The sequence below is a fragment of the Mus caroli genome, unplaced genomic scaffold, assembly GCF_978045245.1.
Source record: "Mus caroli unplaced genomic scaffold, Mus_caroli_1 scaffold_7, whole genome shotgun sequence".
NCBI lineage: Eukaryota > Metazoa > Chordata > Mammalia > Rodentia > Muridae > Mus > Mus caroli.
Window position 1 is genome coordinate 66,089,570 of NW_028227262.1, and position 121,896 is coordinate 66,211,465.

The 121,896-nt window shown below is 50.1% G+C and overlaps 5 protein-coding genes and 1 long non-coding RNA gene across 26 annotated transcripts in view; 2 read left to right on the plus strand and 4 right to left on the minus strand.

Annotated features, from left to right (window-relative positions):
- Positions 1 to 31,236, minus strand: part of Slc4a5 (solute carrier family 4 member 5) — a 78,008-nt gene extending 46,772 nt beyond the window's left edge. The window contains 3 exon segments of the mRNA XM_085840509.1: positions 15,140 to 15,269; positions 29,497 to 29,688; positions 31,159 to 31,236. Coding sequence (XP_085696635.1) covers positions 15,140 to 15,269; positions 29,497 to 29,688; positions 31,159 to 31,234 — 398 coding nt within the window. The 5' untranslated portion in view covers positions 31,235 to 31,236.
- Positions 31,237 to 52,561: 21,325 nt separating this feature from the next.
- Dctn1 (dynactin subunit 1) lies at positions 52,562 to 86,693 on the minus strand. 10 transcript variants are annotated; one of them, XM_029478533.2, is made up of 32 exons: positions 86,627 to 86,693; positions 69,873 to 70,118; positions 69,522 to 69,600; positions 69,324 to 69,358; positions 68,710 to 68,730; positions 66,212 to 66,229; positions 64,877 to 64,897; positions 63,417 to 63,608; positions 62,959 to 63,156; positions 62,589 to 62,793; positions 62,412 to 62,490; positions 62,109 to 62,268; positions 61,898 to 62,002; positions 61,534 to 61,725; positions 61,333 to 61,449; positions 60,974 to 61,126; positions 60,053 to 60,213; positions 59,770 to 59,938; positions 58,899 to 58,967; positions 58,653 to 58,715; positions 58,405 to 58,554; positions 58,080 to 58,241; positions 57,866 to 57,997; positions 57,557 to 57,682; positions 56,990 to 57,132; positions 56,643 to 56,809; positions 55,412 to 55,426; positions 55,121 to 55,254; positions 54,808 to 55,000; positions 54,043 to 54,122; positions 53,425 to 53,514; positions 52,562 to 53,018 (listed from the first exon to the last, which is right to left on the minus strand). In XM_029478533.2, exons 2-32 carry the CDS (start codon positions 70,098 to 70,100, stop codon positions 52,881 to 52,883), a joined length of 3,795 nt encoding a protein of 1,264 aa, XP_029334393.1. In that variant the 5' UTR covers positions 70,101 to 70,118; positions 86,627 to 86,693; the 3' UTR covers positions 52,562 to 52,880. The 10 variants fall into 10 exon arrangements, with proteins under 10 accessions (XP_029334393.1, XP_029334389.1, XP_029334391.1 ...); XM_029478529.2 differs by lacking the exon at positions 86,627 to 86,693 and adding an exon at positions 72,542 to 72,617; XM_029478531.2 differs by lacking the exons at positions 68,710 to 68,730; positions 86,627 to 86,693 and adding an exon at positions 72,542 to 72,617.
- Positions 86,694 to 90,063: 3,370 nt separating this feature from the next.
- CUNH2orf81 (chromosome unknown C2orf81 homolog) lies at positions 90,064 to 97,105 on the minus strand. The gene is made up of 4 exons (XM_021165288.2): positions 96,908 to 97,105; positions 91,907 to 92,128; positions 91,603 to 91,824; positions 90,064 to 91,483 (listed from the first exon to the last, which is right to left on the minus strand). The coding sequence occupies exons 1-4, from the start codon at positions 96,923 to 96,925 to the stop codon at positions 90,149 to 90,151; spliced, it is 1,797 nt and encodes a 598-aa protein (XP_021020947.1). The 5' UTR covers positions 96,926 to 97,105; the 3' UTR covers positions 90,064 to 90,148.
- Positions 97,106 to 97,110: 5 nt separating this feature from the next.
- Positions 97,111 to 102,172, plus strand: Wdr54 (WD repeat domain 54). 4 transcript variants are annotated; one of them, XM_085840519.1, is made up of 13 exons: positions 97,111 to 97,324; positions 97,566 to 97,788; positions 97,897 to 97,959; positions 98,300 to 98,366; positions 98,461 to 98,514; positions 98,809 to 98,936; positions 99,828 to 99,928; positions 100,029 to 100,191; positions 100,355 to 100,429; positions 100,508 to 100,667; positions 101,170 to 101,330; positions 101,616 to 101,697; positions 102,005 to 102,172. In XM_085840519.1, the coding sequence occupies exons 1-10, from the start codon at positions 97,308 to 97,310 to the stop codon at positions 100,637 to 100,639; spliced, it is 1,023 nt and encodes a 340-aa protein (XP_085696645.1). In that variant the 5' UTR covers positions 97,111 to 97,307; the 3' UTR covers positions 100,640 to 100,667; positions 101,170 to 101,330; positions 101,616 to 101,697; positions 102,005 to 102,172. The 4 variants fall into 4 exon arrangements, with proteins under 4 accessions (XP_085696645.1, XP_021020949.1, XP_085696644.1 ...); XM_021165290.3 differs by having other exon boundaries at positions 97,111 to 97,183; XM_085840518.1 differs by lacking the exons at positions 97,111 to 97,324; positions 101,170 to 101,330 and having other exon boundaries at positions 102,005 to 102,142.
- On the minus strand, positions 100,825 to 121,304 carry Rtkn (rhotekin). Of its 9 annotated transcripts, XM_021165396.3 has the most exons (13): positions 116,123 to 116,567; positions 115,333 to 115,618; positions 107,314 to 107,513; positions 105,853 to 105,914; positions 105,699 to 105,752; positions 105,462 to 105,579; positions 105,062 to 105,271; positions 103,800 to 103,894; positions 103,558 to 103,664; positions 103,237 to 103,365; positions 102,331 to 102,499; positions 102,067 to 102,171; positions 100,825 to 101,523 (listed from the first exon to the last, which is right to left on the minus strand). In XM_021165396.3, the coding sequence occupies exons 2-13, from the start codon at positions 115,402 to 115,404 to the stop codon at positions 101,189 to 101,191; spliced, it is 1,656 nt and encodes a 551-aa protein (XP_021021055.1). In that variant the 5' UTR covers positions 115,405 to 115,618; positions 116,123 to 116,567; the 3' UTR covers positions 100,825 to 101,188. The 9 variants fall into 9 exon arrangements, with proteins under 9 accessions (XP_021021055.1, XP_021021056.1, XP_021021054.1 ...); XM_021165397.3 differs by lacking the exons at positions 115,333 to 115,618; positions 116,123 to 116,567 and adding an exon at positions 121,225 to 121,304; XM_021165395.3 differs by lacking the exons at positions 115,333 to 115,618; positions 116,123 to 116,567 and adding an exon at positions 117,568 to 117,802.
- Positions 102,414 to 104,105, plus strand: LOC147003943 (uncharacterized). The gene is made up of 3 exons (XR_015047613.1): positions 102,414 to 102,615; positions 103,177 to 103,308; positions 103,855 to 104,105. It is a non-coding gene; the product is annotated as an uncharacterized LOC147003943 (long non-coding RNA).
- Positions 121,305 to 121,896: the final 592 nt, after the last annotated feature.

Sequence of the window (121,896 nt, forward strand, 5' to 3'; positions counted from 1 at the left end):
ACCAAGCCCCTGAGATCTTGTGATCCTGTGATCCTCTGATCTTGGGTGCATTAGAGCTCCTGGAAGTGAAGCTTCCTCTGGGTTCTGTGAGACAGGCTGCAGAGTTTGGGTCCAAGGTCTGCTCAGGGCACCTGCTCAGACCGGAAGGAACCAGTGCCACTGGTTGGGTGGGGTTCCTGTGTTCCTGGATCCCACTAGTCTCAGTTACTCCCGGTGGTGTTGGAAAGATGTTGTGTCCTCCTCACCTCTGATCCTATGATCCTGGTGTGCTAGAGCACCTGGGAGTGGAGCTTCCTCTGGATGTTGTGGGACTCACAATAATTTTTTTTTAGTCTCAACTGAATCCTGGTTACTACTGGTTACTTTTAAGTGCCCCATGTGGTTTGCTAGGAACAGGGGAAATGTCGCCAGACAAAAAGTATCTCCCTCAGGGTGGGGAGATGCTTGTGCCAAGGAAATGTTTGCTGCATAAACATAAGGACCTGATTCAACCCCCAGTATCCCAGATAAATATCCAGGTGGGGAGTGTGTGCTTATAATCCCAACACTGGGAGAATTACAGGGGATCTCTAGGCTTGCTGGTCAGCCAGACTAGCTAAATTGTTGATCCCCCTGGTCAGTGAGATGTAGAGCTCTTGAAAAGCAACACTTGAGGCTGACTTCTGGCCTCCAGATGCCTCTTCACACATCTCACAACTGCCCCAAGATGTGTCCCTCAGGTCCTACTACACAGGGGCTGGGGGTCCCATGCCTTCCACTGTAGAGTTCAACTGTGAATTCACATTCAGGTTAAAGTCCAGATGTCACCTGGAGAAGGAAGGCGCTAAATCCAGCTATGTGGAGGAGTTTGTCCTCTCAGGAAATCTAGAATCACAGACAGGATGGACATGATGGAGTAGGGAGGCCTTGGACAGCGAGCAGAGGCATCACCCAACCAGGCCTCCCATTCAGAGGCAGCTCCAGACAGCTGGCAGAGTCCCCAGGGAAGCTAAGCGTCCCAGCTGCAGACTCCAGTCCACCATAGTGACAGATCTTCCCCAAAACACTGGGCAGCTTCTACCTGCACCAACTGGAACCTGAAGGGAAGTGTTCTGGGCCACCTGCTTTTAAAGTCCCCCTGAAAAGCAAGTTTATGGGGTCAGTGGGGAATGGTCTAAAAATGAAGAGGACTGGGGGTGGACATCCCTTAGCGGATATTAAACCGCAGCCTGGGGCCGGGCGTTGGTGGTGCACGCCTTTAATCCCAGCACTTGGGAGGCAGAGGCAGGCGGATTTCTGAGTTCGAGGCCAGCCTGGTCTACAAAGTGAGTTAGGTCAGCCAGGGCTATACAGAGAAACCCTGTCTCACAAAAAAAATCAAAAAACAAAAAACAAAAAACCGCAGCCTGGAAAAGCTTCAGCTGGGCCAGTGAGATTGTTCACAGGTGGGAGTGTAGCTACCAACCATGAGCTGCAGGGTTGTTTTCTTTCCTTCCACCATGTGGGTTCCAGGAATCAAACGTAGTCACTAGGCCTGGCAGCAAGCACCTTTACCTGCTGAGCCATCTCTGAAGCCCAGGCTAGTGTCAAACTCACAACCCTTTCCTTCACCTCCCAGGTACTGGGATCATAGGGACACATCACCACATCCAGCTGAACTCAGACTGCATGCACACATGTGTGTATGCTTATGCACATGTATGTGCACTGGTGCACATGAAAGCCAAAGGTTGTTGATATATATGCATGTGTGTGTGTGTGTGTGTGTGTGTGTGTGTGTGTGTGTGTATGTGCTTGCCTGTATGTCAGTGCACTATGTGTATGAAGTGTCCATGAAGATCAGTGGAGGGCATCAGATTCCCCGGAACTAGGATTGCAGATGATTGTGAGCCACCATGTAGGTTCTGGGAACCAAGCTATAAAGCAGCCCCTGCTTTTAACCCTTTCTCTGGCCCCCTCATCTTATTGTTTTGAGACAGGCATTAGCCAAGTTCAAAGAAAAATAATGTAAAAAAAAAAAAACTGGCTGAAAGGGGTTGGGGATTTAGCTCAGTGGGAGAGCGCCCTGGGTTTAGTCCTCAGATCTGAAAAAAAAAAAAAAAAAAAAAAGAAAAAGAAAAAGAAAGAAAAAGGAAAAAAGAAAAGTAGTGTGTACCCGGAGATTTGCTCGCTAGCACCCACGTGGCCGCTCACAACCACCCAGGGGCTCTGATGCCCTCCTCTGAACTCAATGGTGTCAAACATACATGTGGTATAAAATACATATAAAATAACAACAAATAAATCTAAAAAAAATTTTAAGGTGTTCTTATTTTTTTTGGAGGCATATATTCAAGCATTTACATGTGTAATGATAAGGTAGTTGTAACTTGTGCTAACATGACCTAGCACGTCAAGGCAGGGTGTGTGGGACCTTGATATTGGCCGTGAGTTAACTGGTAAGGGTTGACAGCCAGGCGGTGTATACATGGAGCTGCATTCTGATGCACACTGCTCTCATGAACTTCCCACTTTCTATAACCCAAATGCTTAAATATTTTCTAAACTGAATAAAGGCACGGGCCCTTTCTAAGGAGTCTGGTCAAAGCCAGCTTACCAGCTTGTGGATGCCTGACAGAACCGTTCGTGTAATCCCCAACAACTCACTGTAAAGCAAGCTTTATACCACAGTTGGCCTTAAAAAGCACAAATTAGAGTCAGAGAAGCAGGTCAAACAGAAAGAAAATCTCTGAGTTGGAAAAAGACTTTTCGGTATTTCACCCAGTCCTCAGCAGTGCCGAGGCTTCCACTTCCGTGCGTGCCAGAGGCAGGAGCCAGGTGCCCCTTTCCCTGAACAGAACCTTAAAGAGTCACATGTCCCAGAAAACAGCTCTCTGTCACAAACAGGGGAGGTCCAGGCCTGAGGCTTTTCTTCAGCTGGTAACTCAGACGGATCGGTTGCCGCTGATCCAGATATAATAACAAGTGTCCTGGAGCTAGCCACCAGGTACAGTCCAGGCTTCCAACACAAACCTCTAGGCACGGGAAGAAGCTGTCCTTCAGGGAAGGTCTAGAATTGGACTATATAGTTCAGACAGTAGAGTGCTTTCCTTCCCAGCCTGTGGTTGCTCCCTGAGCATCACATGAAAACAACCCAGCCCAGCCAGGTACAGTGGTGCACACCTTTAATCTCAGCATGTAGAGGCAGGGGCAGGGGCAGGGGCAGGGGCAGGGGCAGGGGCAGGGGCAGGGGCAGGGGCAGGGGCAGGGGCAGGTAGATCTCTGTGAGTTGGAGGCCAGTCTGGTCTACATAGTGACTTCCACACTAGCCAGGGCTACATAGTGAGACCCTGTATCAAACAAAAACAAAACACCAACAAGCATGATGGTACAGGCACTTGGGAAGTTGAAAGTAAAGGCAGGAAAATCAGAAATTCAGGGTTGGCTGGCCAGATGGCTCAGTGGGTAAGGGTGTCTGCCAAGAGTCTAGTGATCTCTGTTTGATCCCTGGAACCCACATACAGGTGGGAGGAGAAAACCAACTCCAGAGTCAGCCTCTGCCTCGCATCATGTGAGCATACAGGCACACATACACATTTTGAAATAATTTAAGCCAAGAAGTTCACAATCATTCCCAGCTACATAGCTGAGTGTGAGGCCTGCCTGAGCCACACTGCCCAGGCTGAACCTCACCCAGACTGAGCACATCTGACTCAGAGCACCAGGAATCACAAATCATTGTTATTTAAAGGGAAGACACAGGACGGCTGCTGAAACAGCTGGGCTGTGAAGAGCACTGGCTGCTCTTGCAGAGAACTAGGTTCGAATCCCAGAATCTACATGGTGGCTCCCGACCATCCAGACTCCAGCTCCATGGGATCTGCTATGTGGGCTTCCTGCACACTCAACGATCACTCTACCAACTGAGCTGTAGCCTCTGTGGAATCTGTTGTTTGTTTTGTTTCTAATATAAGGACCCTGTACTGGCTGGTTTTATGTTAGCTTGACACAGTTTCCCTCATCAGAGAGGAGGGAATCTTGGCTGAGAAAATGCCTCCGTAAGAGCTGGCTATAGGTAAGTCTCTAGGGCATTTTCTTAATTGGGGGAAGGTTAGCACAATGTGGGTAGTGCCATCTCGGGCTGGTGGTCTTGAGTTCTATTTAAAAAAAAAAAAGGCTGAGCAAACCAGTAAGCAGTACCACTCCATGGCCATCAGTTTCTGCCTCCCATTTTCCTGCCCTGCTTGAGTTCCTGTCCTGACTTCCTTCGATGATAAAGAGTGGTGTGGAGGTGTAAGCCAAAAAATCCCTTTCCTCCCAAGTTGCTTTTTTGTTTGTTTTTGTTTGTTTGTTGAGACAGGGTTTCTCTGTGTAGCCCTGGCTGCCCTGGAACTCACTTTGTAGACCAGGCTAGTCTCGAACTCAGAAATCCGCCTGCCTCTGCCTCTGCCTCCCAAGTGCGGGGACTAAAGGTGTGCGCCACCACGCCTGGCTCCCAAGTTGCTTTTAGTCATGGTGTTTTATCACAGCAAAAGTAACCCTCAGATAGTTCCCCCATGTAGTCCAAGCTTGTCTTAAGCTTGAACTGTTGCCCAGGTGGCCTTGAACTTGTGACTCTCCTACTTCAGCTTTCTAAGGGCTGGGATTTCAGCTATGTCCTGCCACATGTGACAATTTTAAAGCATTTTTAAAATGCGATTCGATCTTCTGAGCAATGCAACATCTGAAGCTCAGGCTATGTTGATTCTAAGCATTTATTTATTTATTTTAAGAAACACATATTGGTGGGGCTGGAGCCACAGCTCAGCAGTTAAGAGCACCCACTGCTTTTTGCAAAGGACCCAGGTTCTGGACCCAGTACCCAAGTGACAGTCCATCATTTTCTGTAACAGCAGTTCCAGAGGATTCAATGCCCCCTCTGGCCTCTGTGGATGCTGCATGCACACGCATGGTGCCCATGCTTACATGCAGACAAAACACTTCTATACATAAAATAAAGTCAATCTTAAAAAATAAAGAACGGGGCTGGAGAGATGGCTTAGCAGTTAAGAGCACTTGACTGCTCTTCCTGAGTTCAAAGCCCAGCAATCACATGGTGGCTCACAACCATCTGTAATGGGATCTGATGCCCTCTTCTGCTGTGTCTGAAGACAGCTACAGTGTACTTACATACAATAAATAAATAAATCCTTAAAAACATAATAATAAAGAATTATTAGATGGCTTGGCGGTTAAGGGCATGTGCTGTTCTCACAGAGTATTTGACCTCATTTCCCAACACCTGTGTCAGGAGGCTCACAATCCGCCTATAATTCAAACTCTGAAGGAGTCCATGCCCTCTCCTGGTCTCCTTGTGCACCTTCACACATGTGCACAAATCCACTCTCCCCAGACTCATAAGAAAAAGATAATAATAGTTTTAAAAGGAAAATCCGTACTTGTGTGAATTTTTTCCTTTGTTTCTTTTTTTGTTTGATTTTCATTTTGTAGCCGAGGCTGGCCTTGAACTTACTATGTAACTGAGGGCGTTCCTGGACTCTCAAGTGCTGCTCTGTCTGCTTTAGTACAGAACTTAAGTTTACTCACCTAGGATGCATGAGGTCCATGCCCCTGCCGTGGTCACTCTGTGCCACCCATGACTTTATAATCTTCTCAGCCCCACACTCACCCCAAAGTCTAACTTCTATAGGTAGCTTTAACAGCATCTGTCTAAGGCCCATTTCTAATCCACTAAAATGCTTTTATTACATTCTTTAAATTTGGAATATTTATATGTGTGCAATTTTGTGGTCATGAGAATGCCACAGTGTCCTCATGGGATTCAGAGGGCAAATCTCAGGAGTTGGCTCTCCCCTGCTGCCATGTAGGACCTGGGGAATGAACTCAGGTTGTCAGATTTGGCACCAGGCTCCTTATCCATTGGGCCACCTCAACAGCTCTGTACCTCATTCTTATATACGTAACGGGAACATTTTTTTTAAAAATGTATTTATTTTCTTTTATGTGTTTGAGTGTTTTGCCTGCATGTACAAAGTAAGAACAGCACACGTGTAAAGTGCTTGCAGAGGCCAGAAGAGATGTCAGATGTCCTGGAACTAGAGTTAGAGACAGTTGTCTGCCTTTGTTTGGGTAATGAGAATTTAGACTGGGTTTTCTGGAAGAGCAGTGAATACTTTTAACTGCTGAGCCATCTCCCCAGCCCCTAGATTCATTTCTTAAAAGTAATATGAATGTGAGCTGACTCTCATCATCCAGCAAATTATTCAATCTTCCAGAGGAGTGATATCAGGACTGCATGTCCCAGCAGGAACTGAAAGTGAGTGTTGATCAGTTTATAAGCAGCTTTCCTCGAGGTCGCTAAGGACTCAACAAGAGCTGTCTGGATTCTGTCCTTTCCTAGAAATTCCTTCTCTGGAAACGGGGTGAATGTTTTATCAAGGGTGGAACACCTGGAGCTAGAGAGATGGCTCCGCAGGTAAGAGCACTGATGCTTTTGATTGGGATCCAGTTTGGTTCCCAGCACCCACAAGGTGGCTCACAACCATCTGTAACTCCAACTCCAGGGAATCCAATGCCCTCTTCTGACCTCTGGAGGCACCAACCATACATGTGGCACAAATATGAACATATAGACAAAACACTCACACATAACATGAATAAATCCAATTTTTTAAAAAATTTAAAGAATGGAACAGGTATGCCAATTCTGTTTTACTGTCACAGTTTACATGACAAACACACTATGTAAAATCACACAGGGTTGATTAAGGTTCAGTAGGTTAAGGTACTTGCTTTTGAATTCAGTCCTCAGAACCCACATGATGGAAGAAGAGAGAAGAAAGAGAACAGACTCCCACAAGTGTGCTTTGTCCTCTACATGCAGTGTACAACACATGCGTGCACACACACACACACACATACAGAGATATAAAAATAAATAAAATGTAATTTAAAAAAAACATATGCATTAAGGTTGATGTGTGAAATAAAGCACACCGTTCCTACAACGGATCTAAACACACACCCATGGTTTGTCAACCAAACCTAGCAGTGAGTTTAAAATACTCCATATGTAAGCCATGGCTGAAGTGTTGACATACACTCAGAGAGTTCAGACAGCATCAGCGGGGCTGATGACACCAGAAGGCTTCACTGGCTTATTGGGATAACCATTTTCATCTAGGCTCAGAACTTCATCTTTTTAGGTTCCCAGGGATGATCAGATACAAAGCTGATGACCAGCAATGAGCAGCTTCCCAAGAGCTGATGTATAACCTAACCGCCAGCCTACTTATCTTACAGTAAGCTTTGTAAAAGCCTCTCAGCCTCCAGCCCTTTCTTTCTCTCCTTGGTAGACATACTGGAAAGGTCACGTTATCAGCAGAATGCTGCTCAGTATAGCATCAACATGAGACAACTTGGCTAAGTGGTCACAACGTTTAATAGACTCGGGATAAGGAGCTGAAGCCCCTGTCTCTGAAGATGAGATGTGTCTGAGACCAGGACCAGACTGTTGGGGCCCTTTTACTTAGACTGTTCTAGAATGAACCCACTTTCTTCCTAGCATGATTACCCGAGTCTCTGTGATTCAGTCTTCCTTTATACTTGCCTAAGAACCTGGGCAAGGCTTTGGTGATGTCTGCCATTTGGGAATTCTTGGTGAGCCATCCTGTCCCAGGAAGTAACTGTAGCTGTGGGGAGTGGATGTCCTGCTCCTGTAGACATGTACATATACAAACAGATGAAGGGAAAGGGGAAAAAAAAACCCATAGACATGTACATATACAAACAGATGAAGGGAAAAGGGAAAAAAAACCCATAGACATGTACATATACAAACAGATGAAGGGAAAAGGGAAAAAAAACACAAACATACAAAGTGGATAGCAACTGGAAAACACCACCAGAAGTTGACCTCTGGTCTACACACACACACACACACACACACACACAGGCATGCTCATGCATGCACACAGGCACACATGCATGCATACATATGGTTGAACACACTTACTCCTATTTTCCTGCTTGTTCACTATAAACTTCAGATGTGTGTGTGTGTTTGGTAGTGAAGGAAGAAGAGAGAAGGAAGGTCCAACACCAGGTGGAAACCAGCAACCTTCAGCACTCAGACCAGTGGGTCAGCAGAAGGTGAAGCAAATAACTGCAGAAACCTTCACCTGACCTCAAATTTCCATACATGGCTCTACTGTTAAGAAACACAATAGCCGCAGGGCAGTGGTGGCGCATGCCTTTAATCTCAGCACTCGGGAGGCAGAGGCAGGCAGATTTCTGAGTTTGAGACCAGCCTGGTCTACAGAGTGATTTCCAGGACAGCCAGGGCTATACAGAGAAACCCTGTCTCAAAACAAAAAACAAAAAAACAAAAAAACAAAACAAAACAAAAAAAACCAAAAAAAAACAAAAAACAACCCTCCCTCCCAAAACAAACAAAAACAAAAAAGAAAAGAGAAAAAAAAAAAAAAGAAACACAATAGCCACAGGCCTGGACCCACTGCCCTGGGTACCAGCAGCCTGAAACTCTACCATGTCACTCTTCCACTCCCTCCCTCCTCAAACCTTCTGGGAGCCCCACATGCACCTAGGGCCAGGCTCCACTCAACAAGCCTGTCTCGGCCTTCTGCCCCGTTACACCCTTCTCTTTCTTCTCTCTCATTTCTATTAGCATCCAAAACAGGTTCACATGTCTCATCCTCAAAGACAAAAGCCAAGCTGAGGCCACAGGTCAGAGATGCCATAGCATACACGAGGCCCTGGGCTTCCTTCTTGAACAGTGCATGAACAGTAGCATTGAGGTTGGAGATCGGGCTTAGTTGACAGTGTGCTTGCTCAGCATGTAAGGGAGAGCTTTGGTCCTTGGTACTGTATAAAAATCTGAATATGATGGGCTAAGGAGATGCTGCATAAGTTGGGATCCATTGGAAAAAGTCTAGCGGTGGTGTGCACCCGTAACCTCAGGGCTGGGGAAAAGGTAGCAGGGCAGAGATAGGCAGATCTCTAGAGCTGCCCCTAGCCAGCCTGGTCAACTGGTGAACCCCAGGTTCAGTGAGAGAGCCCTCAAAGGTAACATGGAGAGCGATTGAGGAAGACACCTAATGTTGACCTCCGACCTCCACACACATGCTTACACACATGTACCTGTGCATGTACACACACAGAAACTTGTATAATCACACAACACACTGTCTGCAAGTGTTATGGTGACCCACACCTTAATCTCCGCTCTCAGGTGGAGGGACGTAGGAGAGTTAGAAGTTCAAGGTCATCCTCCACTACGTAGTAAACTCAAGGTCAGCCTGGACTTTGTCTCAAAAATTAAATAGATAAATAAATTTTTAAAAAGCTGAATGAAGACTTCCCTCCATCCTGTGCTCTGCTCCAGAGACTTCCGCTCTTGGACAAGGCCCTCAGCACAAATGCTCATCCGACTTCCAAACACAGAGCTCACCTGGTGCCGCCTGTGCTTCACCACTGAGCCAGCTCCCCAGTCCAAGCCTTTTCCTTTGATCTCTTCTCAGCACTAAAACCAAATAGTCTGTCTAACATAAAGAACTATTCTGTCTTTTCCCATAAACCCTTTCAGGTCCCCAAATTCTCAGCACCCAGCTTGGCCTCTCCTTTCTGGCTTGATTTTTAGGCCTGAAAATACCCCATTTCATCTATTAGGTACCTGCTAAGTAATACCAGGCCACTCTCCAGCCCTTGCTCCTGGGGCCTCTCCCTCGTTGCCTATCTTTGCTGTGCTAACTCTGATCCACCCTCCTGTCTTGGTGTAAACACCCTTCCTCCTGGAAGGCTTCCTTGACCCTCTCATGCCTCTATGCATCCACACTGCCCTCATTTCCAAGTATGCCCTGATGTGACTTTGTGCCTCACTACACAGAAGCCAATTAAACAACGACAGCATCTGCCATGTTCCATTTTTAAATGGCTCAAGGCTTATAGTCAGGAAGACCTTAGTAACTATTACTTGAGTGAGTGAAGGAAGTTTGTTGACTTCCACACTGAGTGGCCTTAGCTTCCTCCTCTGATTTATAAAGGGGGGTAGTTCTGTCCCTAGAAGGCCGACCCAGAGGGCTGGAGAAGCTTTCAGTCCCATGCAGAGAAGGGACATATTCTAAAAGAGCTTTATGCAGGATCGTAAATGAGAGCGGGTTCAAGGCTGATGTGGGAGCCCAGGTTCCCTCCATCCTGCTGACGTGTGGAGAACAATTCAGAACTTTCGAGAAAGTGTCCTAATGAGGAACGAGGGATGTAGCTCAGTTGATGGAGAGCTGGCCTAGAGTGCATGAAGTCCTGGGCTCAACCCCTAGCACCATGTGCACCAGACAGCAGGAGGAGCAAGGCTCCAAAACCATCCTCCATAGCCACACAACAAGTCTGAGGCCAGCCTGGGCTGTATGAGACACTGTCAAAAAGGAGAGCAAGCACTCCAATTCAGCTAAGCTGGCCCACTTCACATGCACCTTTCAACTCTTTTCTTGTCGTGACAAGAATGTTCTCAGAGCATATGCATCTCCTAAGAACTTTCTGGCAAGTTCTTGCTCTCAGGCTGCTGAGCGGAGGCCAGAGCAGCCTGGATTTGGAGCGTGTTCTCAAGGCTCTTGAGTGTTAAGCTCTAGTTATTTCTGAATCACCCTGAAGAGTCCTCCACTCTTGGGTGCGTTCCAACCTGGGCTGTTCTCCTTCCAGCCTCTTCTCCTTCAGTCAGGCAGGCATCGGTTTGAAAAAGGTTGGGGTTTGGGGTGATTTATTTGCTCATAAAACGAGGGGATCACCCCTACCTCACCTGATTCAGCAACTCCCTCAGTCAAGGTCATTATTAGTGAGCAGACAGACAGACCACCCCCCCGACCCCATGTCGGAATGCCAAAGAGACAGAATTAATAACAGTCTATCTTATTAACAGCCTGGCCTTCCACCATCGATCACATCAGACGCGCCACTGCACATACAGTCCCGATTATGTGCACGGGGGCAAGGCTCAGCAGATCTCCAAAAGCCACTTAAATCTACACAGCAGTGACTCCTTCAAGAGCCTGAAATGTCCCCTAAACTAATAAACCCCCGACAAAGCACCGCCAGGGAAAATTCCTTGCGGATTTGAGATTTTCACTCTCTTAAGCTCCTAACTCAATAAAGCAAGCAGTCCCTGCAGCAAATTAAGTACTTTTATGAAGGCGACCCCTCCGCCACTCTCTTTGATGTGTGATTAGTCCCCTAATGCCAGGGCATGGGGTCTGTAAGAGACACCTTCAGTTGTCTTCTGTTACTCCAGAGGCCCAGAATCCACTGGGATTTGCTGATTCTTTGAGTCTGGAAACTTCTGAGACTTCTGGCTTCCCAGACATGGGTCCTACAGTCTGTTAGCTGGGAGGAATGTTAGCCATGACAAATCCCAAGCAGGCCTGACTAAGCATGTCGACTTTTGTCTTTGTGGTTGTTCGGTTTTGGTTGATTGGTGGTGGGTTGTTTTGGGTTGTGCTTGCTTGCTTGCTTGCTTTAAATTGTTGTTATTGGTCTTTTTTGTTTTTGTTTCTTTTTGGGGTGTTGTTTTGCTTTTATTTTTGTTTTTATTTTTTTACAACAAGGTACCACTGTGTAGTCCTACCTAGCCTGGAGCTTGCTAAGGTATGGCCTTGAACTCACAGAGATTGATCTGGTCTGCTTTGGGAGTGTCAGAATTGAAGGCACAAACTGTCAGTGAAGGGGGGGGGGGGTTGGGGTAAGTACTCTCTCTGCCCAGGGAGGTGGAGAAGGCAGTCCCTCTCCATCTCCGAGGAGCCCTGGCAATCCGAACTGCCCTTTCCCATCTTGTGAACCCTGGTTAGAGGTCCCAGGCTCTGTAGCTGTGGGTATTTAGCTCCAACTCCAAAAGAATTGCCTTCAGCCCTAGGTCTTCCCCTAAAAGCCAAACGGTGTCCCAGGAACGGGCTAGGGGGTGGAGGGAAATGGTTAATAAGCTTGGGAGAGCATAGCAAAGGCCAAGAGACCTCAAGCTGGAGGGTCAGACAGGTTGGGGGTGGGGGGACCATCCGGGCTTGACCTCTTGATTCTCTGGCCCTTGGCAAACTACTAGTCCTTCTGCACCTCAACCCATCTACAAAGTCAGGTTTCAGCTCTGCCCTCCTCAGGGTCACTGTGGGGCTTGAATGGGGTGAGCCTGCAGTCTCAGCACATTGGGGTTCAGTGAACCATGGATGAGAATAGGCTCTTGGGCCTGCATGGGGGGACTGGGCACAACTGTGGGCTGTGGAGCTGATTGGTTGGTTCCTTCAGGAGGACCACAGGACGTTATTCCTCTTAGTGGCCCTTCTTCCAGATGCCTTTGCAGCAGAGAAGGGGCAGAGAGGTCTGAGATGTGGAACTATGTTCTTCCCTTTGCCCAGCAACTATCCAGGCCATGGAGGGAGCTGTCAGACTCCCGGTGTCAGAGTGGTCCCATGCAGACCCTGCCCTGGGCACCACTGGGAGTTGTTAGTTTATGCATTTTTACAAGGGTCAAATATTAGATAGCCTGCATAGCAGATATTTATATTATAATTCGTAACAGCAGGAAAATTACAGTTATGAAGTAGCAATGAAAATAATTAGGGGTCACCACAACATGAGGAACTGTATTGAGGGGTCTCAGCATTAGGAATGTTAAGAACCACTACTTTATAGTATCTAATTTCTCTCTGTGGAAATTAGTTGATTGAATCCTAATTTAATCACGTTTTGTTTTGTTTTTCGAGACAGAGTCTCAGTTATTCCATGCTGGCCTTAAACAGACTACGTAGCTGAGAAGGACCTTGAACTTCTGGTCTTCCCATCGCCACCTCCTCCGTGCTGGGGTTTCAGCGGTGTGCTTCCATGGTTAGATTATGTGGTGCTGGGAATCAAACCGAGGACTTGTGTGCTAGGTACATCCTTTACCAATGGAGACACAGCCATAGCCTGGGTTTTAATTTGATAAAATCAAAATGGTTTTCCCTGAATGAAGAGATGGCTCAGCAGATGAAGTGATTGCTATTCAGGTGTGAGGACTAGAGCTCCAGCACCATGTAAAAGCCAGGTGAGTGTGACATCTCGTTTGTCTCAGTGCAGGGGAAGTAGAGCAAGCTGGAGAGCTACCGTGGCCAGACTAGCTGAGCAGGTAAACTCTGGATACAGTTGGTAAGCTCTGGCTCCAAGAGAAAAACCCTGTCTCAGAATACAAAGTGGAGGGCAACTGAGAAAAGATTCCTGGTATTAACCTTGGTACTACACACATGCACACGCACACGCACACGCACGCGCACACACTGGTGTATGTGTGCCTCAAGACAGGAAAACACACTCACCTACACACATCCCACCTGGATAGAGGCTAAAAAAAATTATTATTGTCAGGCAGTGATGGCGCATGCCTTTAATCCCAGCACCCAGGAGGCAGAGGCAGGTAGATCTCTTGAGTTCAAGGCCAACCTAGTCTACAAAGTGAGTTCCAAGTCAGCCAAGGTTACACAGAGAAACTCTGTCTCAGAAAACAAAATGAAACCAAACACAGGCAACGTTGTTCGTTTTCCGGGAAGGAGGGGGGTAATTGAAACCAGGCAAAAGCTCTTCCAACACTCAGCAGCCCTGGGGTCTCCCCTGCTGTCCTGTCTTTCCCTCCCTGCTTCTTGGGTTTTGGGTAGCACGTGGGACTACTAACCTGCTCTGTTTGGTTCAGAGGTCCGTCCCTCTGTCCCAGTCACAGCACAAATGTTACTCAGACCCAACTTCCACTCCTGTCTTCACCATGCATCTCCACTACCCTTCTAGACGGGGTCCTCCTCCTTCCCTTCCACACTCGTGGGACTCTCTCTCCATGCCCTCTTTTTGGCATCTACATGCTTGTGTGGAGTGTGTACAAGTGTGTGTGTATGTGTATGCATGCATATGCATGTTAGTGTGTGTGAGTATGTATTGTGTGCATGTGTGTGCATTCATGTGTGTGCATTCACGTGTGCATGTGTGATATGTGTGTGTATGTACATGTGTGTATGAGTGTGTATATGAGTGTATATGGGTACAAGTAACTGTGTGTGTGTGTACACATGTGTGTACGAGTGTGTATGTGTTTATATGAGTGTATGGGGGTAAGAGTGTTTGTGTGTGTGTGTGTGTGTGTGTAGGCCTGTAGTTGACATCTGAAGCCTTCCTCAATTGCTCTCCATTCTGTTTATTGAGGTAAACCTTAACCAGAGCTCAGTGCACAGCTTCTGGCTAGTCTAGGTAGTCACTTGTCCTGGGGAGCTTCTGTCTCTGCTCCTTGGCTGAGATTACGGATGACCACTGCTCCTGTCTGGCTTTTACATGGATCCCAGGGGTCTAAGCTCCAGTTCTCACAGTCGCCCGGCTAGCACTTTATCCACCAAGCCAGCTCCTTACACCCTCTTGCTTTCTTCCACGGCTCCACCTCTGTAGGCCCACTCTGCTTGTCCAAACTCTGCTGAGAATGATGAGTCATCCAGTCCTACGTCTCTTCCTCCTCCAGGAAGTCCTCCCTGTGTACTCCAGCCGGACTGGAACATTCCTTTCCATAGCATTTAGTTTGAACCACTTGACATTGAAGAATATATGGTTTTATAGTTTTGCAGGGTTGTTGCATAGGTCACTATTCCATCATGCATTTTCTCTCTCTCTCTCTCTCTCTCTCCCTATTCATGTATGTGAGAGTGCACATGTGTGTGCAGGTATGTATTTCAAGATGCAAGAACAAGCCTGTTTCTTGGTTCTGCCCACCATTTTTAGACCCTCTCATTGGTCTGGAACTTCCTTAGGCTAGGCTGGCTGGCCTCAGCTCCTGGAATGGGCATATCTTCATCCCCTGGCTGTCACTGAAGTTACAAGCACACAGCACCACTGTTAGATTATTTTACATGGATTCTGGAGACAGAATTCAGGTCCCGGTTTCTCCAAACAAGCACTTTGCCGACTGAGCTAGCCCCTCGGCTTTTGAAGTGTCGTTTCTTTGACAACAACAACCATCATTTATGTTTGCTCCCTATGGTTTAGAGTTCTAGACACAGAAACTGGCAGCTGGGAAGGTGCTCACCACAGGACTCAGGCTTTGACACCACTTTCCCAGCAGGAGATTCGGCCCAGCCTGGGCCCTGGCCACGCCCCTTCCTCTGTCCAGACTCCCTCTCACCTGGCTGACTCTTTCCACTCCATCTGGTCCCCATCATGCTGTAGAGTGTCCATCTCTGTGAAGAGGGTGGGGTTGGGAGCCTCATCTTCCTCCCCCAGGATGTCCTGCAGCTGCTCAGCAGCTGGAGACCCTGAAAAACATGAAGAAGTTGGGTCTACCAAGTGCCCAAAGGCCAGGAGGGCCCCAAGGCCCACAGGAACGGAGCAGGCACCCGGGCAAGGGAGGGGTATTTCTCCATTCTGTGAGGCTCAGTCCATTTTCTGGGTCAGCTGAACTCTTGTCTCTTTGGACTGGATTGCAGGTGTTAATCTTTGAGATAAGAAGGAATTTGGGCTGTGTTTAGATTCCAGGGTCTTATAAGTGACAGTGAAGGCTGGGGAATGGCCAAAAGCACAGCAGCGGCAGGATCCAGGACTGGGAAAGTGAAATGCAGAACACAACACTATGCACAAAAGCCTAGAACTCTCTTTTGCTCTGCTGGGTCCCGAGCCAGTCAGCGGTCACGAGGATGCAGAGGGTACACGGAAAGGCGGGGCTAGAGCACCCTGTGGGCTTTCACACTGGTGAGGGGGGGCCTGATTCCTGGGTGTCCTGCCTCCTCACAGTGACCTACTGGAAGCCACCTCCTGAACATTTCTCAGGAGCCTCCTTTCCACTCCCTCCCTCTTCCCGTTGTCTAGTAGCTCAGCGCCAGGCATTGTCCTTGGGACTGGGAAATAAAGCTGTGGAAATGATCCACGTGCTTGCTATGGCAGGACTGGAAACAACAGGTAAACAAATCCATAAACAACCGTTTGGGAGAGTGGTGAGGGAAAAGAAAAGAAAAGAAAAGAAAAGAAAAGAAAAGAAAAGAAAAGAAAAGAAAAGAAAAGGGAGGGGAGGGGAGGGGAGGGGAGGGGAGGGGAGGGGAGGGGAGGGGAGGGGAGGGGAGGGGAGGGAAGGGGAGGGGAGGGAAGGGGAGAGAAAAGACAAAACAACCAAGGAAAACAGGAAGCTATAGAGTAGGCTGGCCACAAAGCCCCTCTGAAAATTGCATTTGAAATGTGACTTGGACACAGAGGGAGGGAAGTGTGTTGTAGATGCCCTGTGGTGAGCATGCCCATGAGCATTCGAAGGGCAGTGCGGCTGCAGCTCAGTGAGCTGCCCAGGGGGATGACAAGATGTCAAAAGATGGCCTGAAGGCATCCCTGGCTCCCCTGGCTCCTCCCATCTCCTCCATGTTTTCCAGACTACTCCCTGCTCATCAGCCCCTCACTCAACCTCCCACCAACTGTCCGCAGACCTCATGAAGCTTTCCCACCTCTTCTGAGTCTCTTATCTCTTCGGTTTCTCCGACTTCTGCCTTCAATTATTGATCACTTGGTCCTTCCCTGTCAGTATTTTGAAGAACTCTTTTCAAACCTTCTAACCTCTCTCACCCCTGAAACTTCCCGGTAGAGCCAGGCATTCAGCAGCACCCAGACAAGGACCCACGGACCACGATCATCTTCATGTTGAATGTGTCCTGGAGTCCCAGAGGTAGGGGACACAGTCCACCTGGACATGAGTCACACAGTTGGCGCTTACGTGTGAGCATGATACACCTGTCACAAGGCTTAGACCACAGATTGCCCTATTGCCTCTTACCGCCACCAACCCCAGGATGCAGGCTCAGCACTCATGGAAGAAAGCCTCTGGCCATGGAACCTTCCGCTTGGCCTTGTCTGCACCCTTCCTGTGCCCCTCAGAGCCAGCCCCAACCATTAGTCCCTCTCAGTAAGCCTTTTCGGCTTCTAGCCCACTTCCGAGAGGAAATAAAGGCATGCGGATGTGAAGTCCACTAGATTCCTCTCTGCTAGCCTGTACCCTGCCGCCAACCACCCTTGGGGCCAATCCTTCCTCCACAAACCGTCCTCAGCACCTCGTCCAACAGCCCCTGATGCCTCCCTAGCCTCATCATCTCTAGGTACCCCATCCATGGCCCGGCAGCAGCCGAGTTCACTCTTTAAATATTCCTAGCAAGCTTGTGCAGCGGACTTCCAGAATCACAGTGTTCTCTGAGGGGGACCTGGTCCACACAGGGTAGAAACAATTTTCCTAGCAGAAAAAAGTGCTAGTAGCTTCTGTGGCTATAGACCCACAATGGACGTCATTGATCTAGATGTATCTGAGTTTGAAATGTTTCTATTGTTTTAAACTTATTCCACTGGCTTATTGAGTTTAAGGAAATTTCATTTAAAAAAAAAAAAGGTAATTTGTGTAGGCATAGTGCCTTTATGGCAATGCACCTTTAATCCTAGCTCCTGGGAGGCAGATGCAAAAGGATCTCTTTGAGGTTGAAGCCAGCTTGGTCTACATTGTGAGTTTCCAGAAAGCCAGGGCTACAAAGAGAGATCCTATCTCCTAAATAAATAAATATACAAATATATAACCAACCATCCTAAAACAGAACAGACAAACAAAAACCTCATTGTTTTCTCTTTTCTCCCTTCAAATTGGGAGATGACTATGGCTGTTTGCTTCTGAAGACACAAGCCAATTCCCTATGGGATCAGTCTATTAGCTACTGCTCAGTTTTGGATTTGCCTTGCTAGGAACGGGACCCAGGACCTGTATGCACTTAGCACGCACTCCACCACTGGGCTACATCCCTAGCCCGACAGCAACTCAAATGTAGATTTGCTCTCGTGGATTTTCAGTTGAAAAGCCTTGGGTGGCTCTTCATTACCTAAAGCTTGAGTTTGGTGATATGGTTCAAACCATCACCAGCAATCTGGACCTAGCCTAGTGCATCCTTGGCTCTGCTGTGCCCAAGCCCAGTCACATCAGATCACACACACAGTTCTCTGAAAACAAGGACCGTACCATCCTTTAGACCTCTGTCCCCTATTTTGTATATCTGCAATCTTCCACATCCTTCAAGGCCAGGAGAAGGCAAATCAATGGACAGATCCTTAAGAGATAGCAGATTAGAAAGCACAGGCAGGGCAGGGGTCTATACGAGCACCAGCCTGTCTGGGCAGTACCTGCTCCCTGGAACAGCTGAGCGCTGGAGTCTCCGGAGGTTGGTGCTGCCTCTGGCCCCAGCCTGCTTCTGTGGCTGCTACCCTGGCTGCGGATCTCCTCCAGTATCCTCTTCCCCACAAAACAAACTCACTTTTGTTTCTAGTTAAGCAGCAAGGGAGGCATGGAGGAGGAGGGCAGGAGAAGGACGAAAGGGAAGGTAGGGGATTGAGGCTCGAGAGAAATAGCGATGGGTGTGAGTGATTTCGTGGAAATCCTGGGAGAAACCAGCAAATGAGAAAGAAAGGGGGCGGGGGGAATCTGAGGTATGATGGAGAGAGGAGGCTTGGCGATGAAGCTCAAACAGGGACCTGTGTGCTTCACAGCAGCAGGGTGGTGGCAGCTAAGGACTGTGTGAGAACACCTAGAGCTGCCCCTCCCCTGCCCGCTCCCCGAGGGCCCCCCTCCCAACCCCCATCCCCGCCTCCCCACGAGCCCTTCCGGACAGACCTTGAGGCTCCAGTAGAGCAGGGCACCTCTCAGGCTCCTTTATAAAGGCTGGGGCAGGGAGGTAGCATTTGTACACAACCCCCTAGGGCCTCATTAAGATCTTGAGATTTTGGTGGCAGGTGAGCAGACTGTAATAGCCTGGCAGGCCCGGTGCCCTGGCCAGGACAGCCTCACCAACCGCTGGGAGCTGGGCATGGAGGTTGGGTTGTTGTTGTTGGGGGCGGGGGGGAGGGGTGCTTGCTGTGGGCTTTAGAGTGTTACATGGGGCTGGATTAGCTCTCTTCACAATTCACCAATTCCTGGACTTGCTGTCTGTACCCACTTCTACGACAAAATGACAAACATTGTCACTGAGTGGATGTTTTCTGGGAGCCCATGGACAGCAGGAACTGGTCACTTCGGGGGCATGTATGAACCCCATGGGGGAATTACTTTGCTCTCTGAGAAATGTCTAATCTGGGGTTTGGCTCAACAAGTGCTTACCATGCGCAAGGTTGAACGGAGGTCACAGAGGCTCTGAGGCAGCACTACAAACTATTCCAAAAGTCTTAGAATTGGGAGGGGGCTTGATGGTGATGAAGTGCAAACCTACAGTTCACAGATAAAAATGGGGAGTTGGTGGACACCTCAGAAAGCCCTGGTGCAGGTGAGTTGTCTGGGGAGAGCTGGCTACATACTGTCCCATGCCCAGGTCCCTGACCACATTGTCATACTTGAGGTTAGAAGATCAAGCAGGGTCTGTTGGAGATGGGGGTGAAGTGCAGCCCAGATGGGCCTCCAGGGTCTGAGACACAAGATGAGGATGAAGTCTGGTGTGTCTGAGATTACAGGCCAGGGTGCTGCTGCTGTCGCAACATCATCGGAGAGGACTGGGGCTTGAATGGGGCCTCTGTTATGCTGGGCCAGCCCTCTACTCACTGAGCTAAATCTAGCTACAAAACTAGCTCCAATCTGAGACATCCTCCTGCATCACACTCCTAGCTCAGAGATTACAGGTGTGCACCACCGTGCCTGGCTCCCACTCTGCCCATGTAAAGAAACAGAAATATGATCAGGTTCATGGGGAGCTCCAAGCAAAGTCACCATCACAGAGACCCCAGCAGTGGACATCCCAGGAGTGTCCCCACTGAGGGTCCTGGCCTCACAGATTACACTCCACTGTGAGTGTGGTCCTACTGAGTCCTACTAAGTCCTACTGAAGCACCCTCTACAGGACACACTAAGTCAGAGGCAGGGTCTACCTCCACACCCAAAGAAAGATTTCAAAAGAAACTGGAGAGACCGTTAACATTGTAGAGAGGCCAGAGCTGGGTTCATCTCTTGATGCTGCAAATTATTAGCAGTAATTGTATTGGCAATGCAGTAACCTCTGTGAGACTCAGTTTTCCTACTAATTAAGTAGAAATGATGGCATCCACTTCTCTGAATTCTGGTGGAGAATAACTGGAATAATCCTAGCAATGTGACCAGCACTCACCGGCCCCTCAAGTGATATTCCTGCCATTGTGCTTGTGGCTATGACCAGCTTCCTATCACCAGCCTGCTCCCACCCTGAGCATCCCAGGGACCTTGTCCTTTTCACTGTCTGACCCTGCCCCGGCCACTTCTGCTGGGCCCTTCCCTATCACAGCCCCTCCCTCCTGCCCACTCATGGTTTATCTTACCACATGTTGGACCACTGCATCAGAGACTTCCCTAAGGTGCTGTGGCCCCATGTACACTTAGTATGTCACAAGCTAGCCCTCCTCATGAGAAATGCCACAAATAATGGCCCCTTTGGTCTGTAGTGGAAGAGGTGCATACTGTGGGCCCAACTGTTGAAACAGACTCAGACAAGCTAGGGGCAGTGGCACACATCTGCAGTTCCAGCACTTGGGAGATAGAAGCAGGAGGCTCAGAAACTCAAGGTTAACCTCAACTGTAAAGTGAGTTCTGGGCTAGCCTGGGCTACAGAAGACCCTGTTTTACAAAAAAAGGAAAGAAAGAGAGAAAGAGACAGAGAGAAAGAGAGGGGGGGAAGGGAAGAGAAGAAAAGAAAAGAAAAGAAAAGAAACAGAAGGAAAGGAAAAGGAGGGAAGGAATAATGTGAGGAGGAAAAAAGAAAGAGGAGAGGAAAGAGAGAACACAAGAGGAGGGGAAGGGAGGAAGAAGAGGAAAGGAGGAAGAGTGGGAAGGAGAGGAGGAGGGAGAGAAGGAGGAAAAGGAGGAGGAACAAACTGGGCCTGGCCTTGGAGGGGAAATTTGGAAGCACACAGAGTGGCTTTGGGTTTTTTTTGATGTTGGTTGTTTGTTTAATGGAAGTGCACAGGTGAAGACTGCTTGCCCCACCCCCCAGCGAGGAGCAAGGGCTTCAGAACCCTAGGAAAGTTTTGGGGAGCAATTAGCGCCACCAGAAAGTCAGTGACTTCGGCCTCTGAGGGAGCCTTTCTTGTTTCTCCTCCCCCTCGGCTCTGCATGGTCAGGGTCTGACCCACTTCCGTGACATTGCTGTCTGCTGACCCGGGGCTTACACAGCAGGGGTACTCACTAAATAGTTTCTGGGTGAGTGACTTTGACTAAAATCATGAGCACATCAGCGAGGGATTAGCTGCCACAAGAAAGGAGCTAAGTGCCTGAGACCCGGAGGACTGGAGCTAGGGGTGGGGCTGTAGGAGGTGCGAGCCCCGCGAGTGGCACTGGGCCCCAGAATACAGGGAAGAGGGAGACAAAGCCTGAGGGTGCCAGGGTCGTTCTTGCCAAGGGTGTGAAGCCAGTGTTTGGGAGAGGCCTTGAGAACTCCATGCCCTGGTGTCCTGACTGAGAAATTCCTTTTCTTAAAGTTGTACATAAACTCCAGATGTGTTTTTCTCTAAGGCAGGAGAGGGAACCTGCCTGTTTGCGCTCACAGGAGTCCCTCTTGTGGAAGATGGCTTTGGGGACATGGGCCCAGCCCATTTCCCACCCCTGAAAGGGGTCTTTCAGTGATACAGGACGCCATAACCCATGAGATCAGGAGTTGTTAAACATCTGATCTGCGTCTGGAAAGTCTGAACTGCGTCTCTCAGTTAAGTGATGATTCCTGGGAAGCTGAGGGTGCAGGCAGAAAGAGGAAGGAATAGATCTGCCACACCCTGCTGGAGAGACCATGCAGCCCAGGAGGGGACTCAAGGTCGCTGTGTCCTTCAAGCCTGCCTGTGCCTGTGCCTTGTGTAGAGGCTTTTCTGCTCTCAGATGGATGGCCTATATACACTTCCCTGGCCAAGACCAATTCTTTGAAGTCTCTGCTCTCTCTCTCTCTCTCTCTCTCTCTCTCTCTCTCTCTCTCTCTCTCTCTCTCTCTCTCTCTCTCTCTCCCCTCAGCTGCCCCACTGAAGCTGATCTCTTGTAGATGAACTGTACTTTAAAGTAAGCAAGGTATGGTCCCAGGGTAAGTCACTCAAGACGGGTACGGTGCTTGTCAGAAATGTTGACCACAGCAAAAACCTACCATAGGCCATCTTAACTGACCTAGAAGTTATGTCATCTCTGTCCTCGTTGGATCTGCTGGCCTGCATGAGTGTAAGAAGCACAAAGCTGAGCCGGGTGTGGTGGCACATGCCTTTAGTCCCAGCACTTGGGAGGCAGAGGCAGGCGGATTTCTGAGTTCGAGGCCAGTCTGGTCTACAAAGTGAGTTCCAGGACAGCCAGGGATACACAGAGAAACCTTGTCTTGAAAAACAAAAACAAAACAAAAAGAAGGAGAAGGAGAAGGAGAAGGAGGAGGAGGAGGAGGAGGAGGAGGAGGAGGAGGAGGAGGAGGAGGAGGAGGAGGAGGAGGAGGAGGAGGAGAAGGAGAAGGAGAAGGAGAAGGAGAAGGAGAAGGAGAAGGAGAAGGAGAAGGAGAAGGAGAAGAAGCAGCAGCACAAAGCCCTGGTCCCTAAGAGTTATTTCTTGAACTGCCTGAGGCATTCTCCCATCTGGTCACAGACAGCTCAGTAGTTTAGAATACTTGTTTCTTTTGCAGAAGGCCCAGGCTCAGTTCTCAGCTAATTCTAAGTAGCTCACAATTGCCTGTCACTCCAGTTCTGGGAGGTTGGACACCCTCTTCTGGCTTGAGTGGACACCTTCATGTACACGGCACACATACATACCATCAGGCACACATGCATATACATAAAGTAAAAGTAAATGAGTCTTTTTTTAAAAGGAAAGAAAAGTCACATTGACATGGTATATATGACCTGTCTATAATCTCATCACTTGGCTGAGGCAGGAGGATTGCTATGAGTCGAGGCCAGCTTGGACCATAGTGATTCTCTGTTGGCTCAAGGTGTAGGAGGGTCATTTCAGGTGAGGGCTATGCCAATGGGGCTGCCATTGCTCCTCTCTTCATTGGTGACTCTGTGGAGTGGCAGTGAACTGACTTGTAACAAACATAGTTACAATAGAAACAGTATCTCTCTGTGTCTCTCTCTGTGTCCAATCCCACCCAAGTAGGTTTCTTTACTATCAATATAACTCTATATATGAAAGTCTAAGGTGTGGAGAGCCTTCTTAAAAACCCTAAGATTGTGCTGGAGCGATGGCGCAGCACTTAAGAGTGTGCACTGTTCTTGCAGAGGATGCAAGCTCATTCCCAGCCCCCACTTCAGGTGGCTCAACCACCTTTAACTCCAGGAAATTGGACACCTCTTCTGGACTCCACAAGCTCCTGAACTCATATGCACATGCCCTGGTGTATACACACACGGAAACACAAAATTCAAAATAAACCTTTAAAATCTTTTAAAACTGCAAACCTAGGAATTACAAATAATGGGAATAGTTAGAACAGGAAGTCCTGGGAATCAGTAAAAGATGGAAGGGAGGCAATGGGTTGTGAGGAAGCTCTATGGGTGTGTGTGTGTGTATGTGTGAGGGTGCTAGAGCTCAGTCCCCAGGACACACATGGTGGAAAAAGCTCCTCCCCCGCCCCATGTGTGTGTGTGTGTGTGTCTGTCTGTGTGTCTGTGTCTGTGTGCTAAGACAAACAAATGCCACAAAGATGGAGGCAAACAGGTGGAACAATCTGAAGAAAGAAAATCAGGTCAAGGAGAGCCTCTCTGGCTGTGTTCTGAAGCAAGCAGCGCCAGACGGGCATGTGGCTGTCTTCCCAGCAGTGCTTTTGGATGCATCAGGCAAATCTTGGTGTGTTTGGGGGTAGGACAATGACAGCCCAGGCTTATTTTAAAAGTCCCTTAGTCTTTTCCTTCTGAGTTCCCTAAGTCACTCTGCTCCTCAGGACAGGGGAAGGGCATCAGTTTCAATGTAAGATCAAAGAGCAAGCCCATGTAAACCCCTGAGGGAAGGGTAACCCAGGAGCGAGTCTTCATCAATGTCACCCGTTCTGGAGACCCAACATGATAAAAAGGCAATTTACTATGTCACAGCTGCCAATCCTAATCCTAGATGTGCAAATGCCACACTGGATGTCCTCAATGTTTGGTTTAGTGAATTTCGTGAATTCATTGTCATTCAAGAGTGGATGGTTGCAGCTAAGTTAAGAGGGAGAAAGAAGCAAAAAAAATTAAGGTCACATGAGGAGACTCAGAGGGAAGTGAGGTAGGTTAGAAGTACTGAACCTGCAGGTCGGTGGCCTTGGAGAAACTTCCAGAAACCATGAGGCAAGAGGCTGGGGTCTGAAGAGCATCACCCTGAGGCTGGGAGATTGCCATATGCATAGGCCAGCTAGCAGACAGGAAGGCTGGAAACCTCTCAGATCCACCTCTAACATGGAAAGCATGCATGGGAGAAGACTGAGTATGCAGGTGAGATAGATAGGTGAATACTATGAAATGACCCATAAAGGGTCACAACCCTCCAGGCAGTATCCTTGAACTTATAAGCTCCTCCCTCCCCTGCCCACTTCCTGTCTTGGAAGTGTTTGCCCTCCTTCTGCCTCTGCTACTGTTACTTTCCACTTGTCCCCGCCCAGGTTTCTCATTCAGGGCACAAGAACCTGAATCTCTCATCGGGTGCCCACTGGACTCACACCCACCAATAACAGCTACAGAATCGTTTAAAGTATTTTGTTTTGTATGTATACGGGTATTTTGCCTTCATGTATGTCAGGGCATGATGTTCATGCAGTGCCCACAGAGGCCATCGGGGCGTGTTGAATCACCTGGGCCTAGAGGTACAGATGGTTTCGAGCCACCATGTGGATGCTGGGAATCCAACTCCAGTCCTCTGGAAGAATCGCCACTGAGCCACCTTTCCAGCCTTCACTAGAGGATTTTTAAGAATGGGGGTTCTAGTATCTCATTTTTAAAGCTGAGTATCTTAGGGGCTGGAGAAACATCTACCTTCCCCCTTCTCTCTACTTCCATCATTCCCTCCTATCCCGAAGGTGAGAAAGCTATCCCATTTTAAAGATTCAGGCTCTAAAGGAAACCCATTTTTCAGGGTCTGGAGACATGACTCAGTGCTTAAGAGAACTTGTTGCTCTTCCAGAGAATCTGAGTTTGGAACCTAAGATCAGTTGCCAACACCAGAACATGCCAGGCAGCTCACAACTGTATATAAATCCAGCCCCGGGGAATCTGAATGATCTCATGCAGATCCACACAATTAAAAACAATAAAGTAAATCTTTAAAAAGAGAAACTTGTGCCGGGTAGTTTTATGTCACCTTGACACAAGCTAAGGTCATTTGAGAGGAGGAAACCTCAATTAAGAAAAGGCTTCCATGGGCCTAGAGAGATGGCTCAGCAGTTGGAAGCATTTACTTATTTTTCCAGAGGACCCAGGTTCCCTGTACCCACATGACAGCTCACCACAGCCTGAAGTTCCAGTCCCAGAGGATCTGGAACCCTCGCACAGACGTCACGCAAACAAAATATCAATGCACATAAAAATAAATACATCTTTAAAAAGAAAGAAAGGAAATGCCTCCATAGTCTGAGTTGTAGGAAGGCCTGTATGGCACTTTCTTAATTCGTGATTGATGGGGCAGGGGAGGGCCCAGCCCATTGTGGATGGTGCCATCCTGGGGGGGGGGGGGTGGTCCCTGGGTTCTATAAGAAAGCAGGCTGAGCTAGACATGAGGAGCAAGCCAGTAAGCAGCATCCCTCCATGGCCTCTGCCTCAGCTCCTGTGGTCAGATTCCTGCTCTCGGTGCTTTCAATGATGAACTGTTATATGGAATTGTGAATGAAACAAACCCTTTCCTTTCCAACCTGCCTTTTGGTCGTGGTGTTTCATCACAGCAATAGTGACCCCGACAAAGACCAACCCGACTATCTTTGTGCATATATTTGAAGCAGCTTGCTTCAGAGACTCCTGGGTAGAGGAGATGTTGTAGAGAGAAATTAGTCCTCTGCCTCTGCTCTTCCTCATCAAAAATGGGGACCAAGGGCTGGGGGTGTAGCTTAGTTGGTTGAGCGCTTGCTTGCATAGCATGCACAAAGCCCTGGGTCTGATCGCTAGTACCAGTGCTGGTGCAGGTCTGTGAGTCCCAGCATTTGGGAGGTGGAAGCAGGAGGATCAGTAATTCAAGGCTGGGCCACATTCAAGTTAGGCCCATCCTGGGATACATGAGACCCTGCCAGAAGGGGCTGGAGGGCAGAGAACGGGATAGAGACAGACTCATAGGAAAGGAAGGAAGGAGAGAAAGAAAGGAAGTCAACAGGAAAGGCTCCTCGATCCTAAAGCCTTGGAACTCTGTGTGTGTGTGCGTGTGTGCGTGTGTGCGTGTGTGCGTGTGTGCGTGTGTGCGTGTGTGCGTGTGTGCGTGTGTGCGTGTGCGTGTGTGTAAAAAAGGTGCCTGCAAAGGCAGAAGAGGATATTGAACACCCTGGGACAGAGTTACAGACAGGTGTGAGCTGCCGTGTGGGCACTGGGAATCAAACCCAGGTTCTCTGAAAGAGTAGCCAGGGCTTGTATCTGCTGAGCCATCTCATTAGCCCCAGTTTTTATTTTTTTTAAAGATTTATTTTATTTTATTTTATTTTATTTTATTTTATTTTATTTTATGTATATTAGTACACTGTAGCTGTACAGATGGTCGTGAGCCATCGTGTGGTTGCTAGGAGTTGAACTCAGGGCTTCTGCTCTCTCCAGTTCAATGTTATATTTAAATACACTGTAGATACACACCAGAAGAGGGTGTCAGATCTCATTATGGATGGTTATGAGCAACCATGTGGTTGCTGGGATTTGAACTTAGGACCTTTGGAAGCTCAGTCAGTGCTCTTAACTGCTGAGCCATCTCTCCAGCCCTTGTTTTTATTTTTAAATGGCCTTGAAACAGTTCAATACCCAGTAAGTAGAATTAAGCTTCAATATTTTTTCTCGAGCCTCCCATCAGAAGGAGTTTATAAACATCTCAGCAGCAGTGAAGTTGCCCAAACCAGCAAAATGTCTGCTCATAGAGGCAAAAGGCTTGGGCTCTGTGCTCTTAATATGAGTCAGTATGTGTGAGTGCACTGTGGGAGAGTCGACCAGGCACAATGGACTGAGTCTTTATCTCAATTGGTAACCCCTGGCAATATGGTGTGACCAGCCACCCAGTTCACCAGGAACAAACATGATTTTAGCCCTGGAAGACCCGTCTCCCTCATCCTTGAAGTACTTCCATCCTGAGAAGACAGAAGCAGTTGGCAATCCACCATAGCTGGCTACCTCTGGATGAGGGTACTGAATTCTGGGATATCCCAGCTTGGGCCAGGCCCACCTGGTTGGGACCTGGGTCAAGTTCTCATTAGCTGCTGAGCAGAGTGGAAATGAACTCATGCATTCATGAATGCTTCTCCTAAGACTCTTGCTTCTGTGTGAGATTCTCTGATCACAAAAAAGAGGTGGCTTGTGTTCTCATGCTAATTATGTTACCCCAAAACCTGTTTGCAGTGTTCCACAGGTAGGACTAAAGGAAGCCTGTCCCCAGTTGGTTTTTTACCAGAAGCTAATGGCTGGGCAGGGAGACAGAGGTGGGAATTTTAAGATTCCCGGGAAGGGACTGGGGAAGGAGGAAGAGGGGATTCCACTGTAATGAAGGTGTAGGACACAGACCACGCCAGAAGGGCACAGGTAGGAGAGGCAACCAACACGTAGGTATAGGGGGAAGCCACCCAAGGTGAGCTTCCCAGCAGGGTCCGGGGCATCAAAGATGAAATATAGATTCAGTAAGTATTAACTCCAGAATATTGGAGGGGTGAATATGTTAGCCGAGGGGAAGTTTGGGAGTGTCACAGCCATTGAGCTGCTTAGGGCATATTGAAAACAAGGCTGTGTGTGTGTGTGTGTGTGTGTGTGTGTGTGTGTGTGTGGTGTGTTGGGGAGTTTAGAGCAGATTAATCAATTACCGCTTCACAAAAGCACTTATTTTCCAGGGCAGAAAACGTGTCCTTATCCATGCTCATTGTGGCTTGAAGGGTCTAGTCAGAACACATTCTAGGCTCGAAAGAAGCTTGAACAACCTGTAAGAATTGAGTTCCTAAATTATGTTCACATTGAGAAAGGGATTGGTAATAAGAAGGAAAAAGATGGAGAGGGAGGAGAGAATATGCTATTTCCATCCATTCCTACCAGCCTAGCTCTTTCACCATAGGCCAGTTCGGCTACTTGGAAGGCATGGTGACTGACCAGTGGCAAGAATGTCATTCACAGGCTTTGGAGTCTCCTGTTTCACAGCTTCACTGATTGCAGACTGGATTGTGCTTTGTGTCTTTGAACTTTGGTCCCCTGAAGTAAATATGGGATAATGATATACCCCTCTCTCAGGGTAAGGTGGGGATTAACGAAGATGATTGTACTGCCTGCCTCAAACTGTCGCAGAGCTACATCGAATCAAAACAGCACAGTACTGGCAAGCAACAGCAACAAATAAAAGCATATGCAGTCGGGCGGTGGTGGCACACACCTTCAATCCCAGCACTTGGGAGGCAGAGGCAGGCGGATTTCTGAGTGCGAGGCCAGCCTGGTCTACAAAGTGAGTTCCAGGACAGCCAGGGCTATACAGAGAAACGCTGTCTCGAAAAAAACAAAACAAAACAAAACAAAGCATATGCAGAGCCCTAGATTAGTAGAGAAAGGAAAGGCTATAAGTGGCCCGTGCATACGCAGTCAGTTTGTATTTGACAAGCATAGCAAGAATATACAATGGGGATAGATCAGTTACTTTATCCATCAGTATTGGGAAACCATGGAAACAAGACACCTACCTTCTGCCATCCACAGCAACTAACCCAAAATCAATTAAACACTCCAGAGTAAAACTTCCAAGCCAGTGATGGGAAGGATGGCTCAGCGGTCAAAGGCATTAGCTTCCAAGCCTGAAGACCCAAGTTTGATTCCCTGGTTCCCTGTTCCTCCCTCCTGGTGGAAGGAGAGAACTGGCTCCCACAAACTGTCCTTTAGACTCCACACTTTCACCACAACACAAACCTCCACCCGTGAAATGAGTGTAAATATACTTTTAAAAAGCATTTTCAGTCCACAAAACTTCCTTCCAAAATGGAGGAAAGGCTTCTTAACAAAAGTCCCGGTGGCGATTTTCATTTTTTTGTTTTTTGATTTGCCAACACAAGTGACAAAAGCCAGCGGGTGAGGCAGCATCAAATGAAAGTGGCCCGTCACTGCAAACCTCAGCCTAATGAAAGTACCTCCCAGTGCAGAGGTTCCAAGTGCATGACCGCCATGCCTGGTTCACCTGGTACCAGGCATCAGACCCAGAGCTTCCTGAGCACTGGGCAAGTGCTCTGGGTCATACCTCCAGGCCAGAAGGACAGGGGCCTCGGGTCCGCTGTGTCAGTGAGAGGGAGGGGGTAATAGATTCCTGACAGTCAATGCTGAAGTAGTCCATATTCTATGGAAAAGCCCCAACCTGGCTGCACTGTACCCACCAACAGGTTGGCCCTTGAAGGAACTTACGAGTCCTTTTGGTAAAATCCACGGCGCCTCCCTGGCTGCTGGCCCTGATCCCTGGGCCAGCCAGCTCCTGCTGAGGCTTGCCTGGTTGCAGGGACCACTGGACTTTTTGCAGGCCTGAAAGATGTCCCTTTGAGTCACTTTTTCTTTGAGAGTAACTGGGAACTGGAAACCCAATATGAATTGAAGGAAAATCTGTGGAAACAGCACAGAGAGGGAGAGTCAGCTCAGAAGCAGTTTGGAGGATGTGGGGCGTCTGGATGGAGTTGAAATCCCGACAACGCTTGGGGAGACAGGATTCCACCTGGGAACCAGGTGCTGGGATGAAGGTTCTGTCAGAATACACAGGGCCCCACCTCTCAGTCTTGCCACTCTACAGCAATGATGACAAGCAAGCCCAGGGAAATAAGTCCACATTTAAAGCTTGAAGCATGCTCTCTGCTGAATGCTTCTGCTTACCCATCATTATAAAATCAAAACATCATGGCTCAGAAGTAATTATTACACCCCGCTCTTACAGAAGACCTGAATTTGGTTCCCAGCACCTATACCGGACAGTTCACAACAACCTGCCTCTACCTTTAGCTCCAGGGGCCTGAGAGCCTCCTCAGGACTCTGAGCCACCTGTTCTCACATGTGCACATAACTAACTACAGACAGACACATGTGCACATAACTAACTACATACAGACACATCAGTTTTTTAACATCACATCACACCGTTGTTAAGTCGTGGACTATTTACTATGGACTTCAGGTCCTCCAAGCCAGAAATTCTGCTTCAACAGGAACAGCCCCACAGTTGCCTCATGCAGGTTCTAACAGAGCTGCTGGTTTCTGTGTGTTCTAAATGTTGGTATCTGTCATTGATCATAGCTGGGAGCGCTCATAAATTCAATGGCTATATGTTGGGGGAAACTCTGCCCTAATCCACACAGACAAAAATGCCCAGTCCCTAGAGACATGTTCAGTCCAGTCTTTTTAATATGAAAACACGACACTGTCAACTACAAAGTTCATACCTCAAAAACTGCACAATTGAGTTACAAAAAAAAATTAGTGCCAAAAAAATTGGGTGTGTTTGAGGGGTGTGTGTGCATGTTCACATGTATGGGCTTTTGTGTGTGTGTGTACACATCGTGTACTTGTGGAAGCCCAAGATTGATGCTAGATGCCCTAGCTACTCTCCATATTATTTATTCAGGCAAGCGCTCTGACTCGAACCCAGGGTTGGATGACTGGGTAAGTCTAGCTAGCCAGCTTGCTCTAAAGTTTCCCTATCGCTACCTTCCACTTGCTGAAACTGCAAATGCCCGCCACAGGCACCCAACATTTACATGTGTTCTGGGAGCTGAACTCTGGTTTCCACACTTGCACAGCAAACAGCAAAAGCTTCCCACACTGGGCTGTCTCCCCAGCCCATCAGAAAGTTCTTAAAGTAAGCTTACGGTTCTATGTTGGGCCACAGTCAGAGCTAGTTAGTGTTCTGTTGGGGACGCCTGCTAGGACATGGCACACTGGTCTACCAGCTTCAAGGACACACTGCCAAGAGTCAAGGACAGAGACAGCTCTCTGTAGTCCCCAACTAGGAGTGCTGATATGGTGGTAAGGACAGAATTCTCAGGCCCCCCTGGGCTTCACATGAGGTTTTCAAAGCGTCTTCACCTTGTTCTGGCTGTCTCCTCCTGTAGCTTGTGGGGTCCAGCTTTTTGACCCCAGCCTTCTCCTCGTCCACCTTCATCACTACAAAGGAAAAGATGGACAGAGCTTCAGAACATTAAAGGGTACAGGACACTGGGAAGATGGCCCGGTCAGTGAAGTCTTGCCTTGCTAGCAGAGTTTGATTCCAAAATATACTGTCCCCACCCCCCGTGAGATATTTTTTTTAAAGATTTATTTTATGTATGTGAGTACACTGTAGCTGTACAGATGGTTGTGAGCCTTCATGTGGTTGTTGGGAATTGAATTTTTAGGACCTCTGCTCGCTCCAGTCAACCCCGCTCACTCTGGACCAAAGATTTATTTATTATTATGCATAAGTATACTGTAGCTATCTTCTGACACAGCAGAAGAGGGCTTCAGATCTCATTAAGGGTGGTTGTGAGCCACCATGTGGTTGTTGGGATTTGAACTCAGGACCTTCAGAAGAACAGTCAGTGCTCTTATCTGCTGAGCCATCTTGCCAGCCCCAGAATACACTTTAAATAAAGATTTATTTATTTTATATATGTGTGTGGAATCAGATCTCATTATAGATGGTTGTGAGCCACCATGTGGTTGCTGGGAATTGAACTCAGGACCTCTGGAAGAGCAGTCAGTGCTCTTAACCACTGAGCCATCTCTCCAGCCCCTCCCCACTCCAAACCCACTTTTAAAAGCCCAGATGTGGTTCTGCACATTTGCCATCCCAGTGATTGGGAGTTGGAGACAGGGGTTCACTGACCACTGAGCCTAGCTGAATTTGAGAGTTCCAGGCAAAAATGAGAAAGCTTGTCTCAAACACAGGGTGGAGGACATGCAGAGAAACGGTACCTTAGGTTAACCTCTGACCTCCATATGTACAACATACCTGTGTCATGTTCACCTGAACACACATACACATAATAAAATAAAATAAAATTGTAAATTAAAAAAATAAAATACAGATGAGAATGGCTGTCATTAAGAGGTAGCATTTTGAATGCTTCCCATTTATGACTTAATATTAGTATTGGTATTAGTATTAATTTACTTCGCTGAGGATGCAACCCAGAGCCTTGCCTATCTTAATACACAAGTATTCAATCACTGAACCTCACCTCCAACCATACTAGTCCCATTATAGAGATACCGAACTGAGGCACCAAGAATTTTAATTACTGCCAAAACAGAGAAAGAGAAATTCAAACCCAGATTGTATGTTTTGGGAACTACACAGAGTTCTTAGCCTTAAGATTTCTAAAAATCCAGTTCTACCATTAAAAAGTAATAGAAATGTCAAATTTGACATTAAAAATGTTTTGAATACGTGAATTGATCAACCACAAACTGCTGGTACAAAAGGCTTATTTTTGTTTGTTTGTTGTTGTTTTGATACAGGGTGTTATTATGTAGCAATAGCTGGCCTGACATTCACTGTGTAGACCAAGCTACTCTCTAACTCACAGATACTCCCATCCTTGCCTCTTGGGTGCTGAGATTAAAGGTAGTCACCACAACACCTGGTGTGCTTACCACCACACCCGCCATGTTTTAAAACTTTTGTGCAATAGAAAGGGAGTGACAAGAGCCGGGCATGGTGGCACACCCCTTTCCTTCCAGGTCTCAGGAGCAGAGGCTGGTAGATCTCTGTGTTTGAGTCTAGCCTGGTCACCACAGTGAATTCCAGGTCAACCAGGGTTACAAACTGAGACCCATCACAAAAACAAACAACAGTAGCAAAACATGCTCAATTGATTGTGCCAATAAATGTCATACCTGTAGAGTGCTATCTATCAGTGCTCTTAACCACAGAGCCGTCTCTCCAGCCCCTCCCCACTCCGAATCCACTTTTAAAAACCCAGATGTGGTACTGCACACTTGCCATTCCAGTGATTGGGAATTGGAGACAGGGGTTCATTGACCACCCAGCCTAGCTGAATTTGAGAGTTCCAGGCAAAAATGAGAAAGCTTGTCTCAAAACACAAGGTGGAGGGCATGTGGAGGAATGGTAGTGTGTCTGATGGCTGGCGTGCATTCGATTTGATCTGCTGTCTTCTATGCCAGGCCAGTGTCACTGCCATATTGGCTGTTAAGTATTCTGAACATCACTGATGGAAATAACTGTCTTGGGGGATGGAGAGGAGGTCTAGAGGGAAAGGCCAGGGCAGGGTGTCTAGGTGCTGGAGCAAGGCTGGCAGACCTCCAAGGTGCTAGCTTTCCTTAGCTTTCTTGTAATGATGGTGCCATCTCATTAGCGTTGCAAATTTCCCTCTGCTGTTTCAAACCTTGACATCATAGCACATCTGGAAAGTCCCATAAAAGGACAGAAATGAAGAGTAAGCCCTATTCTTAGAAAACCCAACTCACTCCTGAAGGTCCTCTAACATAAGTCATGGACAATTTACCTTTAAAATGTGCTGTGCAAAATTCCAGTGGTGGCCAGTGAAGTGGCTCTGGGTAAAAGCACTGCCCCCAAAGTCTGGGGAACTGAGCTCAATTCCCACAATTCACATAAAGGTGGAGAGAGAGAAATGACTACACACAACTGTCCTCTGACTTCTCCAAACTGGCATCACACACACACACACACACACACACACACACACACACACACACACAAAATGGTGAATTAAAAAAATTCATATTTAAACATCACAACAGTTCAATTCTCTCCCCTTTAATGCCTGTACTTTTATCTGAATGTCTACCTTTGCCCCCACAAGACAGCATCTCATGTATCTTACAATGGCTTCAAGCTTGATGTGTGAACACACACACACACACATTTACACATTGGAAAAACAGCAACAAGGAGACTAAAATCATTTACTCCAAGTCATAGAGACAGCTCTGGTGGAGCCAGTACTGAGTTTCTGATTCCTAAGCCCAAGGAAGTAAGGGAGGGAAGAATGGAAGAGGAAGGGAGAGAAAGGGATGAAGAGAGAGGGATGAAGGGAGAGGGAAAGAGGGAGAGGGAAGAAGGGAGGGGGAGGAAGGGAGAGGGAGGAAGGGTGAATGGAGGGTTCTGGGATAGGCTTCCACCAGTCACCCACCTTTGGGTTCCAGGCTCTGAGCACTGTCTGAATTCCTGTACTCACCACAACCAGGGCCCCATAGAAGCTGTCACTTCCCTCAACACCTTCAGTTGATCGAGTGACTACATCTGAAGAGAACCAACCCCTACACCCACTGTGATATATTACCAAAAGGTTTGTAGCAATGACCCCTGGCATGCAGTAGATGGAAGAACTTACAAAGACAGTTTCTCCTACCTACAGGCTTGCCCTTACCCAACCAGAACCACCATTTTCTTATCTACCTCAGATCCCAAATCACCCTGGCCTTGAGCATGGTTCACAGTTCAGACCAAATCTTCTGCTGTCCGGAGACACTGGCTGGCACCTTTCCATGTCATTGCTGTCAGCCCAGGAACCCCAAGAATAATTTAAAACCTTCCTGACAAGACAAGTACTCTAAACTTGGAGGGCTGAATCAATGGTGTCCTGGCACACCAACACTCCAAGTCCCCACCCAAGCAGCCTTTATGTCCAGCATAGCAGGACATAGAGATATGGGCAGCTGTAAAGATACATAGCACCTCATGACTGTCAAAACCCTGATGGCAGAGTCATCTGCCATCTGAACACTTGCTCCCCCACCCCATCCACAGGGCACATCGATTCAGGCAAACCCATTCAGATCTGTACACCAGAGGCCTGGGCACAGTCGGGATAGACAGTCTGAATATTAGGGAAGAGGGGCAAAGGATGCTAGTTTATCCTCAGCATGGACAGCCCTGCCTCTGGACATGAACTATCTAGGAGAAAGCTTGCACTACACTCGATGCTCAACCATTAGCAGTATTTTCTTCCACCTATATTTTAAGCAATTTGACCTTTACAGTTAAGAATGTTAGACAACATGGTGTCCAGTGAACCAAAGGATCTCAGCAAGAGACTTCCCCTCTGCCATACCTTGAATGGTTTTTGTCAAACAAACCATGCCAGGACCATGCCAGACCTCAGGAAACTGAGCTAGAAACCAGACAAAGGAAGGTGGACATGGTTTCTGGTGCCTGTCACCCCTTGAGGGATGGAGGCAAGAAGGATCAGGAGTTCGGGACCAGCCTGTGCTACTTAGCCAGTTCCAGGCCAGCCTGGGACACAAGAGACCCTACTTCAAACGAACCAAACAGAGCAAAGAACCGAGAAACCAGAGGAAGGCCACCTTTTGACTGGAGGCTCATTTGTTGCCTCTGGGCCTACCAAGCAAACCCCTATACTCCAGAAGAGAAAGGAAAAAACAAGAAAGTGAAATATCCCTGAGCAACTGCCCATAACCATGCTACGCACCACATCCACAACCTAGAAGCAGAAGTGCGGAGTGAATAGCTGGCCACCAGTCTTTCTCCATCACCAGTCTTTCTCCATCCCCGGTATTACACCAACAGGCACCATCCATTTCTCTACAACTCTCAGGGAGAGAAGAGGCAAGCCTCAGGCTTCTGGGTCCGTCTGTCTCACAGGCATTGGAAAGGCAAACAGAAATACAAGGGGCCAAGAAGCAAAAGGTAATTTGCTTCCTTCAGATAGACGCAAGCTGAAACCATTCACCAGGGTTCTGGGAGCACAGAAGTCTCTGATCAGCTCCATTCATCAAACCAGTGGACTCCAGAAAGACAAATACAGTCTAATAAGGAAAGGCAAACACCCTGGGCTCATATAGAGGGTTTGTCTAGCATTCTGAGCCAGTGTATGTGCCAATCCTGCCTCAACACTCAGGATCCACACTGGAAAAACACACTCCATATATGACACTTCAGGCTGCAGACCTACCTGTGTGTTCTTAGCAGTGGACACCAGGCTCCAAATGGCAGGAAGACCAGAGCCCCTGGCTCGGCTCCTGTTGGGTTGCAGGAAGGCTTTCTGTGGCTTCCAGACTGAGCAGTATTTGGGGCATTGGAGATTGACTTCTAGGGTTCAGTAGCGGTCAGCCATGTGACTGGGGTGGGGGAAGGAATACTCCCGCAGGGTCAGGCAGGGATGCCTGATTGGCTGGACAGACCAGGGCATGACAGGGGCTAGCTGGGGACGACAACAGTCATGGGCAGGGGACATCACTCCAATTTCTTTTCAGATTTCATTGGTGATTTTTAACCTTGTGAGCAGTTCATGGCTGTGGTATGTTCCAGCCTTGAATCTGAAATACCAATTAATCTCCCTGATCAGTTTTATCTAAGATCTTTTCTCTTTGAAATTCTATATTGTGTGTGTGTGTGTGTGTGTGTGTGTGCCATAGTAAACATACGGAGGTCAGAGGACCTTTTGTGGGACTCAGTTCTCTCCTTCTACCTCGAGGGCTCTGGGTATTGAACTCAGGTTGTCAGGCTTGTCAGCAGATGCCTTTAATGGCTGAACCCTCTCTCTGGCCTCAGCTATTTTGTTTCATTTATTCTGTCTTGGAAGGATGTCATAGTTGGAAGAAAAACATGAGGATGATCTCATCCTACCCCAAAGTACCCATTTTAAATTCAGGGAAACTAAGGCCCAGAGAGATGTGGCATCATTTCTAGGAACCTATGCAGGCCTAGGTCTACCATGTGACCTCCGTTGGGACAAAGTTACAGCTCATTTGAAGGTGTTTAACTTTCAGTGTTTAGGTCTTTAAGGACTGGTAGGATGCTGGGAAGGGATCTGTCCCACTGAGGGCGTCTAACGGTGCAGCTGTTAGACTGAGAAACGGCAGGGAATAATGCACCCAGGGCTACAGACAGCACATGCGGGCATTACATACACTGCCTGTGTATGTGTATTATTGCCTTGCCCGCTAATGTGGGAAAGACCTTTTTTATCCGCTGCTATGTCCCTGTTACCACAATAAAGCAGGGCTTGTGGATAGTTGTGTTCAAATACGAACTCAACTCGAGTTTGTTTGGGTTTTTAAATGGGTTCAGATGTCAGCTCAAATCTCTGTGGGACCTTGATAAAGGGGCAGGCACCTCTGCATCCGAGGCTGATTGAGTCCATTCGGGTGGCATATTAGACCAGTGTCTGGCTAGTGTCACCTCATATTGTGACACTCGGAGGAAGCTGGCAACATGTCCTGGATTGGTGGGGACCGGGTAGGTTGTGTTTTAGCAGATAGGGGGAGGGAACTCCTAGAGTCTGAAAACCAGCAGCCCTTGCAGGCCCCGGCAGAGCAAGGGCTGGGCCTCCCCTCCTGCCTAATCTCTGCTGCCACCTGGAGGCCATCCTCAGCAGCAGGCAGAGAGTCACAAATTTCATTTCCCACAGAGAAAAATGAGCTCTGCTAGACAGCAACACCTTTCCTTAAGCAAGCCAGACCCTCAAGGTCTCCCATCTTTCAAGAGTGACAAAGCTTCCCTGGTAGCCATTGAGCAATACTACCAGTGGAAACGAGGAAGACCAGGAAGGACCTGAGGGGACCAGACCAGGCAGGCAGCTACAACTGGCCACTTCCCTTCTGTCCTCCACCCAGGCTGCATTCTCTGAGCTAAGACACAGTGCTCTGGTCACTTCTGCCAAGCTTTTGGCATCCTGATTGAAATCAGTCTTCTTGTGTATGAAGGATCATTATGTTACAGGTCTACTTTGACATGGTGTGTGCATGGCGATGGTGGGGGGTGGGGGGGATCATCATTGAGAATCAAAGGCACTAAAGGCACTAGTGTGCTCTGATTAGGATAACACATGCAGAAGGGAAGGTTTCTTTTCCAATACAGCCTGTGTAACAACACACACCTTTAATCGCAGCACCGGGAAAACAGCGGTAGACAGATCTCTGTGAGTTTGAGGCCAAACTGGTCTGCATAGTTAGGAGATAGTAACATACATTCAGGCACACACACACACACACACACACAGTGGAGATACATAAATCTTGAAAAAAATTAAACAAAATTAGACCTATGCAGAAATACCATCATTGACCATTCACACTGACATGGCAACATTTTACAGGGGCTTCATTTGTGGCTCCATTGGCAGAATGCTTGCCTAGCATGCTCAAAGCCCTGGGTTCAAGTCCCCAGCACTGCCTAAAACCGTGTGCAAATGGCTCATGCCTGTAACCCTAGAACTTTGAAGATAGAGATAGGAGGATCAGGAATTCAAGGTCACCCTTGCCTAGTAGTGAGTTCAAGGCCAGCCTGGACTACATGAGGCCTGTCTGTGATGGTTTGAATGAGGCTGGCCCCATGGGTTCATATATTTGAATGCTTGATCCCCAGTTGGTGGAACTGTTTGGGAAGGATGGGAGGCGTGGCCTTGCTGGAGAAAGTGTATCACTGGTAGGGTGGGCTTTGAAGTTTCAAAGTCCCACACCATCTCCAGCTCTCTCTCTCTCTCTCTCTCTCTCTCTCTCTCTCTCTCTCTCTCTCTCTCTCACACACACACACACACACACACACACACACACACACATATATACACACACACACACATATATACACACACACACATATATATACACACACACACAGGATCTTCCTGTCTCTCTTTTCTCTGCCCTGCCACTCTGACCTTGTTAAAGCCCTCTGTCAGCTGAGTGAGGAAGAGGGAAAAACCTGAGACTTGATCTGAATCCCCCCATCTGTCCCAGGCTCCCCCTCCAACCCCCATCTGTCATAGGCCCCACCCCTATCTGTCACAGGCTCCCCCTCCAATCCCCATCTGTCCCAGGGTCCCCCCAGCCCCCATCTGTCCCAGGCTCCCTCTCCAACCCCCATCTGTTCCAGGCTCCCCCTCCAGCCCCCATCTGTCATAGGCTCCCCCTCCAACCCCCATCTGTCATAGGCTCCCCCTCCAACCCCCATCTGTCATAGGCTCCCCCCCAGCCCCCATCTGTCCCAGGCTCCCCCCCCAGACCCCATCTGTCCCAGGCTCCCCCTCCAACTCCCATCTGTCACAAGCTCCCCCTCCAGCACCAGCCTGAGGATGAGAGGTCTCAATGCTGATTCGGGACTGAGACTCGGATTAGCAGAGGGGCGTGGACACTGTAATCCTGTCATAAGACTGAGCCCAGGGGTGACCAAAACAAACCTGTGACTGCCTAAACTACACACAGGACCAGAAATGGATCAGGCCCCACACCATGAATGTTTAAAATTTGCTTTCTGATTTTACCCTATACATAGCTATCTTGAATTAATAACAAATATGTGTTCATATTTTTAAATTTTTAATTGTATGTGTATGGGTGTTTTGCCTGCATATATATCTGTGTACCACATGCATGCCTGGTGCCCTTGGAGGCCAGAAGAGGACAAAGGATCCTCTGGGACTGGAGTCACAGATGATTGTGAGCCACCATCACATTGGTGCTGGAAACCAAACCTGGGTTCTCTATAAAAGCAGCCAGTGTTCTTAACTGCTGAACCATCTCTCCAACACCATATGCACACATCTTGCCCCTCTTACTAGGTGGTACTCTCTTCAAAGGTGGAGTCCTGTTGAGTTTGGTCTGTTGCTATGTACTGTAATGCTAAATATTGGCCCCCAAGATCTGGCTGCCCCCCCCCACTCCCACCCTCAAGATCTTGGTTGAACAAAGATGCCTCCAGCCTATAGCTGGGCAGATGAGAGGAGGGGTAGGCAGAGCTTCAGCTCCCTGGTTTGGGGCCTGAGGCAGAGAGACCACAAGGAAGGAGGGGAGAGTGGAGAAGAGTGCAGACAACACGGAGCAGGCTGGCTGTGAGCACATAGCCATGACAGCCAACCCAGCCGGAGTAGGTGAAACAGGCCAACTGATATCTCAGGGTTGTTTACGGGGAAACAGACAAATAGCACAGAGGGTTGATATCTGCCCAGCTCTAGTGCTTTTAAAGCTTATTATAAATATAAACATTTTGTGTCTTTTATTTGGGAACTAAATGATCAAGGCGAGTGGAGACCCCCAAGTAATTTTACCTACAACAGGATCCGTATGCTCCTAAAATTCGTTTACTTTTGTTTTAGGTGAATAGGTGTTTTACAGACATCCGATGTCCTCCTCTGGCATCTGTGGGCTCCTGCATGCGTGTGATGCACACAGACACATCAATCATTGATAAATGTTTTTAAAAACAAGGTGATATAGAGCCCGAGGAACGGTGTATGAGGCTGTCCTCCAGCCTGCTGCACACGCAGGCTTATACACAAGAACACACACACACACACTTACAGAATCTGAAAAGGCCCTGTCCTCAACATTTTGTAAAATCATCCAAATTACATACCTGTGACATTAAAAAAAAATTAGAAGGAATGTCCCAGAGTCAAACACTAAGGGAAACGGACTTTGTGTGGTTTAAGAAATGTTTTCTGCAGATGAAATTTGAGAATAGGACCTTCAAGACCAGCTGGTTCTGGTCTGGGGAACAGACTACACTAGTGGACACGCTCACCATTTGTTGTCACAACATAATTGATGAAGAATCTCTTTTGTGGATAGGCCACTCTCTGGGTTCACAGTGCAGTAGAGGTAAGAGAGAACCCATTTGCCTGCAGCTGCCTTTCTGCCGCTTAGCTGAAGGGCAGATGGGCTGGCATTTGGTGAGGCTTAACGCCCTCTCTGAGTGCTCAGCATGGGGAGAGATTACAGTGGTAGACTGAGCCCCCTCCATCCCGCATAGGTGAGTGGAGGCAGCTGGAGAACCTAGCTGCCTGTCTCCCTGCTGCTGGAGGCAGCTCCCTCCTGAGCTCACAGCTGAATCCCAAACCTCAGGCTGTCCACTTGGATAAAGCAGAAGACACTCTCAGAGACAGGAGCCACAAAACTAAGGGCACTGGGTTCCCAAGTCGGAATTTCAACAAAGCCTGGGTGGCCCTTTCTTTAGAAAGCCCTCTGCCCTCTAGCAGTCTTGATGCCTAAGAATAGTACAGCTTGTTACATCTAGGCACGGCTAGACTCCCGAGAATTCCCTCCCACTCGTTCCTTAAAGACCTGGAGGAGGGGGTGTGGCAATGACAGTGTAATAGCAAGGATAACTACCTCCCGAGATCCCAAGAAGAGCATCTTTTAAGATTTTATTACTTATTATATATATTTGAGTACACTAGCTGTTTCCAGAAACACCAGAAGAGGGCATCAGATCCCATTACAGATGGTTGTGAGCCACCATGTGGTTGCTGGGAATTGAACTCAGAACCTCTAGAAGAGCAGTCAGTGCTCTTAACTGCTGAGCCATCTCTCCAGCCCCAAGAAGAGCGTCTTTGATTAAAGTAGATAGATGATAGATAGACAGATGGTAGATAGAAAAAGGACGTCTTGTTTGAGCCTCTCCTCTTTGAAATGAGGCGTTTCATACAAGTCCTATCTTGCTTCTATCTACCTGACTTGATGAAGAGGCTACAAAGCCCATATTGAAATGGAAGAGGTCTGAGGTAGGCACAAGATCGTCACTTCCCTGGCCCAAGAGTCTGGGATGAAGAGCAACAGTTATGGCTCCAGAGAAAGAACATATAACTAGAGGGAAGGCCCAGGGGCCCACCCCTCACTGGGAAAGCCTGATATCCCACCATATGTATGCACACACTGGTTCTTGCTCCCAGGGAGAGCAATACAGGGAGGAGGGAAATGGCACCAAGCCAGGGCAGCTTCTTTGTTCTGTTATCCTGTTTCTAAGCTGGGGTAGCTAAAGGGTTCTTTAGAAAGTCAGACTGCCCTGTAGCTTGGCACAGGCCTTTGGCAGGAAGCAGTATAAACTCACCTGACCTTGGGTGGGCTTGGGCTTTCCCTCACTCTGCCAAGTCAGAGGCTACAGCCAAGCTACCACTACTCATATCAAATAAACCCTCTACCCTCTCCTCTGTGAAGGAGCGGGCGGCTCCTGGGGCCTCGAATTCAATCCCTTTTAGAGGAGGCTTTTAGACTAGGAACCACCTCCCCTCCCCATTTCCTTGGCTATCCACACAGCCCTCCTCTGTTACTTCACCAATCATTTTTGAACCGAAAAGTCATTGTCTATTTAAATCCTGTGAACGTAATACTGTTTTAAATCTCTTCTCTGTGTCTTCGTTGGTTTATCTAATGATCAAGTCTGGGGGAGGGGGGGGGTGATCACTGCTGCTTAGATTGTCGGAGCACAACAGAGCAGGGACCCCCTAGGAGAACCAACTCCTATGAGACAGAAAATCCTCAGGAAGATGGCAAACCTTCTGCCTCGTTAGTCCTCCTTCTGCCTGGGCTTGAGGAGAACGTTCCAAGTCCCAGGGCTGCCACAGCGCTGCAGACCCAAATGCTGGCCCATAGAGAAAGGGAGTGTACAGGGAAACAGAGAAAGCCTTTGAGGGTCTGAGTTGGGCTCACCTGTGAGCAGCTTACCTGTACAAGGCCCTGGGTTTGATTTCCAACACGCCAAACCCTGTGAGGAAAATCCAGGTATACTCTGAATTTTCTAAGGTTTTTACTGGGTTGGACTTCTTTTGCATTTTAAAGAGTTTATTCTTTAGTGGGGCACACACGGGCCATGGTTCACAAGAAAGAGGATGGAGAACAACTTTTGAGAGTTGGTTCACTATGGTGGTTTGAATATGCTTGGCCCAGGGAGTGGCACTATTAGGAGGTGTGGCCTTGTTGGAGGTAGCGTGTCACTGTGGAGGTGGGCAATGAGACCCTCCTCCTAATCACTTGGGAGAAAGTCTTCTCCTGTTTGCCTTTGTGGAACCCTTCTGATGGCAAACAAGTCATACCTAAGTCTAACTTTTTTAATTTAGAAGCTCAGAGACTATTTAATAGACTCAAAAACAAGAGGGAAAACCGAGATTGAAACACCACTAAAAGCTGAATTCTGGGGCTGGGGATGTAGCTCAGACCTAGTGTGGTTGTCTAGCAAAGCCTTGGATGCCAGCACCACACACACCCCTCAGTGTGCATGCAGGTGCGCACACACGCATGCACACACACACGCTCACACACACGCACACACACACACTCACGCACGCATGCACACACACATACATACACACCATATATACACACACACATGTACTTGCACACACACACATACATACACACCATACACACACACACACACGCACGCACACACATACATACACACCATACATACACACGCACAGACGTTCACACACATACATATACACCATATATACACACACACGTACACACATACATACACACCATACATACACACGCACACACGCTCACACACATACATACACACCATATATATATATATACACACACACACACACGCACACACACACACATACATACACACCATACATACACACACATACACACACACATACATACATACATACCATACATACACACACACACATACATACACACCACACACACATACACACACACACATACATACACACCATACATACACACACACAACATACACACATACACACACACACACATACATACACACACACACACAACACACACACATACACACACACACACACATACATACACACACACACACACACACACACACGCTCACACACACACTGGATGGAAGATACTGGAGACAGAAAGAAGAATAACTCTGCCCCTTTTCTTCCAAAGCCCCTACCACAGGCTGAGTGTCATCAGCCCCTACGTCATGGCTTCCCTTCTCCTTCAGGTAAGAAGCGTGCCTTCTGGTTTAAAGACCTCCCTTTAGAGCAATGGCTCTGCAGATAAAAGCACTTGCCACCAGCTTCAGTTAAACCTTAGTTGAAGCCCTGGAACCCAACTGGTAAAAGGAGAGAACTGACTCCCACAGGTTCTCCTCTGACCTCCAGTTCGATCATGCCACAGCACATAAATTCCTACACTGATATACAGATAAATAGACAAATAAATAAACAAGACAGAAAAGGTCCTTCTGTAGAGTTTTCTCCTCAGTGGACGAGCCATACCCCTGGGGCCGGTGACATCTTGCAATAACTGTGTGGAAACAACTGTTTGTAGTCCCTGGCTGAGCCAACACATAAACCCAACATCTTGGGTGCTCAATACTCTATGGAATCAAAATCAGGATCAACACATCAAAGGCTAAGACTTTCTTAGGTTGAGGTCTACAGTCCAGGAAACCCCTTAGTCCTGGCCATGTGAAGACAGTCACAGCCCCCAAAGCAGCCTCAGGACTTCTAAGAGGATTTCTAGTGAGTTGAAGACCAAACAAATTTAAAAGTAGCATATTGAGAGAGGTGCAGAGAAATCAAAACCACAAGTGTTCACTGACAGTCTTCAAGGCCCTGGCCTATTCTAGGCTGTAAAATGGCTCGGAAGATACTGGGGGAAGGGATGTGATGTGAACAACAGAGTGTCCAAGGAGCGCTTGAGGCTGAGAGAGGAAACCATTTAAATTACAGCCTAAGAGGCGAGGATGCAGGCAGAGGTGGGGAAACATGGCCTGCATCCTCTCGATCTAGAGAGCTGTCCTACAACAGAGCAGTTTCAGGGAAGTAAAGTCTGGGCTGCTATAGCCGTGCTAGAAGAGTAGCTTGCAACCTGTGGGTCGAGACCCGCACAGGGTCACCTTATGATTCATAACAGAAAATTTTACAGTTATGAAGTAGCAATAAAAAATTTGATGGTTGAGGGTCACTACAAGATGAGGAACTGTATTAAAGGGTCTCAGCATTGCGGAGGTTGAGAACCACTGCGCTAGAACATGGCTGTCTGTGAACATCTGCTTAGGAGTCTCGGGTTCCAAAGGAGCAAGGACTGGGACTTTGCACCCAAACAATTAAACTACCCTTGTGGCAGATTGTAGCACAGTACAAAGAGCTATCACCCTGTTATCACCCAGAGTCCATACTTAAATCGTGTGGATATTTATTTGCTTCAGATATTTTCTTTTTCTTTTTTCTCTCCCCTCCCATGCTGTGGAATACAGGGATTTGAAGGGAGCAGACTTGATTGGGGAGGGGATAGGAGGATACGAGGTGGGAGCTTTCCTTTCGGGATGCACAAAAAGATCGGGCCTGGGGTCCGAGGCTTCCCACTGGAGGCAGTGGGGTTGGCGTAGGCGTTGCCCTAGCAGGGACAGCGTTCTTCCTTGAACCCAGTGTTCACTGTGTGTGGGCTGGCACAGTCCCTGTCCCTCACACAAACCCAAGCCACTTCAGCTGTTAACCAACTAGCCCACTGTGAGAGCCTTATCCCTTGATATGCTGTGACAGCCATGAGAGAGTTCCATGTGAGGAAAGAGAAGGGCAGGTGACAGGCAGTCGAGATAGATGACACCTCCATGCCATTACAACTGCCACCCTGTCCCACAGCTACAGGATTCTGGCTCAGCTGACTCTGCTCTTCACTCTGCCCACTTCCCAGGTAACCCCTTCTTCCTTCTGTAACGCTATCAGAGAAGCATTTATCTAATGGGTGGAACCCAATTCACATCTAGAGCTCCCGAGCAAGGGCCTCTGGGAAATAAAGCATTGAGGTTGCTAGAGCTTTGAGAGGAGATAAGAAAGTGGAAGAATTTGGTTTATCAATTTGAACTAAAGTTCTTTAATATTGATTTTTTTCCATTTGGTACTGGACAAATAGCATTTGAATAAGTTGCCTGTTCATATCTATATTTATAATGGTGTGTTTCTTTTGACTATATATAAGAGGGCTTTTATTGTTGCTGAATTTCGAGCCAATACCTCATTATGCAACCCAGGCTAGCCTTAAACTCTTGGTCTCTCCTGAACTGAGCTCACAGCTCAATTAGAAAGGTAAAAAGAATGAGAAGAAAATCCATCCAAAAGGGCATCTCTTTCCCAGATTCACAATGTAGCTGGTTCCCAATGACTGTTGTTTGTCCCATGGAACAGAGGGAGATGGCCTGAAGAGGGACAGACATCCCTAGCACTGTTCAGCACATGACTGAAGTTGGGTCAGAGAATAAGGAATGCTCTAATGTAAACGGCCTGCTTCCAGGACTGTTTCAGAATTTCTGCTTCCCAGATTTCTTCTGTTTTCTTTAAAACAAACAAACAAACAAAATTCTTCCCACCTGTGTCACCTGCCTGTAATCCTAGCACTTGAAAGGCAGAGGCTAGGTTGGAGGCTCTTAAATCCAAGGTCATCCTCACCTATACTGCAAGTTCAAAACCAATCTGGGGCACATGCTGTGTGCTGGGAATCCTGGTCCCCTGGACAGAGCAGCCAGTGTGAATCACACACACACACACACACACACACATACCTGTACACTTTAAATTGTGTCTACATTGCTTATATCTAATACGATACAAATTCACTGCAAATAGTTGTTCCATTCACATTCCCAGCCTAGGGAATGATGCTGTGGGAACGTGATTTTTTTTCCTTGTTTATTTTCAGGGCTTCCGGCCGACTGGGCATCCCATCTTTCCTGACAGCGCGAGGCACAGTTTCCCAGGTCCTGGAGATGATTTACTCTCCCTGCAGTCTGAGCCTAACTAGATCACATAAGGACAAGTTGGTAGATCTGTAATTCTTGGGTTCTGTAGGCCCTGGCATCTGCTCAGGGCCCCTCTCCACATACCTCTTCCTCTCGCCTGTGAGCTGAATCCCACTGGGGCCCCAAACCATTCCACCACCATCACCACCTTGCCCACTGGAGCCCCACCCCACCCCACCACCATCACAACCTTGTCCATTGGGGTCTCCAAGCTACCCCACCATCATTATCACCTTGCCCAGTACAAGCCAACAAAGACCTTTGCAGACTCACCTTCCTGAAATCCACTGCTGATTTCTGTGTCTTGTTCCCAGATGGCCAGTGGCTTTCCAGTCTGTCAAGCCAAGTCAGGACTACTTGAACTGGCTTCCTCATTCTTCCATGCCTTAACACCCCACCTCCTCACCCACTCCTGAAAAGGGCAGACTTAAGCCAAGGGCATTCATACTGCTGGAGTGGGTGTAACTATATAGCCACTCACTAAAGACAATGTGGCAATATTTAATAAAGACACACCAAATAAGCAACTAGTTTCCCTCTTTAGAGAAACTTGGACACATGGTATTGGGGTATGGGAACAAGGAAGTACATTTATGTACACAACACTTTTGGGGTAGACTTTTTTCTTATTTTTATTTAGCATGTGCGGTCTTTTTTTTTTTTTTTTTTTTTTTTTTGGTTTTTTGAGACAGGGTTTCTCTGTATAGCCCTGGCTGTCCTGGAACTCACTTTGTAGACCAGGCTGGCCTCGAACTCAGAAATCCGCCTGCCTCTGCCTCCCGAGTGCTGGGATTAAAGGCGTGCACCACCACGCCCGGCTACGCATTTTTAATTTTAAAAGGAGTGTGACCACCTACTTTCCAAAATAAAGTTAAAACTAAATAAAGTTTTCTACTAAAATCCTGATTTCCAATGTCACCTAATAGGCTAGAGAGATGGCTCAGCAGTTAAAAGCACTTGGTGCTCTCGCAGAAGACCTGGGTGCAGTTCGCAGCATCCACATGGTGGCTCACAGCTATCTGTAATTCCAGTTCCAGGGATCTAATGATCGCCTCTGGCCTCCCTGGGCATCAGGCATGTGGTGTAGACAGACATGCAGAAAACAACCCACGGTTGCTGACACTTGGTTCCAGTGGGGGACACTTACTTTGTCCACATCCTTTAAGGTCCCAGTGACAACGAGGGCATGATGCCACCACAGTTCCTCTGGAGGGCTAATGAGTTGATTTGGTTTCTTTACAGATAGATGAGGGGTTATTTACAGGGCTGTGGGTGCTCCTCCCTGCAATAGGCCATACCTACAAAGCCTTTGCCCAGCAGGGACAAGGCGGGTCTTGTGACCTCTCAGGAGCTGGGGTGAGGGGTGATCAGTGGACAAGCCCAGGTGAGGTAAATCCTTTTGCAAGGGGGAGCAGCTGAACTCCCCAAGAGAGCAGTGGCTTGGCTTGGAGGACAGTCACTCATGTACGTAACACAAATTAAAATTAAAAATTAAAAACAAGTGCATAAGCTGGGTGTGGCAGTCCGGGCCTATAATCGTAGCACCCGGGAGACTGAGGCAGAAAGATAGAATGTCTGAGACCAGCCAGAGCTACACACCAAGGTCCTTCCCTTTTGCCAAACTGTGTAGCTTGAGTTCCAGTGACAGACATGGTGAAGGTAAATGGATATGCAGAAGTCTTCGTTTTTGTTCCCATGAATGTTAACAAATAGCACACATCATTTGCTTGTTTTTAGTGACTGTGAAGATGAATTAAAAGCAGCTTAGATTCATGTTTGATTTCACAATGTACAGGTAAGCCTTGTTCGCTCCGTGAGTACCTGCCAGACTGCCAGTCCTGGACTGACCCCAGGTCAGAAGTGTCTCTTTGGAAGGAGAAACCGGCTGGCGTGTACAGTCTACAGCACCTGGACAAGCCAGTGCTGCAGCTGAGGGGCCCAGCCGGGAATCCTCGGAAGCAGGGGGCTAAGACTCACACTGTAAGAGGGTCTTTGTGGCTGAGTGGACTGTAGCCGCAGCACTGGGGGGAAGTCAGCAGCCGGCAGGGATCATGAAGGGCGGGGAACACTGGATGGTGAATAACAATACAGTTTTCAAGGCGCAGTAAGCCAGCTAAGTGCTGACTGTAAGCCCAACACTCCATTAAACATTTTCCACTACATTCTTAAGTAATAAAAGTGAATACCTATGAGTTCAAGGCCAGCCTGATCTACATAGCAAGTTCCAGGCCTGCCAGAGCTACCTAGTGAGACACGGTCTCAAAAAACAAAACAGCGAACAAACAAAAGCAAACAAGAGCACTAAGTTTAAAATGTAAAAAGATGACCTAAGGAAATATGGGCACTCAGGGACAGTGCCACTGATCTCCTATGACAGACGGAAAAACTGACTAGTGGTTACACAGCAATCCTGCCCCTCATGCTCCACAAACCTCCCTTCATGTTGGGCCTGTGACATTGAACCTAGGAATCTGCTCAAGAAACCTAAAAAGAGAAGGAAGATTCCCAGGGGACAGAGTTAAGAGTCTTCACACCCTGCCTCTGCCCACTGCCAGCCCATCTGTTTGGTTCTAGCACATGGGGGGCTGGAACATGAGTAATTACTGTGCTAGCTGCTCCATCCCTGGTGCAAAGAAGTCAGCCAGGCTTCTCCATCAACACATCTTAGTTCCCACCAGTCACCCCCCACCGACATCTGTCTGGCCATCCGCTCACCACCTAAGACTCCCATGGAGGAACTGGGCTGCTACGGTGCAGGCGAGGGCCTCTGTCACTTTTCTTGCCAGCATAACCTGCTTCTGTCCCTCCGTTCCAGGGATCCTGTCCACCAGGGTATCAGGAAGCTGGAAACTACCAAGTTTTCTCCAGAGCTTACTTGTCTCTGAGCTCTTCTCACTTGACAGAGGACAGGAGGGAGAGATAGGGTCACTTCCATATCCTGTATTACAAAGACCCACTCATGCAGCAGAACCAATATGTACCTGTTCTTACTATCTCCACATGAGCACACTGCTAAGGCTTTCTTGTGTTATCCCCACTGCCCAAACATACTTGAAGGAGTACAAGGCTGACACCAGCTAACTCACATTTTAGTTGCCTCTGGGAGAGAACAGAGGATGATAGAGACACACAGACATCCCAGGTCCCAGAAATGTGGCTAAGTGCCTGAGCAGAGGGGAGCAATGGGATCCATAATGACTGGCTCTGGAGATGAGCTGGAAGACAGTCTTCAGGGAGATAGTTCTCTCGTCTCTGAATAAAGCTCTACTTTAAGATTCAACCAGGCCCTATTCCGTTGCCTGAAGATTACACTTCCGCCCAGACACGTTTCCTAAGTGCCTGGTGGCTGCTTCCCCGGCTGTATGGGGGATGGAGGGTTCTTAGTTCTCAGTTCTGCCCAGGTCTCTGCTCTGTTCTGGTGACTCCTGCCGTCCAGGGCCTGCTTCCCTCATACTATGGAACACAGAGGATACATGGTACTGTGTGCAACCACAGCAAGAGGGAAGAGAGCTAACGCCCTCCAATGAGAGTACGTGAGCTTCCTCTCCATCCAGGTGTGGTGCTTGTCTGTGGACTGTCCAGCGAGGGCTGGGGGGCAGGGAGCCAGATGATTCTCTTAGCCACTATCAGGGAGCACACTCCCAACTCGCTCCAATTTGAACTTCCCTGCTGAGCTCCACACCCAATGGGCCCAAGAGGAACAGACATGAATAGACACCCACCCACCTACCTAACATTCTCACTAGTACCTCAAACCCATGTTCAGAACTCTCACTCTCCTTAACATGGGCCCTTCTCCTGTGACTGGGATGCAGGGGTGGAAGGTGCCCCCCCAAAGTGGGAGGCAGAGGAGTTAACTGACAATAACAGTAGAAATGGATGCAGCACAGGAGGAGTCCATACCACCCTAAACAGGCCTGGAACAAAGGGCCATACCCAAGGAGCCACAGGAATGGTGCTTCCCACAGGTGACACGAGAGAACGCTCTCAGAGACAGCAAGAGACACAGAGAGAGACAGAGACAGAGAGAGGAGACTAGGAGACAAATGGTTTCTCTCCTCCATAGGGAGAGGACCAAGAGCACAGGGGAGTATGAGAGCCCCAGGGGTTCACTAAGCTGGGACACTGGGCACATATGGAAGGCAGACCCACAAGAGACTGGAGAAGTGGGCAGAATCTAGCAGTGTATGGTCTTGTGAATTTCATTTTATTTCAGGATTTGAAGCAACACTAGCTTGCCTTTTAGATGCATCCACCTGGCACTGGTGTGCAGAACCGGTTGAAGATAGGCAGGGGATAGCAGGTGAAAAATGTACTACTGCTGGCATTCCCTCACAAATAGCTACATGCGGTTAGAAGGCATTTAAAAAACGGACAGACTCAGGGGCTGAGAAGATGGCTCAGTTGGTGAAGTGAGAGACAGGTGCGGTGGGTGGTGTGAGTTTGTAATCTATCTGGGCTTTCTGGCCAGCCATAACCCCACAATCGACAAGCCCACAGGTCTAGTGAAGCAGTGAAGTTATGCTCTGGCCTGTGTGTGTGTCTCTCTCTCACACACACACACATGCACACACTTAGAACACTGGACATATTGAATCTTGAGATCCTGTAGGGCATTCACAGGGAGGTAGCCAGTAAGTCACAGAATGGACACTCATCTTCTCAAAGTATCACAGAGATTGTTTAATCATCGTTACTTGGTTTTGGGTTTTTTTTTTTTTTTTTTTTTGAAACAGGGTCTTGCTGTGTAGCCCTGGCTGACCTAGAACTTCCTATGTAGTCCATACTAGCCCTGAACTCACAGACACCTGCCTGCTCCTGCCTCCTGAGTGCTGGAATTAAAGGTGTGTGTCATTAAGTTGCTGAGTTCTGACCCTCAGTATCTTGACCAGCAGTCAGAGGCAGGTCAGTCATCTGGGAGAAAGGACAGGAATGTGCCGCAACGTCAGGGGTGGCCTGTGGTTTTCTTAGCACCAGAGAAGCCAAAGTTGGAGAGATGAGGTGGAGACTATCAGCTACCAAGACAGCAATCCCACAGGATGGGGAATATAGCTCAACAAGAGAGTAATTACCTACCATTCGTAAGGACCTGGGTTCAAATCCTAGGAATACTACATACAAAGCAACCTTGCCATTAGTTTTGTGGTAACCAAGCCCTACATCCCAGGGTTCCCTGGTACACAGCAAGTTAATCTTAGCATCTAAAATGGCATTAGCCATGCACTATCCTTTAGAGTGCTGAGGAATGTCACCCAACGCTCTCTTTCCAGAACTCAACAAGGCAGGCTAGAGACAGAGTATCCAAATCCCACCAACTGTTGACCTTCCTAGAGGGTGTTCCGACTGCACGTGCGGCCCTGCTCTCTCCTCGTGTTCCGACTGCACGTGTGGCCCTGCTCTCTCCTCATCTGCTTCTCCTCTAGCCAGGCCCACTCCTGAGGACAGGCCTAGCCCAGCTGGACCTGACCCTTGCCTGTCTTTCTTCACGTGGGCAGTAAGGGAGACATGAGGAGCTGGCCAGCAAAGCCCTGGCTAACTCTGAAACTGGACAACGCTGCTCACAGCCCCGCCCCCAGACTCACTCCTGGAAGTTTTTCAACAGGTCCAAATCAAGACCAGAAATCCCAAGAATTCACAGCAGCAGCTCCCGTGACACTGATTGGATGGAGTGAGCTTTAGCACGAGCTTTGTCACCATTTCTTACTGCTCTGCTGCCTCAGTTTCCCTGAGCCCCTAGCCTGATGGGAAGACGATGGCTAATGCATCAGAAAGCCAGCGCCAGATGAGTTTCCAGTCTCTGCCCTCCAAGCTTCCCACATGGACCTTGAGTGCCACCAGGCTCCCTTTCCCCTCTGCTCAGAGCAGCTCAGCGCACACAGAGGGTGCAGCACCTCCCCAGCCCCGAGCAGGCCATCCAGCCTCGCCGGGCACGTGCGGTTTCTTCAGCAGTCCACCTCTGCCCGTCCCTCTCAGAGCCACAGACAGCAGTGAAGCACAAATTGCTTTAATCAAGGGGTGAAGTCCTCAGTCAGGGAGACCTCACTCAATCTTTAGTGGAGGGGTGTCGGCCCCCTCCAATGCCCTGAGGCCCCTCAGGAAAGAGGGAGCAGATAACAGCAAATACGGAAGAGGCCGGGGTGGACAGGCAAACCCAGGTTACAGAAGCAGCAGGACCCTGACCAGACCAGATGCAGCTGAACCACTCAGGAGGTTAGCGTGTGGTTCAGCCTGGGAGTGGCTGAGGTGGCTGTGCACTGGGCAGTGGTACCAGGGGGACCGTACCACAGGGAAGGCAGGGAAGGAGTGCTTAGGAGATGAGGCGACTGTGAAGTTGGTGCAGCTGCTCCTGGGTCAGCACCAGGCGGTGTCGCTGTCCTAGGCCTGCCGCGCATGAAAAGGTCACTTTGCCCATGTAGACTGTGTCATCTTGCTGCTCTTCCTTGGCCTTGTGTTGGGAAGAACAAGAGGACCACGGGTTAAGGGCTCACTTGATTATAGGCACTGAGGGTCCTTGAGTACTGTACTGTGGCAACCCCTGGGAAACTGAGGCTTCACGTTCTGATACCACAGTAACACTTCCCAAATGGGAACAAGGGGAGTCCAACAAGGTAACCAAGTCCCTCCTGGTGTGAGGGTCAGGGCAGGTGATACCTATGTGCTAGAATAGCCCAGTCTCTAAGTGCTGGAAGCACTTTTGGTTCTGTGCAAGTAAGACTTGGCCCTGCCAGGTAAAGCAGGGTGAGGCTGCTGGGCCTGAGACTCCAGGGGCCTCTTCAACCCCAAGAGGAAGGGGAGAGGCCACAGGAGCACCCAGCATGGCCCCGCCATCTCCCAGGCTGCCCCCTCCTTACCCTGAGGAAGGCAGATGAAGGGAAAGTGGCAAAGTCGGTGGGCACAGTGGCTCCAGGGCGCTGAGTCACTGTCTCCTTGAGGACCTCATCCTGGGGAGGAGGGGGAGGGAGGAAGGGGAGGCAGGGCTCACTTAGGGGATCCAGGTGGCAGCTCAACACCTGAACTTCCCGCAACACTAGCTCCAGAAGAACATGGCTTTCTTTCACTACACACGGCCCCATCCAGCATCTGTCCTTCCTGTATACACCTTCATTCTTTAGGGCCTAACTTGGTGTCTACGGCTTCTAGGAAGCCACTGGCAAATATTTTGTCCTTGAATTATTTCAGCTGACAGAAACTGCAGCCAGACATCCCACAGAGCTGCTTGGTCAGCCAGCACTGGTGGCTCACTGGCCTAAAGATGACAACAGTCACACACTTTGTTGACTGAATTTATCAATCGGCTCCTAAGCAAGGATCCCCCTTCTCTCCCACCTGCACTCCAGTGTGCCACAGAGCACGGAGCAGGTCCAGAGACCAACCCACAGGTGCCTGGCTCCCCCAAGGGCAATCCCAGGGCCTGGCTCCCCAAGGGCAATCTGAGGGCGCTCAGTGTGGGAGGGCGGCATGGGACTGACCTTGAGCTTCTCAATGGTGTCACTCAGGGACTTGAGCTGGGCCACTTGTTCCATAAGCTGAGCTGACGGGCTCTTGGCAGCTGTGAAGAGGGAGAGTCGCTGAGGACACTGAGGTCCACCTGAGCAGCTGAACTGCATGGTCAGAAGTGTGGGTACTGGACCCACATACCACAGGCACTTCAGAGAGAAAGAGTGAACTGGCTCTGGTGAAGAGGCTTAGAACCCCAGCCACTCAGAGACTGAGAGAGGAGAATCACAAGTTCAAGGCCCACCTGGGCAACTTACTGAGACCTTGTCTCGAAAACAAAACAAAAAAAAACATTAAAAAATAAATAAAATTGCCAGGTATAGTGGTGCACGCCTTTGATCCCAGCACTCAGGGAGGCAGATTGCCAGGTATAGTGGTGCACGCCTTTGATCCCAGCACTCAGGGAGGCAGAGGCGGGCAGATCTCTGAGTTCGAGGATGGCCTGGTCTACAGAGCAAGTTCCAGGGCAGCCAGGGCCACACAGAGAAACCCTGTCTCAAACAATAACAAAACAAAAAAAATTTTTAAAGTAAAAAGCCTTGTAGGCTTGAGGCCCTCAGCTCAACGCCCAATATCAGAAGAAAGAAAGGAAAAAAGAGGAGAGACAGGAAAGAGAGAGCAGGGAGAGACTGTGCACAAGAATCAGGGAAACTGCATTCTGAAGCCACTGGACTCTGCTAGGAGGAGCCCTGAGGACAGGACGGCAGTGGCCATCTTCTCAGGAGCAGAGCACATACCTGGGCTGCTCCGAGTGATATCCACCACGTGGGTGTGGGTACTCAGCTGGTTTAGTTTCTCCAGGAGCTGGCTGGTCTTGCGGTACAGTGCCCCAGCCACTAGGTTACCACCGGGGCCCTCATGGGGTGGGAGGGAAAGCTTTGCAACATGCAGAGGGGGCAGAGCTGCCAAGGACGCCTTCATCTGGGCTCCCTGTCAGAGGTGGGAGGGAACAGAGGGAGCCGTTAAGAGGCTCCGGTGACCTTCAATGACCTACCATCACTGGGTAGGCATGCTCTGAGCTCAGGCCCCACACCCCCATGAGTGCCTTACTCTGAGGATGCTGTTCTCATGCTGGAGCTGAGAGATGTGTAGCCTCATAGCAGAGATCTGCTGAAGCAGCAGTGGGGAGTCCTTCACCAGCCCCGGGCCTGGCAAGGCGCCCGGAGCCTGTCCAGGAGCGCCCCCTGTGAACAGCATGTGCAATGTCATCATCCTTGGGAGAGCAGGGTTAAAAACTGGGCTCTTCACTTCTCCCTCCCCTCCCCCACCTCCACTTCGGATGCTGTCCCCAGTCCCAGTGCCCAGTAGCTTTGGTAAGCCCTAGCTGGGGCAGGCCTCTACCTCGCTGTTGTTCCTCTGGAGAGCCCAGGAGGGAGCAGAAAAGAGAGAGAGCGATTAGACAACGAGGGGACACTGGACAAAGCAGAGGGACTCTGGGCACAACACGCAGAAGACCCTTCTTCTCACCACCAAAACCTCCCAAAACCCCACCTCTGACTTTGGCGGGGTGAGCAGACGTGTGAAGGAGAGCAACGGTGGGTGAGGCCGTGAGGCCGGCACACTCTGAGAGAATGACAGAATCAGTGAACACAGGAAGCACGGGGTGAGGCTGCTCCTGCCTCCCGTTTCATCTCCAGGAAAGGCATGGGAACCACTCCAGAGGCTACGTGTACCTCTGCACCAAATGCTCCGGCTGGAGAGCCTGGCAAGAAGGGGCAAGCACTGCCTTGCTCCTCAGGCCCCCGGCTCTGAGGTAAGCGCCTCCCTTGTTTGATGGGGTGTTTCACTAATTCAGAAGCAGAATTTGTTTAAGAGCCTTACTAAAACAGCACAAAATGGTGAATCAAGAGATTCCCCTCAAAGCATGTGGAGCTGTCTGTACTGTGGGAGTACACTGTCACACAGGCACTTGGTCGCCGTCCTGAATCAAGTCGGATCTATGACAAGGCCTCTGATAAGGGCAAGTCCTCAGGTGAGATGAGCAGTGAGGAAAGGCCAGAGGCCCTGGTGGTTTAAGCTGTGGGGCTAGGAGACTGTTCTCTGGAGTGAAAATGTTAAGCACATATTGAAAGGGGGTGGGGCAGGGGGCAGAAACAAACCAGAGCAGTGGGAACCGAGAGGCAGCAGGGGCTGGGAACCAGCCTGGAAGGCACAACACTCCACATACGGCTCTCTGACCTCATTAAGAACCTAAGAAGAGGTCAGAACAGAAGTGGAGCACACACACTGAGGGCCATCAGAAACTGGCTTCACTCACACAAGGCTGGCACTCCAGCAGTGTGGCCGGACCTTTCCTGAATACGGCTGAGCTAGAAAAGCCAGATGGCAGAGCCTAACTCAGTCATCTTCTGACTACTGACACAGTCTTGATGGTGTGTTACTTTACACAAGGGTTTGTGAACGCATCGTCATGGAAAATAAAACCCTGGTGAAACGGGCAGCGTGAAACTGGGACAAGCATGTTCCTGGCTGAACACCTAGGGTACAGGCACCTGAAGTCAAACTGAGGCCAGACGAGAGGCCAGTCAAGTCAGTATCCTCTGGGCCACTGCCACCTGGCCACCATACTCACCACCAGCGATGCCAGAGACCAGGGTAGCAATGCCTGACGGAGGGGGGCCCCGGAGCCCCTCAATTGTGCGCTTGGACTGGCTGTTCAGGCGCTGCTTGAGCTCTGCCTTCTCTGCCTCCAGCTGGTCGATGTCAGCCTGGAGCGCGTCCATTGTCTCCTCAAAGTCTCTGTGGAAGAGAGCAGGGGTTCAGGCACGTCCTGAGGGCAGGCCTCAGAGGCAACCTGAGACACAGGTGGAGCAGAGAAGGGTAGGAAAGGAATAGTCACACAAAAGGAGTCCCTCACAACAGACAGCTGCAGGGGAGGAGAGGAGGGGAGAGGACTCAGGGCCCCAGGATGGTGCTCACTTCTCCTTCTTCCGCAGCAGGGTCTGAGTCTCCTCCAGCCGTGTCTGAACTTTCTCGATTCGCTCGTCTGCATCCTTGGCAGCGCTGTCCAACTTCTTCTCCAGGAGGCTGAGCCGCACGTTGGCCTCACTCAGCTCCTCTCCCTAGATGGGGGACCCTTCAGTTCCTCAACGTCATCCCCAGAGCCGCAGGACCCGGTTAGGCTGTGGGGGTGGAGCTCCCTCCCGATGACCCCTAGTTGCAGGCAGGTCCTACCTCCTTCCTCAGATTGCACGTTCCTTCATCCTCACACCCAGTACTCAACACCGCCCAAGTCCCACCACACTAGCCAGCCTTTACCTTAACTGTTTTAATTAATTCATGTTATGTGTAGTTTTGTCTGCATGTATGTATGTGTACCGTATGTGTTCCTGGTGCCCTCAAAGGCCAGGAGAGGGCACTGGGTCCCCTAGGACTAGAATTATAGATGGTCATGAGCCACCACGTGGGTGCTGGGAATCAAACCAGGGTCCCCTGAAGAGCAGCTATTGCTCTTAATCACTGATCCATCTCTCCAGCCCTCCACACCTTAATCTTGAGTGACTTCTTTAACTCCTTGATAACTGTCTCTCGATCCTCAAGTTTCAAACCCAGACCTTCAGCATCTGTGATCTCTGCACGCAGGGCTGCAGCCCGAAGTTCAACTGGAGGAGGCTAAAAGACAGAGTGGGTCAGAGGGTTGGAGGCAGGGGAAGGAGACCACTCCAGTCACAGGAAAATCACCCTGGCTTCTAGGCAGAATGCCCCTCCCTCCAGCCTCCCCACTCTCCACAAGCAGGGCAGCTCTGTTAAGTTGAACCCCTACAGGCCACTGGGTCCCCAGAAACATCCACCTACCTTGCTCGGGGGTCGCTCTGCGTCATACTCGCCTTCTTGCATGGCTGTGGCCAGCTTGTTCATCGTGCTGATGAGGATGGTGCATGACTGGCGTAGACACTCATAGGGGCTGCTGGAGGGGCTCCCGTAGATCTGCAACAGCCAAGAGCAGGTATGAAAAGCTGACAAGAGCCACTGCCTCCCCAGACCCCACAGCCCAAGGTTCCAGGCCAACCTGCTCGCTTGCTTTGAAGGCCAGCTCCTCCAGTGCAGCCACGGGCAGCCCCTCATTCTCTGCCAAGGGGGCAATAAGCTGGGCGGCTGCAGCTGCCACCTCCTGCAGAACAGCTACCACCCATGTCAAGTGCTTCCTGCAGTCGAGGAGTGTGTCGGATACCTGTGTGATAGGTTGGGGTCAAGAGCCCATCCTGGTCCGCCATCATAGTTCCTAGCTTCCTAATTCAATCCCCCCGCCAGATCCGGATCTTAATGTGCTAGGCGCCCCCCACCCCCACCCCATTTCTGCTCAGCTTCCTCCCCTCACAGTTTCCGCCCTAAACCTGTGAGCCAAAGGCCAGCGCTGCTGGGATCCCAGGAGCATCAGTCCCCGGCATCCGCCTTCGGATCTTCTTGCAGAACTGACGGATGTCACTGCATGATGTTTCCAGGTCTCGGAGAAGAAGGGCAATATCTGTGGCCTCCTGTCCACCCTACACAGGAGAAGGGAACAGACACGCCACCATTAGCACTGGGGGAAAGAAAGGAGAAGGGATAAGGAAGAACTCCTGAGGTCCAGATGTGCCCTCACCTGCAAGAAGGCACGCAGCCGCCCCACCTCCACGCCCATGCAGTCCAGGGCACTCTGGGTGAACTATAGGGAAAGAAACGTGAGGTCTTAGCTCCTCATGAGAGCTCGTTCACCCATCCTCATCCCCAGGGTCCCCATCTCCTATGACTGTCACATGCACATAGGTCCTCTGCTCTCACAGACCTCCCAGTCTGATTTCCTTCCCTCATCTCTACAGACGCTTAGTCACTGATCTAGACACGTCACCTTGATGTGGTCAGCCAGCTGCATGGTGGAGTCCTCGGGTTGTTCAGCGAGGTGGATGCTGTACAGATGCTGAGGAGGAACAACACAGAGGCAGCCTTCAGTCTATGGAGGGCAAGGGCTGGGGGACCGCCCTCTTCCCAAACTAGAGTTTGAGTCCTGGACGCTGTGGTCTTCAGAGGTACAAAACTTTCCAAAAGCTCTAGGCAGTGACATCACATGTCAAGTTCACATCAGACAAACAAGCACTGGGACTGGTGGTGCAGGCCCATAATCCTGTCGCTGGGGAGGCTAAGACAAGAGCATCAGGAGTTCAAGGCCAGCCTGAGCTAGCTACAGTGAGATGCTGTCTTATAAAAGCGGCCAATGATAGCTCAGCGGTAAAGACACTTGCTCCCAAGTTCAAACCTCAAGACCCATAGGATGGGAAGAAAGAGTCAAATGGCTCACATTGTACTCTGATCCTTACATGTACACTGTGCCACACAATACACACACATACATACACGCACACTCACATACACTGCACACACAACTTTTTTTTAATCCAGGCATGATGGCTTAGACCTATTATCTCGACACTTGGGACAAGGCAGGAGGATCACGAGTTCAAGGTTATCTTCAGCTACACAGAAAGCTTAAGGCCAGCCTGGGTTCCATGAGACCCGGTTTCTAAAGAACAAAACAGAAAAAATCATACCACGCCCCTCCAACAACAACAAACCAACCCCAAACAACAATAAAAACAAAACCAGAGCAAACTGGTCTCAGAAAGCCAACCAAGGCCACACGGCCACACTTGACAGGTACGTATCCCCTGCTGCCCTGCCGCCTCCCCCCCACCCCACCCCACCCCCGAACCCTGGCCCCAGACCTGGTAGTACTTGATGGCCTTGGTGAGGGGCTCCACGTTGACAGTCTCATCCAGCTGGTCCTTGTGCAGCAGCTCAATGAGGAAATCTAAGGAGCGCTCATGGGCGCTCATCTCGGGGTACAGGCTGCCGACCTTCTTATACACGTCCACACTGCACTGAGAGAGGGCACTGAGGACCAGAAAAAGAGCTCTGTGAGGGCACCGTCTCCAGGCAGTTACCTCAGCTCCAGTGAATCTGGAGCCCCAGCCCAGGGTGCAAGGGAGGGGACGTGGTGCCTCTTACTGCTCATAGCGGTGCAGCGTGGCCTGCAGCAGACTCAGCGAGTACACCAGCCCAGCAGCAAAGCTCAGCTGCTCCCCGGCAGCTCCCCGAAGCCCAGGCCGCTCCGAACAGTTCTCGCTCAGGTCAAATTTCTCCTGGGCCTGTTTCCGAATGAGCTCTGCCTGCAGGAAGAAGACCAGGGTCCTGGGACTGGGCGTAGAGGACAAAGAACACAGGAACAGGAACCCAGGACACAGCTGAACGACCATGTGGAGGGGATGAACACACGCGGAGGAAGAGCAGACATGGCTCTCAGCCTGGGGAGGCAGGAGGCTCACGGCAGAGCAGGGTCGTAACTGCCTAGATTCCCCAGCACGTATCCTTTAGCACCCAAGGAGACTCTACTCTAGCTTCAATGTTTCTCCTTTAGGAACCTCTACCCCTCAGCTGAAGTAGTCTGCAACTGCCAGGACTCCTTGTCCTCCCTGGACAGCTTCTCCTACCTGGGGGACTGGTTTCAGACTTCTCCTATAAACACTGACAGGAGATGTTGGAGTGCCTCATGTGAAATGCTCAGGAGCTGTGTGTAACCTATGTGTATAGGCCTTTACACGTTAAATCACCTCTGGGCTACTGATGATACCTAAGACAAGCTAAGTGACAGCAAGACTATGCTGGATGGCTTGTAGAACAGGGAGAGAAAAGCTGTCCATGCGCAAGGTTTTCCTGCAAACATTTCTGCTCTGCAGTTGATGGAACGCAGACACAGAGCTCTGGAACGCGGCGGCTGGCTCTGTGTTCACTGAGCCCCTACAGAGTGAGAGTACCTAGGCTATCTCGTAAGCTGTAAGCTGTGTGGGCAGCCTGTGCCTGCTGCCTTCCCCTAACGTCATCAATACCTTGGCTCACAGCACACTGAATTTCTTGACTGACTGGCCATACCTTGCAAATAAGTCGGGGCATGAGCAGCAGCACCAGGACACAGTCGTGGTCTCCACCTGGCCGAAGGAAGCTGTCAGGCATAAAGGCTGTCAGCAGGGACATGTGCCGGTTGGCCTGGGCAACTTCCATCTGTCTCAACTCCATCTCAATGGCCTGCAAGGACGGAGAAGGGCTTCAGTCCGGGTGCAAAGCTGCAGAACCACCAGGCCCCTTGTCTGTAGGGTAAGCCCAGGTCAGGATTCTTCCACAATTACCACCCAAAGCACCCTAGGGCCAGAAGCCCACCCCAAGTTAGCCCACAGCTACCCCCTCCTCCCCTGGACTAACACCCCTGACTTCAAGGTGCCCATTTTTCCAACCTTGGCATGAGCCTTGGTCTCAGCAAACTTGATTTTGAAATCAAAAGTCTCTGGCGGCGGCTGCTGCTGCCTCTCTACAGACGCTTCCTGCTGGTTTGTCAGCTCCCGGTTGACATCCTGAGAGCAGACAGTGAAGCACAGTTGGTCCTGGGAACCCCAGGGTTACCTTGAGCAGAGAGAGACCAGGATGGAGGCAGGCACCTGTAGGTGGGCAGTCAACTGGCGGTACTTCTTGATGGTCTGCTGGTAGTCGGCAACTGTCTCCTGGGCGGCTTCCACTCGCTTCTGCGCTTCCCTCACTCGGGCGCCCGCCATGTCCAGCTGCTCTCGGAGCTCCAGCTCCGTCTCCCGTGCGTTCTCCTGCAGCTCATCGTTCATCTCATTCATGGCTTCCTGGATGGCACAGAGTGGGGAAGAGCACACAGGCAGGTCAGCATGGCAGGGCCAGATGGTCCCCTTACCACAGTCCCTGCTCAAAGGACAGGGCGTGATGTCAAGTTCTCAGAAGGCCCCTTCCAAATAGTCTCCATCAGGGTGAGAAGTCGGGGGTCTGCTCTCTTCTTACCAAGTCCCCCACAGTCTCCCGTAACTCCCGCACTTTCTCCTCTAGATTCAGGTTCCGGTCGGTCAGCATCTCCACCATCTCCTCGGCTCCCAGAGCGGCGTCCACCTGTGCCAAGGCAAAGGGACAGGGCAAAGAGCTGCCGTGAGGGCCCAGCAGAAGGAGGGGCCAGCGGAAGCGCCTCGCCACCGGGGTGGGTGAGGTGTGCTCACACCTGCTCTTTGAGCTCATCGATGGTACTCTCTGCCTGGCTCAGCTCCTCCTGAAGACGCTCGCGCTGCTGCCGCACAACCTCCAGCTCCTGGTTCTTCTTTTCCATGAGTTTCTGCAGCTTCACGTGTTCCTGCTTCTCTGAAGAAGAGAGGTCTCGCATCCTACGCAGAAGTGGAAGGAGCAACGGAAGGGGTCAAAGAGAAGACAGAGATGGCAGAAAGCATGTGTCGGTCGGTCAGTCCGTCACAAGGTAGTGAGTGCCCTGGCACCGGAGGCAGCAGGAAAGGGACAGCGGCAAGCCTACCTCACCAGGGCGTCCTTCAGGCGGGCATTCTGCTCCTCCAGCTGCTTGAGCTGGTAGCTTGATGCAGCTCCATCGGAGCCTGTAAGAGCAACAATGTGTCCACGCCGGGCCCACTGCACCAGCTGGCCCCGCCAGCTTTCCCCTTACCTTTCTCTTACCTGCCAGCTGGCCCCTTACCTTTCTCTTCGATTTCAGCCTTGAGAATCTCCAGGTCCGTGGTGAGCTCGTCTACCCTTTCCTTCAGTGCCTCCACCTCTTGCTGCAGAGACTCAGCACGCTCTTCGGCCATCTCCTTGTCCAGAGTGGCCATCTCGATAGCGTCGGCTGTGTCGGCCATCTCCTCCATGTAGCGTTCCTTTGCCTCTAGTGCCTCCTTGGCTTCCTGGAGGTTAGAAATGCATGGAGCAGGCGCAGAGCGACTCCCACACTGCCCTTTCTTCCCGGGCATCCTATATCCCAGCCTAGTTCCCAGTCCCCTCATTTGGGTCCTTCTACCTCCCCGGCGCCCGCTTCACCAGAGGTGCAGCGTCAGTCACCCGAGGCTCACCTTCCGAGCCTCCTTGAGGCGCCGCTGCAGGTCTGCCTGCTGCTCCTGCATTTTGCTCTTCCATTCCTGCACCTGCTCCAGCTGGATCTTGTGCTTCTCCAGCTCTTTCAGCTTTGCTTTGTCTTCTGAGCGTTTTAGGCGCAGGGTCTCCAGCTTCTCCTCCAGGTCCCGTACCTGAGCCCTCAGCCCTTCCTCTTCCTGCCAAGAGAAGGTCCCACGGTTTGTGCACAGCTCCCGCCCCACCCTAACAAAACTGAGCTGAAGCAAAGATAAGACTGTATAAAAGCATTTCCCTAGACCAAGAACCAAGAGCAAGTGGTACAAGAACATCTGAGAGGAAGCCGAGGCGGGCACGAGATGCGACAGAGAGGACAGGGAAACCTCACTCTTTCTGATTCCAGTCCTAGGTCTTCCCTAACTCTAGGCAGGGTGCAGAGATGCCTGGACTCTGTTCTTACCTTAGAGGGAGAAGGAAGTGGGGGTGCTGCTCCAGGAGAGGTGAGGGCCGGTGTGGGGATGATGGGTGCTGCCAGTGGAGTCTGAGCTGGGGTGCTGGGCTCACTGCTGCTCAGTTCCCCGGCTGATGCTGAGCCAGAGGGGCCAAGGGAGCTACTGGGCCCAGCCACCCCAGTGCTGGCTGGGCGAGTAGGCTGGTGAGAGGCATGAGGAGGCCACAGAGAAAACAGAAGCCGGGAGTGTGGGAGGGAGAGGGGGAGCAGGGGAAGGAGGCAGAGGAGAGAAAGACAGAGAGGGGATATAAAAGCACAGTGGTGGGGGGGACGGGGACAATGACAGAGTCGAAAAGTAGCAGTGACAAAGGACAGTCGAGAAAAAGAAGAGAGGATGGGAGACATAAGATTATAAGGTTCCTCCCTTGGCACTGTGTCCACATTCCTCCCCACGCTGCTCTAACCTTCAAAACAGGCTCTCCCTCCCCAGGACTCCCCTCTGGGGCCCACTTGTGATCACTCTAGCAATTTCTTACTACTCCCATTCCCATCACGCTGGGTGTATGCCCAACTCCCCCAGCAGACAGAAGCACAGAACAGATTAGAGACTGTTCTCAATTGTCCAGTTCTCAAAGAGGGCGGGCGGGGCCAAAAGGGTGGAGTCAGGCTTGCTCTCCTGGTAAGCCTCCCCAGTCTTCACTCCACTGGATCTTATAGGTTACTGGGCTGAGATGGAAACCCATACAGACTACCCTCCAAGCAAGGTAAGTAGAGTCAGAGCCGACCCCTTACCTCCTCCTCCAGGACAAAGCTCTAACTAAGTAACAGTATCCAGGCCCGTGTTGAAGCTGGGAGGGGTGAGGTGGGGGCATGGGGGGATGGTGGTGGCCAGCTTTCAGGAAGCCACAAACCCTGGGGTAGACAGTGCTGCCCCTGCAACGTTGAACCCCAGACTACCCACAAATGCTCCCCCCAACCCTCGCCCCTGCAGGCAATCAGAGCACTCACTTCTTATAATCTCACCCTTCCGAGCTGATCAAAGCCTGTCTTGATTGGCCGTAACCCCCTCACTGCTCTTTCACACCCAATCTACTGGCTAAGATGGCCTCTTAAGCATTAGAAACTGTCCGGCCTGGAGAGACGCCTCAGAAGAGCACTGGCCGCTCTTCCAGAGGACCCAGGTTTCATTCCCAGCACTCACACGGCAAAATATCTGACACCTTCTCTTGGCCTCTGGGGGCACACATATGACAAACATCCATGCAGGCAACACTCATACACATTTAAAAAAAAAGAGAGAGAATTAGAAATCACTTCCCCAGGAGTCCGGTTAGCAGCCTCAAGCTCCTCCTCTTCTCCCTGGTTCACTGCAACCAACACTCACTTCCTAGCATGCATGCCCACATACATGCACACGCCTGAACTATCTGTGCACTCGGCAGTGGCTTACAGAGACCGCTTGTTCTCACCTTGGGCCGTCGAGTTGTGGTCTGGACAGGCAACAGGAGCCAGAAGAGGAGGAGTCAGGAAAGAGAGGGTCATGGCAGGAGGACAGAGGTAGCAATGAGAGCAGAAGCAGCAATAGACAAGGCTAGCCCACCACCCCTGTCCCACTGCCTCCCAAGGGGATGGCCTGTACCTGCTCCAGGCTCGCATCTCCCGCTGCCCTGTTCCCCCCTCGTGTCTACCTAACCCTTGGAGGCTTCACTCCCCGAGGCCTCTTCAGCTCCTACAAGTCTGGTCCCTAGGCTAAGCCACAGGAGACCAAAGGCAGCAGCTGGCAAGAAGGCCTCCAGAGAGCATCCTTCTGTGAACAATCTCTGCCACTCTTGGCTTGGGGCCCCACCCAGCCACCTCTCCCAAGGACTTTCCCAAGTCAGCCTCTTCCTTCAAGTGCTAGACTCTAGAGAGGACACCCTAGGACCCGGCCCACTGACAGGAGTGCAGACACCCAGAAAGTGAAGCTCAGACCACTAAGAAAGAACAGGGTTGATCCCCTCCCTCAGCCTCCTTCAGGTCCAGGCCTTGCAGCAGGCTCCCTCCCTAAGGCAGAGGGCTCAGGTGTCAGTTCTATGAATACTGCATTAGGAAAAGCCCACAGCTCAGCAAAGTAACCCTCCCAGCTGGAGGAGTGGGGGTGGGCAGCAACCCTTAGGAACCACTCTCCCCCAAGCCACCCAGGAGTGGCTGAGGGGCAATTAGCTCCAACTCCCAGAGGCTTGCTGCCTCTGCCTGACTCTCTAGCAAGTCAAGATTCAGCTTGAGCTCTGTTTTCTGCAGACACTGAGTCCAAGATGGCCAACCTCCACTCTCTGCTCAAGACTAATTCACCACAGCTGTGGATCAAAAACTATTCTAGGGTCCACATCCTGTCCCAGTAAACTCCCTAGCACAGACTCTGGGGAAGCGGGATGCTGGGAGAACAAGCATAAGTCAGTCCAGCAAAGGTTGGTAAGTAGGCCTGCTTCGTGCACTGAGGCAGCTGGCTGCCTCAGGCTGGACCCCAGTAAACCCTCCCAACCCTGACTGCAGTAGGGACTGCCTGAAGCCCACGCCTGTGGGGCCACTGAGTAAATGGCCTGGTACAGACTCAATCAGAGTCAAAGCAAGTAGATCAAGGAACATAAATGTCCAGGGTGGGGCACAGTAGTGACACACACCTCTCCCTACCCCCTCCCCTTCATCCTTACCCTCCTCCCCCTGCCAGGTAGACTGATGAAGTCAATCAGCCCCCACCCCCACCCCAGCAGCCTGCTTCCATTGCCCTGGCAACCCAGCAGCAGGACCAGAGCAAGCAAGAGTACCTTTCGGGCTGTCGGTGCCTGTCTCATCATTGCAGAAAACCACAGAAAGCAAGGAGAGGAAAGAGAGGGAGGTACAGAGGAGGGCAGACAAACACAGGGAGGAAAGACAGACGAAGGGAGGGAGGGAGGGAGAGGCGGCGGAGACAGGAGATTAGTGCATCAAATCCCAACAATGCAGCCTTAGCTTCCGGACAGGCAAAGGCGGCTGCAGCGACACAGGCCGTGGCAGGTGCACAGCAGGCCAGCGGGCGATTGCGAGCTCCAGCAGGCTCCGGAGCCTTGCCTGGCCCGGGTCGTCAGCTTTAAGCTGATGGCTGTCTCAGTGGCCGCAGCAGCAGCAGCTCCACCTGACGTCATGCACCCACCCTCCTCAGCTCCATGGGGGTGGAGCTACCAGCCCTAGGTCACCTAGCAACCACCCAGAACCGGATGGCTCCGCCTTCTCCGGATGGTACTAAGTCCTGCGCAAAGCTGTCCGTCCTCTCCGTCCCATCACCACCGCACTCCTCTTCTCCTCTACCTCCAAGACACTGCTCCAAAAAGCTGGGCCAGGGACCACTGCAGAAATGGCCCAGGGAATTTGTGGACAGGGACAGAGGGCCTGCCGGCTCCATCAATCTATCTCATAGTTATACTCTGGCCCCTGAAAAGCCGATCAAGTCCACTTGTCTTGCACACACTGGTGAAACCCTTAGGCTTCTTATCAGGAACACAATCAGAGCACCGCTCCAGCTCCGAAGAACACACAGTGATTAGGGAACCTTGGGAAATGACATGGGCACCAGCAACCGCTATAATATCAGTGTTGGGCTCTTCCCTCACCTCTCCAAGCTGGAGAGATGAAAGTCTATGTCTAAATGGCTTTCTAGAAAGAGTAGGTATTTTTTGAGACACCTACGTTCTCCCCTGACTCTCTCTCAAAACACTGGTTTTGGGGGGCTAATGGCCCAGAGGTTAAGAGCCTTGGCTGCTTTTATGCAGGACTGTTTCAATTCCAAGTACCTACTTGGTGACTCACAACCATCTTGTAACTCCAGTCCCAGAGGGATCCATCACCTCCTCTGGCCTCCACAGGCACAGTTCAGATATAGTACACTAACATACATGCACACAAAACACTCACACATAAATATACATACACTGGGTTTTGTTCTGGACCTAGCTGTTCTGGCTAAATGATTTGCTTGGATTGAACCACCAGGGGGTAAGACTGGAGAAAGCAGGGAACACTTCTTAGCACAAGCAGTTGAGGCCCGGCTTACACTTCACTAGGACATGGGCATTGCTTAGACCGCCACTGGGGGGGTCATGTCAGCCTGCAGCCAGGACTCTTCCAGCTCACACTGCAGCCTATGCTCTTCTCTATGTAGGGATCTGAGGTGAAACTGGAGCACCAACCACAATGCAGTACTCAAGGGATGAAGCCAGTCCTCATGTGTCTGGAATGTGCCCAGCTCTCTCTGCAGCACCATCTGCCTTAGAATCCCATTCCTACCCGGACCCAGGACCCAGGATCAAAAACAAGTCCTAGCATGTGGCTTCTGCCATGGTAAGACTTCCAAGTCTTTTCAATGCCCACACAGAGCTGAAAGGCGGTTTTCTTTCCCCCTCCCACAGTCCCAATCCAGAAGTTCCCCATGCAACATCAGGAAGGCCCGAGACAGGCTGGCAACAAAGGGCTCACAGTACTGCACACACAGCTCAGACAGGCACATGCAGGGCAGAAAGAACTTGTGGGGAGGCCCAAGGCAAGGCTGGTGTGAGGAAGTCATGGCAGCGATCTAAGTGTTTAAAAGCCCCTGGTGAGGAGCTGGGCATGATGGTGCCCATCTGTAATCCCTGCACTAAGAAGGTGAGGCAGGAAGACTGCCACAGGGTCTAGGTTAGCCTGCTCTATATAGTGAATTCCAGACTAGCCTGAGCTACAAAGTGAGACCCTCTCAAAAGACCTAAAGAAAAGTCTGTGGAAGAGGGAGTGGAACGGGCAAGATCCTGAAAGGGGAGTGTGTGCCCACAGGCACACACTCGTCGAGGGGAGCAGCGAAAGCCACTGGGCAGAGCAAGGTGGGCACCTACGGCAGTACTGACTCAACGGCAGGCAGGCAGGCACTGCTCTGGCCCTTCCTTACACAACCATTCTACCACACTTCTCAGCTCTAGTCCTCCAGGATGCCCTCCCTCCACACCAAGCCTGGCTACCTGAGAAAGCGCTGCAAACCAGCTGCAGCTGTGATTGCTGTCAAGCGCCTGCAGTTTCTAACTGGGGGTCTAGAGCACTGAAAACTGGCTCTAATGAGTGCTGCTTTGGCTTGGTCCCTGAACCTGATGGCCTCGTTTTCCTCAAGGTGATCCAGAAGACAAACTGCCATTTCCTCTGGCCATCTCAGCCCAGTGGTTACACACACATGCATGTGGCAGTTGGAGTTGGGGGCATGCAAGAGAGTGGGAGGGGCTCACAGCCCACCCATCGACCCAGACACAAACAGTAAACACACCACCTTCTTAGGCTTCAGTCCCCGCTGCGTGAGGAGCAGGAAAGGTCAGAGTTAGAGAACAGACTGTCTGGCCTGACAGACATCCTGTGCAGAAGTGTTAACATCAGCTCAGGTGAATACATGTGAGGGAAGTTAGGTAAGCATCGAGCCCTGGGCAAAGAAGGGTCCCCCGAGGAACAGCTTCTAGGATATTTACCTCCTGGCCCAGAAAAGTTAGAAGCCTACCTCCCAACCCTCTGCAGAAGAGGCACAGCGAGCTAGAAAGGGCCATCTGCATGCATCTTACAACACTTGTGAACAAAAGAGCTGCTTCTCCCTCCACACCCCACCTTACCCTGCCCGAACACCCTCCCGCCTTGGCATCTTTGGATACCAGAAGATAGGAAGCTGTCTACACATGTAACTCAATCCTATCCGACCCTAAACATCTAGACTCCAACACTTCCACCTTTATTCTGGCCCTAATGTTACAACTCATACCCGGAGGTGCCCCTCTTGGGGAGGTTAGGCTACTACAAGCCTAACTCAATCCAGACCCATCTACTGCTTCCACCTGCCCAGCCTGGGCCTTCCTCCCTCCCTCTCTGTGTCCTCCCTTACAGTGCCAAGCCACTCACCAGTTTGCTGGTCTTTGCAGCTGCATCAGCTCCCTCTGTAGAAAGCAAACAACAACAAACACTTATACAGAGGGGAAGGGGGAAGAACCCACCCTCTGAGTGGGATGGGAAGGACAGAAGGAAAGAGAGCAGACACCCTGTTATTAGAAGGGTGGGAAACCTGGCTGTGAAGTGGCAATGCCAGGGTGTAACTAGTACCTCTCTTGAGGACCTTTGACGCAGAAGAATCAGGAGTCTCCGGGGAAGTAGTATCTGCTCCATCTTCAAATACTTGGATCTGAGGCCAAAGAACATACTCAATGCAGTCAGATCAAGAACGCCTATACCACGGGTCCCTCCTGAGCTCCCGAGCAAGCTGGGGTACAGAACAGGCTTGATCTTGCCTTTCTCCCAACCACAGCCTTCATCCGACTTAGGAAAAAGGACACATTAGCAGCACAAGCAACAGATGTTTGTACAAGTGAGCATGTACTCACACAAACACACACACACACACACACACACACACACACACGCCAAATGCGCACCCAGGCTCGCACCATCAATTACCTGGGACTGGCGTACAAAGATGCCGTGGCCTTCATCACATGTGAAATACTTCCTTCCCTGGACAGTGCCATCATTTTTGCCTTTTGCTTCATCCAGGATCACGCCCACCCATTTGCCAGTGGCAAAGAGTGTGGCTCCAACATAGGCCACAGTGCCTCGGTGGCCCTTCCCAATCACCTCCACGCGGGAGCCAACCCGCAGGGGCCGGGCGCTTGCCTCCGTACTCATCCTGCTGCCACTCGGCGTCTGGAAGAAAGACATATGCCAACATGGTCAGTCAGAGGCTCAGGACAGCGTCCTGGACTGAGAAACCACAAGTCACGCCTTTAGACTCCATTCTCAGGGCAAAGTGAGCCTACAAACTCCCCTCTGAAAAACATCAGTGACATGTTCAGAACTTCCCCAAAGCCAGGTAGGGCATATGTCAAGGACTTCAACACCCGGGTGGTTGAATCAGGAGGCGAGTAATGAGTTTGAGGCCAACCTTGGCTATATAAGGTAATTTAAAGGCTAGCCTGGGCAACATAATGAGACCTTGTTTCAAGAAATGTTTAAAAAGCTTGTTTTGATAGCTCACACATGGAATTCCAGCATTTGGGGAGCTGAGACAGGATTACCATGAGCTTGAGGCCAGCCTGGGCTACCTGGTGAGCTCTAGGCCAGCCTGGCCTACAGTAAGACGAAACTCTAGAAAAAAAATGTCACAAAAGTGAACAATAAGAACAATCCATTTTTTGTTTTTTGGTTTTTTTTTTTTAGAGACAGGGTTTCACTGTGTAGCCCTAGCTGTCTTGAAATTCACTCTGTAGACTAGGCTGACCTCAAATTTGGAGATCTGCCTGTCTCTGCCTCCCAGGTGCTGGGATTAAAGGTGTGTGCCACCACAGCTCAGCAATAATAATCTTAAAAAAAAAAAAAAAAACTCTAAAATTCTCTAGAATCTACTGAAATTTTTTAAAAAGAATTTATATTTAAATTGTATAACAAATTAGGATTTACTGATAGATTTTTGAATATCACCATATGGCTGCTTCTAGGGTGTACTGCCCCCAAGGAAAGGATGTAAGAACAAGCAAACAACTCAATTCAGACCAGGCTCCCCACAACCCTGTCCCAGGAACCAGAACTGAGAAAGTTAGCAGCTCAGTGGTGGCTCTCTCCACTGTCCTCTGTCTCCCTGAGACTCAAACCAAATGCCTTTCTCCAGCTCCTCCACCCTCCTCCACCCTTCTTCCTCTTCCTCCTCCTCCTCTTCTTCCGCCTCCTCCTCCTCTTCTTCCTCCTCTTCCTGTGTGTGTGTGTGTGTGTGTGTGTGTGCGCGCACACAAACCTTTTAAAATTGTTGTCACTGTTCTTTAAGACAGAATCTCAGTACCACCCTAGGCTGGTCTAGAACTTGCAGTCCTCCTACCTCAGCCCCCTGAATGCTGGGCTCACAGGCACGCATCAGCACGTCCACCTAGACTTCTCAGAGGGACAGAACTGCACCTCTTTCCAGGGCCACAGCCGCCACCGTGCCTTGCTTATATGATTGCTGTCAGTCCATCTCCATATCTACCTGGCACTGCTAGACTGTTGACTACAGCCCATTCACCAGCACCTTCCTCAGGGCCCATGTCCTATTGTCTGCTCTCCCCCAAACCCTGCAGGCCACGGTGTCATAAAAAGAAGAGCACAAAAAAATAAACAAAATACCTCAAATTAGCTCCTTACTGTCCTCAAACCCTGTCCAGTAGTTCATCTGGGCTGGCAAAGGTACAAACAAAACGCTGTCCTTGGGTCGTACCCAGATTCTTACATATCCGTGATGACAGAACACACAAAATTAGGTCCCAGATCAGACCATGATTTGGAAGAAAATCACACCTAAGCCATTTTTAGCAATAGCTGTTCCATGAACCAGAGAGATTGTAGCAAATAAATAAGGCAAGAAAATGTGACCCCCATGGACCTAAAGGCTCGGGGGAGGGGTCTTTCCTGATACCCCCCAAACACACACACACACACACACACCACAGTTAGCTTCAGAAAGGAGCCCTGCCAGAGCCTGGGAAGTCAAACCCTTCCCAGCTGTCATTCCCTAGCCCCTCTCCTCACAAAGCCCCACCAGTAAGGTAAGGACAGAGCTCCTAGGGATGTGGGGACCTCAAACTATACCAGGGACAATGAAGAGCTCATGGGCCTGACAATAAAGGAAACTGCCAATGATATCAAGGCTGGACACAAACTCAGAAAAGACCCTCCCACACCTCCCAACACGCCTCTCAGAGTCAGGTGGCTCTAACAGTGGATGCAAATCTAACCTCACAGAGGAGAGAGCAGAGGCAGATAGCAGGGCATCTGAAAAGGGCCTCACAGCTAGGCCTTCTGACCCCCAGGCCAGTCAAAGACATACTGGACCCCTCAGAAATCCCTGGCCTCAGAGCCAGCTGGAGTCAGAGGTCAAGTCTGGTTGGGCCCCAGTTAGGACCCAACTGGGTGGGTGGGTGGGGTACCCTGTCCAGCCTGCCCCTGTCAGTGCTCTGAAGGCTCCTCAGAAGCCCAGTATGTGAGTACCTCAGCTGAGAGCCAGCCTGCCTCCCCAGCCCCCACACAAGTGATGTCCACAGATACCCGGCCTGCTCCAGCAGCCCTCCCAGGGCCATCCCATATTGACTGGGGCCACTTACCCGACTGGACATGTGCCTCTTGCTCTGGGCCATGTTGCTCACCCGGACTCTACCCCCTCCCCCAGCTAGCCAAAGACAGAGAAAAGGCAGAAACCTAGGCAGGAGGGGTCAGGGTGATGGGCCTGCATGGACGGACGGCTCAGAAGCCATTAGCCACGGACCTCCCTCCGTCCATGGTCCTCCCTCTGGAGGGGCAGGAGCAGTGATGGGGCTGAGGAGTAAGTCCCTTCTACTGCCCAAGGATTCCTGAACCCAGAGACACTGAGCCCCGCTGGCCAGCTGATGAGTCTCACTCTGCGCTAGTGCTGCTCTAGACTGTCAGGAAGCGTGCTGGCCTCTGGGTCCTAGTGCTCCCCTCCTTCACAGGAACCCAGGGATGGGTCGGCAAGAAATCCTCAGCACCAAAGTGCAGGCAGGGTTCTGGAGCCCTGACACTTCTTCCCTACCTGTACCCCTCACTATCACTGCCCCCAGCCCCAGAGAGTGAGGCTTCAGCAGGTCCCCAAGCATCAAGTGCCACTTCAAAATGATCAGCACTTCATCAAACTGCCTTCACAGGCCTTCTAGTCCCTTCTGCTGCTTTTCTGTGTCACCCTACTAGAAAGATGTCTGGACTCGGGTCCAAATCCACACGACTAGGGACTCGATCTCTGTCTTACACTGGGCCAGATAAACAGTCCAGGAGGGGCAGAGATAGAAACCTGCTCACCCAGAGAAAGCCATGAGTCCCCAGCTCCCCACCCCTACAACAGCAGAGGTCCCCACAGTCACTCCCTCCTCTGCCTGTGTCAGGCAGGCTCTGATCCCCAAGATATCACACTCAATGGGTTTATTAAAGGTAGTTTTCAAAAGCTAAGCACCTCACTGTCCCCTTGGCCCAAGTCCACTTTACCCAGGTCCTCATCTCTTTTATCCTTGGCCTTGTCTTCTAACATCAGACTCAACAAACCAACTTATTTTTATAGTTGTGTACTTCACAAGACTCCTTAGCTGTGTTATATTACCTTCATAATTTAAAAACAAATGGTGTTATTTAATGAAACTACTAATTCTAGTGAGAAGTTTCCACATGCTACCTCATTTATTATTCACAGGTCAATGCCTAAGGTCTTACCCCGTAAGCAAAGTTGGCCTGGGGTCTAACCACTGGATCCCCTGGCTGTAATGTGGACCTAGATCCCTGAATACACTTGTCTTCCTTCACTGACAAGACTGCAATTTCTGCCACTCTGCACACTTGCCTAACACAAGATAATGCCACAGAGCAGTTCTGTTAGGTGATGACCACCTGGAAGAACGCCATAATGAAGCCAGTCCCTTTATATGCTACATTAACCTCTTAACCACAACAGTCTCTGTACCTTACTTCTGCTCAGAACCATCAGGATCCCACCTCTGCCTCCCCCGCAGTGTCCAGGTTGCTCTGCCTTCATATCCACCCCAGCCCAGACAATCATACTAAACCCACTCAGAGTGCCTACAATCTACAGAACACATTTCAAAACATCACTTTAGGGCTCGGCAGATTGCTCAGTGGGTAGAACAGAAACGGGGGCTAGAGAGATGGCTCAGCAATTAAGAGCACTGGCTGCTTTTGCAGAAAACATAGATTCGCCAGGCGTGGTGACGCACGCCTTTAATCCCAGCACTCGGGAAGCAGAGGCAGGTGGATTTCTGAGTTCGAGGCCAGCCTGGTATACAAAGTGAGTTCCAGGACAGCCAGAGCTATACAGAGAAACCCTGTCTCGAAAAAACCATTAAAAAAAAAAAAAAAAAAAAAAATATATATATATATATATATATATATATATATAGGTTCATCCCAGCACCTACACAGAGGTTCACAAGTGCCTTTAATTCTAGTCCTAGGGGATTTAATACCCTTTTCTAAACGCCAAGGGCATGGTACACACATGCTACACAGACATACGTGCAGGCAAAACATCCATACACCATAAAAAACTTAAAAAAAAAAAAATTTAGGACAGGGGTTGGAGAGATGGCTCAGAGGCTAAAAGGTTTTGCTCTTCTTGCAAAGGACCTGAGTTTATTCTGTTACCATGGTTACCTACAGCCATGCTGTGCCACTCACAACTACTTGTAACTCCAGCTCAAGATGAGATGCCTCTGGCTGCTGCAGGAACCTCTATTTATGTGTACACACACACACACTTACGTTAAAATAAATCCTTTTTAAAAATAAAAATAAGGACTAGAGAGATGGCTAAGCTGTTAAGAACATGTCCAGCTCCTATGTCTGAAGACCGGAGTTTGGTTCCTGGCACCCACATCAGGTGGCTCTGGGAATCTGACTCCTCCGACCTCCCTATGCATGCACACTGTGTACATGTTCACATAGAGACACAGCCATACACAATGCAAAACAAAGAGCACCGACCACTCTTCCAAAGGTCCTGAGTTCAAATCCCAGCAACCACATGGTGGGTCACAGCCATTGTAATGGGGTCTGATGGCCTCTTCTGGAACGTCTGAAGACAGCTACTGTGTACTTACATATAATAAACAGAGAGAGAGAGAGAGAGAGAGAGAGAGAGAGAGAGAGAGATCCTGACTTGAAACAAACAAAAAGGGAAAACAACTCTTTAAATTTGCCAATAAATGAACACACACACACACACCTGCTTAAAGAGCATTTAGAACAGCATCTGTACTGTAAATAAAAACTAGCTATGAACACTGTCACCACCACACTGGGTTATATCACAATAACCCAGAGGCAGGCCAGGGATGGCCCAGACAAGGAAGCTGGGGCCTAGAGACCCACTTTCCCTCAGGTTACCCAGGTGAGTGAGGACACAGCTGCTCCAGAGCTCCTGATGCGTCCCACAGCCCCTCACTGTCCCACACCTATCTCCAGGCTTCCAGGGCCATGCTCTAAACTGAACTACTTTCAAAATACCTGCAATCCCAGCACTCAGAAAGCGGGAGGAGGGTTGTGAGTTCTAGGCCCACCAGGGCAACAGTGATAACACAGATGTAAGAGCAGCCTCCCTGTGCTCTGAGCACACTGCACATGAATATACACTCCTCCTTGAGGACTGTTTATTCTACCGAATGGAAATGTCTGACACATCTACTCAATACTGTAAGACTCGAGGAAGAAAAAGCACATTTAGGAGTTCCAAAGAAGAGCTACCTGGCAGGATACTGGAGACACACAAACTGCATGGACAGCCTGGCAGGATACTGGAGATATACAAACTGTATAGATAGTAAATAGGGCACAGGAGAAAGGTGAACTGGGCCTCAACTTAACAGAACTTTCTGTTTGGTTTGGGGCTACCCAGAAGCCCTGTAAGTTATGAGCACTTGACAGACAGGGATCTCAGGCATCTGCTTGGGTTCTTCTGTCAAATCCTAAAGCCTTCTGCAGGGAAGCCCACAGCCTTTCAGTGCAGGGAGTCAGGTCCTTCATGAACAAACACTGAGGTGCATGAGGAAGTGAGAAGGGTGGGCAGGGAGTCTAGCATCCGGCAGGATAGACGGACTGAATCCAGTGATAACAGCCAGTAGGCCTTGCTCCTGAGCTGTGGGGTGGCATAGCAAGACTGCTTTAGGAAGATCAAACATGCAGGGTAGAGTGGACACAGGAGCAATCTGCAAGGAAAGGCAGGATTACAGCAAGCGTAAGCTGCAGGGTGAGAAGGGAGGTGGAAGCAAAGACAGAGAGGGGGACAGAGCCAGAGCCAAAGGGATCCGAGGAGGCCGTGACAGATGTGATGCTAGGAAAGGCAGCAGGCTGGCATGCATGGGCCCCACATTCAGCCCTGGATGCCGCAGCTCTGTTCTCGCATTTCCTCGCCTGCGTGACTCTGGGCAAGATGCTTACCTTACTGAACCACAGTAACACAATCCACACAAAAGAGGCGTTCTCTATCTCTCATGGATGTTACAAAGAATAAGGAAAAGCAGCCAGCAGCTAGAGAGCAAGCCTTACTACACCTTGCAGTACACAGAGAGACCAACTCATTACATCAACTCCCGACCCCTAAAAGGATATATAACAATGCCTGACACAAACTGTGCCCAGTCGGGTATAGGTGCCTATATGTGTATCCACACATCAGTGATGACCTGCTCACAGCAGAAACTCCAAAGCTGAAATAAATGAAGGTAAAAGTTAGCAAATGAGGGGCCAGACAGGTGGCTCCGTGGCTAAGGATGTTTGCAGCTATCAATGAGGACCTGAGTTGGTTCCAAAACTTACACTGGAAGGCTCCCAACCACCTATAATTCCAGCTCCAGGAAAGCTGACTCTTCTGGCTTCCTCAGACACACATACTTCCACCATGTACACACACACACACACACACACACACACACAAATAAATAGTAAATATTTATAGAATAACATGCAAAAATAAAATTAACAAATGAATAAATAGCTGGCAAGTTTTTAGGTATGAATACCAATACTAGGATGGAGGCTATGGAGAGTGTTCAGTGGGTGACATGTCTGCCACACCTGTGTGAGGACATGAATCTGCAGTCCCATCCCTACGGAGAGTTGAGAGGCAGAAATCCTCAAGAGACCCCGTCTCAAACAAGGAGTAAAGCAAGGACCAACAGCACAAGCTTTCCTTTGATCTCCATAAGTGTACGGTGGCAGGTGTGTGCCTGTACTGACACACAGAAATGTATGAGCATGCGCACGCGTGCTCACTCACACACACACACACACACACACACACACACACACACATTGTGCATACACAAAAGCATTAAAAAAAAAAAAAAAAAAAACCAGAGAAAAGAATGAGAGTCCAAATGTTAAGAGACTAGAGAAAGGGAAACTGGAGATGTCCTTTGGGCCTTTCCTGGGGCAGATTTACCTGTGCACACTAAAATGTGTTTTGTCATCTGTTCCCACGTGGACCCTGTGAGATCTGTGCTTGCCAGTAGGTAAGGAATGAGGAGAAAGAAGGCAGGACTATGAAAGCCAACATGAGGAATCTGTGATGAGCCATTCAGTCATTGAACAACGCCCCTGTCCTCCCTAGGACCCTGTTAACACAGGGCTGGGGAAGGAACCTAGTAAGGGTATGTGTCATCGCTATTATTTTAAGCAGGAGTGTGTGTACATGCATGTGTGTGTGTGTTGTTGCAAACTGAACTGTCAACCTCATGTGCATGTTAGGCAAGCACTGTACACACTTAGCCCTTTTAAAACTTTTTTATTTATTTGTGGGCAGTTTTAGAGGAATGTGGAGACAAGAGGTCAATATCAGGTTTCTTTCTCAGTTACTCTCCAAACTCCCACTGAACCTCGAGGTTGCCAATTCTAGCTAGAATAACTAGCCAGCAGTCCCAGGAATCCTCCTGTCTCTCCTCTCCAGTTCCTGGATTACAGGTGTGCACTCATGTGCCTTGTTCTTTTGCATGGGTCCTGGGGATCCCATCTAGGTAGCTATTCTTGCATGCCAAGCAGTTACCAACAGAACCATCTTCCAGGTCTTGTACTATTCATTTTGAGACAAAAATCTCAAAAAGTTGCCCAGGCAGGCCTTGAACTCATAATCTTCCCACCTCAATCTCTCAAGTAGTTAGGACTACAAACCTGACCTACCAGGCCAGTTTTTCAATGTTATTTCTTATACTTATGTGTAAATATACTATTTATTCCAAAATAAAGTATTTTAAGCAGTGCAGGTTCACTAGAACACTTGCCTAGCATGTGACAGTCCCAGGCCCAATCCTATCAAGAAAAGTTTATAATATTGTCAACAGAAATAAGAAGAGGGGTCTGGGAGATGGCTCAGTAGTACTCGCTGTATAAGAAGAGGGGTCTGGGAGATGGCTCAGTAGTACTCGCTGTATAAGAAGAGGGGTCTGGGAGATGGCTCAGTAGTTAGTACTCGGTGTATAAGCATGAGGACCTGAGCGCAGACCCTCAGAACCCACTAAAACCCGGGCATGGCCGTGCACGTCTGTAAAACAGCGCTAGAGGTGGAGGCAGGCAGATCTGGAGCTTGCTGGGCAACCAAGGAGACAGTCTGCTGTCAACCTCTGGAGTATACACACACACACACACACACACACACACACACACACACAGGCACTATGATTAATCAAATAAGACTGTATTACCTCCATCCATGAGTGATCCTCAGCCTCTGAGTCTGTCACAAGCCTAGCTATAGCTCTACAGGCACCTGCTCTTGCCAGAGCATTACTGGGCCCCTGACAGTGTCCCACAGGACTCTTCACATTCCCTTAACAGAAAAACAGTCCCTGGATTTCTAACTCATTTTCCTCAACAATATTAAATATGCTAAGCTATCTAGAATAGTGGAAGATGTACTCAGTATCTGGTAACTAAGTAAGTCTTAGAGAACTTCCAGAACACGGACACAGGCAGACTGGAGGCGAGGTAAGAAGAGCAGGTGAGGATGAAAAGCCACGTTGCTCACTCCTTCTGTCGTTTCTACCTTGTCTCTACCAGCACCCCAGTATCCCTCATACTCAGATGCCTTTCGTGTTTCCAAACTTTAATCCTGGGCTAACCCCACATTCTGCTCTCCAGAAAGGGCTGGTCTGAAAGGTGGGCAGTCTGACAACAGGGCCAAAGTGTCTCTGAAAAGCACCAGCTAAGAAGAACAAATGTGCACGCATGCCCAACAGAGAAAGGTCTGCTCCCTCTGGGGGAAGCTGACTGGAAGCTCCAGTGAATCCAGCAACATGTCATGCACGGAGCTTCTTTTGGTCCTGGCCCTACTCCAATACCTGTCTTACTGATCTTACAGAGATGAGAGAGCATCCTAAATGGACTGTCTTCACCTGTCCAGATTATTACCCCCAGAAATGTCTGCATCACACTCCCAACCTGAATGGAGCTCTCCCCACTCCCAAAGGCCCCCTCACTCTAACAAGTACTCAGGGATTTCCAGACCCACCTCTAAGATCCAGAAAAGAAGGCTGCAGCTACACAGTACCCCTTCACTTGTCCTGATAAAGGAACCTCTGCAGCCTAACACTGAAGAGCAGCAGCCCTCTCACCGACAGAGTCCCACTTGTCTAGTTTCCAAGCAGCTTCCAGTTTAGCTCTGTCCCAGGAATCAACCAGTGAGATCCTGGCACTAGGACCCAGCAGACAGGGAGCACTGAGACTGCGCTCTACTGAGGTAGATGCACCATTTCACAACTTCAGCAAAAGCCAAGGCAGCCAACAAAGGCTCAGCCACCTCAGCTGTGCCTCTGCCGCTTGGGCGGCTCACCAGCCAGCCTCTGAAGCAGATCATGCCATCCTTTCTTTTTTAAAACCCATGTCATCACCAGATCATAACGGAAATCAATCTCCTCAAACCATCATGCAAAGGCAAAGGCGTATCCATAGCAACCCCAAAGGAAGGACACAGAGATGCTCCAGTGGCTGCAGCAAAAAAAAGAGGTGAGTTTGTTTCTCCTCTATCCATGCATCTACCTCTGCTCGCCAGGGGCAGGCTCTGCCTGCAGATCTCACCCACAATACCAAGTGGGAACACTCAAGGTGAGCTAAGACACCCCCCTCCCCCAACACGGGAGTATGGGAGTATAGGATGGAGATGAGAGCAAGGTCTCAGGTGACCGTCTCACCCTGTGATATCTGACAAGCAGCCACCAGTCACTTAGCTTTCTAGACAAGATGCTGGGAAATCACTCTAGAGGTTTGGAATTCCTCTGTGGCAGTGACAGGACCCCCCCATCCCCCACACACTAAATCTCTCCCTTCTCTGATGCCTTGGGATAATGACTCCCATTTCTGCAGATACTCATCAAACATGAACGCTAAGCCTAACAAAGCCCAGTATGCCTCAACTTTCCTTTCAATAAAGCAGCAATATGCTCTGACAGGATTGTTGTGCAAACCATAGAAGGGCTTGGCAGTTCAAAGCTGGCATGGACCATATAGTGAGTTCTCATGCTACAGAGTGACACCTGTCCCCCCCTCCCCTCTCTCTCTCACACACACAGAGTCTGACAGCACTTAAAACTGAACACGGCACTCATTAAAAGGAAGCCACTATCATTATGATGAAGATGAAGAGGCCTATAAGCATTGGACTCCAGCTCAGACAGGCTCCTCCACACTCCTCCACACTCCACACGGCTTGTCTAAGGCTCTCTCCTTACTCTGATCAACTGCATCTAGCTTCTCTCACCATATCTAAGCACCTGTCCTGATGGAGCTCACACTGGCCACCTACCCCTCAGCCAACAATCTTGCAGAGAAAGGCAACTGAACCTCTTAGGTAAGAATCCCTTTGCACACATTGCTGCCTCTTTCCTCCTGAATCCCTCCCTCCTCCATTCCTCTGCACCTCACCTCCTCTTCTGAGGACCTTCATTTCAGTAGTACCCTCTGCCGGTTCTTACACATCCCCACAAAAACCTGCCCTGGCCTCTTCAATTCTAGGAACAACTATTTCTAGTCCTTACCGTGTCCACAGAATCTATCCTTCCATTGTCTGCCAAACTGTGAGTTTGCAGCCCTCAGTGCCATCAAGCCCTGCATCTTCACACTGCTCCACTGGAGTTAGTCCCATTTTCAGAGTGAAAGCACCCTGGTAACCATGGCATCTTGACCCCCAACCCCCAGATGTACTTGTCAAGCTCATCCAGTGTGTCTATCCTGAAGCAAATGAAGAAGGGGGCTCCCTCTCACCCTCGGAATGTTCTCCTTCCCCACTTCCTGGGCAGCCTTGCTCATATGCACAACCATCCCTCACTCCTCTGTCTGCCCCTGCCTTCTGTAAGTGTGGCTGGAAGAATCCATCCCCCTTTACCAACTGCCTTCTTCTACCAACCCTCAGCAGGGACCCTTCTGAAACTCAGACCCACATTTGTACCGGGTTGCTGGACATCACAGACCACTCAGGTTCAACATGCCCCAGCACGCCACAGTCTACCTAAGTTAGATAACTGAGTCACTGTTAACAACCCCTTCTTATTTGGTTAATTCTGCCGCCACAGCCTCTCTCCGATTCATGTGTCCTCTCCATCCTGTTGGCCTAATTTCACTTCAGCCTTAAAACACTTCTGTTACGGTAAGTCTCCCCATTACATCCATTTTAAGTCTCCCAATATCCTGAGCTCAGACTCTACTCCTTCAGCTTTCTTCCACGGCCAGCTTCCCAAAACACAGTCATGTTATCCCTGCTTAAAGACTTCTTGTGTGGGCCAGGGAGGTGGCTCAATAGGTAAATGCCACTAAATCTACCAACTTGAGTTTGATTCCCAGGACCAACACGGTAGAAAGAATCAGCTCATACAAGCAGTCACACACACACACATACACAGAGAGAGAGAGAGAGAGAGAGAGAGAGAGAGAGAGAGAGAGAGAGAGAGAGAATATATATAATAAAAACTTTTTTTATTAACTTCACTGTGAACAACAATAATCTCTGCTTTGATGCATGCCAAAGCTCTCCCCTTCTGGCCGCTTGGATCTACTTCAAGCCCTTTGCCCTGCAAATAAAAAAGAGTGTCACCAGGACCCCACTCTTCATCCATCACTACTTAGGTCAACAGTCATCTCTTTCCTGAAATTCCCCAGCTTCTCCCTGGAGAGCCTGTTATTTCCTTTCTGCCCTTGTATAGACACCTTGGACAAAGTTTTGTTACAGCACCACACTTTACTGAAAATACTGCCTACCATCTTCTGTCCAACCTCCCCCTAAGAGAAAGAGCTTTACCCCAAAGTGTCTAAGCACTGAGCACAGTGCCTTGCCCAGAGAGGTACATAATAGTCAAAAGTTATTGTGCCAGCCAGACTCCAGGCGTAAGATCAGGGCCAGATCAGAGGAATGACCCCAACCTCATAGCCCATAAAAGCAGAGCTGGAGAGCTGACTCAGTGGTTAAGACAGCACTGTGCAACCACAAAGGCCTAAGTTCAGGCTCGAGTACCCACTAGCAAGCTCAGCACTGTGAGGGGAGAAGACAGTATTGTCGGCGTTTGCTGGCTGCTTCAAGAGGCCCATAGTGAGACTCTGTCTCAAACAAACAAATAAACAAACAAACAAAGGAATAAGAGTGTTAGAGAAAGCTTCCTTCTTTGACCTCCAGGGATGTGCACAGGGACACACACTCAGACACATATATGCAGATATCACACCACATTCACACATACCAAAAAACAAAAAACAAACAGGCTGGAGAGATGGCTAGTTAAGAGCACTGACTGCTCTTCCAGAGGTCCTGACTTCACAACCATCTGTAATGGGATCTGATGCCCTCTTCTGGTGTGTTTAAAGATAGCTACAGTGTACTCACATACATTCAATAATTCTTTAAAAAACAAACACCACAGGGTGGGGGGAAGTACATTTGTACATACATACCCCCACACACACACACACACATACACACAGCAGTGCATGAAGCTCTTTCAGATAAGCACCTAAACTCATATGCTTTCATGGTAAAGGAACCACAGACCAGACAGGCTCTAAGTAAAATGCAGATCTTCTGAGAAGGAATGTTCTTCAAAAGGCTCTAAGGGCACCAAAGTCCCGCTCTCTGCTGCAGAAAAGCAGAGAAAGGTGAGAATGCACACCTCAACTAATACCACTCAACACCAAAAAAATATCAATAAGCCAAAGCCAGAATCCCAAGATGGCAAGGTCCCTAAGAAACATCTGCGTCAGGCAGTCTCTTACCTTGTCCTGGTCACACACTCTGATTAACAAAGATCACTGGATTGATAGACCACTGGCTCCCAGAACTAACTGCTGTCCTGGGTGACGGAGGACACTGAGAACCCAGTTTCCATCTCCCCTGATACGCAGACATCTGCCATCCCCTCCATAACTCCCTAGCCTCTAAGCAGACCACGGCAACTCCGATCTTTGCTAGCCTCCACCTCCAGGCAGCCACAGCCACTGCTGGGGCTGTACAGAACCCGGAGGCGGCTGTGGACGCTCTTGCGATTCTCCCAGCCCCTCTGACTCCTTCCGTTCAGTGTCTTCTCCTCTATACCCTCACGTCCAGCCAGGCCTCGCTCACTACCCACACCCTTCCTTTCTCCATTCTTCCTTTCTGCCATTCCATAGCTCTGAAGATTAGAGCAACTCATTTCTCCTTTTTGGTGCTTCTTCATCTGCTGCTTGGCTCACCTTACAGGAAATTACATCAAGTGAGATCATGCCCAAAAAAGCTCTGTGATCTACACAGTTAAACATAAAGCCAGGCACTACTGTTCTTATTGTCGGTCTAAATTATTGGTTTGCACGCAAACTCCTGGCCTCTCCTCCCTCACTTCCCACCACTTTTGACAGCACAGTAAGGTGAATATTTCTCAAACACTGCTCTTTTCACGTGTCCATCCACCACCTTCACCACGATCGTCTAACGGTCCTGGGTTTGGTGTATGCAGTCTCATCTGCCCCACCAAGGCGGCTCCCAGTGCTTTCTATAGTCTTACACACCACGCCCACCTTTCAAAGTCCAGCTAATGCTCCACTACGTAAGAACAGAGACAGATTTAAGAACGAATCTTCTTAAATGTGATGAAAGAATTAAGCATTGATTCAGTTTGAAGAAAAACGCTGGGAATATCTGTCATCTGATGCTGGAAGAGGCAATGTCCCCCTCAGCTTCCCTCAGTGTTTTCCGAGGCAGGGCCTCTGTAGCTGAAACTCACTGAGTAGCCCAGACTGTCCCCAAACTCAAAGAAATCTTCCTGTATTTACCTCTCAGGGGCTAGGATTATAAACAGGTATCACAAGCCTGGCTTAAAAGCCAACTTTCAGTTTTATTCTTGTTTAAGTAGCCATGGCTGTCCTGGAGTTCAATATGTAAAGTAAGCTAACCTCAAATTCACAGAGATCTGCCTGCTTCTGCCTCCTGAGTGCTGGGATTAAAGGTATATGCCACCTCACCTGGTAAGAGTTAACTTTTTTTGTTTGTTTGTGTTTTTGAGACAGAGTCTGTCCATGTAGCCCAAGCTGTCCTGGAACTCACTCTGGAGACCAGGCTGGCCTCGAACTCACAGATATTCACTTACCTCCCAAGTGATCCCAAGTGTTGGCATCAAAGTTGAATACTACAAAACCAGGCTCACTCCTGGTAGCTCCCATTTTTAATCCCAGCACTTGGGAGTCGGATCTCTGAGTTGAAGGCTGCCTGGTCTACAGAGTGAGTTCTAGGACAGCCAGGGCTACACAGAAAAACACTGTCTCAAAAAACAAAAACAGAGCCGGGCGTGGTGGCGCACGCCTTTAATCCCAGCACTCGGGAGGAAGAGGCAGGCGGATTTCCGAGTTCGAGGCCAGCCTGGTCTACAAAGTGAGTTCCAGGACAGCCAGGGCTACACAGAGAAACCCTGTCTCGAAAAACCAAAAAAAAAAAAAAAAAAAAAAAAACAGCACCCAAATTGAGTGTTACCCACACCTGGAAAGTCAGCTTTTCCTTGGTTTAACTCTAAGAGATAGCCTAGACAAGGACAGACGCCACAGGGTGGCTTATACTAAGAATCCTAGCAACTGGGATGTTCAGGAGAAGCAGGCACTGAAGGCCAGTTGTGGCTACACAGGGACTTTGAGGCCAGCTTCTATCTCAAGGGGGGGGGGGCATATCTAGTTATTTCCCCATTATTAGAACTGTTCAAGCCTGATTGCAAAATTTGCCAAACTGACAAGAGTATCACATATAGAGGTCAGCTACAGCAAAGGTGGCTGCGTTTAGAAGCCCAGCATTGAGATGAGAGGAGGCTGAGAGGTCTTCTTGTCCTAACTCCTGGTTTAAGGGCTGGATAAAGTAACTAACCCAGGGCAGTAGTTTGTTCTACATAGCAGGTAGCAAAATGTGTCTGTCAGCTAAGATCTTGTCCCTGAACAGCATCACCTGGGAACCTGTTACAAATGCAGACTAGATAAGAGCTATATTTTCACCAGACTCTATTAAACTCACACCTCCATTAAAGTAAAAAACCACAGGCAAACACTGTTCCTTTACAATGGTTCTACCTCGGGAACTGCATTTCCAAAACGGCACCAGACGTTAGGCAGACATGACCAACACTCAAGCAAGCAAGCAAGCAAACAAACAAAAATCCAGTATCTCCCTGTCTATTTGGGGAGATTACGCGCATATATATATATATATATATATATATACACACACATACACACACACACACACACGCCCTAGTTAGAGACTCTTGAAAAATACATCCAGCATACTAAAAGTTCTGAAATAGTCTGCTGAGAAAACCTGAACTTTCAAATATATATATATGAATGCAAAGCACCTTTTACATAATAAAGTTATGGAGCTGAAGAGCTGGTTCAGTGGTTAAGAGCACCTACTGTTCTTACAGAGGCCCTGACTTCAGTTACTAGAACTACAACTGGCCATAAGCTCCAGCTGCAGGGGCCTGACATTTCTGGTCTCTATAGGGACTTACATCCATACATACTTTCTTTTTTTTTTTTAAGGTTATCCTTATCTGTTTAAATACAGTACAAGACAGGCTTTGACAGCACAGTAGGCTAAGAACGCCAATTTCTGACACAGTTCTTCCATTCTCAGTACCTTTTAAGTACACCAGGGTAACAAGGGGCCAGCAGCCGCTTGCAGCTCTCTGCGCTGCTGTAAATGGATTTCAGTCTAAAGACCTGCCTCTTTGAAATCAGCAATTTCGCATCTGTGTGCTTTAGCTGTCGTCCAGCCCACAGTGACGAGAGGCGTGTGTACAAGACAACTACACAAGGATCGTTTTGTAAGCCTAGTTGGACCCCAGGACAAGGCATACTCACACATCAAACGCATTTCCAGACACCCCCCCCCCCACGTCTGAACCCTCTAGGATTAACTTTTGTCTTCATTTAACACAAATTCCTAAACACGTGCCCACAGAAAGCCTGCGCTCAGTTCGGTGTCACAGTAAGCAGGGGCCCCTGGCAAATATGAAGGAGAGTGGGCAAGCCTGGGAGAAGCGCTCAGCGGGGCCCCAGGCCTGCCCGGCCGCCCGCCCGGGTGCCACCCACCCTTCGAGCCCACCAAGCCCTAACCCCGAGTCCCCGCCAGCTCCGCGCGAGCTTCGGGGCAGCTCAGCAGACAGTCGGCGGGGTCGCCGCCCGCGTACCTGCTGTCAGGGCTCCGCGCCCGGATCGGCCCCGCCGCCGCCCGCCGCCCCGGACTTGCTGCCCCGCCCCGCCCCGCCCCACGGACTGCCCTGCGCGCCGCCCGCTCCCGCGGTGATCCCCAAAGCCCTCGGGTCCCAGGAAACTCTAGATTTCTGTGAGCAGTCTCCTCATTCCTGCTGCCTCGCCCTAGCTGACAAGGTCTCGCCAAGCGAGGCAGAGAAAACATCGATAAGGCACTGAGCTAGACACCTGCGGCAGGATGCGTAGATGTGATCATGCGCATGCGCACTACGTCTGGGAAGTGGCTTAGGACCGCGGTCGTGAGGCGGGGCGGGGTGAACGCCCTCTGCTGGAGGAGGATCTTAGGGGAAGGATTGGGAATTTTGTTTTGATCTCAAAAAGTGACAATTATGGACTGGAGATCGGGAGAGATAAATTAAGATGTCCATCCCCCTTTTTCTCCCCTCTTCAGCATTCCTCAACCCCCACCCCCCAGAAACGGAACTGTCTAGAACCATTGCTGTCAGCAGCATTGAGGTGCGTCTTTTCAATGGAGGTGGTATAGAAAGTTTCAACAGTCCTTTTGTCTTCAGTGGCTTATTGCTAGCTTTTGAGAGTTAAATGGCTTGTTAATACTAGCGACAATCCAGTACTAGACAGGATGAAGCAGGAGGATTACCCCGAGTTCTAATTTAGCCTGAGGTACTAAGGTACCAAGTATACAATGATTTAGGCAGGCATGAAGGAAGGATCAAGCAAATGTGCAACTCCACAGGAGGAGGAGTTAGGATTTCACAGACCAGTTCCAATTCCTCCTTCAGTTTATGAGCTGTGTGAAATCCTGTGCTGGTAACAGCCTCTCAGTATCATGTCCTTATTTGTAAAATGACTGTCAGTGACAGGATCAAGAAAGAATGGACACCTCCTCTATAGCGATCCTTTCACCCCCATTTCACCTTCTAAATATTTCTAATTATTCTGAACATACAATGCATTCCCACCATTCAAAAATCAAACTGGAGCCTGTGGAATGGGTCAGCAGCTAAAGGGACTTACCATACAAGCCTGACAACTTGAGTGTAATTCCTGGAATCCACGTAAAGATAGGAGAGAACTGACCAAACACACAGACACACCAGACACACACCACATATCACACATACACACACATACACACACCACCACCACATACACATGCATACTGTACACACAAACTACCAAATGTAATATAATAATAAAATTAATACTTAAATATTTACTGGGCCAAACATGATGGTACATGCCTTTAATTCCAGTACTCTAAATGCAGGGGAAGGTGGTTCTCTGAAAGCTGAAGGCCAGCCTGTAGTATGGATTAAGTTCCAGGCCAATCAGGATTACATAGCCAGGATTGGGCTGTGGAGATAGCTCAGTGGATAAGAGCACTGACTACTCTTCCAAAGGTCATGAGTTCAAATCTCAGCAACCTCACTACCACCTCTAATGAGATCTGACAACCTCTTCTGGTTCGTCTGAAGTCAGCTACAGTATACTTATATATAATAATAAATCTTTAAAAACAAACTTACATAGCCAGGATTAGCTAGAGTTGGTTGGAGATGGTTGTGAGCTGAGCCATGTGGGCGCTGGGAATTGAACTCATAGTAAAACCCTGTCTCAACTTAAAAAAAGAAAAGGAGGGGGAAAGAGGAGGAGGAGGAAGAAGAAGGAAGAAGAAGGAGGAAGAAGAAGAAGAAGAAGAAGAAGAAGAAGAAGAAGAAGAAGAAGAAGAAGAAGAAGAAGAAGAAGAAGTTGTTGTTGTTTCAGCATGGTGGCACACATCTTTAATCCCAGAACTCAGGAGGCAGAGGCAGATCTTGGGGTTTGAGGCCAGCCTGATCTACAGAGCTAGTTCCAGGACAGCCAGGGATATACAGAGAAAGCTGACAGAAAGTACCACATCTCAAGCCCCCTGGAAAAGTATGTACTGAGAAGCCTCCCTTTAGCTCCCTGCTTGCTACAGATAATTGGTTTCTTGGTCATCTGGTAGATGTTTTAAATACAGGCTCTTATGAACACAGAGTTCTACTCCTTTCATCTCTTATGCAATAGGTAGTACAGTATAGAGACTTACATTCTGCCTTTTTTCCTTTATAGAATCTGTAAGATTTATATTTTATGAGTGTTTTGCCTACATGTAGGGTATGTCTGCGCACCAGGCACATGGGAAAGACAGAAAAGGGCTTAGGTCCCCTGGAGCTAGAGCTGGTTGGAGATGGTTGTGAGCAGAACCATGTGGGTGCTGGGAATTGAACTCAGGTCTTTTGGAAGAGCTGCCAGTAACTACTCTTAACTAACACTGAGCCATCAAATTCAAATGAAGTGGGTAAATCTTTTCCGGTTATACAAGCTGTATTTGAAATCCCAGCACTTGGGAGGTTTAGGTATGAGGAGTTCAAGGCCATCCATGGCCTGACAGCCATCCTGCACTAACAAGAGAACATCTCTTGAAAAACAGAGAGAGATCCTCATGTGTAGGTGTACATATTTATCAACTGGATTCCTCTAGTTACTTTGTTTCCAGTTGTATGCATGTGTGCTCATGTTTGTGGAAGCACACATGCGTGTATGTGCATTTGGAAGCCAGAAGTTGACCTGGAAACTCTTCCTCAATCACTCTCCTCCTCTTCCTCCTCCTTTATTATTATTATTATTATTATTATTATTATTATTATTATTTTGAGAAAGGGTCTCTCACTGAACCTGGAATTCAATTCTGGTTAGACTGGCTAGCCAGCAAACCCTAGGGCTTGTCCCATCTCAACTTCCCCAGAATGGAGAGTATGGGCTGGGGGCTTATTTGCAGGTCCTCAATGCTTTGCTTTACATAGCAAGTGCTCTACTGGCTGAGCCAGCCTCCTGGCCCACTTTCTAGTCTTTTGCTGTTCCGTGTTGTGCAACCATGGGGGTACATAGGACATTTCACATGTGAGCATATTTGTGTATATATTAATTGCTTAAGATGTATTGGCTGTGTGTATGTGTCTGGTTGATACAATGTTTTTCTGTCATATGCAAAATTCTAGGTTCATTTCCCTGAACACAGGAGTAAAAATCAAACGGAAAAAAAATAGGTGTTTCAATCCAAGATGAACTAATAAGCTCCAGGAGCTAGGAAAGGAGAGCGAATTCATGTGAGGACTCACTCTATGCTTATAATCACAGTTATGCACTTCCTCCCTTACTGAAAGGACAAAGTTCTGCCTGGGAGCCGTAAGGGAAGGCCTTATGGTCCTTCTATCTTCCCTTTTAACGAGTGTTTTGAGGACGGGGGTGGGGGTGGGGTGGGGGTGGAGGTGAGACAGAGAATGCTAGGGAACAACCTTATCCCTAAGCCTTGTCTCCTAAGCCATGACACCTGCGCCCCCTGGAGTCCCGTTAAGGAAATAAACAGCTTTGGAAGAAATGGCACCATCTTTGCTAGTTAGTTCCTGCGGCAATTCGTTTATTTTTGAGCAAGGTCCAATTCCCAGTGTGGAGGCTCAGGACCCAGAGTGGGGCACAGGCTTGGTGGGGAGCAGCCAGGCTTTGGGGGTCTCGTTCCTTAGCTGTTTCATAATCACCTGAGGCTTGGACACACCTGTCTGGATGGGTTGCTGCTCAGGCGCTTGGGGGGTGCCTTCTTCAGCCTCCTTCCGGATGACAGCCGGATTGAGCAGCTCCTGAGTTCCCCGGTTCCACATACTCACACCAGGAACCAGCTTCATGGTTTCTGAAATAACCATGGGCTTCCACAGCACTTGGGACGTAGCCTCGAGGACCTGGGGCGCCGCTAGGGGCCATCCAGAGTCCTCCTCCAAGGGTGTCACCTCCACAGGTTCCTGACCCTGTGGAGGCACGCGAGTCCGACCCGCCCACAGTTCTCCCAGCTGCTCTGCCTCCCGCTCCCAGCCACTTGGCCACTTAGCTAGGGGCCATAGTTTGGGGGTAGGGGTGCTGGCGACGTCGGGAGGGATTGGGTTTCTAGCGAGAAAGCGGAACCCGGGGCTGAGGAATGGCACGTTTGACCCGAAGGACGGTGAGGTTTGGGCCAAGTTTAAACTAGGATCAGGGCCCAAAGCACGGAATGTAGCACAACGCTGGAGAGGGAACCTTGGGCTAGAGACATGGGGTTTGGAGGGCGCACGCGAGCTAAGGGCCTGGGACTCGCATGCTGAGGTTGCGATTCCAGCTTGGCTCCTCCGCGGGCGCCCGCGATATATTTCCAAAGGGCGCACTTCGAGGTCTGGGATCAGGACCTCGGCCACGGGGCGCACCCAGTGGCGGGGCAGCCGCGAGGAATCCACGCGCAACGTGGCGGTCTTGTGCTTTGGCCGCTCTCCCTGGGAGACGGAGGGCTGGGAAGCGGAGGGCTCTGCCGGGGTGAGTGCATCGAGGTGGGACACCGACCCTATCGGGCTGCTGAGGAGCTGCTCCTTGCTCTTCAAGCTCAGCGGGTCCCCTGCCGCGTCTGGCTGGGGCACGCTGAGATAAAGATCCTCGAGGGACAGGTGTGAGCCGAGGGATGATTCCTTCTCAGAGGCCTGCAGACGGACTACTTGGGGCTGCTTCAGAGAAGACTGGGGGCTGTAGACGCGCTCGCCTTCAGCCTTAGATCGTAAAGACTCCTTCGAGGACACAGCCAACATATGGCTTCCCTCTTGGTCGTGGGGTACTTCCAAGGCATCCCCGGGCTCAGCTTCCTCAAACGCCTCCAAGGTGGCCGTGGGTCTCGGGGTGACTTTGGGCTCGGCAGAAGGATCTGAAGATTGTGTCGGCTTCTGGGACTCTTTGTCCCACGATGAACCTAAAAGGAACTGGTCCGGGTTCCCAGGTTCCTGGGGAAACACACAAGGGTAATGAGTTGTTGGAAATGGAGGGAAAGGTCCTCACTTCGTGGTCCTGAGCGGCTCCAGAGGAGGCTTCTGTCGGGAAGAGGCTCAGGGCTTGGGCTTACTTCGTTGTGGAATTGCTCCTCTACACCAACGGGCGCCGGTGTGTGCAGTACAGGCACGGAGCCCTGGGCCCAGGAATCGGTGGTGCATGCCAGGGGCTCCTCATCCTCTCCCCACGTGGGGTCCTCAGCCACTGCAGATTCTCCCTCATCTCGGGCCAGGAAGCGCCACTCAGTGATCTGCAGCATGGCCTCTCGGGCCTGGCTAATGGTGAATGGAACGCACTGTGGAAGCGAGGGAGGGTCTCAGCCTTTCCAGGAGAGGCAGGGTAGAAGATAGGTCTGGAAGACCAAGATCTAGGCCCACCTGCTGGGTCAGATAGACTTTGAAGGCACACTCCATAACTCGAGTCACAAGGTCAGCCAAGATGTCACCCACTACGTCCTCGCCCTCCTCCAGGGACATAAACGCAATCCATTCTGCCTCATTGAGTCTCCCAGGCACGATGTCCACCTGCGGCACTGGCTGGGTGGGTGGCCGGGCTTTTTCTGCCTTGGATCGGGTCACCCCACGATCTCGAGCCTGCCTCTGTGGGAACGAAATGGGCACTCAGGACAGGAAATCAAGGGGGTGGGACTGGTGGGCTAAGGGCTAGAAAGACTCTCCAGGTGTTTTCTAAGAAAGAAAAGGGACCAGGACAAGGAACCTTCAAGTCTGTGATGCGCCAGACGGACACTCTGTAGGTATATCACTCAATTTAATACTTGTAACAGCCCTCTAAGTCCTCTTTAATGACAAGGAAACTGACACCTGACAGAAGGTAGCCCTCACTAATCATGTTCATCTCAGCTCTGCTCTTTTGCCTTACTGCAATGTCCAAGTTTCTTGAGAGTTCCAAGAATTCACCGGGATTTAGTCTCCTCTGCTTTTGTTTCATGTTGCTTTGAACAATCTTGTTATGTAGCTCTGGTTGACCCAGAACTTGCTATGTAGAGTACCTCAAACTTGCAGCAAATCTGACTCTCAGATTCTAGGATTACAGGAATGGAACAGCACACAAAATCCTCTCCGTTTTTGTTATTTGTTGCCTTTTGTGGGTGTGCATATTGTAATCCTGGAGAGTGAACTGAGGACACTGCCTACTCACTAAGCTAAATCCCTTCACCTCGTTTTTACTCCCTCCAGACAGGGTTTCTATTTGTAGCCTTGGCTGTCTTGAAACTCGCTGTGTAGACCAGGCTGGCCTCAAACTTGAGCTCCACCTGCCTCCACTTCCCCAAAGATGAGATTAAAGGCCTGTATCATAATCACTCACCCTTTGTACTTTTGTTTATTTGAGACAGAGTCTTTCTGTGTAGTCTTGGCTGTCTTGGAACTCACTCTATAGACCAAGCTGGCCTTGAACTCAGAGATCTGCCTGCTTCTGCCTCCCAAGTGCTGGGATTAAAAGCCTGGGCTACTACACCTGGCTCTCCTTTTACTTTTTATTTTGAGATCTCACAAAGTTGCCAAGGCTGGTCTTGAACCCACTCTGTAGTCCAAGCTGATCTTGAATTTTTTTTTTTGTTTTGTTTTTGTTTTTTTTCAAGACAGGGTTTCTCTGTGTAGCCCTGGCTGTCTTGGAACTCACTCTGTAGACCAGGCTGGCCTTGAACTCAGAAATCTGCCTGCCTCTGCCTCTGCCTCCCAAGTTCTGGGATTAAAGGCATGTGCCACCACCACCCGGCTGATCTTGAAAGTTAACTTCTGATTCTCTCTCTCTCTCTCTCTCTCCTCTCTCTCTCTCTCTCTCTCTCTCTCTCTCTCTCTCTCTCTCTCTCTCTCTCTCTCTCTCTCTCTCCTCTCTCTCTCTCTCAGATTTATTTACTTATTATGTATACCGTGTTCTGCCTGCATGTATGCACACAGGCCAGAAGAGGGCACCAGATCTCATGTAGATGTTTATGAACCACAATGTGGTTGCTGAGAATTGAACTCAGGAGCTCTGGAAGAGCAGCCAGTGCTGTTAACCTCTGAGCCATCTCTCCAACCCCCCCAACCCCCTCTTTTTTTTTTTTTTAACTGAAAATGTATACAATATATTCTGATCACGGTTTCCCTTCCCCCATCTCTCAGATCCTCTCCACCGCCCCTCTCACCCAACTCCAGGCCTTCTTCCTCTCTTCCTCTTTAGAAAACAAACAGGCAAATTAAAAAGGCAAGCAAAACCACTATTTAACAAACAAAAGAGCAGTGAAAAAGCACAAGAAACACACACAAAACAAACAAAAAAAAACCATTAAAATGCAAAATCAGAAACCATATATGCAAGTAAAAGATGAGAAAGGTTTTTTTTTTTTTAAATGCCCAAACGAAACCATATTAAGTCAAAAAAGAAAAAAATCCACAAAAGCACCACTGAGTTCATGTTGTATTGGCCATCTACTCCTGGCGCATGGAGACTATCCTTAAGTGTGGTTTTTCCAGTAGAGTCCACTGGGGAAACTGATTTTTCCTTTGCCAAGTGGTTATCAATTGGAAATAGCTTCTTGGTTAGGGATAGGAGCTAGTGTCCTCTTCCCCCTCACAGCACTGAGATTCAATCTCCCTTGGCCCTGTTGCACACCCAGGCCTGCTGAGCTGGAAAAATGGTTGTCTTTATGTTATCCATCCTCTCTGACTTTCACTTCAACCTCCCGAGTAGAGTAGAGCAGGCTTGCACTACTAGACCGTCTTTAACCACTGTTTCTATTCACATCTCACGGAGTTTGCCTAAGATCACACCTGGGAAGTAGTCCAGTCAGAATTCACATCTGAATTTGTCTAACTCCAAAACCTGACTCTTGCTTCCCCAAACAAAGACATTTGCTAAAATATATAAATGGAAAACATGTTAAGATATTTTTTAAACTCATTTAAAAAGACAGAGAAGGGGCTGGAGAGATGGCTCAATGGTTAAGAGCACTAACTGCTCTTCCAAAGGTCCTGAGTTCAATTCCCAGCAACCATATGGTGGCTCACAACCATCTGTAATGGGATCCGATGGCCTTTTCTGGTGTGTCTGAGAACAGTGACAGTGTACTCACATACATGAAATGAATAAAGAGAATGAGGGTTGGTGAGGTGACTCACTGGGTAAAGGTACTCACAGCCCAGCCTAATGACAAAAGTTTGAATCTCAGCACCACAAGGTAGAAGGAGAGAGCCATCTCCTTCCAGTCACCCTCCAGCCTCCACTGGTGCACTAGGGCACACGCCCCCCCCCCTTCACCCCACCCCACCCCACCCCAAATAAATATAACAAATCATTAAAGATTGCTGTGACGGCTTGAATAAGAACAGCCCCATAAATTCCTATTTGAACTTGGAGGCGTGGCCTTGTTGGGAGTGAGTGAGTAGGGGCCAGAGATGAGGTTTCAAAAGCCCGTCATTTGCAGTCAGCTCTCTTTGCCTCGTAGGCTCTCAGCTACTCCTCCAGCACCGTGCCTGTCTGCTCTCAGCTACTCCTCCAGCACCATGCCTGTCTGCTCTCAGCTACTCCTCCAGCACCGTGCCTGTCTGCTCTCAGCTACTCCTCCAGCACCGTGCCTGTCTGCTCTCAGCTACTCCTCCAGCACCGTGCCTGTCTGCTCTCAGCTACTCCTCCAGCACCGTGCCTGTCTGCTCTCAGCTACTCCTCCAGCACCGTGCCTGTCTGCTCTCAGCTACTCCTCCAGCACCGTGCCTGTCTGCTCTCAGCTACTCCTCCAGCACCGTGCCTGTCTGCTCTCAGCTACTCCTCCAGCACCGTGCCTGTCTGCTCTCAGCTACTCCTCCAGCACCGTGCCTGTCTGCTCTCAGCTACTCCTCCAGCACCATGCCTGTCTGCTCTCAGCTACTCCTCCAGCACCATGCCTGTCTGTGCTCCCCTTTGTGATGCTCATGGGCGCTTAACCGTTTGGAACTGTGAACCCCAAATTAAACACTTCCTTTTATAAGTTGCTTTGCTCATGGTGTTTTGTGACAGCAAGAGATAAGTAACTAAGAAAAACCCAAAAGTAACCTAGGGACATAATACTTCACAAAAGAGATGTAGATAAGTAATTAAAAAAAAAAATTGTAAAGACGGCCAGAACTAGGTGTGGTGGCTCACAGCAATAAACCCAGCACTCAGGAGCCTGAAGCAGCTGTCACGTGTTCAAGGCCAGACTGGGCCATGAAGTGAGACCATGAAGGAAGACGGTTCCTTCCAAAATCTACCTCCAAATATAAGTTTTTATCTATCTACCTAATTGTTTCCTATTTTATATTCCCCAATATTCATTCTCTCAGGCAATCCGGTGTCTTCTGTTCTCTACATTCTCAGTTCCTGGCCTTGAATTCCCAGAAACCAAGCGGCTGCCTAGTTCATCTAAAGCTTTGCTTCCTTAACCCCAAACCCAAAGCCAAACCAAAGAACTGATCCCTTAGGCCTCCCCCCACAGCTAGGACAGAGATGTGGTGTGCACTTAACACAAGAGAACAGAGATATTTTTTACTCTTTCATTTTCTCGAGGTCCTACCAATCTGTTTTATTTTTTTTAAATGCCTTGACTTTGGGAGTAAGAGAGTTGACTCCGCAGTTAAAGAGCATTGACCACTCTTCCATGGGACCTGGGTTTGATTCCTAGCACCCATACGATGGCTCCAAACTGTAACTCCAGTTCCAGGAGATCTGATCCCCTCTCCTGGCCTCTGCAGGCATCAGACATGAACACAGTACACAAACACACATGCAGACAAAACACCCATATACATAAAAAATTTTTTTTGACTTAAGGTAATTGGTTTTTGACCAGTGAGATGGGAGAGTGTTGGTATGGGAAGAAGCTATGAGTTCAAGGGCAACCCGGTCTATATTGTGAGTTCTAGACCAGCCAGGGCTACACATTGAGACTTTGTCTCAAAATAAAAGGCAAGCCATGATTGTTCGTGTGATGCCTTTAATCACAGCACTCTGGAGGCAGAGTTGAGTTGGAGGCCAATCTGGTCTATATAATCAGACTGTCTCGATTTAAAAAAAAAAAAAAGTAATAATGATAATAAAGTAAGTTTTAAGGTCACCCTCAGAGTTGTTTGATCCATTTCCTAGTCCTGAAACTGTCAAGATAGTGATTCATCCATCAGACCCTCTTCCTAGTGCCTCTGGTTTACCCACCAACACGGGTTCCTGGTCAGAAAGGAATTACTATTTGCACTAGTGGTTCAGCTGTTTCCGAATTCGCTTGCTCTTGGCCTAGTCCAGCCTTTGACCCTTTCCCTCAGGGACCAAGGTACAGGCATGCCCATCTCGAACCTAGAGCTAGTCCACTGCCTCGATACCGGCCAACCCCAGTTCTTGCGCACTCCCCAAGTCTAGCTGAAACTCACCGAGCCTTCGTGACTCATTTTCGTGACAGTCACTCCAAGGCGGTGTTTCAGCTGCCTTCAGGACCCTCCATCCTTGTAGCTGCAGTGGCCGCGACCCAACGGTCTCCTCGGCAACCAGGCCCCGCTGAGGGTCCCTGGCGTGGTCCACGGTTGCTTGGCAACCGCGTAGTTGCGCGCCGCAAGTTCCAGCCACAGGCCACGCCCAGAGGCCGTGCGTCTGTGCGTCGTCTCTATGGTGGCGGCGGATTTGGAGGGACCTTAGGATCGCGGCTTCAGGCAAGGCACACTTGAGGGTGGTGGGGGTGGGTTGCAGGTGTGACCTCTAACCTTGGCGAGGGCCTTCAGGTAGCTAAGCTGTGGGAAGAAGAGCTGGAGACCACATTCTGCATTTTTAGCTGAGATGTTCCGTACTAGCAGGTATTTACATCATCATTCTTACTGTGGGATTCCCTGGTGGCTGCAACACTCAACCCTGGGGCTCTCTCCGGCTCCGTGGGGTCCTCTCCTCCTTGTGACTACTATCCTCGGGGATCCTATCAATCAAGGGTCTCTCTCAGTGTCTCCTGGTTGCATCTCATCGCCCTTCTCCCCTGTCCCAGTGTCCCCAGTGGCCTTCTCCCTATTTGTCGTGCGGTGACTCTAGTACTCTCTCTCCCAGAATGTTCCGCCGCGAGCGCTCCATCCCACTTCGTAGCTCTGCCGCCGCCCTGTCTAACAACCTCAGTGTACTGCAGCTGCCAGCCCGTGATCTTACGCATTTTGGGGTGGTTCATGGACCGAGCGCCCAGCTTCTCAGTGCTGCCCCTGAGGGTGTGCCCTTGGCCCAGCGCCAGCTCCACGTTAAAGAGGGTGCTGGAGTGAGTCCCCCACTTATCACTCAGGTAAGGCAAGGAGTGAAAGAGGTGTTGCTTAAATCGGTGCGATCCTTGTTCTTGAATCCCTATCCTCTTGACGCCTTATGTCCTCTTCTTTGATGCGGGTCTCTCCAGGTTCACTGGTGTGTCCTCCCCTTCAGAGTACTGCTGGTCCTCACCTCGCATCGAGGGATACAGGTAAGAATAGAACCCTCCTGCCCTTTCTCCAGCGCCACCCCCACCCAATAACACTTTTAGACGTCACATGAGCAGCCCACTCTGCCTCTATTTTTCGTCTTCTTTTGTTCCATTTTCTTCACTCTTCGATTCTGCATCAGCAGTCTGCTTCTGTTATTAACTCTGTGACCCTTGGGCACGGGTAGCCTCAGTGTCCTCCTCTGAAAACTATGGATAAGAATAGTGCCTGCCTCCCAGAACAGAGTTTGAGGATTCCATCGACTTACCTGGGTGGGTGAAGTGCCCAGAACTCAACAAGGGTCAGCTGGATCTTGCTCTCATCCTTGCCCCCATCTTCCAGATGTATGAGTCTGATGGCTCCGTCATGGTTTATTGGCACGCCTTGGACTCGGGCGATGCTTCTTCAGGTACCTTCAGGACCGTGTGGAGCAGGGGTGGAGGCTGGGAGAATTCGCTGGGGCTGGGGGAAGGGCTGTTTCTGAGAGCTGCTTTTGTATTCAGTACAGGCTATGTTTGCCCGAGGAATTGCTGCCAGCGTCCACTTCATCTGTGTGGGTGAGCGGACTAGAGACAGGGCTAGGGCCTGTATGTGAAGTACATGATTGTGGGGTCTCAGCCAGGAGGATGCTGAGGGGTTGAGGAACTTAGGAAGAGTTAGAGGGAAGCTGGGAAGGAAGGGTATCAGAGACTCTGAAAAACATTTAGAGAGGGATAGTGAATGGAAAGTCAGGCCTGTGGGAGTACTGAGTTTATTACTAAGACTTCTGGGATAGAGGGGGTGCTGGCTGTGGAGACTGGAAACCCAGAGGACTCAGGAAGCCATCAGTGGGACACTGGTTCTGGCTGCAGGAACGTGGTCCGGTCGAGTACTGGTCTTTGATATCCCTGCTAAGGGTCCCAACATTGTACTCAGCGAGGAACTGGCTGGGCACCAGACACCAATCACAGATATTGCCACTGAGCGTGCCCAGGGGCAGGTGAGTTCACTTCCTCCAGCGGTTCTAGTAGCCTGGGAGACTCCTTCACCCTTGGGAGGCCCAGGCATGGGTATTAGCTATGCTAATAAGCAGAAGTATGGCTTTGGGTTCATTTGTACGTTCTTAGAAGCAGCAACCTCACGTCTGGAGAAAAACATACTTTCCACTAAGTGGTGTTTTATACAAATCCCTAACCCTCTCCGACGCTGGTGTGAATCCAGAAGTTGGAATCTACCATCTCCCAGACGTAGCCAGTCCCATAGCTTCCTTCCTTCCCTGGACTTGAGCTAGTGCCCCTATTCTGACCCAGTTCCAGGCCAGTCTTTCCAGAAAGCTGTCTCCCAATTTCAACTCCCTCTGACTCTCCCTTAGCTTCACTCTGAGTAGGCCCGACTCTCATAGAAAAAGCTCTCTTCTCCCCACTTGTATTGTAAACCTCTTGGGAACAGGGTATGGGGTTTTGTCATTTGTATCCTTCGGAGCAGCTGGTATGTCTGCCTGACACCAACCAGGTCAAGAGGTCTAGGGACTAGTGATGACTGTGGCCCACTGCAAAACCTCCAAAATGTCAGGACGTGGTGGTTTTAGTCTTCCCACCCATCCCAAAAGGACAATTGTACATCCTCTTCTACTCCACGGTGGGGGTGGGGGTGGGGATGGGGGTGGGGGTGGGGGAGGCGGCAGTTGTGAGTGCATACCAGGAGCTACAGGAGCCTATGCTTGAGAGACTCCTGCAGACATGTCCACGGTGTAAGCTGGTGAAAGAGCCACCTCTCACCCTTTCCCTGTAGAAGCAGAGAGGCAGGCATGGCCACACCTCCCCTCCTGCTCTGTACTCTGGACCACACAGACTGTAAAGGGAAGAAGAGCTAACCCTGATTTCCTCCCCAGGATGGTGTTGCTGACATGGTGACAGCAGATGACTCGGGTGTCCTGTGTGTCTGGAGGTCGGGACCTGAGTTCACCTTACTGACCCGAATACCAGGATTCGGGTAGGAGAGGCAGACGAGGGCTATGGCCTTTGTGAGGTGACTTCAGGACAGGGAGTATGTTGGAGTCTGGAGAAATCAACATTGAACATTACCCTTGCAGGGTCCCATGCCCCTCTGTGCAGCTGTGGCAGGGGATCGTGGCAGCAGGGTATGGAAATGGGCAAGTGCGCCTGTATGATGCCAGCACAGGGGCCCTCCACATCCAGATCAGTGCCCACGCCCGGACCATCTCTGCCCTGGACCTCGCTCCAGAGGTGGGCAAGGTCAGTGTCCTGTATCCCTACATACTTTTCCTGGTGCACAGGCTTGTCCCTGTCCCCAGTGTGACTCCATCCCCAGGAACCTGGACTGGCACTCCTGCTCACTCCCATCATGTCGGGGCATCTGACACCTGCCCATCCCTCACAGTGGATTCATCTCTTTTAGCTACTGTCTGCAGCTGAGGACACCTTTGTGCACATCTGGAAGCTGAACAGAAACCCAGAGAGTGGCTCTATTGAGGTAAGTTTGCAGGCAGGTGGGAGTAGGGGCCCAAGCACAGGTGAGTGGCGGGACTAACCAGCCCTCTCTTCCCTGCAGGTGGAACACTGTCATGGTGAATGTATTTCTGACACCCAGGTGTGTGGTGCTCGGTTCTGTGATCCATCGGGCAGCTCCTTTGCTGTGACAGGTTATGACCTCACTGAGATCCTGAGATTCGGCACCGTCTGAGAGAAGATCAGCCTTCCCGTCTCCCTTGGTATTTATAAAGTATTCCCCAACCCATCAAGTCCTTGTCTGAGCACTCAGTATATCACAGCCGCACCAAGCTCCAGGGAGGACCGAGGGGTGGGTTCAGAGCACACAGAAGCCTCTGGTCCTCAGAGACCATGTCCTCGCGAAGACAAGTGAAGGTATCGAGCTGTTAAATAACTTTAATGGTTGACATTGGGATCACGGGGTGGGGTGGGGGAGGTGCTTTCATCTCCACTCTCCGTTGCCGCCCTGGAGGTTAGTGCAGGCAGATAGGGCAGAGTTGTTCCAGTTTTCTCCCAGGAAGCGCTTAGGGGAATCCTAGCCAGCTCCAGGAATGGTCCCCCTCTGTACCTTGATAGCCACAACTTAAGAGGGGTTTCCGTTACCCCTCCCCAGCCTTCCGTCCTAGTCCAGTGGAGGAAGAGGAGCCCAGGCTGGCCAACTGGTGCCCCACAGTGCTGGACCTAGAGCCCAGGTGTCCTTGGGTCATTTTCTTTCTTGGCCAGATCCTGTTGCTGGTTCCTCTCACACTGGGGACTGGAGCCATGGGCCGAGCTGGCTTTTGCTGTAGAAACCTCTGGATTTGGGGGATCTCTGCGGGGGAAGGGGTGCAACGGAGCGAGAAGGCCCAAGGGAGTGGTCTGCAGGGGCAGCATCCAGGGAAAAGGTTCGGGGTCTTCCCCAGGGCAGGGGTTGCATCCAGGTTGGGACTGGGGCCACTGAAGCAGGCGAGCAGGAGCTAGGCAAGGCAGGCTGGTCTGTAAACATTGCTAGCCAGGGTGGGGGCGGCTCCAGCCTTGTGCCCTCCCGCTGGGCCAGGATGTCTGTCACAGCTGCGATGTCCTCTAGTGGCTCAATGGCTGTGGCAGCAGGGAGGGGGCAAGGGGAGGGGGCTAGTCAGAGCTCAAGCCCTGGCCTGCTCAGCCCTGACTGTCACCTGTCACTGTAATAGGAAGAAAGCAAGGCCCGAATCTCTGCTGAGATGGCATTATTCTGCAGGAGCAGCCCCTCACAGGGACCTCCGGAGGCCACAGGTTCTGATAAGACTGTGACGTTATGGGGGGAGGGGGTAGCAGAAGTGGATAAAGAAACCAAGAACAGAGGAGAGAAAGCAGTGCCGGGCAAGTGAGGTCAGAAGAGGAGACAGGAGTCCACATGCATGGAGGGAAACAGAAAAGGAAGGATTAGGACAGACGCAGGCAGGAAACGACTCTGCTCTTTAGGGTTTGTTTTGAACTTGGGCGGGAGTGCTTTTAAGAAGTGGAGAGGAACGGGGAACACCACAGGGCTGAGTGGGCCCTGGACCCCATGGTGTGTTTTCTCTCTGGTTCTGTTATCCAGGATCCCTTGAGGTCTCCAACCCCACTTTCCATCAGCCTCCAGCTGACCCCCCTCTCACTTACCCATCTCGTGGTATAAGGACCCCTGCTTGACCAGGGCTTGGGGTGGTTTCCGGGGCACAGGAGTTTCGATCTTCATGACTTCATCACAACAGTGCCTCCACTGGCCTGCGAGGAGGGGAGGAGGAGGGGAGAAGAGGGGAGAGGAGAGGAGAGGAGGACCAGGCCCATGCAGGAGTTGTCTGCTTCTGTCACATCCGCCCCACCCCACCCCCCACCCCCCCTACCCCTGCTCTCCCAGAAGTTCTGCCCGTCTCTCTCCCTTACTCATGTCAAAGAAGAGCTGCCAAAGCGCCTCCATCCAGTTCTGCAGGGCTTCTCTGCTCTCCAGCTGGAGGATGTTTGTCACCTCATCATCCCCATACTTGTTGCTGATGCTGAGGGTGAAAGGCCACTCTGGGGCCTGCTCCAACTCACCTGCCCGGACCCTAGTCTCCTGCAGGGGACAGCAAGGCACTGCCTTCACCTCTGACCATCATCCCGGCTGGGCTGGCCTAGCAGTACCTTTGGGACTTCCGCTGGGGCCTTCATTTGCCTCCTGCTAAGTCTGGTGTGAGGGTATGGCAGCAGGCATGGTGGGGATGGGAGCCTGTGCTGAGGCAGGAAAGGAGGAGCAAGTAGAGACAGGAAAGGGGGACAGAGCAGGGCAGGGAAGGTGCAGAGGGGCATGAACACCAAGGTCCAGGTCCAAGTTACCTGCCCTGTACATCCAAAACACAGGCGGGGGTCTGAGGGGCAGTGCTGGGGTAGGGCACTTGCCTAAAACATGAGTCTCTCGATTTGACCCCAGCACTAGACAGAGCAAAACAGACACATAGAAAAGCAAAACTAGGGCTGGGGAGGAGAGCAGCCCGTTTATACCTTTGTAGAGACAAACAGCAAGTTACTAGCAGCACAAACTGGAAGCAGAGAGAACTGGAGGAGAAACTGCTTGACCCAAGAAAGAGGCCTCTGGGGTTTGGAAGGGGCTGGGGATGCTGAGGGAGTGGGTTGACTGTTGTAGCATCATTGTTTGGGGTTAGGGAGGTGTAGGGAGGAGGTCTCTCTGTATCCCAGGCCCTGTGGTGGGCTTAGTGCTCTTAGGAACAGAGTCTGCCCTTCTTGTCTCTGAAGCCTGGGCCCAACCCTCTGGAGCCTTGAGAGAGGTGGCCTCACCCCGGAGGGACTAGTCACCTTGTTGATGACGATAGTGAACAGTGGTTCTTGCCCAGTGTCTGCATCCTCAGATCTCCGGTAACAAAAGAGGTTTGTGCCTTTCAGGACTCCATGCACCAGTGTCCCATTCTGCAGCTCCCCGGCTTGCTGCATAGACAACTTGGTGTTTTCTGGGGAATCTTGCCTCCCTAACCGGCACCTTCCTCCCAGTCCCCCACTGACCCCATGCACCCAATACTCACCCTGCTGTCTTCCCATCCCACTTTGTCCCTCCCATGTCTAGATCTTTAGGTTGTCCATCTGTGTCCATGCCCCCTCCACTCCCATAGGACCCCTCACCTGCACCTTGAGGGCACCACTTGCAGTGGGCTGGATCATGCAGAGAGGCTGAGCTGCCAGGCGGCAACACACGCTGCCATAAAGGGGCAGCCAGGCAGGGTTCTCCTCTGGGGGAGGAGGAAATACCAGGTGAAGATGGGAAATGAGAAGGGGACGACCCCACAAACCCTCCTACCAGTGCCAGTGTCCCTAACAGATGAACATACAAACAGACAGACAGACACACATACACACACACATACCATGACTGGTGAGAATGAGGTCATGTGTACGGAATCCATCTTGCACTTCTTCTAGGGTAAGAGTGGTGTAGGCCAAGAAGTGGAATCGAGGACCTCTGGAGAGAGAAGGGACATCAGTGGAGTGGCGTGTGTGGCAGGAAGGCGCTGCAGGGCTGACACTGGGTTGTCCGATTGCCAAGAAAACTACCATGGAAACTAGCTTGCCTCCTGTTTTCCTGACCTCCTGCTAGGCGTCTGGACCTTCCCTTATACATCCTTTACATTATCACAGTAAAATTGTGGCAGTTCCATGAGAGTAGGTGTTCCTCAGTCCATAGATGGGGCAGCTTCCTCTAGCTCCTCGGTGACTGGCTGTGGGCTTTGCCACAGAGCATGCCCCAGCTCAGAGCATGGTGGTTTATGCATCCATTTCTGCTCTTGGCATGATTCTATAGGGGTGGCACACATGTGCATATATATGTGGAGGCCAGAAGGACACAGGGTGTCCTCTTTAATTACTTATGAAGGCAGGGTCTCTCACTAAACTCAGCTTGCCAATTCAAGGAGTCGAGCTAGCCAGCTTACCCTAAGGGGTCACCTGTCTCTCCTCCCAAGTAGGCCCTGGGCCTCAGTCTGGGGGATCAGAACTCCAGTCCCCATGCTTGTTCAGTAAGTGCTTTACCTATTGAGCCCTTTTCTCCATCCCTGCTTTTGGTGTTCTGAGACAGGGTTTTATGTACACCATGCTGGCCATAAACTCACCATGCAGCCGTGGATGTCTTTGAACATATGATTCTTCTGCCTCTACCTCCCAAGAGAAGTAATAACAGGTGTGCACCACCCCACCCAAGGCTTCATGTTTTCTAGGCAAGCACTTTAGTTTTTTGTTTTGTTTTTGTTTTTGTTTTGTTTTTTTGGTTTTGGAGACAGGGTTTTTCTGTATAGCCCTGGCTATCCTGGAACTCACTTTGTAGTCCAGTCTGGCCTCGAACTCAGAAATCCGCCTGCTTCTGCCTCCCAAGTGCTGGGATTAAAGGTGTGCGCCACCACCGCCCGGCTGGCAAGCACTTTAATAACTGAGCTACATCCCCAGTCCTATAAGATGTTTTTCTGGCTGCCAAACAGGTAAGATCCCCAAAACCTGGCTCTCCCTGGCTCCCCACTGTCAGGTTTGTAGACTAACTTAGGCCTAACTCTAGGGTTAGCCAGAATGCCTGCTCATCAGTGTGACGTGGTCACCAGTGGGGAGCTGCAGGAAGGCAGCGGGTAGGAGAGGCTCTTACCCCACAGCTGGGGTAGGCAGCAGGATGGGACTGTTCCCAGAGCCCCCAGCATTGTCCAGCGATGCCCTGACTCTCTTCCCGGAGGAACGGCCCAGGGAGCTACTGAGCTTGGTGGCAAGCCTCTTGGGGGCACCAGCCAGGGCTCCCTCCTCTTCCACACAGGCCCCATACAGCTCCAGCCGCAGTTCAAAGTCAGGCTCTGCCTCAGCACTGTGACACAGGTGTGGGAGAGTGGGCCGGGTAATCAGTGGGAGGCTCAGGAGGACATGGGGCAAGGAAGGACAACTCCACAGGGAAGCCCATGAGTCATCTCCCTCTCCACCTTCACTCCCACCCCTCACCGCAGAGCAGCACCCCAGGAGCTGGGAAAGAAGGGAGCCACAGGCAGCGAGGCACTCACAAAAGCACATTGTTCTGAAAGGAGATGTCTGTGAGGGTCCTGTCCACCAAGACCATCTCTGTGTCCTGAATCTGTTCCCCAATCTGCAGCAGCAGGAACACAGCCCAGCGGTGCAGGTCTGGGAGGAAAGAAAGAGAGAAGAAAAAGAAAGAAAGGGGGAAAAATGATCTTAAGACTTCCCACAAGTGCCTCCACCTCGGGAACACTCTTGAATTTGTCCCAGTTTGTGACACTTACCGCCTTTGTTCTTGAAATACTCTGTATCCTTCCACATGAGTGGGATCCGGAGGTCTAAGGGGCAGAGGGGAAGGAAGAGGGGTTAAAGCAGGCCGGAGAGGGTGTGGTGTGGTGCAGTGAGGCATGCTGGCAGCTGGGGCAGCTGTGTGCTTACCAGAGATGCAGACCCGGCCACGGCAAGGGGAGTGCTGAGCAGACTGCACACTGTCGGAAGGTCTGTGGGTAGATCACAGAGTCCTGGCCTTGTCTCCACATACTCCTCCCCTTCGCTCTGCCTCCCAAGGGCTCTAAGAGGCCCCTGATCCCTAGCCTCGATGGCATGGCAGGACCAAGGACTGGAGGAGAGCTATGGACAAGGCTTAGCGGTTTCTGGTCTTAGGAACATTTGAGCAATGTCAACACACAGGTATAGCATACAAGCCTGGGCCCCTCCCCCTCCCAGCATTGTTCCTGACCACCCAGACCCCCTGCCAGGGACAAGTGTGGCCTGGAGGGGAAAGGCATCACCAGAGATTCCCTTTTGAGTCCTTACTACCACCATTAAACTGTGGACTTGGAAGGGCTGGCAGGTCACTTGTCCCCACCACAGGGTCTCACTGGGCAGCTCAGGCTGGCCTCAAACTCAGCACACGCTGCTGCCTCAGCCTCCCACACACTGGGATTACAGGCATAAGCCACCATGCCCAGTCTTTGGTGTGACTACACAACCTAGCATGAACAGTGTGTGTTTAGCTGCTGACTGAGGGCTGTGTGGCCCCTCTGCCCATGGCTCCCTGAGAGAGCTGCCTCCTGCCTGCTTGGCCTCTTGTTAAATGAAGCACCAGAGAAATGAATTTTCTCCTGTAGGCTTCCTAGTGAGCCCCTAGCAACCTCTCCCTCGGCTACTCCATGCCAGTGAGGGAGTGGGACCCTCTTTTTATGCAGCCTCAAGGAGGCAAGCAGTTCTCCAGATTACTCATTTACCACAACTGGCCAGTCTTCAGAGTGATCAGTTTACCAAGTATTTTCTCTCTAACATTTTTACTTGACTCCGGCTGTCTCACTGCTGACCGGACAGACAGACTGCCGGAGCGGTGCAGTGTGGATCACATACTGAGGCTGAGCTCTTTTGGAAGGCGCGGTCTCATTTCTATGAATGGGAAGCCTTCCTTTAAGTGATTTTTAATTATGCACTTTCCCAACTCCTGCCACTGATGGTAAACCCCAGGTACAACAAGCTATTATCAATTTGTAGTAAATTGGCTATTCGACAAATTGGCCATTTGGTGAACTAGCCCTGAGAAAATTGGTTTTCCAGAAATCAACCAGCCAGACATAGGAGATCAAGGGCAGGCCTAGACAAATCGGCGGCTTTGCATTACTTGTGCCCAGACGGCCAGCTTCTATTGGATATATACTGGCTTCCCTGAGTCCAGTCCCAGCCGTTCTGGATGATCACCACCACCTCAGTAAAACACAAAGGTGTCTTTCATGGCCAGGACAGGGGTGTGTGAGAAGGTCGTCCCCTTCGGGTTGGCCCGAGCTCCAAACACTCCATACAGACACACATGCTTTTTATCACTTTTAACCACAAATAAAGCCTCCCTCCCTCAGACACCTCGCCTCCCATGCTCACCGCCTGCCTATCTTCCCCAGCACCTGGGCCTCCTTGCGCCGCTGCAGCTCGCCCATGTAGCTGAGAATACGGCTGTTGCACACCAGCAGGCTCTTGGTGGCTTCCAGAGCCTGCTCTCGTTGGGAGCAGGCTGCCAGCAGCTTGCAGGTCCCTTCCCTCATCCGGATCTCATGATCTAGTTTCCTCTGCAGCTCCGTGTCCTGAGCAGAATCATGGAAGGGGGAAAAAAGGAAATGGTGATCAGGGAACATGCTGAGGCATCTCCGCTCCCCAACCCAGTCCCAAGCTGGGGAGGTGTGGGCAGGGTGTGACAGGGCACAACACTCTACAACTAATGTTTCAGCAAAACGTTTCAGCAAGCCTGTTGTCTCACCTGCCGTGGCCCAAGACAAGCCAGAAAAGCCTTGCAAAATAAGATAGTCCCATGTATTTTATGGTTAAGAATATAAATTCTGTCTACCTCTTCCATCACAATTTAGAGAAATCTACAAAAGCTATAAATTCATATATCCATTGACCTAACTATCCAATACCCAAGTGTTTAGCCTACAGATACAATCACACACCTAACTGCCAAGCCACATGCACAGAGACCTGCACTTGGCACTGTTTTATTTGTGTGTCTGTGTATCACATATGAGAGCAGTGCCCACAGAGGCCAGAAGAAGGCATCAGATTCCCTGGAGCTAGAGCTACAAGCCATCTCACAGGAGTGCCGGGAACTGAATGTAGGTTCTCTGGGAGAGCAGCAATTGTTGTTCATCACTGAGTCATCTCTCCAGCCCCGGGCTTTGTTTAAACACCCAAACTAAAAGCCTGTCAATAAGACAGCAGTACAGTGAGTCATATCTGAGCTGAAATAGTGCAAAAGACCGCCGAGGTAGACATGTTGAGATATGACTGTCCAGTAAATATAGCACAAGAATAGAAAGCAAAACATCACACGTCAAGTTAGGCACGGTGGTGCACATCTGTAATCCAGCACTTGGGAGGTAAAGACAGGACTTTTAAGGCCATCAGATACTTGGCAAATTAGAGGCAAGCCAGGGATACATGGGACTCTCAAAAAAACAATATGTACACTTACCATTTGTTTTATATATGTGGTATATATATACACATGCCATATATATGCCCGTGCATATGTATGTATATTTACACATTTGTGTGATTGTGGTCACAGAGGTCAGGAATGTGGGCTCAGTCAAGGTGCATACCATCCATGCAGCACAGAACCCTCCACACACCTCAAATAGCTCCCTGAGCGTGGGAGAGATCAGAGCTAAGGGAAAGTCGTTGGTACAGGTTTGAGGGTCTGGACAGGCATGAAAGGGCAGGGGAGAGACTCTGAGAGAGGATACACGGGTAGTCACTCATCCTGGAGCTTAAAAGGCAATGAACATTGCACTGGGGCCTGGGCATGCATGAGGCTCTGGGTTTGATTCCCTAGCAATGCACAAACCAGACATGGCGTAGGCAGGAGAACCAAGATGTTCAAGGTCACCCCCAGCAACATAGTGAATTTGGGGCGAACCTGAGTTGTATGAAACCTTGTCTCAAAACAGTAAAAGAAAACATAAACAGCTCTAGGCAGTCAAGCAGGGTGATGCATGCCCGTTATCCCAGCTCTCAAAAAGCAGAGGCAGGGGAATGCTATGAGTTCCAAGCTAGCCTGAGCTACATATCCAGCTTATTTACAGTTCCTTCCTCCAAGGACTGTTTCCGAGGTCCATCATACTAGATCAGATTTTCACCCCAGCACCTCCCATATGATTCGCTTCCAAAACAGGCCATCTCAAGTCTCCAAACTCCTCCAGGAAGCACCCCACCCCCTCCCCCACCCCCTGCAACTTACATGGCAGCTCCTAAATGCACAGAGCATTTCATTCCACTTCCATCAGCCTTGGTTTCCCAACTTGTAAAATGGGGATGAAGAACTGGGGAGATGGCTCAGTAGGTAAAGTGCCTACTATGCAAGCCAGAGGCCCTGAGTTCAAATCCCCAGTACCCATGTGAAAGCTGGGCATGACACGTCACTGGTCTCTAACCCCAGTGCTGGAGAGCAGAAACAGGCAGAGATCCCAGGTGGCCAGTCAGTCTAGCCAAAACCTTGCACCAGGTTCAGTGAGAGACCTTGTCTCAAAAGAGAAGGGGGAAGGGCAATGAGATAGCTCAGTGGATAAAGGCCACTGCTACCAAGCCTGGAGCTGTAGAACTGAGTTCTAGCTCTGGGTTCTACATGGTGGAGGAGACAATCAACCCCACAAATTCTCCTCTGCCCTCCACACTGTGCTGTGTGTGGCATGTACCCACTCTACATACAGAAACACACACACACACACACGTATTAAAGGATAGTCTGGGTATGGTGACACATGCCCATAATCCTAACACTGAGTGAGAGGTAGAGGCAGTCCCTCCCCCCACCTCAACAAACAAACGGAGATTGATAGAGGAAGATACATAAAGTGTACCTCTGGTCTATGCACACTCATAGCAAGCATACACACAGGCAGACATATACATACATCACAGACACACAAAATAGGGTGAAAGCTGGGTGGTGGTGGCGGCGCATGCCTTTAATCCCAGCACTTGGGAGGCCGAGATAGGCAGATTTCTGAGTTCAAGACCAGCCTGGTCTACAAAGTGAGTTCCAGGACAGCCAGGGCTATACAGAGAAACCCTGTCTCGGAAAAAAAGACAAAAACAAGACAAAAACAAAATAGGGTGAAAATAGCCATGGCATCCTAGTGTGGAAAGACTTCCCAGGAGAGTCAAGCTCAATGCTTGGTGCAGAGTGTTCAGTACATGGCTGGGCATGTACCTACACAGGCTTTATCAAGGAGGCTGCTTTGACGACCGGCCTGTTCACAGTCGAGCGCTGGAGGGTGCTGACCGAGCGAGGCTCCATACTGAAGCCGCAGCTGGGAGATGAACACGCAGAGATGGATGGCTACTCCATTAGTGCCTTGTCTGGCATAAAAAACACAGGCAACAGCCTCTGCTAGCTTCTGCTTAGGTGACAGGGAGGAGGCTCCAGAGCGGAGGTGCAAAACATCGGTGCAGGAAGCCAGGCAAGTGGGGGCACGCAGTTGGAAGAGAAGAGCGGTGACTACACAAACCTGTCCTCTCTGTCACACTGGCTTTCCTTCCTATGCTCTGCTCTGCTCTGTCTCTGGTGTCCAATCCTACTGACAGCTTGATTTCCTTCTCACCAAAACCTGGTCCAGCCTGCCACCTTTTCCTACCCTTTTTTTTGTGTGTAGGGTGGCGTGTGGAGGTGGGGGGTGCTGTGCTAGGTCAGATTTTATAACAAATTTCTCCAGTACCATGTGCCTTTCCCCCAAAACACTCTCCACCAGGATGCCCTCCCAAACTACTTTCTACTCCCAGCCATGCTTTGTACGCACCAATGACCTGTCATTGTTAGGTCAGCTGCTTGCCTACTCCGCCCCAACTCTGCAACCAGTTCCTGTTCAGTAGTCCCAGATGAATTTGATCAAGGATGCGACCTCATGCTCGCTCCTGGTTAGCTAGCCCCCTTGGGGCCAAGCACTCACCGATCCTTCCCTAGCCTTGTCCATTGCGCCTGCAGTTAGCGCGGGGTCACAGGTCGCAGAAACCCGGGGGGCCGGCGTGGCCGGAGGATCGCGTGGGGATTGAAGAACCCCGAGCGTCGGCGCTACCGCACCGCCTGCGTCCGCTGTGCCCGTGGGCGCCCGTGACATCAGCTCCCAATTGCCGCGAGAGGCGCCGAGGGCGCCAGGCGCGGGCGGTCCCTGCAGGCGCTGCGATGCCTGCATCTCTACCACCGGGACCCTGTCGCGGAGGGACGCGGCTGCAGGGAGCTCCTGGGCCGCCCCAGAGGCCTCTCCTGAGCGGGCTTCTCTTTCCAAGGTGACCCTTACCAGAAACAGGGTGTGGTAAGAAGTGAGCTCGCTAGATCCAGCACGGGCCAGGAGAACTGGCCCTGGGGGAACTAGCAGCCTTCCTTAAGTGCTTCCTAATCCTCTCTAGGCCATCCAGCCCCCAAGAATGGGCTGGGGAAAGGGCTCCCCCCAGCTTTTGAGGTGGAGAACTAGGTTCTTGGGCTTTGCATCTCTCTCCACACCCATTAGCACAGGAGTAGGCACTGACTCCTCATCACCACAACCGCCCCAACCCGCCCTCCCCAAATGGACGTCATTCCCCTAGGATGGGAAAGATGCCAATACTGAGCATCCTCAGACCTGGGTCAGATCTCCAGGGATGACAGAGGATGAGTCACAGTCTCCCATGATGACCCACCCCTCCCCCACGCTGCCCCTGACTTCCTGCTCTGCTTCCCATGGCCTTCTGTTCCCTTCAGAATTCCCACAGCTAAGTTCAAATCCTGGTCTAGGGACTTGACAAGCTGGAGGAGCCTTTTGTCTCTGGAGCTTCAGTCGTTGACCTGGGAGTAGTTGGCTTTCTTCACAACATTCTGTGAGGATTTAATAAGAAGAAGCTAAACTCTACCTGGGGCCTGGCACACGTTCAAGCTTTGCTCTGGGAATGCGGTTCAGTGTGTAGACGGCTTGCCTGGCGTACTCTGGGTTCCCTCCTGAACACCCCATTGACTCGAAGTAATGCTAGCACTTGAGACAGAAGTTCAATGTTACCCTCAGTTCCACAGCCTGGGCTACGTGAGAAGTTATTACAACAAAACAAAACAGGCAGGCAGGCAAGATGTCTTACTGGGTAAAGCTGTTTGCTGCCAAGCTTGAGGACCTCGGTTCAGTCCCTGAATCCCACCATGGGAATCAATTCTCCCACACTGTCCTCGGACCTCCACACTTGCTTGGTGCCATACATCATCTCCACAGCCACTGCCACCAACCCCACCACCGCCACCACCACCACCACCACTACCACCACCACCACCACCACATAACATATTTTTTAATTAAATAAAAATAAGCTTTCACTCTCACTCCTCCTGAATGTGCAGTTTAGGATGCCTCTTCCAAAAAGCCTTCCTGGGTTTACCCTCCAGAACTAACTTTCCTGCCATTCCTGAAATGTCAATGGGTCTGTGTTTCTGAGGACAGATGAACCTGGGAGGAGGAGGAGGGTGTGCAGAATTCTCAGCCTGTGGTTGAAGGAAAGTTAATTAGAGTAAAACCAATTCCTTCTTCTGTCCCAGATGCCGGGCAGGGGTGTGCAGGATGCAGGATTTAAACCTGACCAACTCTGTGGATGGAAGCAGCATCTGGCAGCCGGATGTGGGTAGAGAAACTGAAAAACTGGCTCCCCACTGCCTTAATTAACTAAAAGTAATTATAATACAAATTATACAAGGAGTAGTAGCAGGAGAAATGAAGGCCAGATGGACAGAAAGGAGGTTTTGAGTATTTTTCTTAGGTTTTTTTTTTTTTTTTTTTTTCCATTTGGGATGGTCTCCTTCTATAACCCTTGAGCTCACAATGCTCCATCTTCAGCCTCCTGGGGGCTGGGGTTATAGGCATGTGCCATCATGCCAAGCCTCACCCGGTAAATGGGTCCTCTTTTGTGCACCAGCACAAGAAAACTAGGCAATGTCAGAAACCCCAAGGGGTCCACTTGGCGCCTTTCTACAAAATAGACAAGCAAACTGAAGTGTATCCTCCCGGTGCCTCTGCAGGCAGACACGGGTGGTTCCCTTCTTCTGGCTGGCACCGTTGGCACCGTGTGAAATGCACGCTTGAAATGCACGCCAAGGCCGTGCCGGGAAGGATCCTGTGGCTATAACTAGCTTAGGCTGTAACTGGCTAACATCATCCATTGATCCAGAGATGGGGCAGGGGCTGGACAGGTAGCACGAGTGCAGTAAGTTACCCTTCCTGACACACTCTGCATCCCTGCCCCTGTCCCATTAAAGTCCAGACAGTCACTTCCTCCACCCAGCGAAGGGCCACATACCAGGGGCTGCGCCACACGCCTGGACTCATCTGTTCTGGAGTTTCTGGCTGCTTCACTTGTCATGTCTAACCCATCAGCCAGTCTGTCACATCTCCCACCATCACTTGGAATCTCTCCTCCCTTCCATGAACTCGGTAATCTACACCCCAGGTTCATTCCCCTATGGTAATATGTGACCATCCACTGGGAAAGCTTCTTGACTCAGCCGACCTTTCTCCTCCAGCCCTTACCACCACCAAGCTGATCCTTCACAACAATCACCATCTTAAAACTGAAGGTGGAAGGCGACCTCGTGGCATGCACCGTTCCTTCCAGCGCTAGAGACAGGCAGATGGACCTGGACCGCTATGAGTTCAAAGTTAGCCTGGCCGACAGAGCCATTTCCAGGTCAACCATGGCTACATAGAGAACCCTGTCTTAAACACACACACACACACACACACACACACACACATGCACATAAACAACAACTGCAAGCTCGAGATCAAGGATCAGACTGGGTCTCCAGCACCAGCTTGGTGGATGATGCACTCCTGGAATCCCAGCACTCAGGAGTTAGAGACAGGAAGATCAGAAGTTCAAGGTCATTCTTGGCTACATAGAGAGTCTGAGACCAGCCCATCCAGGGTACAAGCTAAGTCTTACAGCCTTTCCACCCCAGCATGGTCCACCTCTGTCCACCATCTCCACGCCAACAACAAATTCCAGCCCAACACAAATATGCCCCCCCTCACCCTTCTCAAAGACTCTTTACCCTGGCTATGCTGTCTTTCTGGAAAGCCTTCCTGCAGGCTTCAGAACCCCAGACCCTTTCAGACCATCTAACGTTGCCATCTGTCGGATTGCTATTGCACCCCGTTTTTAAAATATTTTCCTTAAGTGGCACCACTCACACAGTTACCATCTGTTCCCTCACAAAGGGGCATTTCCTGCCTTCTCCAGATGGATTCCCATGGCTTAGAAAGGAGCCCAGCATATAGAATGAGACAGGTATGGGGGCTATTTAGTCTAAAACAGTTGCCTGCGATACCCAGCTCTTGGGAAGTGGTGGTAGGTCAGTCAGGAGTCCAAGGTCATCCTCAACCACACAGTGACTTCAGAGAGCCTGTCTTAAGAGGAAAAACATTGAAAAGGCAGCAGGCCAGTGAGATGGATTAGCAGGTAAAAGGGGATGGCCATCAATCCCAAGGACCTGGGTTCAATCCCAGAGCCCACATGATGGAAGGAAAGAACAAAATCCTCTAAATGCCAAAAGTTATCCTCTGATCAACACACACACACACACACACACACACACACACACACGTAATAAAAGCAACAAGAAAACCAAAAGAGAATAAACGAACAAGTGAGGCATAACGGCTCCGATCTGTAATCCCAGCACTCAGAAGGCTAGACCACATAGTGACTTCAATAGCCAGATGGACTACAAAATGTGATCCTGTCTAAAGATGATTAGAAAAAGGGAGAGAAAGGAGGGAAGGGAAATTAAAAAGAAAAAGATTAAATGGACGAATAGTGTCCCAGCCTCTCTTGGAAGTTGACCTCTGACCTCACACCTGCAAGGTGGCACACCACCTCCTCACTTCTCTTCCGAGTGCGTCTTCTACAAACCCCCTTCATACTGAAATCTCTTCATTCTGTCTCAAAATTGAACCTCTGTCCTCAGAACAAACATCTACACCTCCTATTCATAACAGCCAAGCCCCTGCTGTCAACATGTGGTTTTGTTGTTGTTGTTTAGCCCAGGTTGGCCTGGAACTCACTCTTGCTTCTACTTTCCAAGTGCCAGAATTACATGCATGTGCCTCTGCACCCAGTTCATGCAGTGCCCGGGCTGCTGAGAATCAAACCCAGAACTTTGTCCTTGTCAAACAGGCAGGCGCTCTACCATGGGAGCCACATCCTTAGCCCTTCATAAAGTTCATTCTGGTCAGAGAAGTGGGCTTGGAGCCCCAAACGTATTCAACACATCGTATACAAAACCACCTATCCCAGCTGTGGGCGGGCCCTACCGGGCCCTGCCCCCCTCCCTCATTAGCCCCACTAAGGCTGAGACAGCACAGGAAGCACGTTGTCCAGGGGTCGGGGCATTACCTCCAGGCTGAGTGCCATCTGCCGGATGTAGAGCATATTGAGGTCCTCCAGGATGCGCAATCTGTCCTGCATCTCTGTGTCCCCTAAAGCCCCTTCCCTTGCTGCCCGGAGAGAGGCCAGGTAGGCACCACGTTGTCCCACAGTTCCTCCTCCCACTGCTCCCCGGGCTTGAGAGAGGTGTCCAGCTCTGGGACAGAATGCAGAGTCTGTCCCTGTCCCTCTGCAGTCCTGTTAGACCCCTTTGGCTTCTGTGACAAAAGTTTCTCTCCTAGCGCTGTTCCAAGGCCTTGGTAGGAGCCAAGTAGAGGAGGAAAGAAAGTGAGGTAAGAGTGAGCAAGGGTTCCTGGGAGGAGAGGCCAGCTGCAGAGGGGGCTTGGGCACAGAGTGTCCAGCCTGGAGTTGGTGGCAGCTGTTCTCCCAGCTGTGGAAGAAAAAGGCCCTTTCATTCCCATTTTGGCCCCTCCCCCGCTCCCGCCCACATCCCTGGCCTGGCCGACTGAGAATGTGCGTGCTGTGAGGGAAGTGAGGGGCAGGCACAGCTGGAAGGGGGCAGGGAAGGGACGCCTCCTGCTGATTCTACGGAATCCTGAGGCTTGACGGGAGATCAGAACCGACCAGAGGGAGTTCTGGCTTAGTTTGAGAAAAGTTAGCGACAGAAGTGAGGACTTGAGGCGACTTGAGCCCAGGGAATGGGACAAAGGGGTGAGTCTGTAATGCAGCCCAGCTCCCAGGGTCACCCCTTCCAATGCCGGCCCCCATCCAACACGCCCCACCCTGGGCTCACAATTACCTCGCTTTTCCAGCAGAAGGGAGGAGAGAGAGAGAGGGAGAAAGTCGGGTGTGCCTGGCTGCTGCTGGCCCTGATCCCCTCTCGGGGCCCCTTCCCTTCCAGACAGGAAACCAGTCCCGGGTCCCAGCCAGCTGCAGGGCTGTCCCCCACCCCCCTACTCCGGGACCGTGGAGTCACACTCAACCCGGCGGCAGGCCTGGCCCAGCAGCTCCGCCCCGACTCCTCAGCTATGGCCCCCAAGGCCTGGCATATCCTAGCAAGGCTCAGGAACACGGGCCCTCCTCCAGGTCCCCAACCTCGCCCCTGACTCCCCGGCTGGCCACGCGCGGGTTCCTTGGGTCTAAGTTGCTGGGGCGGGAGGATGACAAAACCCTCCACTCTCTTCTGACTCAGAGAAAGCTTGGGACAGCGGGACACGGGTGTGAAAAGAGCCTTTGTTCTGGGCAGCCTAGAAGGAAAGGGCAAAAGCCAGGCCTGGAATCCCAGGCGGGAGGGGGGTGCACTGCTGGAAGAACCACCACGCTTAACCCTTCCCGGGCCAGTGAGGGATACGGACTTTAAACGGACCTCCTTGAGCATGTGGGAAGATGACCTTGGGGACATAAGTCTCTTTGGGGTGGCCAAGCCCCTCTCATTTCTGGCTCAGCCATGTGCCTCCAGTGCCTCTCCAGTTTAGAGATTTAAGCATAGGGCTCAGAACGTGCTGACAGGGATCCTCTGCTGCTGCTGCTGCTGCTGCTGCTGGTGGTGGTAGTGGTGGTAGTGGTGGTAGTGGTGGTAGTGGTGGTAGTGGTGGTGTGGTGACTCAGGCTAGAGGCTAGAGACTCTTCTTAGGCCCGAGAAGGGAGGTGGAAAGTTGGGTGTGGAAAAACACTCCAGAGTTACACCACACACACACACACACACACACACACACACACACACACACAGAGAGAGAGAGAGAGAGAGAGAGAGAGAGAGAGAGAGAGAGAGAGAGAGAGACTTGTTGCCCACTAGGAGTAACAGGGCATTGGGAGGGCTTCAGACAAGTTACAGAACTGTGGAGACAACAGAGGTTGGCCTAGGGGGTCCGCACAGAGTGTGGGATGCTACTGGTAGCTGGTAACCGGCTGGGAACCAAAACAAAATTTCAAGTATTGGAGGATGCCTGGCTGCCCAATGTCCTTGGCCCAGGATACTAGAGGGACCTGGGTTTAGGCATAGTTCGGGAATTTAGAGCCCCTCGCGTGGAGGCCAATCGGGACTTTTTAAGGCAGAGGCAAATTACCTCAACCAGGCAAGGCATGGCTTGTACAGATCAGATGGACCCGCACCCTGTCCACACCTGGATTTCCAAGTCAACAACTTGAGCTAGAATAGACCCAGATCCCGGCGCGCCCAGGAGTCGGGGTGGCCAGGGCTACCTGCCAGGGCTGGGAGGGGAAGGCAGGGACGCGGCCTCTCACCTCCGGCGACTCGCTGAAGAGACTAAGTCGGAAGCGGCCGCGTTTGAACTCCATCTCCAGGGCGGAGCCCCTGGCCACTGTGATCCGACTCCGATGGTTTCGAGAGAACATGCTGGCAGCCCCTTGCCCAGTGCGCTCCTGGGACCAGTCTCTCGCGGGCTTGGGCTCCGGTCCCTCGACGGCCGCCCTCCTACCAGTGCAGCCGGGAATCTCCCCCAGCTGCCCGGTTCCCAAACCCCGCCCCCGGAGACGACACCTGGGCTGGGCAGGGCGCGGCACCCTCCTCTTCCACCCCCGCTAAAGTCCCGGCCTGTACTCGGGCGCCAATCCAGTTTGGGTCGACAGTTTCATTGCCAGAGGCACCCTAAACCACTCCAGCACTGCCTGAGAGCTTCCATCCTTTCGTCTGGATTAGCTCACCTGCACTTGGGGCGGGTCCCCAAATCCCCTCCTCTGCAGCACCCCCCTCCCTACCTGTCAAACTGGTGTCCTGGAGCTCGGAAAACACCGGTAGTCACACTGCACTTTCTGGTTCTAGCTTGACTTGGGACCGCCCAAGTCTCACTTCTACAGTTGAATGTTTGTCTCTCCCATTCAGACGCCCCTGCATGGCTACCTGTCCATTCGCAATGGCCTCCATTCATAAGGGGGAGGAACTTGGCATTCCACTTACTTCCCTATGGGACCACAGAACTTTGGTCTAACCACTGAACTTTCTAGTCTATTCGGTAAGGATATTGCAGTCTCAGTTGCTATGAAAATCGTACATGGGACCAAACTTGAGGCCTTCACAGGGAAAGTGCCCTATAAGCAGAGCTGAGGAGCAGATCCCAGGGCCCTCAGCAGCAAGCGGCTTCAGCCCTCTGGACCCAGAGCTGGAGTGTCTTCAGACTATGGTGTAAGGACTGGCTGCTTGCTGGATAGCAGAGTCCAGGTTCCTCACTCCCTGCCCTTACAGGAACATGGCTCCCTCCTCTCTCCACCAGATCTCACTAAGACTGGCTCACAGGCTGACTACCCACACTGGGTCTCCTGGAGGCTTCAGAACTGGCTGGGTAGAGTTTGAAGCAGGGTGGGGCTACTACAGAACAGATGAGCAGAAGCCAGCTCAGGGTGGCCAACTCAGAAGCACTGTGCTGTACAGCAAGTGACTCAATAAATAGTCTTTTAGAAAGTAGACTTAAAATCCCTTCAGCAAAGTGACTTGGGGGACGGGGCACTGGTATATATACACCTGATAAATTAAGGGTCAGGCTTTGGTGGGTATCACTTAACTAGGTATCCAGTCACAAAGATGTGTTGTACACACACACACACACACACACACAGAGAGAGAGAGAGAGAGAGAGAGAGAGTTTCCTTTACTTTCATTTTGCTCTTACCCTCAACAGCATAAGATTGCTGCCAAAAATTCTGGGACTACATCTTCTCAGACTTAATTCAACTAAAAAAAGAAAAAGAAAAAGAAAAGAAAAGAAAAGAAAAGAAAAGAAAAGAAAAGAAAAGAAAAGAAAAGAAAAGAAAAGAAAGAAAAAAAGAACATCTGTGGATTGAGGCTTTTAAACAAGTCTGGGATTCACACCCAGCCATTTGAGATCATTCAATTCAAGTGCCCACACACACACGTACACACACATACATACACACAAAAAGGAAAAAAAATTGCTGAGGCCAGATGATTGACTAGACCTGAACTTTGACTAAGAGTCATGTATGCTTGCTGGTCACACCTGAGTGACTTGTGCCCTCCTAGAGAGCAACTAGAACCCAGTCAGCTGGAAGGGGGGTGGGGGGGGAGAGTTACTCAAAGGATGTTTCAGGCACTAGAATCATGTGAAGAAATGACAAGTGGCAGGGAGAAAGGCAGACGACTGTCCATTCTTGCCCTCCTACACACGCACACACACACACACACACACACACACCCATGCACGCACGCACGCACACATACTCAAACGATGGAGAAGAAAGAGGGAAAAGAGAGGGAGGCAGGCTGAATACCTCACCCCACATGTTCACTCTCACAACTCCGTGTGAGCTTCCCAGAGAGGGGCAGGTCTGTCTTGTCCCGCACTTACGCCCTGCACTTCGCAAGGGTTCAATAACCATCGGAGGACATACACAAAAGAAGCACACCGACTTAAGATGCCGAGGGAAGCCGTCTCATTGGACTATAACAGCTCATTACCCTGTCAGGAGTATCAGTGCTTACCAGTCATCCCACTACTCATGAGGTGGAGGCAGGAGAATTGCTTGGAGTGTGAGGCTAACCAGTGCTACATAGTTAGACCCTGTCTCAAAAAGAGAGGGAGAGATGGCTCAGCAGTCAAGAATGAACTCTATTTTATTACAGAGGACCTGAGTTAGGTTTCCAGTATCCAGCTCTAGAGGCATCCAAGGCCTCTGGTATTCCCAGACACCTGCACTCATACACATGCACGAGCACGCACAAAGACACACACACACACACACTCTAAATCTTTTACAAAAATCATTAAGATAAAGATCAATTGGGTAATTGGATTATGGATGGAATTCAGCAGCAGATTTAAGGCCCTTAGATTTAATCCCCAGTACCACAAACAACTAAAGGGGTTCATTTCCAACTGGAGGTGGGTGGCCCATGCCTTTGATCCCAGGGAGACAGGGGCAGAGGGATCTCTGTGAGTTACAGAATTCATAATGAATTCCAGACCTAGATAGTGAGACCCTGACTCAAAAGAGCAAACAAGCCAAAAAGTTCATTTTCAGTGTTTGTTTTTAAGCATGGAACCCATCTTTCCAGATGAAATTTGACCTGGAATGTGTGACACACTCTGAATCTGAGGGCTGTGATAGAAACAGGTGCTGCAGCCTCTCGCCTGCTCGCTGCATCCCCGAAGGGCAAGACACAAGAGCTTCTAGAAGAGTTAGAGAACACCTCTAAGACCCAGGCAAGACCTAAAGAAGCAGACTCCGGGAGAGAAAACTGAGCTCAAATTCTGTCTGAGATTGTGCATGCCTTACCGCGAAGGCTTGTGGGAAGGAATGGCACAGGCAAATAGTAATGTCGTAGAAGTTGCAACTCTAAAATATCACTGCAAGCCGGGCAGTGGTGGCGCACGCCTGCACTCGGGAGGCAGAGGCAGGCGGACTTCTGAGTTTGAGGCCAGCCTGGTATACGGAGTGAGTTCCAGGACAGCCAAGGCTACAGAGAGAAACCCTGTCTTAAAAAAAAAAAAAAGTTGCAACCCAGTGGCCTTCTTTGCAAAGCAGATGAAGAAGCTGTTCCTGGGGCTGGTGAAGCCAGCCCATGTGACTCAACAAAGGGGATAAAATAAGGGCTAAGATATTGGTGGACTGGTTTTTAAATTAAAATTTCATTTGACAAAATATCTGAGCCAATAAGATGTCTCAGCTGGAAAAGTGCTTGCTGCAAAGCTTGAAGACCTGAGTTTGATCCCAAGGGAGATCACATGATGGAATGAGAGATCAACTCCTACAAATTGTTCTCTGATTTCCACAAACACTCTATGGTCTGTACGCACACAGACACATACAGTCACACAGACACACACACACACGGAAAAAAAAGTAAAAGAAAAGTAAATTTTTTTTTCCAACACTAGGTTTCTGTGTAGCCTTGGCTACAGAGGGAGGAGTCCTGAAATTACTCACTGTGTAGACCATCCTGGCCTTGAACTCAGAGATCTACTCTGCCTCCAGTGTGCTGAGATTAAAGGCGTGTGCCACCTAAAAGAAAGATCAGCTAAAAGGAACCATGTACAGAGGGTTGGACAAACAAGTGCTAAGATAGCACTTGCTGCTCTTCCAGGGGACCAAAGTTCAGTTCTCAGCACCAACAGCAGCTTCGCAACCACCTATAATGCCATCTCTAGGGACCCTGGGCGTCTGGCTTCGGGGCACAGGCCTGCATGTGCACATACCCACATGCTACATATAAATAACTGAAGATAAAAGAAATACTTGTGTTTTAAATTTTATTTTCAAAATTAAGGCAAAGATGATACATGCCAAATACTCACTGCTTCCTGGTCATTTTACTAAGGTTAGTTCTCTGGGATTTGTGACATTCTGGTATGAGATTTGCCTATCTGATCCCAGTTGTGTGTTTAGTGACCTTCCTGTTTGAAGGGTCCTCAGTGAGAGTATTTACATAACAGAATAGGTGGACTTTGCAGATTAGGGCTGATTTCAACACTCCACCCCACCCCAACACACACACTGGATCGCTTCTGTTAAACATTTACCAGCAAACCACTGGTTTAGTGCCCGCCTCTCTTTTCTAGTGTTTCCCATTATTTGGAGAAGGGGCTGTGAGCCACACAG

Bases quoted from the DNA above. Each gene is read 5' to 3' on its own strand.
- Dctn1 (XM_029478529.2), bottom strand. From the start codon at position 72,574: ATGGCCCAGAGCAAGAGGCACATGTCCAGTCGG. The intron at 61,127-61,332 runs GTTGGAAAAATG...CCGTCCTTGCAG, and splicing joins AGACCAAGGCTCATGCCAAG to GCCATTGAGATGGAGTTGAG. The intron at 57,133-57,556 runs GTGTGGAGGGCT...TCCCCCATCTAG, and splicing joins AGAAGTCACTCAAGATTAAG to GGAGAGGAGCTGAGTGAGGC.
- CUNH2orf81 (XM_021165288.2), bottom strand. The intron at 91,825-91,906 runs GTGGGCCTAGAT...TCGCTTCCACAG, and splicing joins AAGTCTATCTGACCCAGCAG to TGCGTTCCATTCACCATTAG. The intron at 91,484-91,602 runs GTAAGCCCAAGC...GTGTTTCCCCAG, and splicing joins AGGAGCAATTCCACAACGAA to GAACCTGGGAACCCGGACCA.
- Wdr54 (XM_085840519.1), top strand. The intron at 97,789-97,896 runs GTAAGGCAAGGA...GGGTCTCTCCAG, and splicing joins GTCCCCCACTTATCACTCAG to GTTCACTGGTGTGTCCTCCC. The intron at 99,929-100,028 runs GTAGGAGAGGCA...TTACCCTTGCAG, and splicing joins ACCCGAATACCAGGATTCGG to GGTCCCATGCCCCTCTGTGC.
- Rtkn (XM_029478782.2), bottom strand. From the start codon at position 111,119: ATGCAGGCATCGCAGCGCCTGCAGGGACCGCCCGCGCCTGGCGCCCTC. The intron at 105,915-107,313 runs GTGAGCATGGGA...ATCTACCCACAG, and splicing joins CTGGGGAAGATAGGCAGGCG to ACCTTCCGACAGTGTGCAGT. The intron at 102,172-102,330 runs GTAAGGGAGAGA...CCCTCCTCGCAG, and splicing joins GCAGCTCTTCTTTGACATGA to GCCAGTGGAGGCACTGTTGT.